This window comes from Prunus avium, chromosome 6 (genome assembly GCF_965620075.1).
Source record: "Prunus avium chromosome 6, drPruAviu1.hap1.1, whole genome shotgun sequence".
Lineage (NCBI taxonomy): Eukaryota > Viridiplantae > Streptophyta > Magnoliopsida > Rosales > Rosaceae > Prunus > Prunus avium.
The window spans coordinates 32832657-32956790 of NC_142289.1; the positions used below are offsets into that span (position 1 = coordinate 32832657).

At 36.8% G+C, this 124134-nt stretch overlaps 14 protein-coding genes and 1 pseudogene across 17 annotated transcripts; 7 read left to right on the forward strand and 8 right to left on the reverse strand.

The window, feature by feature from the left end:
- Positions 1-3862: 3862 nt before the first annotated feature.
- RAD51B (DNA repair (Rad51) family protein) lies at positions 3863-7553 on the reverse strand. The gene is given in 12 exon segments (XM_088254198.1): positions 3863-4291; positions 4580-4723; positions 5180-5303; positions 5305-5461; positions 5555-5614; positions 6120-6200; positions 6401-6456; positions 6550-6613; positions 6729-6832; positions 6931-7083; positions 7191-7304; positions 7406-7553. Coding segments are annotated over 12 exon segments (1185 nt in total). The 5' UTR covers positions 7490-7553; the 3' UTR covers positions 3863-4247.
- Positions 7554-32961: 25408 nt separating this feature from the next.
- Positions 32962-33453, reverse strand: LOC110752770 (uncharacterized). The gene has a single exon (XM_021953496.1). It carries the CDS (start codon positions 33451-33453, stop codon positions 32962-32964), a length of 492 nt encoding a protein of 163 aa, XP_021809188.1.
- A 1546-nt stretch (positions 33454-34999) lies between these two features.
- LOC110752787 (mitogen-activated protein kinase homolog NTF6) lies at positions 35000-38405 on the forward strand. Of its 3 annotated transcripts, none has more exons than XM_021953514.2 (7): positions 35000-35158; positions 35268-35444; positions 36027-36156; positions 36385-36522; positions 37109-37441; positions 37627-37810; positions 37907-38405. In XM_021953514.2, exons 2-7 carry the CDS (start codon positions 35293-35295, stop codon positions 38080-38082), a joined length of 1113 nt encoding a protein of 370 aa, XP_021809206.1. In that variant the 5' UTR covers positions 35000-35158; positions 35268-35292; the 3' UTR covers positions 38083-38405. The 3 variants fall into 3 exon arrangements, with proteins under 3 accessions (XP_021809206.1, XP_088111611.1, XP_021809207.1); XM_021953515.2 differs by having other exon boundaries at positions 35002-35161; XM_088255485.1 differs by having other exon boundaries at positions 35001-35444.
- A 635-nt stretch (positions 38406-39040) lies between these two features.
- On the forward strand, positions 39041-42686 carry LOC110752742 (hydrolase family protein / HAD-superfamily protein). The gene is made up of 12 exons (XM_088255484.1): positions 39041-39291; positions 39408-39511; positions 39601-39636; positions 39735-39808; positions 39924-39964; positions 40393-40464; positions 40601-40781; positions 41052-41147; positions 41277-41344; positions 41877-42087; positions 42203-42286; positions 42457-42686. Exons 1-12 carry the CDS (start codon positions 39179-39181, stop codon positions 42514-42516), a joined length of 1140 nt encoding a protein of 379 aa, XP_088111610.1. The 5' UTR covers positions 39041-39178; the 3' UTR covers positions 42517-42686.
- Positions 42687-43173: 487 nt separating this feature from the next.
- Positions 43174-46501, reverse strand: LOC110752808 (Polyketide synthase, enoylreductase family protein). Its single transcript, XM_021953538.2, has 10 exons — positions 46085-46501; positions 45896-45993; positions 45458-45589; positions 45208-45351; positions 45031-45133; positions 44764-44863; positions 44535-44611; positions 44360-44438; positions 43534-43652; positions 43174-43420 (listed from the first exon to the last, which is right to left on the reverse strand). Exons 1-10 carry the CDS (start codon positions 46267-46269, stop codon positions 43321-43323), a joined length of 1137 nt encoding a protein of 378 aa, XP_021809230.1. The 5' UTR covers positions 46270-46501; the 3' UTR covers positions 43174-43320.
- Positions 46502-52813: 6312 nt separating this feature from the next.
- On the forward strand, positions 52814-56345 carry LOC110752790 (putative serine/threonine-protein kinase PBL5). The gene is made up of 5 exons (XM_021953520.2): positions 52814-53096; positions 53931-54193; positions 54429-54618; positions 54761-55152; positions 55761-56345. The coding sequence occupies exons 1-5, from the start codon at positions 53009-53011 to the stop codon at positions 56061-56063; spliced, it is 1236 nt and encodes a 411-aa protein (XP_021809212.1). The 5' UTR covers positions 52814-53008; the 3' UTR covers positions 56064-56345.
- Positions 56346-59271: 2926 nt separating this feature from the next.
- Positions 59272-60862, forward strand: LOC110752798 (uncharacterized). Its single transcript, XM_021953529.2, has 2 exons — positions 59272-59587; positions 60392-60862. The coding sequence occupies exons 1-2, from the start codon at positions 59311-59313 to the stop codon at positions 60574-60576; spliced, it is 462 nt and encodes a 153-aa protein (XP_021809221.1). The 5' UTR covers positions 59272-59310; the 3' UTR covers positions 60577-60862.
- Positions 60863-61063: 201 nt separating this feature from the next.
- On the reverse strand, positions 61064-63234 carry LOC110752797 (transferring glycosyl group transferase (DUF604)). The gene is made up of 3 exons (XM_021953528.2): positions 62129-63234; positions 61307-61849; positions 61064-61172 (listed from the first exon to the last, which is right to left on the reverse strand). The coding sequence occupies exons 1-3, from the start codon at positions 63044-63046 to the stop codon at positions 61071-61073; spliced, it is 1563 nt and encodes a 520-aa protein (XP_021809220.2). The 5' UTR covers positions 63047-63234; the 3' UTR covers positions 61064-61070.
- Positions 63235-66282: 3048 nt separating this feature from the next.
- Positions 66283-77598, forward strand: PHOT1 (phototropin 1). Of its 2 annotated transcripts, none has more exons than XM_088253984.1 (23): positions 66283-66578; positions 68232-68987; positions 69341-69523; positions 70181-70272; positions 70919-71195; positions 71295-71508; positions 71632-71702; positions 72105-72211; positions 72376-72425; positions 72563-72667; positions 72810-72869; positions 72948-73037; positions 73285-73361; positions 73622-73706; positions 73849-73929; positions 74197-74300; positions 74539-74588; positions 74864-74970; positions 75181-75303; positions 76143-76194; positions 76479-76591; positions 76870-77010; positions 77127-77598. In XM_088253984.1, the coding sequence occupies exons 2-23, from the start codon at positions 68242-68244 to the stop codon at positions 77229-77231; spliced, it is 3033 nt and encodes a 1010-aa protein (XP_088110110.1). In that variant the 5' UTR covers positions 66283-66578; positions 68232-68241; the 3' UTR covers positions 77232-77598. The 2 variants fall into 2 exon arrangements, with proteins under 2 accessions (XP_088110110.1, XP_088110111.1); XM_088253985.1 differs by lacking the exon at positions 66283-66578 and adding an exon at positions 66661-66946.
- A 2156-nt stretch (positions 77599-79754) lies between these two features.
- LOC110752802 (BTB/POZ domain-containing protein) lies at positions 79755-82618 on the forward strand. The gene is made up of 2 exons (XM_021953532.2): positions 79755-80841; positions 81431-82618. Exons 1-2 carry the CDS (start codon positions 80242-80244, stop codon positions 82388-82390), a joined length of 1560 nt encoding a protein of 519 aa, XP_021809224.1. The 5' UTR covers positions 79755-80241; the 3' UTR covers positions 82391-82618.
- Positions 82619-82959: 341 nt separating this feature from the next.
- Positions 82960-103424, reverse strand: NRPC1 (nuclear RNA polymerase C1). Its single transcript, XM_021953531.2, has 27 exons — positions 103244-103424; positions 103008-103137; positions 102546-102698; positions 102252-102429; positions 101952-102136; positions 101660-101769; positions 101400-101499; positions 99959-100174; positions 99711-99859; positions 99487-99625; positions 99257-99397; positions 97660-97848; positions 97314-97521; positions 96579-96672; positions 95222-95456; positions 93677-93868; positions 92370-92468; positions 89734-89937; positions 89382-89657; positions 87635-87782; positions 87369-87520; positions 86774-86929; positions 86574-86690; positions 86327-86454; positions 84350-84554; positions 84013-84215; positions 82960-83389 (listed from the first exon to the last, which is right to left on the reverse strand). Exons 1-27 carry the CDS (start codon positions 103324-103326, stop codon positions 83302-83304), a joined length of 4278 nt encoding a protein of 1425 aa, XP_021809223.1. The 5' UTR covers positions 103327-103424; the 3' UTR covers positions 82960-83301.
- Positions 103425-110934: 7510 nt separating this feature from the next.
- On the forward strand, positions 110935-112246 carry LOC110752806 (uncharacterized). Its single transcript, XM_021953536.2, has one exon. The coding sequence runs from the start codon at positions 110998-111000 to the stop codon at positions 112030-112032; it is 1035 nt and encodes a 344-aa protein (XP_021809228.1). The 5' UTR covers positions 110935-110997; the 3' UTR covers positions 112033-112246.
- A 1523-nt stretch (positions 112247-113769) lies between these two features.
- On the reverse strand, positions 113770-114909 carry LOC110752807 (chitinase 2 pseudogene; annotated as a pseudogene).
- A 1158-nt stretch (positions 114910-116067) lies between these two features.
- On the reverse strand, positions 116068-119232 carry LOC110752747 (laccase-17-like). Its single transcript, XM_021953468.2, has 6 exons — positions 118957-119232; positions 118558-118709; positions 118182-118426; positions 117929-118057; positions 116703-117671; positions 116068-116432 (listed from the first exon to the last, which is right to left on the reverse strand). The coding sequence occupies exons 1-6, from the start codon at positions 119074-119076 to the stop codon at positions 116302-116304; spliced, it is 1746 nt and encodes a 581-aa protein (XP_021809160.2). The 5' UTR covers positions 119077-119232; the 3' UTR covers positions 116068-116301.
- A 2279-nt stretch (positions 119233-121511) lies between these two features.
- On the reverse strand, positions 121512-124129 carry LAC17 (laccase 17; the record flags this gene model as incomplete). Its single annotated transcript, XM_088254712.1, has 5 exons — positions 121512-121919; positions 122259-123233; positions 123452-123580; positions 123682-123926; positions 124011-124129. Coding segments are annotated over 5 exons (1599 nt in total), but the record flags the coding sequence as incomplete, so codon positions are not given.
- Between the last annotated feature and the right edge of the window lie 5 nt (positions 124130-124134).

Consider the following 124134-nt stretch of genomic DNA (forward strand, 5'->3'; position numbering starts at 1 on the left):
TGAGGCAGACATACAAACTGTTGTATGTGGATTTATATGTACAACTTTTGACCTTCAGATGTGATTTTTGGTAACTCTGTTTTCCCCCAATATATTAATCAACACACTAACTAAAATGCTTTTCATACCCACCACAAAATTTAAAAAAAAAAATTTCAACAACGAGGATGGGAGTCGAATTTCAGAGCTCTTCCAACATTCTTAAGACCTATATCACTAAATTAAGAGTTAATTAATCCAACAGGGTAATATTTAAAAGGCTACAAGCTCAAAAATTAGACAACCAAATTTCCTTGACAATTTAAACAATACTAATGTAATTCATAATTCATGGAAAAAAATAACATTACAATCAAACTACAATTGTTGTCTACGAGGTTTCATATTATGAAAAAGTTCCATTATATTTTCATTATTAATATAAGTAAAAACATCTTTCTCAATGTAAACAACAGAGTTATCCCTCAACTATAGATTCCCATTTTGTTCCGCAATGGTGTTTTCACAATATTTATAGCCGAAAAAGCTTTCTCCACCGAAGCCTCTTTGAGGCATTTCGTCAAACATTTTATGGGCACAAGTAGAGGGGCAATTTCTAGCATCTCCATGACTTTTTCCTACGAGGGGAGGTGCATGCCACTACCCATGACACCTTATTAGTGTGTAAGAGAACCCCCTCCTTGTAGTTTAGACAATCACTTGTATTTTTAAAAATAATAATAAATTAAGAGTGAATTAGTCAAGTATATAAATATTGTATAAAACAACAACAAAATAATTATCATATATTAAAAAAAATAAAAATGAACAACATAATTGTACTTGAAAAGACTTAAATAATGGCAATCATTTAGAGGAAACTTAGGTATCAAGTCTGTATTTTCCAAAAAGTAAGAGAAAACTATCAATTTTAATATGTACTAGAAGAGGTGTATTGTCTCTTGGAATGGAAGCATTGGTGAGGCAATACAATAAACTTTAATGTAAACCAGATTTCAACCTAGAATATACAACATTGTTACATTAAAAAAACACATAAAATTAGTGATAAAATCGTACTAAATCATGGACACCAGATACAATGCACTAGTGGATATAATATACCCAAATGGGGCAAACATCAGATTATAAAAAGCATAAAACTTCGAGGAGATTAAGATGCCAAAATTATTTATATATATATAAAAACAAGAATGCACGCCAATTCAGAGCTGAATCAGAATATAATCAAGACTTATTTGTTTTAATGAGGTTTTGTTGTATCCATGCTTAAAAGTTAATCAGGTCCAAAGTGCATATCAGACAAGGTTTTGAAAAGCAATTTTGCATTGTTTATTTGTTAAAGTCAGGCTGCAGCAGCTGGTTCGATGGATATGATTCACATTTCAAAAATTACACCAGAAAAAAAAACAGCTATACAAACAACATGCATATAAATATATATATATATATATATATATATATAGAGAGAGAGAGAGAGAGAGAGAGAGAGAGAGAGAGAGAGATTGTCCAATGTGTCCAAAGAAATCATATAAGAAAAGGCAAAACAAGAAAGAAAGGGAGGAAACCTTAAAATCCAAGTCCAAGGTTTGGCCTCTTCTCAGTATTTTTCCTTGTTTAAAGAAACAAATACAGAAGGCCATGGAGTACTTTATGTCCTTTTAGGCTATGAACCGGCAACACAACAGTTTACAGTTTTTTTTATAAAAAAATTCTTTATACTTTTTGATGTATAGTTGTTATAATATAAAAGCACCTTTCCCTTGGTTCCTAGAAAGAATTTTTTTTAAAAGGATAAACAAAAGAGTAAGTTGTTTTCAATTTGAATCTTGATGGAGTGCATGCTAAGAAATTCTTGTTAAAGATCTGATCCATGCTAGCTAAGATTATTTTAAAAGATATATACAAGGCCTTGCATGTTAATGATCCATAATATCCTAACCAATCTTAGCCTTCCATTTGTTTGAGAATCACATGTTCCACCTATCATCACAATATCATTTATGTTTTCAGAAAAAAAAAATAAAGCAAAATATATCACTGTTACTATTGAGAGAGGCGATAATATGTTAAACTCACATACACTATACGGATATTAGGACTCGAACCTAGAATCTTGCACTACACTAATGGATCATTTGCATATATCATTTATATTTGTTACATGGAGGCTCTCTCACCTAAACTCCATTGACAAAAAGCAACACAATAACATCACAAAAAGGGGCAGAAATAGTCCCAATCACACAAACAAGACGTTTTTATAACAACATCAGAACCAATATTCAAGACTCACATAAGTTTTTATTCCAATGAAGAAAAAAGAAAAAATTCAGGAGGAGAAACAATCAGATTCATGCTGTAACAAAAATCAATTTTGCAGATCAAGAATCAAAATTCAAGCCCAAAGTGGAGCAATTTGTCTTTAAGCAAATGTCTGGTATGTTCTGTTTGGAAAACCTCCCACTATCCAAACCTGTGTCAATTTCTTATCCTTAACTTGTTTCCACCCTTTTGTGAGAGGATTCAAAAAAGTGGTGCTGCTCTCTTTTCCCTTTTGTAAGTTAAAGATGATTGGCTGATCCAGATATTTGCAAAGTTGATATCAAAAAAAGCCTACCTACTACCAACGAACAGCAACAGCAAATGCGTTCTCAGTTTACTTGGAGTGTCAAACTTTCAAAACTTATATCAAAATCAGTCTACGAGCAGACTTAACCTACATGTCCTATTTTTATCCCTTGCTTCAACTGCCTATTGCTATCAAGCAAACCCTACTTTATTGTTACTTTCCATATAAATCAAAAGAATTTACAGACAATATGGGGCACATTCCCATCATTCATTCCACTTGAGCATAAAGATGCATTAGATAACAGATTCGGTAGTCGGCAGAGGTGAAAAATTATTATGGGGGATCAAAAGACCATTTCACTACTTTTGATATCGTTTTGGCTATTAACCTATTATATAGAGTACTTTATTTGGTATATATATTTTTTGACGAAAACCAACAAATAGATCCTTTGAAGATTTGCTACTCACTCATGTCATGGGCCCTAAGATGGAAAAATTCTTCGGTGTGACTGTCATAGCGTCATGTGGTGTTATCAATCAAGTCATATTATAACATTGATTATACCATAACTTTTCTGAGTTAGGTTGTGAATTTCACAACATGCTCGTGGCCAGACTCGGAAAAGTTATGATGTAAACAAACACATTTATTTATTAATACCATACCTAAGTTCTTGAATTCGTCTCTAAAATGATTTTTTCAAGTTTTGTCAAGGATAACTTGCTACTAATGTGATGGGCCTACATAGCACATCGAAGGCAGACGCTAAGATAGGTCTAAATCATCAACATTATAGCACTCTTTTGCAGCCACACTTTATAGCCTATAGGCAAACATTAATTGGACTGAACATACAAGGCCTCTTCCAACTGCAGGGCCACATGATTCCAGAGTCTATTGCATGCCGTTGGGGCTCATCTGAAGGTACAAGTCTCTTACTATCTTTTTCTGGGGTGAAGATAACTGTCTTACTTTTAAAGGGAGCTCCAATTTTCACCAATAAACAACTTTCAACACAAATTGATGGTACCATGTCCCTAGTATTTGCTAGAAAACCAACCTGTATTTGGATTCTGATCCATAAGAATATTGTTCCCAAGCCTTTCTTTAGCCCCTTCCTTTTCCTTCTCAATTTCTCATAGAATTGTGATAAGCATATGATATGAGTGTCAAGGTAAAAATCTTAATTAATTTAGCATCATAAACTGTTTTGATTCTTTTAGTCATGTGAGAAGCTCAAAATATTTCATCCAATTTGGTCAAACCATATTAAAGAGTACATAATGGAACAACAAACTTGAATTACTAGAAAGCATTTAGATCATCAGAGCCTTTGTTATGTACAGGCCAATACACAAGAAATAAGCCAACCAACATTCTCATCAGCCTAATTTTAAACCCTGTTCATGAAAGAAGCTTGAAGGATACAAAAGTAGAAGATAAAACAAAACGGGCCATCGGCAAGTTCTAAATCTTGGTTTATCTTTCCTTCACGGTTAGCTTCGTGCGTGGGCAAGCCATGCTGATTATGAGGTTATAACTCTTAACTCTGAGGAATTTCTATCTTTCTATATACAAGGTGACAGACAATCCAAAACAATCACTAATGCCATGACATTTAAATTTCTTGCACGTGCCTGCAAATTTGTGCAGCTTTCCTTCTGATTGATCACTGAAATCTTTCCCCATCAAAATTAATTATGTCACTGTGTCCTGCATTTTTGTCATTACAACGTGAGATTATTCTTCACTCTAAAGGGAAAGAAGGCAAACTCCTAAACAAGCTTGAGCCTAAATATTTTCTAAAACAAATGAAGTGAGAAGTGGAGAGCACTACCATGGCTATAATTGACTAAGAGGTTTTTTCAGTGGGATATCACATGAACAATAAATTAGTTAAATGATAGGTACTAGCCACCAAGTACTCCACTCTCTACCATTGATAAATTTTGACTTAATTTGGATTTCCAGATTCACTCAACAAGAGTCTCAGTGACAAACCTTGACAATGAATTGAGTTTATCTCTGGTCCTGTCAGTTCTATACCATCATCATTAAGCAATGAGATTCCAGATGATGTTATGTTGAAAGGGAAGGCCAGAGGTGGTGATATGGGCGACTTTGCCAGCTTGATGAACCTCTTCCCTACAAGAAAAAACGAAAGTGTGGAATCAGTAATAAGGGAAAACAGTTTTGGATTCCACGTATTGTCATCATTGTCATCATCTCATTAAAAGGTCAAATTTTCTCCAACTATGGAACCATAAACTGTTATGACCATTCAATTCTAATTATATACAGTAAAATCATCAGTTAAAAAATAAAAGATATCCACATCAGTTTTGCTAATACAAATAAATCAAAATGAAAAAAGGGACTAATTGTTGCTGTTAATCTTCTGATAGCTTCTGGAAGGCATTGAAGAGAATATAGGGCACGCAGACTCATACATATTGACAAAAAATAGAGTTGCATATATTCTGAAAGAAACATATCCATACAATGAGATTTGCAAAGACACCTCATATGAATAACTAAGCAAGAAGAGTCTGCTTCATGACAGTTTAATAAATTTCAAGCTAAAGCATATATTGGGCAAACCAGATTTAGAATCCAGCACTAGACGTATGGTCACAGCATGAGCCCAGTGAATCCCCAAAGCAGCAACAAGATGAGAATCGTATCCTGTATGATCCTCCACTGCTTTTTCCCTGCTCTGCCCTGTACGAATAAAATATATTGCATTCATAACCCATACCAAGGATATCACAATCTGACAATACTGTCCTACCTTGAAAAGAATACTGGCAGGCTTCATCACGAGTTTGAGACCTCACTTGGTTTGTAACAACAACAGGGATTCGTGAAAATTCAGCAAGCGACCTGAATATGTTAAAGAGAGAAAAGGAGCTTTATCACCATCAGAAAGATACAATCACCAACACCAATAAAGTTTCAAATGTCTAGGATTCTCACTTAATAGAGGAAATATGCCAACCCAATAAATGCTGCCTGGCAGGTCCCTGTCCATATTCCCTGGAAAAAAAAAAAATCAGCATTTCTTAACAACTGCAAGAAAACTGGATAATCATTAAATATGACCATTCTATGGGAAGACATGTCTAAGTATACAAAATAATGAAATAAAGGATTCATAGAGCTGAACTAAAGAAGTAGGGATAAAGGAAAACAAATATCATACGAAATACACAACCCATATTTTGACAACCTAACAGAAATATGACAATATACACCAATCTTATCCCTTGCCTAGTACCTAGACAGGGATGTCAAACATGTTGAGGAAAGAATGGGTTCTCGAATCATCCTATAAACAGTTAACAAAGTAAGGAAACATATTTGATTATTCAGAAAGCTAATTCTACTCATATATGGCCCTTCTAACACATCAGAGTTTAGAACAAGGTTATATATGTAAATGATATGATATGGCCCAGTTCTAATTATATAGGACCACAACTTGTTCAGACTCTGGATATCCAAAACAGGTAACAAGCATAACAAAGAAATCTGAACTTACCCCGAAATAAGAGCAGCCATGCTATCGATGATTAGCAACTTCACTTGGTTTTGAAGGAGTGAAATCTTGAGTTGTTGCAAACTGGAATGAATTGACTTAACTCATGTAAACCTCATCTTAACAAGTAGGCATTATCCGCACAACTCATGCTTATGCATTTAGCTGTATCTCAAAAGTCCAAAGCACTTTTTCCCAATGCTTGGGTACCTCCAAGTTCCCTCCATGCCAGGACTAACAAACTTACTAGAGATAGGGAAATGAAATTTTAATTTGACCAATACCTCTTAGTGAATTCAGAAAGTGATGCCGGCTGCAAAACAAGGATCCTACCTGCCATCTGAAATGCAAACAGAAGAAAACTGTCATTAAGCAAACATGATTCTCATTAAAACTTGTTCGAGAGACAGTAATAACTTTCAATCTACATTACCTCTTGGGCCATTCCCTTCGTGTGAAACACATCTGGAAAACTCTTTGATCCCATTTCTATCATCCTAAGTGAGAAACAAATCAGAAAACTTAAACATCTCCCGTTTCTTTGATGAAGACAGTAGGCAAAATTTTGTCACAAAACAGCTGATAATTGATGTTATAAAACGCTTTAATTACCTTTTTGAACTGAATTAAGATTCTACATCAATGTATATTACACGACCACCTAAACCTCCATAAGCTGTCGGCAACGAGGCCAACAATGCGAGCTTCAGGCAAAGCTGCAATTGAAATATTCATTCAAACAGATGCAAAGATACATACAAATAGAAATGATTGACAGATGATGGTCAGATGGGTGAAAGAACAAAAATTATACCTGAGTTTTGCCAATGCCAGCAGGACCAACCAGCTCAGTCAGAACCCCAAATGGAATCCCACCACATAAGGCATTGTCTAGTCCTTTGAGGCGGGTGGGGAGGTGGCCACCCATGTGCTCCTTCTGAACCCTTTGCTCCATTAGAGTTAAGGCCTAATCAAACACAGCTAAAGCCACAGCATATCAGAAACACACCCAATTAAATAAAAATTAAAAAATTTCTAAAAATTGAAAAGGAAAATTAGGGTTTTGATGATCACAGTTTGATAGGGTGGACATGTAATTTCGCTGATACGAGCTATTGCAGACGTGACATCTGCTAAACTCACATCTAACACCTCCATTAACTCGAATTCGGTTAAAGACAAAGCTTCCTGAAAACCAATTCGCGTTTAACAAAAAAAAAAAGAAGACAATTTAGAAACTAATTATTAAAAAAAACATAAATTTGTTTCAAATTTGAATAAAATGTTACCTTGGCCGTGGTGATGTTACGAGCTGCGAAAACGTTAGCGATGGATTTGGGGAGGCCCATCTGGTTGATGAGCTTGTTCGCCATTTTCACTCTGAGAAGTGCAGAAGCTTTTCCTTCGTCTTCCTTGTGGTTTCCCGCCAAATGTGAAGCCCTAAAGCGCCAACTTTGTCATTTTAGTTTGGGCCATCTTAAATAGGCCCAGTGGGCTATTCTTCTGGTCCAATAGTAAGGCCCAATTCCAGCTCAATTTCCATTAAGACAGGAATGTTTACAATCCGATAGGGTCCGAAACATGGAACTGGGCTTCTATTGATGATCATAAACCAAGGCCTCGTTTGGTACACCTCCCAGGTCTGGATTGGATTAGACTAAAATTAGGCCCATGTTTGTACACCAACTTCTAGTTCTAAGCTGGGATTATTCATGCGGGGCCCACCAGAAGCACCTCCTTAGCAGGTGTTAGTGAATCCCGTGCGAAAGGAGGGGACTAAACAATCCTGTGTGTTTTCAAACCAAAAATAAAATATAAAATAAAAAATCTCGTGCGTTCTGTGCTCATCCTCCTGCTCCCATGTCCGTCAAATCAGCCGAGTTTTTTATCGATAGCGACTCTAGCCCTGAACACAACGCCGTGTCATCGAGCTCGGACCCAATCGCCGAGCAAATCCCATGGATCTGAGTCAGTGCGAGGGTTCGTGCTAGTGCCTGCGATGCCTCGACGAATCTGAAATCGCCATGGAAATGGAAGAACCAAAATTGAGAGAGAGAGAGAGAGAGAGAGAGAGAAGAAGAAGAAGAAGAAGAAGAAGAAGAGGAGGAGGAGGAGAGGATGGTGCTGGGGAACTCTCGCTTCCCTTGCGGAGATCCAGTGGTTGTGTTGCACTTGAATGTGGTGAGCAAAATTGCTCATGTTTGGAATACTATTAGAGGCAACAACTTTTTCACCAAGTATATTCACCAACTAGTATGTTTGTACATATATTAGAGTCTAACTTGTTAAAATTAAATAAGGAATAGGATGAAGTTAAACTGAAAATGAAGGACGGACTGACGCATTATTTGGAGAATAAAATTTGGTAAATAAATTTGGTGTGTGTTGCAATTGCTCGTGGAAGATTGACCCCTCCGACTAATTTATTATGACTCCATTATCTTTTTACAATAACCCATTAGAAAGATTTCAATCTGATTTTTACTTTTTATTTTTATATAAGCAACATAAGAATGGGTAACCGAACCTAAGACTTTTGGTGCAAGAATACATACTCTTAACTACTTGAATAACTAAAACAACTCTTTCCAATAACTAAAACAACTCTTTCCTATTGTGGAAGATGTCTCAAATCCCGCTCAAACGTGCCATAAAAGAATTATACTTTTTTCTTCTTCTAGAAGTTGCCCACCCTCCGCAGCCACATTTGTATACCACAGTTTACTTGTAGGAATTTGCAAAGCAAGGGGCCAACCGCCCAAGCATCCTCTCGTCTATGTATGACTTTAGCAGTTTAAGTACATAGCAAACAATGATGCTCCTCAGACATGTCAAAAATGAATAATACATTTTTCTTTTATTCCATGTTTGTAGAAATATCCATTACTGACCACCATTTGTCAATACAAAAAGAGTATACCGTACCACTAATACCTTGAATACAATATAAACCTAATCTTGAACATCCTTGACCAACTAAGACATGTCAAAAGTCCAACATCTTTTTTGGAGTTTTGGTTGATTTCTTCAGGTCTCCCTCCTCTCTGGATCGAAGATAATGCTATTTTCAGTACAGAATGGACGGTCCTAAAAGATAATGCTATTCTATAAATGGGAAGAATTTGTATTTCAACCTTGCTGGATTGTAGCTGGATGGATGGAAAAAATTTAGCCACTTGAAAAGTTTAGGGAGGAAACAACATAAATTTCTGGCATGACAGCCCATATTTTTTATTTTATGGTAAGAACCCATGTTATTGTATTATGATAAAGTCAATTCTCAACACTACAGTCAACACTTTATTAGCCAATTAACACAAAAAAGCAAAGAATTTGTAATTTAAGTGATTAAGAATTTTATCTATGCGCTCGAACTTGAGTCCCCCTCCTATAATATCGCTTATATAAAATAAATAAAAAATAGATAATCAAAGATAAAAAGCCAGAAGATGCTAATATTAACAGTGCTTGGTTCAGTAACAACAAAATGCATAGTGCAAAACATAATATTTATAACCACCATATCATATAACAACACCACATAAAGCAACCAAAGATACAGACCCAACAAAATACACTTCAAATGCAGAACTAATAACTCTTCCAAGTATGTCTCCTCTCTAAAACTCTCAGAAACAACACTGGAAGAGGTTCTCTCTTTTTTTTCTCCTTCTTTTCCATCACAAGACATGAACTGACTGTAGCAAGACACTGAAATAAAAGATAAGCTTAGATGGGTTATGGTCCTGCAAAACTCTCCAAAAATATGAGTTTTACAGGAAAGATAATTATCACATAACCCATGCTTGATTTGTACATCTAAAACCCAAACAACAATACTTTCTAGTCAAAGCCATCTGCAGAAAAAACAAAGCAGAGGCTTTGACCTGACTCAAAATAACAAAATTCTATAGCTTCATCGATATGGGGATAGGAAATGCTTCATAGCATGAATCAGAGAAATCCAGTGATTTTCTCATCAATTCACCAAGTAGGTGATGACCCATCTAGCCATCTGATCATGCCCATCAATTGGCATCAGAGCTGTAGGCACTTGGTGGTGGGGTTTGAGAGGCAGAGCTTTCACCACCATCTTCTCCTCTGTTTTTCCCCTGAGTTCCAGGTTTCGAGGCCTTGTTGACCACCACTTTGAAAAAGTTTCCAAATATCTGAAGCTTGATGAGGCCCCTCCTTGGAGGAAACCTTGTGTTTCTCTTCTCTTTGGGTGCCGGAGAAGCGGATGCCATGGCTGCAGAGCAGAAAGAAAACAGAGTAAAGGGAAGTGAAGATGGAAGAGGAGATTATGAGAGAAGCAGAAGATTTTTAAGAGAAAGATGAGGAGAAGGAGATGAAATGAAAAAATCTGAACAGAGATTTGGAAAAGGGAAACAAGCAAGACCCTGTAGAGAAACAGAGCCTCTTCCTCTTGAAACAAAGGCAAATGATACAACTGGGAGGGGTGGGGGAAGGTATTATTTATAGTGGAAAACATAAGGGGGAAATTCTTCATTGAAACCTCCCAAATTGCTAATCACACCCTTCAAATTTTTCCCTCAAATGCCAATTTTACCCTTCGATTCGGGGGGGATAAGAACGGATCTCTTACTTGGTCTCCAAGTCCAAGTCTTCCATTCATATTGAAGTCACTTTTCTTTTTCTTTTTTTCTTAAATTGGGATTTACAAATTTAAATTCCTTGATGTGAACAATACAGACTCTTCTACTGCCCACCTAACAGGTCTTGGGACGTCTTCTGCTTACCAATGCTATGTTGTCTTGGTCGTTGACACAATTGAACATCGAACATGGACACTGTCTATGTAAAAGTCTCCCATGTAACATTGCAGAGCAGGCTTTCACCCCAAGTCAATGGAACATAAGTGATAAACTGCTCAGTGTTATCGTGCATTATTTGCTGATAAATACCTGGGCCTTCCCAGAAAGTCAGACTCATATAACTTGTCAACATTGCACATCTTTGACAATATAGGGTATGATTAGCTTTCCATGAAATTGCCCCCATAATCACTATCTACTATCAATATGCCAGTTTGCCATGTTAGAGTTGCAAGCTCTCGTAATGAACCAACACTGTCCGTATATGAAAAAGACAAAGACATGTCCGTATAAAAAGAGAAAGACGAATATAAAATACATCCTCTTTTTGTAGCTTGCGAAGCTACAAAGAAGCTTGAACTCATCATCACTTGTTAGATAATTATTTAATCTCAAAATTTTAAGTTATTAGACAATAAGTTAACAATGTAAACACTAAGATTCAAAAAGAAAAAGAAGTAATAATCAAATGTAAGCATGTCACGGATGTGGGAGCCACAAGGATGTATCTTTTGTTGCTTTATTCTTCTTTTATATATATATATATATATATATATATATAAAATACAAGATACCACTCAATCCATTGTGAGGCGGCTTGAGATCCTAAAATGACTGGTGATGTAGTGCAGCCATTGGGTCCCAGGTCCTTGGTCAAGACTCAAGTTGCAATCTCGATAAGCCTGCAAGGATGGATTGCTTGGGGGAATATGCCAATACAGAGTGCTCCTTATATTTATTTGTATTTTTTTGGGGGTGGGGGGGTTGCAGCAGGGTCCTATGGTAGGTGCTCTGGTTTAATTTTGGGTCCCCCAAGACCTAGAAGACAATCGTCCTTGGTCTGGTTTAATTTGTATAAAAGACTTATGCAAGTAGGTAACGTTCTCTCATCAAATTTATGTTGTAAAAAAATTAGTTATAATGTTATAAATTTTAATACAAAATTAATTTGATTAATAGTTTAGACTCGCCTTTTCGATAGCGATATAGACGAGCAAAAGAATATATTTGTCTCTCTAGAACCCAACCAAAACCATCTAGTTTAGTAAATGAATGACTCAATTATTGAAGTATTTCAAACGCAACATAGCATTGTGTCCCAACTTTGTTCTTGGGTTTTCTGTTAAACAAAGATATATTAAGAAGCAAGAATATGCAAAATTAAAAAGAAAAGCTCCCATTACTTGATGATGTGATTTGCAACTCCAAATTCATTGAAAAAGAAAATGTTATTTTACTCGCACGCGTTTTTCCCTGGCATCTTCCATGGCTCACTTCAAATTGTTACTTTCCGTGTATTCAAAATTTTTCTCTGCGCTAAATGCTAGAAATCTAACTTCACCTTTCATTGATGTAACTCCCTCTATCTCTAAGTGTCCCTAGTCAACTATCTATCATTATGATATTATTCGATTCTGATTCCTACAAAAGGTTTTGATGAAACATAATTTCATGGCCCTGCATGCATATTCACTCGAAATTCATTCTGAAGATGTACTGATCCAATCCATTTTATACTATTTTGAAATTTAGTTTAAAGACGGCGCTTGTCTCACTTTAAATACATTGTTTATCATTAGGGTAAATTACTCAAATAGTCCTCAAACTTATACCCGATTTACATTTTGGTCCCTTAATTAAATTATTCTTTCAAATGGTCCATCAACTCTATATTAATCGCTCCATTGATCCTACCATTAAATTATGTTACATTTGCCGTCAAATGTAAGGGTAAAACCGTCCATAGTCGTCCTATGTTCCCCAAATAGGTGATAAAGTGGTGATACATAGGTGATACATAGATGACACAGTGGTGATAAAGGAGTGATACATAGGTCAAAAGTTTTATTTACCCCCACAAATGTAGCATGTTCTGCTCACATGACTAAATTTAATAAAAAATGTAATAGTAAGACCAAAGCGCTGATTAATAAAGAGTTGGTGGACCATTTGAATGAATAATTTAGTTTATGGACCAAAATGTAAATCGGGTACAAATTTGAGGACCATTTGAGTAATTTATCATTTATCATTATATGAAACATGTGGTAAGAAAATGAAATTATTTTTGGAATGCTTGGAAATTAGAATCTTGTGTGGAGAAATTATAGAATACTATGCTAATATGGCCACGTGTTACATCTTGTATACGTGTTATAATATGGGTGGACGACATAATTTATTTTCCCTTTTTAGGGTATGCTTTTCCCATTATTACTATTGTAATACAAAACCAAAACATCCTAATTTTAAATTCAGTAACCACAAATGTATACAAAATATAATATTTTATTTATGACCATTATATACAAAGCCAAAATACCATAAAAGCACAAACTTCCTCTTCCAAGTATGTCTTCTAAAACTAGCAGAAACAACACAGGAAAGAGGTCCTTTTTTTTTTTTTTTTTTTCTTTTTTGGTTTTTCTTTTCCCCCACAATACATGAAACTGACTATAGCAAAACCAAACTATAAGACATTGAAATACAAGATGAGCTTAGCTCAGATGGGTTATAGTCCTGCAAAACCCTAAAAAAAATAGGAAAATGCTAGGCTTACCACATTTTTCATACCACATTCATACTACCTCTCTAATAGAGGTGGGCCCCATTGTATTGGTGGGCTCCACCTCTATTAGATAGGTGGTATGAATGTGGTATGAAAAATGTGGTAAGCCTAGCATTACCCAAAAAAATATGAGTTGTGCAGGAAATATAATTATCACATGACCCATGTTTGAATTCTACGTCAAAAACCCAAGGAAAATACTGTCTATTTGTAGTCTAGACATCTATTGAACAACAAAGCAGAAGCTTTGAACAACAAAGCATAAAACACCATAATTCCATAGCTTCTTAGATAAGCAGGAAAGGAAATGCCTTCAAAGCAAGAAGCAGAGAAATCCAGTATCTGCCCATGTGATCATGTGTATCAGAAATCAGAATTGGCATCAGAGTTGTAGGCACTTGGTGGTGGGGTTTGAGAGGCAGAGCCTCCTCCACCACCTTCTTCACCTCTGTTTCTGCCCTGAGCTCCAGGTTTGGAGGTCATGGAGGAGGCCACTGCTTTGACCAAGTTTTCAAAAATCTGAACCTTGATCTGGCCTCTCTTGGGAGGAAGGTTTGTGTTTTTCTTCTCTTGGAGTGTAGAGGAAGTGCTTGCCATGGCGGCAGAACAGAGAGAAAACAGAGTAAGGGAAGTGGAGATGGAAGTTGGATCACAGAAATAGGAGTATAAGGAGAGGAGATTTTAAAAAATTTGAGAGAAGAATCAGAAAATTTAAAGGAGAAATAGGAGAGAGATGAAACGAGAAAATCTGAACAATGAGTTATGAAAAGGGGAAGTCAGAACTCTGTAGAGAAACAGAGACGAAGCAGAGTCTCCCTGCCTCTTAAACAGAGTTTTAGATCACAAAATCAAGGCAATTGAAGAAGTGGGAAGTTGGAGGAGCATGAGAGGGGGGTGGGGGCTTATGTATTTATAACTTGTTTTGATGTTTTGGATTTCGGGGAAAAAACGGAAAATTATTATAATGGGAGGTTCTATGTAAACTACTTATGTTATATTATACGTATAAGGATTACAATTATGTTGTGAGTCTCATTTACATGTCGTAAGAACTTTATGTACTAGTGGAAAGTATTTGGTGGTGGGTCTATTGAATAATGCAACAAAAAATTTCCTATAAATTTCAGTTATTTATTGGTGGGACAAGGTTCTCGATGAAATGTTTCAAAAAATTTAAGGGGATCAAATGGTGTACTATGCTAGAAGAAAAATTCATGGATCCTCCATTACAATGATGTCATCATGAGCATATTTGTACAAAAGTAGCCTCTGGACTTGGAGTCTCAGTTTGGTATACTCGAAAATTGTGAGTCTAATGCTCAGTTTTGTGAGGGGCCGGTGTATTACACGGAGGAACACTTGTATGAAATGGAGATAATAATATTTTATTATTTTCAATTAATAACGCTAATAAGTTATGACACACGTGATAATTTTCTCACATTAATGATCAGGGATAGTCGCTGTTTTAACCAAATTCTTCTCGTATTACATGCTCTCTTTTTATTCTTGTTCTTGGGATTAAAACTTCTAGAATCCCTTTGGCTGCAAGTTGTTCCTATTCACAGCCAAGTCACTTCTTTTTAAAAAAAATATATATATATATATATAAAATAATCTGAAAGTTGGATAAGTTTAAATTAATTCTTTGATGTGAACATGCAAGACTTGAGCACACACACTTGTACGTGGATACTTGAAGACTTTGAGCAATTGCTTGACTGCTTGGCTTTGGCATATGTCACTGCTGACCTAATCGTTAACAACTTGGCATAGAAACATAGAAATTATATGGTGTTGCAGTTTTCAAATTAACAAAAACCTCAAAATAAAAATAATTAATCTGTTTTCTTTCATGAAATTTACAAGAATTGGTGCTACGAAGGCCTTCACATCCCACATAAAACTCCTTAGCGCACAGAAACAAACACACATGCTTTGACAATTGGGTGTGATCAGCTTCCACGAAATTTCCCAATAATCACTACCTACCTTCTCTGGGAAGCTCCAACTTCACCCTAAGTATGAACACAGTATGAAAACTATTTTTTGGGTAAATGTAGGTGGGCGCCACCCTTTAAAGCACTTGGGGCATGTGGCAGCCACCTAATGGCTAAGGATTACGACCTTTTCTTCTTGGCATGTTTACTAATTACGAGGAATTAAATTGAGAAGGAGTTAGATTGAGGGGATTTAGATTCCGGATTCCTATTGAAGTTGTTTACTAAATCATATGGAATTTGGGTAGGAGTGGTTCTAATTACTAAAATGTCCTTGTTGTTGGATTAAAGTAGTTGGCAAATTTGTTATTTTAAAAGTTGTGTAAGAATATAATAGGTAAAAAAGATGAATTCCTAATAAGTTAGTTCTCCAGGAATTAGAATACCACATCTCACCCAAGAATTGAATTCCTCCAAAATCAGGAATTCAATTCCTAATTTTTTGTGGACTCCACTTACTTTTTAATTCCTTAATGTGAAGTAAACGCAGGAATCCTCCATAGGCAAAATTCAATTTCTGATTAGTAAACACACCATTAAGAATTGTCCCTCTTTTTATTCCGAAGGCGGCCTTCAAGACCTAAAGGACCAGTGCTCTCTAGTTAAGGATGGCAATTTTCCCCGCGGGTAAGGGTCTTCGCGGGGATTCGACCCTAATGGGTCGAGTATGAAGGACAAAAATCGGGTATGGGGATGGGTACAGGGAATTTTTTGGGTATGGTGTTCGGGGAGGGGCGGGGATGGTATTTTAATCCCCAACCCGAACCCTCCTCGTTTAGAATATATATTAATTTTTTGATGAGGTATATATATATATATATTGCCATTTATAAATATGCTATTAAAGTGATTGTACCGACTAAGTTTTATATTTTATATTATTATATTATATACTTATATAATTTATACAAATCATTTGCCACATGACTTATTTATGTAGTTAACTTCCAAGACATATATAAACCTTCTTATATTGTCTTATAAGTATATATTATATATATTTATTATCTTGAATTAGTATTTTTTTTTCTTCAACAAACTAGTTATATATTGGTTTTTTCTTCTGTAATGGGGAGGGTCGGGGAACCCATTCCCCAACGAAGGTGAGGATGGGGAATCCCCGATATGAATATTGCGGGTATGAAGGTGGGGATGGGGGAGAAAAGCTTAACGGGGATGGGGATGAAAATGCCATACCCACCCCCGATTCGACCCATTGCCATCCCTATCTCTAGTAGTGCAAAGACAAAGAGAGAGAGGGTCAAACGGCTGTCATTTTATGGTTGCAGATTAAATCAGTTTGGGCCCCAGGTGCCCTAGAGCACAGCCCACAGAGCAACAGAGGCTAGAGCAAGCGATTTTAATTGGTTTGGGCCCTTTGGGGACAATCAGTTATCACTTTGGGGCCCACATAATATCATAAATAAATAAAGTTAGGTCAGGGTTCAAGGGTCGGTGCTCTTGGGGGGCAACCAACCACAATTTCAATGCTCCTCCCACTACTCATCCACTCACTGCAGACTGCACAGTGGTTTGGGGTTGGGTCCACTGACCCAAGACTGAAGTCAAGGAGTCCTATAAATATAGGGTATGTCATTTGCTTATAAGCGTGATGCATTTATTGACGTGTAAATTTGTCACAAACTTACGCGGTTTTGGTTTGTTATATTCCATGTCCTTTTCAAAATTGACAGTTTTTTTGTCTCGTAATGATCGAGTGTCATTTATGATGGATGACTTCATAATGATTGGTGACATTACGACCATGAATCAATGCATGCATATTTTTATTTTGACATGATATAATAATACTATTATTAACATGACTTGACATATAATATAATATATCATGTCACATATGGTCATTCTAAAAGTGGTTCTGGCCCAAGTTTAATAATATACCAGACTTAGACACTAGACCCACCTGGGAATTGCATTCATATACTTAACCTTTCTAGCATCTATTTTGTTCCCCATCTGAAAAATATTGTTGCATGCCTCTTCTTGGAGATTAATTCATTTTAATGATGCTCTTTTTTGGTAGGAACAAATTAAATCATTGAATCCCAAAAAGACATCTTCTTCTGCTTAATTAAATTTCTCCAATTTATAATCAACGGGATCTAACTCAACAGAAAAGGACTTTAATTTGCAGATTAAAAATCTTAAATTCGAACTTTCATAACATCTTTAGTTATGTGCGTGTTGTTGTTGAATAATAAACAAAATTCAAGAACCTTTTCAGTATTGATGATGCATGGCTGGCTTTTTCCTGTTGGGGGTTTCCTTAAACCAAGCCGTACGTAAGAATATGTCATGATGTGGGTTTGGGTCAAATTTGGTGGCGGAATTCAGTCACAATGGCTGCAGTTCACTTAATTTTTTATAATTTATTTTTGTTGGGTCGTTCTCTCTGTTTATCTTCTTTAATATGGATCTTATTACAAGGAAAGGAAACAAAAAATCTTATTTAATATGGAACTGAAACCTATATATAGACATTCTTCCGCGGGCAGTGATCTACATGTACTGTTTCGGGCAATGAATTCTGCAAAAGTGTTTGGTGCACATATACAACAAATAAATTATTGGATTGCACACCATTATTGTTTATAACATTCATATTATTTAAATCCAGAACTTTGTAAGACTATTAAGATACAATAATATAAGTTGTAGCAATGAGATTTTTAAACTCAAGCGATTAATGATATTTATCTCTGCACCCGCGTGTACAAAGAATGACACATATTGTTTCTGAGGAGACATATATTTCCAATTCCAAGAGTCTTCACGCGTTTCTGAATACATTTTGCTTCTGCCGGCCAATATAAAATACAGAAATTGCTTCTGCTTATCTAAAGTTTGTAGAGTGTGACAAGCTAGAGCCAAGATTATCATGATTTTTGCTGCTACGATCACATAGTACAAAATAAAAAAGCTAGTCAGAATAGCAAGAGCATAAACAATCTCTTGGGAACTGAAAACATTTAAATACTACCGCGTTTTTGCCTAGAGGTCACATTTTGGAGGTCCACACGTTTAATCAGTTTCCAATGGTTTGTTGACACACCCAAAAAAAACAAAGTAATGATTTATTCTAAGCTCAATTACCACGCGTGAGATTCATTGAGTGAGAATATTGGACAATTGTCATATTCATAATTGTCTCTAACATACATGAAGAAAAAAAAAGGCTGCATTTAGTAGTATTTAAAAACTATAATTCATTCTTATGAACGGGAAGTCTAATTCATTGAAAAAATGCCTTGATTTGCATACTAGAAGTCTTAGGTTCGAACTCCTATAGCATCATTTGTGTATGTTTATGAGAAATTCTCCTCCTTTCTAATTTAAGAGAAACACTTGTATTCATTTGTGTGTGTATCTGAGAAATCTCTCTTCAGAACAATCCAACAATTAAACCGATTCGATAGTCAAACCCTTTCATTTATAAAATACTAACTATGGTCGTGCAGTTGACATTATATAAAATGTATATTTTTAAAATCTCAACAATGTCAACTTAGGTATCTTTCTAATTTTTTTGGGATAAATCATATACAACGTATATCCCATCAAATTAAGGGCCAACCAACAAACAGAGGCATGAACAAAAAGGTAAATTCGAAATGAAAGGTGTGACTTCATCTAAAATGTTAGTGACATAAACCGAAAGTAATGAGTTGAACCCAACTAATCTAAAATAATAGCAGAGAAAAATCAAGTAGAGGATTCGAAAATTCCTTATTAATCTTTTCAGAACAATCCAACAATCAAATTAAGGGCCAACCAACATACATTTTTAAAGAAATCTTCTTTATCAGATTCAGATGATGATTCTTTTGTCACATTATTTAATGCGTTATATTATGAAACTCTCAATCTTGTTTAATGCGTTATATTATCAAACTTTCAATCTGAATTGCTTATTGCATTAAGAATAATTTCACTAGTTAATAAGATATGAGATTGTTTTGTAGCAAAAAAAAACAGAAAAAGAAATGAGATTGTTTGATAAGAGAACAGGACTCTCTCTATAGTTGCTTGTTATGACAAAAATACCCCTAACGTTTCCACTGTGGAAGCCTTGGTCCCTAAGCAATCCAAATCTCTTATAAAAAAGGGGTTTCCTCTGCATTTCCTCTGCTTCACTACCACAACCCATCCAAATCTCTCAAAAGCACACTCACTTTCTTTCTTTCTCTTCTCTGTTTCCTAGAGAAAGAGAGTTCAGCCGCATCCTCTGTTTTCCCCTGTTTCTCAGTCTCCCAATCTCCCTCTTTCCTCTGTTCCAAGCTCATACTCTCTTTACCCCTCAGATCCTTCGTGCCCGATTCGAAGAAGATGGAAACCCCAGGTTCAAAATCTAAGCTCAACACAAGTCAGAGCTTACCTCCCAAAAGAGGGCAGATAAAGATCAAGATAATCAAGGGCCTGGTCAAGTCTCTGCGTTCCTTGGCTGGTGGCGGAGGTCGTAGGCCGAGAGAAGATGGAGGATTCCTGAGCTCCAGTTCACAAACCCCAGCTCAAACCCCAAGTGGGTTTTGCTCAGGAGCTCAATCCGATGGCTCTGGACCCCTCGGCTAGCTGAATTGAGGTTCTTGTTAGGAACCCCTCCGATGTTAATTATAGCCTTACACATAACCTTTGTTCATTTTTTAATTTATTTGGTCTTTGAGTTTTTGGGATGTGAGGAGCTAGGTAGCTGAGGAGTCTGGGGTTCAAGAGTGAAATTTGGGGAACTGGGTAGCTTTGTTGGTGTCCCTATACCTTTGCAGAAGTGATGTAGGCCATTGGAGGGTTTTGTTTTACTGCGGTGATGTAAAATTTGGTTTTTTTTTTAAATTCGTATATAAATTAATTTCTTATAAATGTGTGAGATTTGTGTTGATTTCGAACGTTTGGAGTTGGATCCGAACATTAATTTCATGTTGGTTTCAGCACGAGGCATGGTACCTTTCCTTTAACAGTCAAACTCAAAACCAATCATTTACTTGTTATTTGGTATGTTTGGACTTGGATCTGAGCATTCATTTGATATTGGTTTCTGCATGGTAACTTTCCTTTTACCGTCAAAACCAATCATTTACTTGTTATTGCTCTCTCTCTCTCTCTCTCTCAGTGCTGAATCTGAAAGACAACATCTTTGGTAACTTTTTTGGGTACAAAGCAGCTGTTGGCAACTTACCTTGATAGCTCTTTGCCCAGATCTCTCTCTCTCTCTCTCTCTCTCTCTCCCAGAGTGAAGAAAAACAGCAGCTTTGGTAACTTGATGTTTGTTTCAGTAAACGAGGCATTGTAACTTTCTTTTGACAGTTAAAACCAATCATATGCTTGTTATTGTTCCCTTTCTCTCTTCTCTCCAAGACTAAAAGAGTGAGGAAAAGAAGCAGCTTTGGTAGCTCTTTTTGGGTAGAAACTAGAAAGCAAGCATCTTTTGGCAACTTGATTGCAGTTTGCCGAAATCACTGGTGGATGACGGTGAATGCTCTTTTTGTTTAAAGCCAAAAAGTCTTGTGCAGTTTACTAGTCGGTGCTTGGTGGTTGGTACTTGATCTGTTAAATTAAACTGGATTTGGATGTTGTTGCCCTTTATTCTGTTTTTGCGCGTTTTAAGATAAGCTAAGCTGAGAGATGAGATTGTGATGTGGGCTTGAAAAAGAGGATTGGTTGAATTGAAATGAAGAGAAGGATGACACTTTGTAATAAGTTGAATTTAATCTCAAAGAATATTTTTTTTTGTCGAATTGAGTTTCATTAAATAGAAGGTCAAAGCAAGATCACATCAAAATGAACGTAAATAATCGAGTCCACACTAAATGCAACACAAATAGATATAAAGTCCACTACAATAATAAAACTTTGCTGAAAAAAAGATGGCCAACAAACAATCATCATTTGTAGCCCAAACTTTTGGTTTTATTGGATAGATAGTTTCAAAATATTATATTAAAAGATTGTCTTTTTTGGCAAAGATTACCACCAAGAAATTCTATTCATTTCGTTATTTAGTAGTCAATAGTTTTTTGGACTATGATTCTTTTTTGTTTCTTTGCGACATAAATTGATAGAGTAGGGAACACATTGGCCCTACGTTTGTGTACCATTTGGGTTTCTCCTTCTCTTTTCACACTCAACATTACCATCCAAATTCCAAAAGGGTGGCCTTTCAGCCAATTGTTATGACCATTATACCTAATTACATTATTTAATCAACTTTCCTGCTGCCTGCAAAATTGAGTTCATTAATTCAAGTGCTGTCCGAAATGAAAGCAAAATGAAATCAAAAGCAGAAGTACCCTGATCCTTTTGTTTCGTTTAGGATTTTAGCAATATGATTTGGCCTACATCTCCATTTCTTTGAATTTGAGACTATTTGATGTGTTAATTAACAGACAATCATAATCACATATATCAGACAGATATGTGTTAATTAAATGCGAAGAGATAATGTGGTCCTACTACTTGGACTCAATGCAATGAAATTTAATAAAGAGTTGAGTGGACAGCAGCTCCAGCTAGATATAGCAACAAACAAGTCTTCTTCCTCCTCCTCCTCCTCAAAAATGATGTACTTGACTTGATCCTTCTTTTTACCTTCTTAGAATCTTTGATTTGGTTCTATGCTTACAAACAATGGGTTTTTGCCACGTGTTGGGCTACACTGCAAGCCTATAGCTATAGGTGTATAATTAGGAATTTAGGATCGATATTTCTAGATGCAGATGCATCTTCTCCTTGGCCTAAGAAAATTAAGTTCCTTACCCACCAAGCAAAAGTAAGACAGTGATTTGAAGAAATGCTCCATTAATACAACTAATTTGATTTGAATTTGATTAGGGAAATCAATGGGATTTTGTTATATTTTGGTGTTTACTTTCTAAAGAAAAGCTATGATGCAGTGCCGAGAAAAGATGATTAAAAAAAGATGACCAACAAACACCAATAAATTTTATTGAATTCGTTATTTAGTCAATGCTTCTTCTACCGTGACTCTTTCTTTCTTTTCTTTGTGTGACATAGAGTGATAAAATAGACACTTCGGCCCTACGTCTTTGGACCTTTAGGGCTGCTCCTCCTCTGTTCACACACTCACCATTATACATAATCACAGTATTAAATAATTTCTATAATACGAACAACACATGTATAATTTCTCCCCTCCAGTTGTAGACAAGAAATGTCACATGTGGTTCTAGAACCTCAAACACAAAATACTTATTGTGTCGTCGAACTCTCCTGCTTTTGTCCCTTTCATTATCCTTTTTCGAGGAAAATTAGGGATTGATTGTCTTGTGAGTCGTCTCTCTCTCTCTCTCTCTCTCTCTCTCTCTCTCTCTCTCTCTCTCTCTCTCTCTCTCTCTCTCTCTCATGTCATGCAAAGATATACACATGGATATGGAGATGAGTGAGTATGTAACATGCGAAAAGGCATCACATTATGCTGGCTTGACATCACTAACTTTAAGGGGTGTGACATTTGGATCTCAAGTTTTGTTTAAAACTTGAATTTTCACTATCTCAGATGGACGATTCAAAATTTTATAGGACAATCCAGCCAGCACACAAAAGTTGAAGAAACAAATGTAAAGAAAATCCAGCCAGCACACAACTGAATATTTAAATCGTAAAACATAACGCTAAGAGAGAGAAAACTAAACAATCATTGGAAAAACAAAAATCACAAACACAGTTGAAAATGTTATTTTGGAAAACAAGATATGGGATCAGATGAGTGAATGAGGACGAGCTTACAACTCCAGTCTCAGTGTCAGAGTTAGTGGTGTCTATCCCCCTCACTTCCCCCTCATTATTGAATTGCCAGGATGCATGTCATCGCAATATATAGATTTATAGGGAAACAACTCAACTGGACCTGGGAAATGATAGTTTTTGTAGGAGAGACGTTAGAGAAAAAGTAATGTGCAAGAACGAAAATTCTACAAGATAATGCTGAGAATATGAATACATAACTAGACAGATCATGTTTCTTCTTTTGCACTATGTCATTTGTTTCTCAGTTATGTGGATCTTTCTTGCCCCAGATGTCATTACCTATAACTCTTTGATGAACTGAGCATTAAGTATTCATGGTGTTTGATCCTAACTTTGTATTCCTAATTCCCTAATTTGATCATCTGTTGTCTAACCTAAACTAAGCATTAAGTATCCATTAAGCATAGAAGAACATTTTAAACAACCAAGTATGTATCTAATCCCTGTTGTCGAATGTCCATACATACTCTTCCTATTCATAGTTCAATTCGAATTAAAGCATGGTGTCTACTCTTAATTCAAACCAAGATAGCTAACATGCAAGCCTAAATGGTGATCAATAATTCAAACTAGCATATTAACTTATAAGCATAATGAATAAGAACAAAAATCATAATTGAAACTTGGAAACTAATCAAACTTGAAACTAAATAAAAGAATTTACATAACAATGAAAAGTAAAGTGGAACTAAGAAAAACTTACGGAGAATTTCAGAACAAAGATTTCATTACAACAATTGAAAACTAGAAAGAGAAACTTAAGAGAATTTGAGGGAGAGAAGGGAGGGGAGCTCTAGAGAAGTGTTTGAGAGCTTCCCCCCTTGGGGGTGTTTTATGAAGCTTGAAGACTTCTCTATTTATAGGGCTAAGAGGGATGAACATCATGATGAATTCCAACACCACCATTCCTCATTTAATACAATCCATAACTCACACTTCATCTTGTCTATATTAGTGTGGTTGGAATCAATTCCATCTCATACTTCTTTTTCTGCACCTCAAGCTTTCTTCACATGGGATTTCAAAGGTGTTCAATTTGTGGATGCCTTTTGCTGCCAACCCATGTGGGTTTTCTTTTGGTTGCTGGAAAAAACGATTCTTCTGAACCAGGCTTGGTGTAGGAAGGCCTGAGGTTTCAATATGTATCCAATGGGGCTTAAATTTGGATATGTCATAATAGACAACCATTGGAACAACCTTTATGAAGAATGTATTCCCATCTGAGCAGTACAAGTGTACGTTTTGGGCCTTGCAAGTTGACTGCCGAAAATAGACTGGAATTGACTTCATTGTAGTCAGCTTGTGGGCTTGTTTTGGGCTTGATCTTCCCTCCTCCAAAATCTGGAAAAATCTGAATCTTGAAGCTCTTTGAATTATCTTTCCAAGCATATGCAGCCCAGCTTAAGGAAAAATCGGAAAGCCCTTCAAATGTGATATTTGGCCCAGTAATGCAGATGCTGCCGAATTTGACCTTAAGTTGCCAAAACTTGTATAACTTTCTCTAGAAGACTTGGAATCATGAACCGTAAAATTCTCCAGAAACTAGACTTCTGCATCTTTCCAATGATGTATGACTCGTTATCTGGTTCTTCTTGAGCAAGTACAGTCCAATTCATGAAGTTGACTGATCTGCAGACACTGATGAGCCAACTTGTCTCCAAAATGCATTTAATGAGTCTCAAGCTTATTACACTGAAACAAACACAAAACTTATTAAAAGCACAAGTTTAACTCAAAAACATAACCAAATCATAAGTTAGAAGGATACAAAATGTCATGTAATTATGCACCGATCAACAAGTAATGGTATCCAGATTTGACAGTGTAGTGACCATCACTACTCTAAAGGCCAAACAAAACGGTCGGCATAAGATGTAGCACCAATTGGGATTTTCTTGATTGCCTCTAAAGTGTTTTGAACAATGAAGGGTCTAATATCATCAAGGTTCCATGCATGATTGTGAGAATCCATGATATCACAATCTAAATGGGGAGCAGTAACAGGAATTTGGCATGTGGCCTGAATAAAACCTACATGTGGAAGGGGGAGCCATCGATCATTCCATATGCACGTATCATTTCCACTGAAGATCTGTTTTCTTGCGTTGGAGATTAGAAAATCACGACCATCAACTAAGCTTGCCCAAGCCCACGAAGCTCGATGGCCAGCCTTGGCTTGCAAGAAGTCTTCCGATGGAAAGTAACGGCCCTTTAAAACTCGCACCTAGTAAGCATTTGGATTATTCAATATTCTCTAACTCTGTTTACTTTGGCACAAGTGCTTCCAAGATTTCCAATGAATTCCAATATCGGATTGGGAGTTATGCCGCCAAAATTTTGCCATATCACTGTTAATATCTTTGCAGAGAGTTGTGGGGAATCTAAAACACATCATAGAATATGTGGGGATAGCCGTTGCCACGGCTTTAAGGAGGGTCTCTTTACCGGCAATGGAGAGAGTACTTTCCTTCCACTCCATTATCTTCTTTTGAATTCTTTCTCGAATAAAAGATAAGGCTAGTTTTTTTGATCTGCCCCATAACATAGGTAGGCCAAGATAAGTACCGGGATTGTTGGCTCCCCCAATTCCTAACAGATGACAAACGCTGGCTTTGTGATCGTCAGGTGTGTTTGAATTGAAAAAGAGATTTGACTTCTCGAGGTTAATTAGTTGGCCTGAAGCACGGCAGTATCTGTCCAAGACTTCCTTAAGGCGAATACAATTCATCCTCTCTGCTCGGAAGAAGAGAAGTGAATCATCTGCAAAGAAGATATGCGAGAGGGGGGGACCAGATCTTGCAATTTTTACAACTCGGATATAACCAGTTTCAAGGCACTTGTTTAAGCACCTGTTCATTACCATTATACCTAGTTACATTATTTAATCAACTTTCCTGCTGCCTGCAAAATTTAGTCCATTAATTCAACTTCTGTCCGAAATGAAAGCAATATGAAATCAAAAGGAGAACTACCCGATCCTTTTGTTTCGTTTATAAAAACTACTGTCTGAATGGGTAATTGTAGTAATTCTACATTTGCAAGATAGGTAAATTTGGAAAAATAGGATTCTTTTACAAGATATAAAAAATATAGCCACTCGAGAACCCATCGAGCGAGTCCTCCCCTTGAACAAGGCTCAAATCCCCTTCGAGACATTTCAAACAGTGCTTGAATCCCACTCAAGTGATTAAAGTTGTTAATGTATAGAAAAAATTGGACTAAAAGTTTGTAACATATCCAAAACTTGTCTAGTTTTCGAAAGTTTTCCATATCATTACTATTGAATGGTTTAATATGTAGCCTATACTATAGTTTGAGGCTGAGGGAAGGTCCCATTAAGACCCACACCATCTCTTTGAATTTGAGACTATCTGATGTGAAGAGAGTATGTGAAGAAAGGATGTTGTCCTCCAATAATTTCTCCCCTTCAATTGTAGATAAGAAATGTCACATGTTGTTCTAGAACCTCATACACAAAAAACTTTACTTATCGTGTCGACGTGAAGTTTCGAACTCTCTTGTCTTTGTCTCTTTCATTATCCTTTTTCGAGGAAAATTAGAGACTGATTCTCTCTCTCTCTCTCTCTCTCTCTCTTTTATGTCATACAACGATATACACATGGATATGGAGATGAGTATATAATGATAGGATATAAAGGCACTTGTACCTATTATAAGATGACAAGTGTCATGTTGTGATTTGTTGAGTTAGTTAGATTGCTTAGTTGAGAAGATTATAATGTAACAATACATAAGAATCGTGTAGGCTGTAATTCATTGATTTCAGTAAGAAACAGAAATAGAAAACAAAATATTTTTCTTCAATTCTCTCAGATTCTTCTCATTCTCTTTAATGTTTTCATGGTATCACAAGCCACAAGGCTAACGCTTCTTCTTCTTCGATCTTGATTCTGCTGTAGTCTTCTCTCTTCATTCTTGATCTATCTTCTTTAACGTCTCTCCTACAAAAACTATCTGCCTTGTACGGGAAACAGTGTAGAACGCCTTTGTATTGGGATGAAGTGGGCGAGCATAAGTTACGGGTATCTGAGGATGTTGAAAGGACAATGAAACATGTAGAAACAATTAGAGAAATGCTCAAGGTGGCCCAAGAAAGACAAAAGAGTTATGCAAATAACAGGAGGAAAGATCTTCAGTTTGAGGTTGGTGACTGGGTATTTTTTTGAAATTGTCGTCTTGGAAAGGCATAGTGAGATTTGGGAAACAAGGAAAACTAAGCCATCACTATGTTGGGCTATATGAGATTGTTTAGCGTGTGGGCCCAGTAGCTTACAGACTGGACTTCCAGCAGATCTTTCCCGTCTACATGACGTATTTCACGTATCCATGCTCCGAAAGTATATTTCATACCCATCCCATGTCTTGGAACAACAACCCATAAAGTTGAAGGATGATTTAAGTTATGTGTAGCAGCCTGTTCAGATTATGGATCAGAAGATGCAATTGCTTCGATCCAGAGAGATTCCACTAGTGAACGTCTGGTGGAGGAAGTCACGATGTGGAAGAGGCCACTTGGGGACCTGTCGAACAGGTGCTGGCACAGTATACTTACCTCTTCGAGTGACAGGTACGTAAATTTCGAGGACGAAATTTTCATAAGGGGGGTAGATTGTAACAACCCAAACCTTAATTATTATTTAACTATTAATTTAATGAAGGAAAAGACTAAACTACCCTCGGAATAATTTATTAGGTTTTAAGTTGACTTTTTGACCGAGAAAGAATTTGGAAAATCCACTTGTACCATTGCGTAGAGCACAACAAAACGAGTCCGTAGACACGTAATGGGCTCAATTCCGAGTCGTATTGAAGAAAATACGAGCAAATTACGAAAAAAGGGCAAAATGGTATTTTCTGAAAATCAGATTTTTAAAAATCTGCTTCTCTCTCTCTCCTCACTCCCTTCTTCCTCGCGCAAACCCCTCCCCCCTTTAGAAAATTTTCCAGCAGCTCCTCCAAACCTCCATAGCCACCACCCCACCTCACCGCCTGACACGAAACCGGCCAAGATCGGACCAGCCCAACCTCACCGTCGCACCCCCGACCTGCACCGCCTTCGTCGACAGCTCCAGCCACTGGAAACAGCTTGGATTTGGCTGGTTTTTCCCCGAATTTCAAGCCTCTCGTTCTCTCTCCTCCGACCACCAAATCAAGCGAGTAAGGTATGGATTTCTAACTATTTTTCACGAACTAACTGATGGTTGGGTAGGATTGGAGAGATTTTGAGGTTTGATAGGTTAAATTACGAATTGAAGTTCTGCCGGTTTGCGTCGCCGATTTCAGCCACTTCCGGCCACTTTTTGGCCATAGTCCAAGAACAACAGTGGTTTCAAATAGGGTGTATTACCTAGGATAGGAGTTTGGGCGGGCGGTTTGGAGATTTTCCGGCCGCCGGAATTTACTATGCACACCCACGCGCTGCCGGCTCGTGGGCCAGGTAGCAGGGACCACTCTTGGTCCCAGAACGATCCTCATGTCCTCACGAGCGCGTAGGATTTCGCGGATCTCAATTCGGATAACGTTTGAACCCCGAACGGATCTCGCATAGTGTGCGTTTTTCGGGTTCAATACGTTCGGACCGTTGGATCATAGCCAAACTGGAGGATGTTGATCTAGGTATTTTAATGATCTTGTAGGATTCGACGGATCATCAATCGGAGTCCCGGATACTCCGAAAAAGCCAACCCTAGGACTAGGTTTACGGAAAATCATTCATTAGTCCGATCGTACAATTGTGAGCAATCCGACCATCCGATCGAGACCAAACTCTTGGGACATGTGTTCTAGGCCTATTGGAACCTCTAGGAACGATCGGATCGGAATTCTGAGGTCGTGGACCCCACGGGGTCCCGAGTTGACTTTTAGGGACTTTATCGCTTTTGAGTCCCGAGATACTTCTAAAGCGTGTCCACTGAGAGGAAAAGCTAATGTGGGCATAGGAATGACTTTTAAAGTGATGCACGCACTTTTAGGAGCCGGGGGTCAGGGTTTTTAATTTAATATTATTTTCCTGAGCAGATTTATTAATAAAATATTCATGATGGTTATTCAGGCACCCGGGCACCAGGTGACCCGCAGGAGGGATCTTCAAAGGGTCCAGCTAGCTCAGAGTATCTGTGAGTGGACTGTTTGTTTTATAAACGTTTTATGCATTTTAATTTCATTATTTGATCTTGAATAAGTTTTACTGAATACAGCTTTCCTAGCATGACTTGATAGATTTAAATATTTCTGTTTATTTATGTGCTGCCTAGTGGAACATTTAAAAAGGGATTTGGAAAGTTAGAACTGAGGTATTATCAGATTAAATGGCAGCATGATTTAAGGAATAGTTTTATAAGTAGTTTTATAAACTTTAATCTTTTTCAAGAATTATATATATATACATTTTTTTTAAGCCACCATAGGTACCCAAGGTTGCCTTCAGTATAATAAATGTTGCCTCGGAAATAAAGTTGCCTTCGGAATAAAATTATGTTGCCTTCGGTTATATTGATGTCGACGGACATCCAGTTGCCTTCGGGTAAGTCAGCATGCTAGACACCGCCCCACGATTTTCGGGGACGCCCAAACCGTGGGTGTGAGGAATGCGGATCAGGCAGACCAAGTGTCCCCTGAATTCTGCTAGGATTGCGGATCAGGCCGACCAAGTGTCCCCTGAATTCTGCTAGGATTGCGGATCAGGCCGACTAAGTGTCCCCTGAATTCTGCTAGGATTGCGGATCAGGCCGACCAAGTGTCCCCTGAATTCTGCTAGGATTGCGGCTCGGGTTGACTTTGTGTTTCCCGAGGTCTGCTAGGACGTGTCACTCCGGTGGCACGAGAATGGAATTGACGGATTATAAAGGAATTGACGGAAATTAAAGGAATTGACGGATTATAAGGAATTGACGGATTACTAAATGGGTACACCTAGGTGGTAGATTTAAAGTGTTTTCAATGTTTTCAAAGACTTAATAATTGATCAAGTATATGATTGATATATATATATATATATATATATAAATATGATTACATTGATTTCAGTACAATTATGAATAAAGAAATGTTATAGTTTCTTAACTGTTTTTACAGAGGGGTTAGTATGTTCTTATACTATTTTTTTTCTAAAACTTTGTTTTTGGTCCACTCACCCTTTTAATGTTTTGTGCCCCCAGGCAGTAAGCGTGCATAGTGAGCCACCACCGGGCCGAGTTCATCTTTCGCCACCTTCCTTGACAAAGTAGGGTTTTGTTTAATTATTTTATACTTGTAACCTAATCTGTACAGAGCTCTGATATTGCCCTAGATTGCATGTCTGACTATTGGAATGTAATTATTTGCATGCTGATAGTTGGCGTATATTTTATATGCATGTTTGACAGGTGTAATCTTGGGTTTGGTTTAACTGCAGGGGAGACCTTGCTGAATTTTTCAGCAAAAGTCAAACCCCAGTTTTAGTTGAAAGTTGACTGGAAGGGCAATTAGGTCTTTGGTGCTCGGCACTTGCCAGGTGTCGGACACAAACAGGGTCCGGCTAGGATTCCAAAGTGGAATTTGGGTCGGGTCCTGTCATCGTACCCAAGGGATTGCGTGTAAAGATAGAAAACCAATTTCACCCAAGTTAATTTCATTGCCAACCTAGTTGATTCAAATGGTGATTTGTTTGTTCAAAAAGAAAATGAAAGAAAATAAAGCATAAAACAAATATAGCAATGACAATAAACTGAAATTAAGATTTACATTTATGAGAAAAATAATTAAGGTATTAGATTTCCACTTTTAACATAAACATGCAACTCTTAATAATTTGATCCACAAAATATTTTCCAATGTAGTTGTTCAAAATAATTAAAGCTCTTTTTAATTTCCTTTAGAAATATTCTAAGCATAACTTGTACCATTGGCAACAAACTATCAAAAAATAATCTTCATCAAAATTCTATTAATCTTTAGTAATTCTCTTCTCTTTTAAAAGCATGAAAGTTTTTACTACACAATGGGAAAAACATGATTGAACCCATGAAATAGATTATCAAACATTCATCAATTAATTAAAAAGAAAACTACAAATTCCATTTGAACAAATACTACAAATTCACATTAAAGCTTAAGTTTGGATCAAACTAATAAAAATTACTCACTTATATTAAAAGCTTTCTCCCTAGCCTACGGAACCATGAGGTATTAGAATCCACACCATCATTCCATAAGATCCTAATTATTTATCTTTCAATTCCCATGGAGTAGCAATCTAGAAATCAATCTATTGCTTTCTCAAGATTTATCAATTAAGCTTGTAATTTAGATCATAAGTAAATTTTCCTTCCCTTCATAAGTACAAATTCTAAGCATAATATGTAAACAAAATTATTTAACTACAAAGGATCAAAGTTTCCTAAGCATCCTATGTGAAAAAGTTTATTTGAATAACAAAATATCAAAGAAAATTGTAAATTAGAAATATAAACCAAGGATGAATTAATAGATTAATCCAAACTCTTAACTACCACAAATACATGTTATATGTCACAATACATTATAGAAGTGGTGAAAAGAAGATTAATCTAGTAATCATGTGAAGTGAAAATTATAATCATTGAACACCACAATATTTGAGAATTGAAAATAAAAACTAGAACTTTATTTAATAATGGTGTTTCATCCAACCTTGGTTAGGTAATTTAAATAGACATAATTAATATTTAAAACAAAACAAAGAAACTAAAATACATAAATTAAATGAGAACTAGGAAAGGAAGAACAAGTTTAAAAGAGTTATTAGCTCTTGGTTCTTTCCTTTCCATCATTGTTCTCTTTCTTCCTCACTCTCTCTCTATCTTTGCCGTGTGTTTTTCTCTCCCTTGATCTTTGCTCAAAACTTGTATTTATAGCCAAAGAAAGGGAGTCTTGAATTATATAATAATCAAGTAGCTTACTATTCCAAATATCTTTCTCATCTTTAGCCTACTTCCTTTACTTTGGTTTCACAAAGATCTTTGAGTCTTCTTATCAATTGCTCCACTTGCTCCATCTCATCTCTCGTATCTTCTCATAAAAACTGCAACAACTTTCCTCAAATTGTAGCTAGATAACAACTCAAACATCATCATTCTTCTTTGCATTCATTGGTTGCAAGTAGTCAATTTGAACTTCTCCTTCATTGTTTATTCATTCTTTCTTTATTTCTTCAATGATGGAAGCTTGCATGCATGTCCTAGAGCATATTAATGCAATTGATTGCTTCTTCTTTGGTTTTGGCATTGAACCACACGTTGTTTTGAGCATATTTCCTTGACCATGGCTGCACACATTTTCATCTTTCTTCTATCTTCTTTTTGCAACACATTACTTATTCCTCCTCCTCCTCATGCCATTGGTGGAAGACACTTAATATCTACAAATAACCACTCAATAAGTATAAAAACAAGATTTGGAATGAAACAATAAAAATACTCTAATAGATTTACATAAAACAAAAGAAAATACTAACAACTATAAATTTAAGGATAAAACTTGTATTAATTTTGTGCTCATCACAGGTTACCATAGTATCACAATTAAGAGCACGCCTTGCTAGAAAATGAGCTACTTGGTTACACCCTCTTGGACTAAAAGAGATAGTAACCTCTTCAAAGTGTTGTAGACTCCTCTTAATATCATCAATAAGATGCCCATGACTCTTCCTCATCCTTCTTTTCATCATTTACCACCCCTTGTGAATCAGACTCAATTAAAATAGAAGAAAAGCCAGCATCCCGAGCAAATTTCATCCCGAAATGAAGCGCCATGATATCTGCATGTTTAGATGAGGTGGCAGTGGCAAGAGGAAGGGCCATAGCCGCCATCACTTCCCCTTTGTCATTTCTAACAACAGCACCAATTCCACTCACACCTGTTTCGGGAATAAAAGCAGCATCAACATTCAGTTTATATCTACCAACAGGAGGATGAGACCATTTGGTTGGTTTCTCTACAATTAACTTAGGTTCCCCTTTCACAAGACTTTCATATTCATCAGCCAAATAATGAGCTCTGTTGAAAATCACATTTTGTGCACAAGAGCGACCTTCAATAACAGCTTTATTTCTGTTTTGCCATAAATTCCAGTAGATATATAAAAACAAGCGCATTTCATACTTCGAAAGATACATAGTGGCAATTTCAAACAAATCCCCATAGTTGGAAAAGTGTAGCCCTATAAAGACCTCCCTGAACAACACTTTTTTCCAAACTTTTTGGGCATTAGGACAGCTCCACAAAGCATGAATTACACTCTCAAAATTCACATTACAAATGGGGCAAGAGTCATCAGAAATTATTTTTCTTTTCAACAGATTAGATCTACAAGGAAGATAATTTTTAATAGCTCTCCAATTAAAATATAAGAGTTTTTGTGGTACCTCTTGGGACCAAACTTTTCTCCATAAAGCACTTCGTATTCTTGGTTCCGAAGAAGATCCAACAGCTCCACTGCATTCCTTTTTCTTAGACATCTCCAGCCTATATCCACTCTTCACATAATAAATTCCATTTGTAGTATAATGCCAAATCCATCTATCTTTGTGATAATTAACACTCAAATGAATAGATGTAATAGCCTTAACATCATCCTCATGAAAACACAAATTTAGTAAATCAACATTCCAATTCCCAATAGGAAAAATAAAGTCACTTACTTTAGTTTCTTGATCCAACACTTGAGGGGAAATAGGGCGGAAAGAGTTAGGTCTAGGAATCCAAGCATCACCATAGACTTGTGTTTCTTGTCCATCTCCAATCCTCTTCCTTAACCCACTCAAGAGCAACTCACGACCCCAAATCAAAGACCTCCAAATATAAGAAGAAGCTCTTCCTTTACCCGCTGCCAAAAAATTACACTTTGGAAAGTATCGCGCTTTTAACATTTTATGAATCATTGTATGTTCATTGGTAAGAAGTCTCTAGCATTGCTTAGCCACAAACGCTTTGTTAAAAGACTCCAGATCTCTAAACCCCATTCCACCTTCTTCTTTTGCAAAACACAAATGCACCCACTTTGCCCAGCTAATACCTTTATCCCATTATAATTTTGACTTGTATACAATATAGTATTTTAATACGACAAGCACAATTCAAGAAAAAAAATTTCACATGTTGGGTTAGAACCTGAAACACGAAAAAGAAATTCACTCTTTTATTACCAATAAAAAGAATTGGTTAATTCTTTTATTTTATTTTATAAATGTATAGAAGATAATATTTTATTTAATAAAAATAAATCATGTTATCACAACAAATCTCGAGCCTCTACATTTAGAATCTACGCCGTTTTATTTACATAACTTTTTGTTAGCATCGATAATATCTTTATGCAATACAATTAAGTTTGCAACTGAATTAGCTAACTCCAAGAATTCTACAGTGAGAGCCTTATGCATGGCCTCCCTATAGAATTCTTCTTCAATCCAAAGGCATTGATAATATCGAAATTGCAGAAGAAGTAGGCCCAGACCGGGTCAAAGTTTAAGTTGGAATATTGGGCCCTCAAATAGAAAACAAAAATCTCAGACTTTCAACATGCAGCACTGGACAACTGGGCAGTAGAATTTTCTCGACCCAAGAAGCAAGCAGGGAAGAAGGAAAGAGAAAAAATTGACCACTGACTGACTCACTGACTTTTATAAATAAAAAACAGTAACCTTTTGTTTTTGGCTTCGGCTTTTCCACATTCAAATTTGAAAGTTGAAAAGTTTGAAACAACAAAAAGCGTTTAGTGTGGTGGCTGTCAGAGACAGGCCTGTGGTGCCAAATGGCCCCTCCATAGCTTTCACTCACCAATATTCAGGCGGTCACTCCTCCACCAGCTTTTCTAAATTTGTAGTCTCTCTCTCTCTCTTCTCCTCTTCTCTTCTCTGTGTGTGTCAGTTTGAGAAACTGAGCAAGACTTTCTCTTTTTCTTGTTTTTGTTCCTGTCTCTCTCTCATAGAAGTTTGGAAAACAGAAGGAAAGAGATGGAGAGTGAGGATAAGGTGAAGAGAGAAGGTCTTCCTTTGTACGGAGGCAAGTACATACAGTATAACATTCTGGGTAACCTCTTTGAAGTCTCCGCCAAATATGTTCCTCCTATTCACCCTGTCGGTCGCGGTGCATACGGCATCGTTTGGTATCTCTCTCTCCCTCCCTGTTATTGATTTTTGATTAAAAAATTCTCAACTTTTTGCTTTCTCTTTCAGTATCAGTGTTTTTTCTTTATTTTTTGGGCTTTGAAATGGTATATCTGTTAGGATTCTGGTAAAAGCTGGGTTGGACTTTGACCATGGAATTGAAAAGTTGACTTCAAAATTGAATTGGGTAGGCTTTAGCTTAGTGGGGTTTTGTTTTTCTTGGGTTCTAAATCTGAGATTCAAATCCAATGAGCCACTACTTCATTTTATTCAATTCTGTCTTTATTGTTTTGACTTTGGTTTGGGTGCTTTTGTATTTGAATTGGAAAGCGAGGCTTCTTGCTCATACAGCTATCAGGAACTGTTCAAAATTCTTGCTCATACAACTATCAGGAACTGTTCAAAAAACTTGTGGAGATAGATAGCTCTTTCAAATATTCTTACTGCACTCATTTGATAAATTTGGGAGATTTCTTGGTGAATATGTGGAAATATGTATCTTGATTTTTACTCAATGTGAGTAGATGTGTGAGTGAGGCCAAAAAAGAAAAGTAGAGGTGGTTAATATTTCCTCATGGCAGCTGTGCAACAAACTCTGAGACAAAAGAAGAGGTTGCAATCAAGAAGATTGGGAATGCATTTGACAATAGGATCGATGCCAAGAGGACGCTTCGAGAGATCAAGCTTCTTTGCCATATGGATCATGACAATGTAAACCTTTTGCATTCAAATCCCATATCCTCTGCTGTTCCTTCCTTTAGCAAAGTTGGAAATATCCAAATATGGATAAATGCTTGTTTTTTAAATGTCTGGTCAATGCTATTCATAAGCATACCATAAACTGAAAATCTTATTATAGGGAGTTTTGTTGTTAAGGCTAGTTACACTCGTTTCTTAACTTGTTTTACTGTGAATAATAATTGTATCATTATTTTGCAGATTGTCAAAATTAAGGACATCATAAGGCCAGCAGAGAGGGAAAAGTTCAATGATGTTTACATTGTATATGAACTAATGGATACTGACTTGAATCATATAATACACTCCAGCCAGGCTTTGACAGATGATCACTGTCAGGTAAGTAGAGCGTCGATATATTCTGGACTTTTTTTAGTAGGGATGTGAGAACTAGTTATAGAATTTCTAAGGTGAAGCTATTAAGTTTATGATGTCGATCAATCAAGTTCTTCATTGTTCAACGACAGCTACTTGTCTCTTTGAACAAGAAAATTAAAAGTGACTGCTGCTGCTTAATTACGATTGACATTCTTTACATTTCCAATCAAGATACACATAGGTTTAGTGAATGCGGGGAAACAATCTAACTTGTAGGGCACTGTGTAGGTTAGTGTAACATAGAAGTGTGATATTTTTGATATGCATACCATTTTTCCCCTTAAATTTGCAAAGGCTATTATGTAATGCGTCAAGCCATTCAATGATTAGTTACTTTGTATTGAACATCTGGTTCGTACTTGCTTCTTTTGTTTACTGCTATTTATAAAGTTGTTGCTTCTGTTACTAATCTCTCCTTCCTATGTGTTAGTCATGTTGTATTAGCAACATACATGCTCTGATTGTAGTATGAATATGTAACCCTATAAATTCTTTGAGATTGAAACTTAGATCGCTTATCTTAAGCGACACGTAATGTTTTTGGCAGTACTTCTTGTATCAATTGCTGCGGGGATTGAAGTACATACACTCTGCAAATGTTTTGCACCGCGATCTGAAACCGAGCAACCTGCTTCTCAATGCAAATTGTGACCTTAAGATTTGTGACTTTGGGCTTGCTAGAACTACATCAGAGACAGATTTCATGACAGAATATGTTGTAACTCGTTGGTATCGAGCCCCTGAGTTACTGCTCAACTGTTCAGAATACACTGCAGCCATTGATATTTGGTCAGTAGGTTGCATTTTCATGGAGATTATTAGGAGGGAACCACTATTTCCCGGTAAAGACTATGTTCAACAGCTGAGTCTCATAACTGAGGTACTCATTTTCTCTGTAATTCTCTTGCAGTTCTTGAACTTAATAGATGTGATTTAGTGTCAGTTGAGTGTTGTTACATTGTGGACATCCTTTTAGAAGGGATGTCAGAACTAGTTACCAATTTGAAAGTTGATACTATTAATTTACGATGTTGATGAATCAAGTTTGTGATTGTTCAAAAACAGCTACTAGGTTCACCAGACGATTCAGATCTTGAATTTTTAAGAAGTGATAATGCTAGGAAGTATGTTAAGCAGCTCCCACATGTCCCAAAGCAACCCTTTGTGCAGAAGTTCCCAAATGTCTCGCCAATGGCAATTGATCTTGCAGAAAAAATGTTAGTTTTTGATCCAAGCAAGCGTATAACTGGTAAGTCTCTTAGCATTTGGTAATGATTAATCTTCAACTTTCTCACTAATTTTCGAAATACTAATATCTACCGTCTCATTTGTCATATATGAAAAGTTGAGGAAGCACTGAATCATCCATTTTTATCAAGTCTTCATGAGATCAATGAGGAGCCCGTTTGCCCATCTCCTTTCGTCTTTGATTTCGAGCAGGCAACCCTGGATGAAGAAGATATAAAGGAGCTCGTATGGAGGGAGTCTCTACACTTCAACCCGGATGATATGTTGGGATAATTTTTGTCAGCAGCGATCTAATTTCTGTTTCTGTTTTTTTTTTTCACTGCTACCACTGGCATCATGTAAAAGGATGCTTTTGGTTTCGAAAGGTTGGTAATTATCATATGCGAGGAGATTCCATATAAGAAGATCAACTAGGGAGATGGCGTTTTCCGGCGTGTTGTGTGGATGAAATGCCAGCTTCATAACAAGAGTGGTAGTGTTGGTGTGTATAAAAAGAAGGCTTTGTTCTCCTGGCCTTGTTTGGATTTTGATGTGTTTTGTATATTGTAAATCCATTATGATTCAAAACCAAATAAAAATAAGAATATTACCGAGAAGACAGCACAAAGTGATTATTCTCCTCTGCATATTGTGTTGGACTTCTTATGAACACCTTGAGAACATAAATGTTAGTGCAGAAGATGAGCAAAATCAAGGTATGGAGGGATGAGAGCGTAGAGATTTTAGGTTCAAACTTAAAAATCTCATTTCCACACCACTTGCGAAGTCTTCTGAAATCTCATTTTAACAAAAGAGTAGAGATTTTCTGTTTAGTAGTTGTTGTTCACGAAATTTGAACTTAAAAATCTTCTAAAATACCATTGGATTATTGACTATTTTAAATGAGACGGTGAACTTAAAAATCTTCTATTGACCATTTTAAATGAGACGGTGAACTTAAAAATCTTCTAAAATACCATTGGACTATTGACCATTTTAGATGAGACGGTAGATATTAGTATTTCGAATAGTAAATTATACCAATCTTCTTCATATGATTTAGCCTGAATTATTACCGGTCCAATAGAATTATTTTTCAGAAATAATTTGATCTAATAATAAACCGAAAAACGATCATATTGGACCGATCATAATTCGGGCTAAATCATATAAAGAAGATTGATATAATTTACTATTTAGACCCAAACCAAATCAAACTAGTGCCACCCACTCAAGTTCTCCAAGTCTTCTCGTTCAGGGCATTAAGTTAGTTAACTTAACTCGCGGGTGGCCCAAATCGAGTTCAGCCTCGCTTGTTTTCTCAGAGCTTCCATATTTTCTGGACAGTGAGTAACTAAATAGTATCGAAAACTCATAAGAAAGAAAAACAATGAGCCTCCGAATACTGAGAAAGGCTTCGCAGACGCAAAACGCAAAGCAATTATCCTCCAGTTTCTCCAAATTCACACGATCATTCTCGCAGCTCTCCTCACAGTCCAAACCGTCCGTCAATCCCTCCTTTTCATTTTGTTTCTAATTTTTTTTTTTTAAGGAGAAAAATTTGATGAAGTTCGTGAATCGTGAGCACAAATTGGGTTTGATTATGATTAATTTGGCAGGCCTTCCTTTGGCATTGCGTTCGACATCGACGGCGTCGTTTTACGCAGCGAAGCTCCCATCGGAGGCTCTCCTCAGGTCTTAAGAAGATTGTACGACGATTCTGGTACCCTCACTTCTTATACCCACCTCCCATTTTTATTTATTTTATATTTTTTTAGGATTTTATTTGAAAAAATTTCAATTTGTGGGCAGGTAATCTTAGCATTCCGTACGTGTTCTTGACAAATGGTAAGTCTGTTGATTTGCGTTTTTATGCTGGGTTTTTGCCACGTGTTATAATCAAAGTAAAATGGTTTCGTTTTTTTGATTTTTTTGGTTTTGAATAGGTGGTGGGTTTACTGAATCTAAAAGAGCCCTTGAGTTAAGTGAACTTTTGGGTGTCAAGATTTCACCTTTACAGGTATTTTTGTTAGAATGACCACAAATTTGATTATTTTATTCAAACTTCTATCCTTACGTACTTGCAAATCTGTAATACTAAATACTATTTTTTGACTGCATGGTGTTGCATGCAGGTTTTACAGGGCCATACACCTTTTAAGCAGTTAGTAAACAGGTATGCATGTAAGCTTGAGTTATGGGTCAGAAATGAAATTTCGTTTAACAAGTTATAGAGTGTGTCTTCGTCTTGCATTAAGTATTGGCAGTGTTGGGGCATGCTTCATTTTTCTCTGCCAACATTGTATATGCCTCTAGGATAAATGTGGGCATCAAAAGTTGGGTACCTTAGTGAGAATTACACATGGTGAAAATGAACCTGAGTTCTGTATCTAAGCAGATGCATTTCATTGTTACTTAATGGCAGCACTATGGAATTCCATAAAGGATGCCAATTTGTCACTTCACAACCATGATGTAGAGTGAGAATCAAATGGTCACAACCTATTGTGTGAACAATCTTGATCTGTTCTGTTTGTTTGATTGATAGATTTCATCTTTGTCTCATTGTATTCTTCTATTCAAGATTTACAATTTTGACTACAGATTTGAGAATGAACTCATTGTTGCTGTGGGGAAAGGAGAACCTGCTGCAGTTATGTCTGAATATGGATTTAAGTACGTTTCTGGTTAGATTGTCTAGGCTAATTTGATTTTGGCATGTTGAATTTCTTCACAAATTTGAATAAAATGTCTGATCTGATCTGAGATTTTTGCTCTTGATTTTCTTTGGGGTTTTTTTCCCTCGTTTCAGAAATGTTCTTTCAATTGATGACTATGCGTCCTGCTTTGAAAACATTGACCCACTAGCACCGTATAAGAAATGGACAACTAAGCAGGTTAAGGAGGTTGCTGCCAGAGACCTTGTATCCTCACAAAGAGTTCAGGCGGCGTTTATAGTTAGTGATTCTGTTGATTGGAGCAGAGACATTCAGGTTATTTTGGACAAGTTTATTTGATCATAATGCTATAGGACCTCATGTATGTACATGCACATTACCAAGAGGATTTAGGATTAATCAATGCCTCATGTTTGTTAGCTACACATATGAATTACTGAAATGCTATCAATGCTGTCTTCAAATACTTTCGACAATTTCACCTTATTCCCACTTTCATGTTCTGTTAGAATTTCTCAAATCTATATGTTAGCCATTTTATAATCATTAAAGTATCAATTGACTAATGATGGATGTTTATACCAGGTTCTATGCGACATTTTTAGAACTGGTGGTCTTCCTGGTCGGGAAATTGGACACCAACCACATCTTTATTTTGCGCATGATGACCTTGCATACCAGGTTGATTCTCCTTCCCCTGTAATAAATTAATTGTTTTCTTGACTAAAATATAAATTCTTGAGTTTCTATGAACTAGTTTTGATAATATAAAATATGTATGATGTACTGACAAGGTGCTACTAAAGGTAGGCTGCTTTTCCTACTGAGCGTTTTGGAATGGGAGCTTTCAGAATTGCACTAGAATCCATCTTTAATAGGTAAGCCTAGAAATATCCAAAAAGTGTATCATTGTACGTTTTCCTTCTAATCTTCCCGTTAAAATGCTGAGATATGCTCTTCTAAACCCCTTTTGAATGGGTCGTAACTCAACTGACTACAATTCCACTCAGATGAATTTGTAGCTGATCTCTGAGTTCAAAAGATGGCTCACTAGTTGAAATGGGATGGAATACATGAATGCTGTTTGATAGTGCTGATCATAAATTTGGGTTTTGTCAAAGTTTTAACCCTTAATTAAGTTCTACGAAATATAGCTTTGTGTGATGATTATATTTCATATTACGTACCTTATGAAGGTTAAAGACTAAGAGGCCGATCAAGAGTTTAAGACCAACATGGGAAAAGATAATATGAAGAGATGTGTGAAAATTAGAAAGAAAAAAAAAGGAAAATGTGAATTCATTTGGTTGACCTCATATGACTAGGACAAAGGCAAGGATGCTGATGATGATGATTTCATGTGATGAGTTATGCATCATGCTAAAGCTGCTAGTTCAAATTAATATGCAGAATCCATCCTCATGCTCTGGAGTACACAACTTTTGGGAAACCAAATCCATTTGTATTCAAGAATGCAGAACTTGTACTTAAGCAACTTGTGTCAGCTCTTCATAATAATCTTCAAGTTGCCACCAATCAAGCAAATGCTGGAAGTTACCAATTCAAAACACTGTATATGATAGGAGATAATCCTTCGGTTGACATCAATGGTGCACGACAGGTTTGCGTCTCTTGAACTTGAATTTTGGTTGCATAGTTTCTACATGAGTAAAATGAACACTATTTAACTTAAAATCAGAGGAGAAGGAAATAATCAATCCTATTTCTCATTTCAGGCGGGTCAACCCTGGTTTTCTATTCTGACAAGGACTGGGGTTTTCAAGGGAAAGGAAAATCATGCCGAATTTCCAGCGGATCTGGTAGGTTTTTAAAACTTTTCTGCCTGCATGAAAATGTAGTATCATGTTTACTTTATTCATCCTCCCCTCTTTCTCAGGTGAGGGGTGGAACTTGAGTTTATAGGTAGAGATGTAATTGCAAATCTCATGCATTCAAATTTGTTAACAGATACCTGACTTTGCTTGTGCAGGTTGTTGACAGTGTGGAAGAAGCTGTAGACTTTGTTTTGAGAAAGGAATACATCTCTTAGAGTTTTATTCTGTACACTTTTTGTTTTTTTGGGGGTTCCCTTCTTCCCCTCAGATTTTATTAATTTTTGAGAAATTTATTTGTGGTTTACAATATTTTTTTAGAACTCCATCTGAAAATATATTTTAAAATTTTATAAGGAGAATTTGGGGGAAGACAATTGAGGTGACATCTCGGATGAACCCCAGCTAGGCTCTCAATTTGGAGAAACACTTCCATGAAACGGGGATAACACTATTTTGCTATCCCCATTCAATCACGGTATGCCACGCATGATAACTTTTCCACGCGACAAACTATAATTGGCTAGGAATAGCAAAACAGTGCTATACCCGTTTAATACAAATTTTTCTGCTCAATTTGGGATCAATTCATGATGTACTTACAATGTGTTTTGGAGATGAGACAAGAAATCAAATTTTTGTTTGATATCAAATAAGAGAAAACTGGCGCTTTCATTTTGCTTTTGCTATACTGACTCATTTGATACAAAGAATGCAACAGAATGCAATTCATAATACCTAAAGCAAATTACTGTAAGGTGGTTTTTAGTCTTGACCAATTTAACTCCCACCACTAAGCAGTAATTGTGATACAAAGTCTTTTGGTCTGAATTGTGGTGACAAAGTTGGCTCATCCGTAAATGTGGATTGTCTCGTGGTAAAAGGACTCAAAAGACATGTAATGATTACATTATATAATAGGAGATCCAAAATGTGACTTCACATCCTAATGCAATACAATAAACCTCTAAAAGATTATTATGAGATTATAACCAAAACAAAAGTCTTCACTTCAGCCATGCTCAAAGTTGAAAATTGATAACTTGTTTTGGTTGGCTCCCTTGCTTCCCAAGGGCCTTATCTAGTGCAGCATTGAAATTGTCAAAAGGAACCAGCTCCATCCTACAAATAGGGAAGCCTCTGATGTTATACATAGAACAGTTCAAATTAACAAAAGTGGAGTTAAAAAACAAAAAAGAAGAAGCCAAGTGTATAGTTAATGAAGGAGAACTTACTCATATTTTAACTTCCCTTCCCGTGCTAGGTCTAGGAGGGAATCTATCAAAACTCTACACTCTTTTGCCTTCTCTGTACTCATCCAATTCTGCAACCAGAATCCCCTCAAGGAAAGATTCTGCAAACATAGATATTTGAGACAAGATAACAGAACATAAAAACATCACAAAGAGATAAATGTCAGTGGAACTAATCAGAAATTTCTCTACTAACAGAAACTGGTGGGCAAAAAACTGTGTTGCTTTAAGACAAAAGAAATCCTAAATCCTATTTCTTCATCTCTGCCACCAGATGAAGAGCTAACCTAATCTAGGTCTTTAAATGCCTAAAAGGATTTCTGAAACTATACAAACTTTGAATTTCTAATCAAATAGACCTCCTAGGTTTGTAAAAATAACAGTCAATACAGCTTAGTTGGGATGAATGAAGACTAGAATCATATCATCCCATCAATGCATATAATGACACCTGGTCTACTCAATCTATAGTTGGAGCATGCAACCGTCATTGACCTCATCCTACTTTCTATTGGTATCACCCATATCTAACTGCTTCCTTTTCTTTGTAGTAATCAGATTTTCTTGAATGCTTTGTTATTGTTCCTTTTCCTATTTCGTGGTTTCCCCATGTCCACCTATTTAGCATTCCTTGTCATTTCCACATGTTTGCCTTTACTCCCCATCCCACCCACACACACTAACTCGCAGTTCTCGGGGAAAAAAACATAGAATTTGCAGTTTCTGAAGTGCAATATACTTTTCCCCTCAAAAGTAATAACCACAAAAGTAGAATTTCACTAAATGGGGGAAAAAAAGAAAGACTTACCTTAAAAATGAAAGATGTTGTTGATACAGTAATGGGTTTCTTAGACATTCCACCATATGTCACCATAGTTCCGCCCCGCCTAAAAAAATGCAGTACATTTAAAAAAGGACATTCGATTTTGAAACCACTAGGAAAAGGGAACATTGTTTAAAGCATATAGTACTGAGAATCACACCCCAAAAATTTAAGAACCAAAGAAGCAGCATTGCCTCCAACGCAGTTAAATCCTAATGCAGGTTCAGGTATACCAGACTGGCATGTAAAGCAGATTAAATGCAGAAGATTAGTCAAACAACTCAGAAATAGAGGTAGAATCAAACTGTAATTTATGATTTGATTAATAAGTCCACAACTTCTAGAAGACCCTTGACAATATCAACTATAATGAGACAATAAAGATATACCAGAAGACCCTTGACATTCTTGACTTCCAGTTGACTCTCAGTAAAAACTTCATCAGCACCAAGGTTTTTGAGTTTCTCTTTTACTTCATCAGACCCAGTCCTGTAGACACCAAACCATGGTCAATTATAGAAAGACCCTTTTCAGGAAAGTTTATTTTTCTGGAAGCAGAAATCTAAGTAAATAACTGCATACTCTGCTTAATTATATACTTTTTATAAGAATAGAAGACATACATCACAGTACACAAGCTGATTTCATATTATCACCTGTCCCTTATTATATTAATGTTATGGATGCCACGATGGTGCGCAAGCTGAATAATGCACTGCCCTACAATGCTTGTGGCTCCATTTTGAACAATAGCATCTCCTATTCAAACCAAATTGTAATTGGTGAGGAGAAGACAAAAGAAAGATGCATAGAAGTTACAGATGGTGCTGTACCTTTGTTTAAAGTAACGAAGTCTTCAAGCATTCTTAGAGCAGTCAAAGGATTAACCGTAATAGTGGCGGCATATTCCAGGGGTGAATTCTTATTTATTTTGTACCATACACTCTGATCCTTCACAATATGCGTCTGCCATGTCCCTAAGAAAAGATTATATATAAAGCCTCATTAAGGTCACAAAAGGCATGCAAACTATGTTCTATAGCCACAAATTTGAGAAGATGTGAGAACAAATGAAGAATGTACCGAAAGAAGGCGGAGATGGGATGACTAAATCCCCGGGCAAGAGACCCTTAACTGCAGAACCGACCGAATGTACCTCTCCTACACCTTCATATCCTCCAACAGCTGGCACTTGTGGCCTCACAGGGTATACCCCTTTCATGGTTCAATGCACAAATCCTCAACTAGTAAGCAACAAATAGTAAATTCAATACAGATAATCTTCAAAATGTGATCTTAACAAGTTTGTCACTATGTTTACTGATGTTAAACTTTCTTTCTTTCTTTATTTATTTATTTATTTATTTTTGGGAAAACCTAACCATCAAGCAACTACTCGGAGCACATGTTCTAGTAAATTTAACTCCGTTTTCTGAACAACCAAACGGATAGTAATGGAACAATAAACCAAATGAGGCAATACCCGAAAAGAAAAAGGAAGAGAAAAAGATAAAAAAAAACCTTCAATTCGATTAATATCAGAAGGGTTGATTGGAGCAGCCAACATTTTCACGCACACATCGTTCTCTTTCACTTCAACTGGCGGCAACTGTATCACTCTTCCAACAGCAAAAACCACTAATTAAAAACTTCAAATTTGAAAAAGAGAAATAAAAAAGGTGAATTTGTAAGACAAAGTTAGAGAGTGACCTGGTGACCCTATCGGGAGGACCGTGTTGCTCGTACACCACAGCCTTTGAAGGCGGCGACAAGGTTGTCGAGAACGCCCGGACGCTTAGGGTTTGGGTTCGCGGGTGGTTAAAGGCGTCGTTTAGCGTGAGATTGCGGAGTGGTTTGAGAAATCTGAGAGTCGCTGATCGAACCAGAGACGCCATTTTCAATTTGAGCACCACTCTGCTCCAACTCAGGAAGCTGCAACAAGCTTAAGGAGTTATTCTGTCGTTTAAAACTCGAACCGGGTTGAAACGGCCCAAACCTGGCTAAAATATTCGAACCTTTAGACCCACTCTTCAGAAAAACACAGACGTCTCGCTTTAGGCCCGCTGGGCCGATCAAAGCTCGTTCCTCTCTCTCTCTCTCTCTCTCTACAAGGTATTTTCCTCTCTATTTAGTATTATCAACTGTCTTGCTTTGCCATTTACTTCTTTTTCTTTCTGTTTTTGTCTCTCTGCATTTTATACTCTTGTATTGTATCATTTTAGGGATTTAGGGAATTTTCACGATTTAGGGTTTCAGGGGTTCTTTGTAAAAGTGGAGAGCTGTAGGATGAGAGCTTGCCATTAATATTAATTTTCTGTCCAAACATCTGACAAATTTAGATTAAATAGTGAAAGAAAATTTTTTTAGCAAATTTGGTGGGTTATAAAGTTCATATTTTTATGTTTAGTTCAGTGTTCTACTAATTTAGTAAATTCATAAGCTTGGTTATAAGCCTCCAAATAGTTTGAGTTTGCCGCTTTTTCTTTTTTCTTTTTTGGGTACAAGTTATAGTCTAAACAACTAAGATGTCATGAGAGTTCGAACCTGAAATCTCTGATATGCAAGTCAATATCTTTTTTCTAAAACCTGAGACATCTGTCCATTATTTAATCCTTTGCCCATCATTTTTTCTGTATTATCAAACAGTAATATATCTTCTGTATTTTTGTGATATTAGCACCATGTCTTTAACCCAATTGTGATATTACCTACTTTATTATGTAAGAGCAAATGTACACTCCTTTGCCTTTGTTGCTTCATAGACGGGTTTCATTGATGATTTTGAAGTCCAAAGGATCCGTTTGGGAAAAATATATCTGAAACCAATGAAAGGTTACATAATTTTACGGTGTCTGCATTTTGCAAATGATTCTGTAGGAGTCTTATTGAAGTTAGAAAGGTATATACAGCAACATCTGTTTTCACTTTACTCTAACTTTGTTTTCTGAAGTTAGAAATAAGTTATAACGTGCTCTGTAGCTAGGTTCATTCCAGTGCATAGGTGTGTTCATCTGTGGGCCTTATTTGGTGGCCCGGCTTGGATTGAATTGGAGTTGAGTTTAAGTCGGTCCTTATGAGTCTCGCCCTTTTAGATCAACTAGTATACCTCAAAACCATATTCAAGGGTTAGAATTTTACACACTATATACAGAAGACTTTCCCTGAAAGTTCATTTAAATAATTACTTCCCAACTCATAGATTCTTATTTCAATTTCCTTGTGGGTTGTCTGACTTTTTGTGTGTTTGAATCTTCTATCAAAGTTCCTCTGTGGTAGAAGAATCCACCAAAATCAGCATAAAAGATTTATTTTTTTTAAATGGGTCAAAAGTGAACATCCAACAATAATTTATTTTTGCTTTGCCATTCAAATCATTGTGGAACTTTGCTATTATTCAACAGTCATTGTACCTCTAAAGTCAAGCTGTCCTTCTTGGTCCATAATCAATATTTTCCCACCAATCAGATTAGGTACTTTCTTGAATGTTCTGTCATTTTGGTCATGATTTCATAACTCTGTACTTGAAAATCTGATTGAATTTGCAAGCTGCAAAGCAGAATGAATAAAAAAGCACTTTTGGCAATTGTAAACAGGAAGCACAATGTCATAAATGTGTGGGTAACTGTATGGAAAAAATGACTTTTGGATCATGGTATTTATTGCTAGACCTTGAAGCACTGTGCCAACATTTAACCTAAACCCTCCTATTTTCTAACATTGAATTAATTGATCTGAAATTCTGAAGCTAACTTTTTTAGATTTGGTCAAAATGTAAAAAACCCCTGCGTACGCAAGCGCCTGGTTATACGGAATAATTTTTATGTTTGAGATCATGTGATGAAAGAGATAAACGTACAATTTTATATAGTTAGTTGTAGGTAAGAAAAAAGGATGTGGAGAGGGATAAATTCATATTGTCGGTTTGTTTGGTCTGGTTTACCAGTGGAGTGGAAGGAAACCACAACATGCCCTTGGTTTTATTGGTCTGGTTTGACAGTGGAGTCGAAGGCAACCACAACATGCCCCCATTGCTTAGCTCAAGACACATTGTCGCTCACCTAAACCTAAAATAATGAAATTGTAAGCAAGAAGAAAAAGTCACTACCATGCACCGTCACCAGCGCCTTCAACCATCGTTGTCATTGCCACGAGAACCCCGTCGTTCTTTATCAATAATAATATTAAGAGAATAACTGATGTGGTAGTGGTTCATTTCTCTTCACTTCCCAATTCAATTGGGATCGTATTATCATATCAATTGATTTCAAAATAAGTGCAATAAGTTGATGTCTCTAATATTATTGATAAAATAATAATATTTTTCTCCAAAGATTTGTTGAATTTCAAAGCTATTGTTATCTTAGTAATTAGCATAAATAGTATAATCTCATTTAAATACATGATGGGAAATAATTTGTTTCAATTAATGTCTAATGGAAGAGGGAGTAGATAGTGCAATCTCTCAAGGCCCAACTTTAACTTGTTTATAACGTTTATAGACTCGTAGTTATTAGGGTTAGGAAGGATGGTTCTTTTGTCTGAGATCATCACTACCCATTAAGTATCCATCTAATACGCTAAGAATGGTCTAGGATTCTCTGCTTAGATTTTGCCTGTAATTTCTCCTGCTTTTCTTTTTCATACGCTAAAAAGAAATAGATTGCGCGATAAGAAGTGTATCTCAAGATCTACCAGATCGCACCAGGTTAGTGGTTAGTATTCTGAAATATACACTGGGTTAGAATACTAACCACTAACCCAGTGTGATCTGGTAGATCTTGGCCTTCCATGTGTTACAATTTCTGATGGTGTGTGTCCACTGCCTGAAACAGTGGAATTTTCTAAACCAATCATGAAGTCATTATAATACCATTCTTTGTGCACCGACCGTGATTGCTGCATGATCAGCCTTTCCAACACGTATTGAGCAATAGGATTTGCTGATTTAATCTTCTATGTAATTTTTTCAAATAGGTGGACCGTAGACTTTTTTTATATATTTTTCTTCACTTCTTTTTAATTAATTAAAGAACATCGAAATTTTGTTAAAAATAAGTGTATTTTTCTGAATTTTTAACAATTAAAAGTGATTCTCAGAGAAGCACCGAAAAACACTTTTGCGATTCAACATCACTATAAAATTTTCTATTAAATGCCTTAAAAATTATTAAAAAATGCTTTCCGACATTTCAAAAGCAGTCCCAAACCCACTTTTACTTTGTTTTAGTACTTTCTCTAGGCTTACTGTCCTCCATTAATTTCTCCTATTTTTCTTGAGGTACAGATTTATAGATTATATGCCTTTGTCGCAGCACTTTATTTATTGATTTCTTGCCTCAACCACTTGGTTTTACCTTTAACTAAAGCATGAGTCACAAACTGAATAGATTATTCAAAATGATGCAAAAAAGTTCTTGCCTTGGTTCATGTGCAAATAGAATAATATTTCTTGAATATTTGTGCAAATGATGCACACATTTTATATTGTATAATTGATTTTGCAAAGATACATACGAAGGAAGTTGAGGTTCCACCCCAAAACCAATTGGCAATGGGAGGAGTAGCTCAACTCCTTATAAGCCCTTGCTAGGTTTCTCAACTTTCCAATGTGGGACTTTTTACCTTTACATTCTCACACGCCCCCGCACGTGTGGCGAATTTTCAAGCCTAGCACGTGGACAACACATATTGGGTGACGTGGAGCACGTGTGGCCGTTGGGCTTTCACACGTGGGCTAACCTGCTCTGATACCATGAAGGAAGTTGAGGTTCCACCCCAAAACCAATTGGCAATGAGAGGAGTAGCTCAACTCCTTATAAGCCCTTGCTAGGTTTCTCAACTTTCCAATGTAGGACTTTTTACCTTCACATTCTCACAACATATAGTTATAGGGGTGTTTATTTTTAACAATAATAAATAATATACAACTCATAAGATTACGGTAACTCACTTTTAGTGAGAGAAGTGAAGGTAGAGAGCCTCAAATTCGAATTCTCTTTTGTATAATTTTTTTTTTTAATTGGCAAGAAAGTTCAGACCAATTAAATGCTATTTTATCTGATGCTTTTTATTAATTATATTTAAAAAATTGTGTTGAGAGTTTATTGCATATAGGGAGAAAAAAAGAGAAAGAAATGACAACAATATTTGTATTTATTTAGTTTCCTCTTTCCTCGCGGAACCTTCTTTTATGCTTTGGAGACGGCAACAAAAGTCAGAGCTGCAAAAGCATACAAAATTTGGTCTTTGGGTTTGACAATAAAAGCTCCAAATTCAATAAAATGCGTTGGAAATTAAAATATACAATTAAAAAGAAAGGATTATAACATATGTTGTTTGTTTTAGTAATAGTTTTTAGCAATAATGTTTTCATTTATAGATTGACTCACCGTTAACTCATTTCCCTTTTAATTTCAAAGGGGGAGATGGCAAGAATGAGACTCTTCATTGTAGTTATGGTAGGATTCGGGTCCTAGATTGGGAGTTTTCGGCTCGGATTCAATTGACTTATTGTCCACCTAACACACATCCTTTAAATGTTCTACCATTTGAAGTACGCCTATTAAAAGTTTAAAACAAGATAACCAAAATTCTCATATTCATAAATCACAAGTAAACGTTGTCTTTTTAACACAATAAAAACTCTTTCAACAAGAAATGATCAGAAAAGTTTACCTAAACCACTGTAGTCCCTAACGCATCAAATAATATTCACCTAAACCCTAAATCCTAATGTGATCAAGTATATATATATATATACACACAAGTTGGAATGGAACTTCAATTTGAAGAAACCTTAATGTGCAAATTGATAAAGTGGTTGTTTTTAAACTAAAACAAGAAACACATGTGTAATTGGATATCAACAACTGAGGGGAAAAAGTCAAGTATTGAATAGTGGGTAAGTCCTCTTTTACCTAAACCATCCCACAACATTTAACAAGAAAAAGGATCTGAAAAAATATTTACCTCTTCTTCTGCTAATTACCCACCTAAATTTTAATTACAACTTGTCGGTTCAAGAGTCACACAGTAAATTAAATATAGTCAAATCTCGAGTGCCAACTAACGTAGCTACGTGTCCGAATATTATTGGTTGAATGATTAAAAAATTTATTTTTACTGTTTCGTTTCCCCTAGGAAATAACGCATCGTAGTTATGGCGGGCGAGCGCGTGGATCACCGTTGGAACTTTCCTTTTTACAGCAAAGCATTATTAAGGGGAAACGCGTAAAGTCAGAGGGCCCCATTAATGCAATCGCGTGGGGCCCTCTTGGAAGATTTAAAGCATCAAATTTTGTTTAATGGGAGATCCGACGGTTGTGAGGACTGCTGTGATGTTAAGCCGTCACCGGCAGGTAATGGAAACAAATCTCAGGAAGAGAGGTGTCTGGTTGCCACAAGAAAAGGACAAAGATAGGTTGCGGACCAGCTCGCAACTAAATCGCGTATGCCAATGGGTGAGCGCCACGTCATCAGAGCGTTTGCATGATCGGAACACGTAAAAGACAAAACAAAAATACTGTACCATATATGCAAAGTTGACCAAACAGGCAAAATATGCCGGAGCGACGGGCTCGGCTCGGATGTGTCGTCAAAACACATGCAGCAGATTAAGGCCCCCGTAATTGTAGAGTTTTGAAATTAGCGAGCACTATTAAGATTGTTTTTCACTTGGTTAGACTTCATTTTAATTTTTCACACTTTGTGGTGATTTTAATTTCTATTAGGGCTATTTTAGTAATAAATACATTACTAGGCATGATTGGAGTTGGGAAAGGAATTCCCACATATGTTTCCCAAATTGTTGATTCCTGAATGAAGCGATAGAGGAAACTAACTGAGGAATACAATGGTAACACTCTTACCCTTAATTATACTCTCCACTTTTAACTAAGATGAATTAGCTTACTAAACATCGAGGAGCGCTAAGAATATTCTTGTATTGAATTTTTGCTTCTTTGAAATTACCATTAATTATTGTCAATGGGTCTAACTGTATTTGCTAAACATGTAATGTTATTCTCGGTGATATATGACCACTTCGAAGATAATAGAATTTTAATTATGAAGAATAGAATAGGAAAATGGGAGTGAGAGTAATCTCGGCTATCAAAAAAAGTTTAAATCGAAACATATTGATACACATCATATCAATAAAATTATGATCATAGTATCAAAGTGGAGTAACGATATATGTGATAAGTAAATATATGAGAAATCGTTTTAAAGGTAAGTTGACCGCAAATAAGGGATTTGGTTAGTAAATGTGTTAGAAAAGGGCAAGTTGTAATACGACCCTCTCTGACCCAAAAAAAGGAAAGAAAAAAGACCCTCGTGTGTGCAACGTGGCTGCTTTTAATTGGTTGAAATTGAATTAAATTTTGCGGTTGATTTGCATCACAGATGGGAACCCTCCCATATATATTAGAGAAAAAAATCACCAAGAAAGTACAAGAGTCTGTCACTTTGTGTCTGAGTTTTGCAACGCTCTCCTTTCTCATTCTGCTTTGCTCTGTTTTCTTGTTTGATTGGTTCGTTTCTATGCTTTTGGTACTCTGTTTTTGTGTGCAGTCGAGAGATAAAAGGGAGTGAGCAAACAAGAAAAGGAGAGAGAAAAGGAAAAGGTGTAAGATGAGCTGCTTTCGCTGCACTAAGAAATCAACCAAAGAATCAAAGAATAATAATACCAACATCAACGGCAACAAACCCAATCATCAAGGTAATTCTTTTCCAAAATTAATTTTTATTTAATTTTTGGGTCATTGAGATAAAACCCATCTGTTAGATGATCATATCTGATTTTCATATTCAGATATTTTCTTGGGGTGATTTTATTTTTTAGATTGTGGGTTTTGTTTTTTTGGCTATTATTTTTTCCCTTTTTGTTTAATTTTTATGGGTGGTACTCTTTTGCCGTACCTGGGTTTATGTTCTTCCCTCTCTGAATTATTTGGTCATCAATTTTTTTAATTTAAAATTTTGGGTTAAAGTTTCTGAATTTGGTTTTGATTGGTCCTGCTTTGCACCTTAAATCGATTCAAAAGATCAGTGCCCTCTTTGACTTTGCCATGAAACCACTGTCAATTTTTGAAATTTTGTAATGGATGGAGAAAGAAAGATGGCTAAATTTTTATGTTGTGAAAATGGGCTTTAATCACATTTATAAAATTTTCGTACTTTTATATTCATCTGGGTTTGTTAAATTGTTAATTTCTCATCTAGTGCCAAAGTTATTTGTTTTGGTTCTTGTGACTGTTCATTAACACCGCGTCTCATTCATTTTGTTTGTTTGTTTGTTTGCGTGGTTGGTTGGGAAGGTCCAATCCATAATCCAAAGTTCCATGGTGTTGAACTTTGTCATTTTGTATTTTTGTTTGCATTTAAATTTTAATGACTCCGGTTTTTTCAATCTCATTTTTGAGAGAATGAATCAATATGATTTTTTGGATTTTGGTTACCATGTGCGGAATTTTGTCTTTATGCTTGGCCTTCTCAATCTCACTTACTTACTTGTCTGTGTGCATGTTTGTATTTGGTCATTTTGATATTTCAGAAGTGAATTCAAATGGGAATGTTAAAAAGGAATTGGGTGTAAAAAAGGAGGAGGCCTCTAAGGATGACCAGTTATCGTTGGATGCAAAGGAGTGGAATATAAAGGAGGAGGTTTCTAAGGATGGAAAAACCAACGGCAAGCGAGCACAGACATTTACATTTGATGAACTTGCAGCAGCAACTGGCAATTTCAGGTCTGATTGCTTTCTAGGTGAAGGAGGATTCGGAAAAGTTTACAAGGGTCACTTAGAGAAAATTAACCAGGTTTGTGCAGCTGAGTTTAAGCTCTACCATTAAATCGAACCTCTTGTGATACCTATCAAACCCAAATTGACAAATAGTTTTTTTCTATTGAGTTATGAACTTGTACATTGAACCGAATGCTATTGGGATATCATGCGTGTCCTTTTTATACTTTTGTATCAAATGTGTTTTGTCAATTAATATATGAATTGTAAGCTTGAGGGGTGACCCAATTTTGCTATTGTTGTTGGTGTAGGTTGTTGCTATCAAGCAGCTTGATCGTAATGGGTGCCAAGGGATTAGAGAGTTTGTTGTCGAAGTATTGACGCTAAGTCTGGCTGACCACCTTAATCTCGTCAAATTGATTGGGTTTTGTGCTGAGGGAGATCAGAGGCTATTGGTTTATGAATATATGCCATTAGGATCCTTGGAAAACCATTTGCATGGTATGCAACTGACTCACTCGTAAAACCAATCCTTGTTGTATTATCGATTACTTTTTCACTTTCTGTGAAATATGCATCTTATTTTGAGGTGGCCATGAGTTATATTTGAATAGTACCTTTTTTTTTTTTTTTTCCTTTACAGATCTTCCACCCAGCAGGAAGGCGCTCGACTGGAATACAAGAATGAAGATAGCAGCTGGTGCGGCAAGGGGTTTAGAGTATCTGCATGAGAAAATGCAGCCCCCTGTTATATATCGTGATCTGAAATGCTCAAACATTTTGCTTGGTGAGGGGTATCATCCAAAGTTATCTGATTTTGGCTTGGCCAAAGTAGGTCCCAGTGGAGATAAGACTCATGTTTCTACTAGAGTTATGGGCACGTATGGGTATTGTGCACCTGATTATGCAATGACAGGTCAGCTGACTTTTAAGTCAGATGTTTATAGCTTTGGGGTTGTTCTTTTGGAGCTTATCACAGGAAGGAAAGCTATTGATAATACAAAACCTGTCAAAGAGCAGAACCTGGTAGCATGGGTAAGATAACTCTAGCATTGCACTCTCCTCTGATATCTACTATTCCACTCCCTTCTGTGGTACTGCATAGGTTGAATTAGTTTCGCGGTAGCTGCTGTCCTTTTGTAACATTGTGCGGCAAGCAATAATTATTGGAAATGCTGATTTTCTGGATTTTGCTTTTCTTAATCACTTTTCTTGGTAAAATTTAACTATGTCTGCTGCCCACTGGGATGGATGCGATTTATATAAGTGCTACCAATTAGAATAGCAGTTTGTTGAAACTTATTTTCTTTAGAGATAAAGGGAAATAAATAGGGGCAGCAGTCAGTTGACGCTTGAAAGAGACTATCCTTGGAAGTTAGAAGATTTTTTGTATTGCGGTTGATTTTAGTCTCTATTGTCATCTGTAGTTATGTTTTGATATTTTGATATCCATAGTAGCTTGAATTGTTGAGCATTTCGAATTTTGAATAACCTCCATGTACAAGAAACTAGCTAATGTAGTTGTCTGCCCTATGTAAAAGCACAAATGAACTTTTACTTTCACTTTAACTGTTATATTGTTTTTAGGCAAGACCCCTGTTCAGATTGGGCTTATAAATCGCTAACCGTTATATTGTTTTCAGGCAAGACCGCTGTTTAGAGACCGGAAGAGATTTTCACAAATGGTGGATCCGTTGCTCCAAGGTCAGTATCCTGTCAGGGGACTATACCAAGCCCTTGCTATTGCTGCAATGTGCGTCCAGGAGCAGCCCAATATGCGGCCTGTCATAACAGATATAGTTACAGCGTTGAATTACCTTGCTTCCCAGAAATATGACCCCCAAATACATCCAGTTCAAAGCTCGAGAAGGGGTTCATCTTCTCCTATAGGGAGGAGAGATGATGATATAAGGCAGATTGGAGGTAACGGGCCAGAGAGAGACTGAGCTGGAGGACAAAATTAAGAATAAAGCAGCGAATACCATTTTGTGGTCTTGTAGATGATGTGCCTAGTTATCAATTTTTGCGTCATAGAAGATAACAGGTACTACTGCCATTCTCAATATTCACATACAGAGAGTTTCTGCTTTTTTTTTCTTTCTTCCTTTTCTTTCTCCAGTGTACATGAGAGCTGACGTTCTTATATGTAAAAATGCTTCATTGTAGGAACTTTTTTCCATTTTATTAGTTAGCCTTATTAATTTCTATAATAGTTCCATTCTTTTGCCTACCGTGTCCCCTTTTTTTTTTTTCTTTTGCTCTTACTTTTTTTTCCCTAGATGTTTGCGTTGTTTCGTTTTGCTTTTCTCTAGCACAATAAGTGCATCATGATGGATGTTCTCGTGGGTAAGCTTTATGATAAAAAAAGGAAGTGGACATATCTACTTCCTCCCGTCTCCATTACTTTTTTTCCCTGGATGTTTGCGTCGTTTCGTTTTGCTTTTCTCTAGCACAATAACTGCATCATGACGGATGTTCCCATGGGTAAGCTTTATAGTAAAAAAGAAGTAGACATATCTACTTCCTCATGTCTCCATACAGGTAATGTGGAATATCATTGTTGGATGCAATGTGAAAACTTGACGAGCCCGGCCTTCTCGTTGACTCGATGCAAAGAGGGAACTTGGAGGTTCTGGTGAATGATTTGTTAATGTGTAGCTGGGGGTTGAGAGGGTGGTAAGTTTTGAAGTTGGTATTTGCATGGTGATTGGAGAGCTGGTCTGCAATCCTCTTTTAGCCAGATGCTTACAAGCATCCCCAAAACGACACCACTGTAAAAACTTAGGCTGCCAAGAGCTTTGAGTTTCTTTGGCATCTCAACATTTCCTGGCACTTGCACATCTAGAGGTGCTGATGGAGCCATGGAATGTACTTTTTTTGTATGGGTCATTTCAAAGTGACTTACACTTCATATTAAAGTAATAGGGAAAAAAGATGTTATCGTCTTTTATTTCGGGTAGCGATTTTGGCACTTCTCCTCATTTATTTTTTTTGTTGGTAAATACTATTTACTTTGGCAATTGGGATGTGGTAAATTGAGCCTATTTTGGGGAAAAAAGACGTTGTGAGCCTCAAGAAAACTTTAAAGTCGTTGGTTCCAAAGTTCCCACAAAACCATGGCATTCATTCAAGAAGTTCATCTATTATTGCCAGTCAAATTTCATCACGACGCGCTCTGAAAAAGTTGGCATTTGTGACAGTCGTGCATGAACTCTTATTAACGACTCATTTTTCCTCGTGAGGTTGAATGACACGTGTAATCATATATCGTCGATTGTCGATAATGATGAGAAGTACCATTATACCCGTATCTAAGTCCCCATGTAAACGCACGTACCTCCACTCGTTTTCGACCAACATCTCCATCCGTGCAAAAAGGGTATAATGGTCTCCGTGCAGAATGGGTTGGTTTTCTAAAAGTTCTAGAATAGAAAGCATTTTTGCTTAATTGCTTTGGACCACCATTTAACCATAAAATCTGGTCCAATTAGTATAATCAAAACGGCCATCATGTTTTATGCTTTCATCAATGCGACTTGTCTGGTTAACAACTCTAGACTACAATCCTTTGAGTTGTACTTATAATATTTGCAAATATATAATTTTCAACGTCATTTTCTTGGCCCTAATGTTTACCAACTTCCAACCTTTTATCTTCCACGACGTAATCAAAATTAGAATCATCTCATACTCACAATAAGAGTTTGACTCTTGCTTCATTTGAGTTAAAAGAAGTGACAAAATAAACAAAAAATAGTTGTAGGGGCAAGACTTAGAGGACTAGAAACTACGAAAAATAGCTGGATTCTTTTTTCCCCCCTAATCTAGGCTACGGCGAGCTATTCAACTCATACAACTCTTCATCTGTTAAAGCTGTCTTGTTCAAACCACAATAAATAGGAGAAATCAAATATGCATTACCAATATATTAGGTTAAATATTTTTTTTTCTTTGCCAAAGTTAGGAAGGAGGAGGGGGTTTTCTCACACATTGCCAATGTGCCATGGGAATTCGATCGAACCTAAGACCATTGGTCTACAAGTTAAGGTCTTTTTTAACTGGGGACTGGGCTAGACCACATTAATAATTAAATAAACTATATTAAAGTATAGGAGATGGAGAGGGTCAATTGTAGGGGTTAGATGATTTAGATGGGGTTGAAAGGTTGGGTAGGTAGAGTAGGGTTATTTTTTTTTTAAACCCAAGTCCTTAGAAGTTATTAAAAAATAAAAGCAATATGAAAATAATATTTTTGTTGAAATGGTGGGTGATGAAAATAGGATATGTGGGTGAAAATAGCAGTAGTTTAATTATAATTGCTCTCCAGCTTGTTTTGCTTCTATGAAGAGAAGTGATAGGTGATTCTATGGACACTCAAATATTCTCTCTAGACACCCTAATAATTGCTTGCTTGTGTAGAGCTGGTAATGGGTCGTGTCATGTCAGGATTATATACGTGTCAAGAATGCACAACCTAAACCCGACCCGTTTAATAAACATGTCATTTATGGGTTGACTTGTTAATTTTCCGTGCGGGTTTCGAGTTGTCTAGTAGACCCGTTAAGTGGTAACAAATAAAAAATAAAAAAAAGAAGCTAAATTTTGTTAATTTAATCAAGTGATTGCATTTTTTTTATTTTCTTTTATATAAAATAGTGATTGCATTTTTATTTTATTTTATATAAAATAGTGATTACATTTTGCATGTCTGTATGTATGAAGATTGAGAAAGAGAAATAAAAGTAATTTTAAAAATGAAGGAAATGAAGAAGAAACAAAGAAATGAATTGGCGGGTTACCTAGGTATTTTAGCAGGTTGGTGAGTTATATAGATATTTTAGCGGAGTGACCCAAATCCCACCCATTTATAAATGGGTCAGTGATGAGTTGACTCGAAAGTCTAATCATACATATTTCAAATCATGTACCAAGTCGTATCGAAAATTGCCACACCTTCTTGTGAACAACAAAGATTTGTTTATGGAATTGGGTGTTTAGAAAACAAATTAATGGGTGTCCATATATTAGTTCCTTACATTACAAGTCACCGACCTGTCCAACTCACGTGCGTTCCAGGTGCAAAAACATTCCCGCCCAAAGTCGTTAAGAATCCGAACTAACAAAGAACCCCAAAATCAAAACCCTCGTAAATTCACAATTCACAACCTCACAAATCCACCCAAAGAAGAAAAAATGCAGCAGAGACTTTGGTCTTACTCTTCTCGAGTGCCTGATCAAGAGCATACTGTTGTGGCCATTGGCAGCGCAGCTCCACGGCAACCGCAGCTGAAGCACCACCACCACCACAATCCGAGAACAAACCCAGATGGCCTTCCGCACTACGACCCGCGTTCTGGCTTCGGAAAGAAGGAGGGTTCTTGGAGATCGGTGTCGGCGGAGAAGTGGATCCATGTCATTCCTGTGATTGTGCTCTTCTGCCTCTTTGTGCTCTGGTGGTTCTCTGTTTCAGGTATTACAAATTGGGACAGAGTTTGGGTTTCTTGGGTTTATCTGTTTGATTTCTTTGATGGGTTTCTATTTCTTGGTAATTGATGTATTTGATTTCTTGTTCGTTCTGCTTGTGAAAAGAAATCACCATTTGGGAAAATGGGAGTTTCCTGTTTGGTCTGGAATTTGTTCCTTGGGAGTGAAGATTGAGTTGTTGCTTTGATTTTTTTTTTTGGAAACTGTTACATGTGACTCCTGTGTTTGACTCTCAGGTATTACAAACTGGGACAAAGTTTCAATCTCTTGTTTTTCTCTGCTTGATTTGTTTGATGGGTTTCTGTTCTTGCTTTGATTTCTTGTTCACTGAAAGCAAATTGCTGTTGCAAAAAAATGGTATAATCTATGATTTCTTTGATTCTTTTGGAAATTGGTACTTCTGTTCTGTATAGAAATTTTACTGTTTGTTTATTTGAAAAGCAATTTGGACAAAGATTCAAGCCTTTGGTTTCATTCTTCTTCTTTCTTTCTCTAATGGGTTTCTGTTTCTTGATAATTGTTTGCTTGGATTTCGTCTTCATTGTGTTTGTGAAAGTAGGAGGCTGTTTGGGGACATGGGTATTTCCTGTTTGCTCTGAAATTCGTTTCGTGGGAGGGAAAATTCAGTTATTCCTTTGGTTGTTTTGGAAATTGTACTATTGTATATGATTTGAAAGGCAAATAAAATAGCAATAAGCGTTAGCATAACTGCATAAGAGACTTACACAAGAGATAGATCTTAATCTGTTACTTAAATTTGTTTCTTTGTGTTGTCTTTGTGTGGAAACAGTAAAAGTGGTGAGCATTGACGGCAGAATTACAGCTATACGTGAAACTGAGATACCACTCCCTCTCAACGAGACTCGAATTCATATCGCAATCTTGGCAGCTGCTGCTATGTCACCAATAGCCTCGGTTCCTCAGAATCTCACAGTGAACAATGCAACTGAAGTTCCAAGTGCTGAGAAAAAATGACTGAAGGACAATTTTCTTTTGTCTATAATAAAATAGCTTTGAGGAATCTATTTCTTTCAATCTTGTATTAGGGACTGAGACAGAGTCCAATAGCCAACTTTGTAGGTGTAAAAAGTTTAGAACTGTGATTCATGGGGGAAACTATGAGACGTTCATACTTGGTTTTGCTTGACCTTGCGCCGACGAACCAGCAAGGAACTTGTTGTAGTTAGAATTTACAGAGATAACAATAGTGAATGGTTTGCTTGGATCAAATTTACATAGAATGTAAGAGCAATGAATTCCCAGCTGTAGCTGGCTCATTTCACGATTGAAAATATTCAAATTTTCTTCTGTTGACTTTCTGCTGACACTAAAGCTAACAAGTGCATTCTGCATTCTGTTTTCCTTTAAAGCTTTCCATTGATCTTATTCCTATATCCCTCAAGAATCTGGGAAAGTGGGAAAAATAAACAGATACAAAAATAGATCAAGGAAATGTTTCCCTATTGCTGCTACAACTCACTAACCTCACCTACTCTGCAATAGTCAATCATTAGGTACATGGTCGTGTTCTTTTGTGACGGAAGAATTCTACAACAGTCTCTCCTTGGTGACTGCAAAAGAAATATTCTTTCAGTTAGTGATGGAATTATACAAATGTGGACTTTTTTTTTAATGCTAAGCATCTTTAGTTAACAAATCCTGAAAAAACACACTTTCTTACATCATGGGTCAAATAATGCCATACCTTTTGCCAACGAAGAGGATCTGGCCTTTTTAAGACTACAACAGTATCAACTCCTTCTGGTGAGGCCATTTTCCATCGGCAGTGAGGAACCGGAGATTTTTGACGAGTGTAGTAAGAAATAATTTTCTTTCTACCTTCATCATACCGGGTTGAGCTCATATAGAAAATGAAGGCCTTCTGACATGGATGCTTGTAGACAGGCCTAGTGTTGAATGCATATGCTGTGTAATCAGCTCTTCTATACCAATTCAGAAAAGTCCTCGAGGGCGTCTCTAGTTCTCTTGGAGAAATTATTCCCCTAAAGATTTGAACTACATAACCCAAAGAAATGGAGATGGACCAGTATCGATCTTTGTCGTAACAGATTGTTTGCTGCATAACACTAGCTGAGTCGAGCTTGACGGTTTGAAATAGATGGTGAAGTGCTTTCACTCGGGTCATGTGTGGGAATATTGGTTCCACTACATCAAGGTGGTGAAGGGAAACCAGTGGAGTCACAGGATGGGCACTCAGCAGGCCTAGCAGATCTCCATACACATCATACTGCACAACCACAATACACAGCATTTTTAGAATTGCAAATGAAGGTCACACACACAATTCACAGTTTGCATTTGGAATTTCTTCCTACAATTCATCCATATTGAGAAATGTAAAAGCTACCAAATGACATGTGACTCTTTTCTAAGTCAGAAATAAAAGTTCAAAGTATGTCCATAAATGAACAGATGAAACATTGCCACATCTGTTGGGATCCAGAATTTTGGGATCTGTTTTGGCGTCTTTAGCGAAACTGGTGAAAACAAAAATAGTTACTCTTACCTGATGAAATCCAGTTTCCTTGGTAAGTGGCACGCCTAGCTCAGTCATACAAGCCTGCATTCTGTCATCACTGCCATATAACCCCGGATAGCGTTGGATGCACCGGTCCTGCATCTTTTCCAGCTCCACTGCCAAGGGATAACTTATAGCAAAACCCCCTCCACCATATGCCATTGAATATGAGAAAAATATGTTCTGAATGTGACTCTCCGATGAGCTTCCTACATAATAAAATTGTGTGTGGTCATACTTGTTGAGAATTCTCACCACATTTTCCACCATGAAAACTGTGTCATCATCCCCCATTACAAACCACCTCACATCCTTCACTCCGAGCCTCAATGTCTCTGAAACCACCCTCGAAATCCTCAATGCAGATCTCTGTCCTTGGCGATTTGTGTACTTAAATCCTCTTGTGTCCCCTGAAATCCGAATCTCGGGCAGTCCCTCGTTTCTTCTAGTCCTTACTCTTTTGTCCAACCAAACAACCCCTCGAGTCTCCTTAGGCCTCCACCACACTTTGATGTACTCCTTCCTCTTTTCCCACAAATTCGACGAAGCTGCTATCCCAAACATAATGTGTTTAAGCTCTGTATCGAATCCCTGAGGCCTTTGTGCAAGTGCAGGTACTTGTGAGGCTGCTTCTTCTTTATCTTCCACAAGTTTAATATCAGAGGTAGTGACATTGGAGAGGCCTTCAAGATGTCGTGCAGTGGAGGCATCTAAAGCGGTTGGACAGTCTTGACGATCATAGAGGAGGTGGTTGGAAGAGTAGAGAACACAGAGAACAGAAACGGTGAGAAAAACCCAAGTGAGGGTGGCTCTGAAGCCTATCATTTGGGCCACTGCAGGTGCTGATTTCTTCTCTGTGTCTTCAAATTTGTGGCTGTTGTTGTTGTTGATGCTACTGCCTCCCATTTGAGTTGAGTTTGGTTTGGAGAAAGGAGGTGGCAGAAAGATTAGTTGGCCTTTCAAAATTGTTCGGATCAAAGAGAGAGATGGAGGGTGGTGTGTTAAGTGTCCTAAAGTTTGTTGTGGAATGAACGAAGTTGAATGCGAGGAACTTGGCAGTTAATTGACCTTTCTGCCTAAATGACACATTTTGGTTATGTCCTCCGGGTATATATGTGCAACTTTAAATTCCTAGGAGAAGAAAAAAAGTTGTATGGTTTGTGGGGATGCAGGACGTTTTTATGAGAAATTCCTGTACTCTTTCCCATGAAATCTGGTCACTTGATTAGCACGTGAGCAATTGAATGTGAGCAGGAAGTTGTATTAAAAAAAAAATGGGTAAGAAATGTCATGCCACGTGATTGACTGAGTATAGTGGTGGAGTTAGAAATTTGTCATTATGAGAGCAATATAAAAACTCTTACACATACATATGTGGGTTAGGTTAGTTGGCTAAGAGCGTGTGTCCGCCCATTGCATTTGAGTTCAAATCTCTATCCTTGTTAATTATAGTAATTTTGAATATCATTTTATGAAGAAAAAGTCCTAAAAACAAAAAACTCTTTGATACATTTCATTAAATATTTGCTCATGTAGCAATGGGCTTGTAATTCAAGTGGTTAAGAGTAATTACCATTGAATTTGAGGTTTTGTGTTCGATTCAGCCCTCCCTAAATATCGCACGTATTAAATAAAAAAACAGTTGCCCCTCCATTTAAAGAAAAGCTCAAACAATAGAATCAAAGTTGCATATTTAATACATTGAGAATAAAGAAAAAGTTATTGGGATCAATTGCCCACTTGGCCTCGCCCCTTAATTTGAGTGGCATGTAGCTCACAATTAAAATATATCATTTATTACAAGTTTTTGTCAATAATTCAAGTTTCGTAATCAATAGTATGTTTAACTTGACGGTACCTGCAACTCAACGTGTAACACTATAGGCCAATCTAACAAGTATTTCATATTATATGGACGGTGACAAACCTCAAGAACCTAGAAGTTCCTTTGTTCCATTGGACCCTTCATCTTTGGTTGGAGAGAGACTCTCATGCAACGGGGATAACACTTTTTTCTATCCTTGAAAAATAACACAATGACACATGGGATAACTTTTCTACGTGTCATTATGTTATTGGCCGAGGATAGCAAAACAGTGTTATTCTTGTTATAAGTAAGTTTTTTTTCCTTCTGTTGTGAAGCAATCTGGAGCCCACAAATAGACCTAAAGTACTTGAGTCATCATTGTGCCAAGAATTGGAAAAAGCCCAGCACCCAATTTGGGCCATAACCAAGTTATTGTCTCACATGGGTGATGAGTCTCATGACCCAAATCAAACCCACAAACAATTGAGAAATTGACAATGACATCAAAGTGTGTGTGTGAGAGAGAGAGAGAGAGAGAGAGAGATAGATCCAGTGTGACGCAGACAAGTCTAGGTTAGTATGTGGCTGAATGGCTCCTCTACAACTTTATAGCAACACATGGTGGCATGACTCCCATGCCCTCCAACTCCAAGCAATAGCAATCAATCACAATCGTTTGGACCATCTTGGTTCCATCTGCCAGACCACAGTGGGGCCTACCAGGAAAGAGGCAGTAAATGACGAACAATCGGGGTGTCTCCGATGTGATCCCATCAAGCCGTGAACGGATAAGATGTTATGTAAAAAAAAAGTAGTTCACGTGGCCATGGGACCTACCACATGTGTGAGTACCACATAATTAATTTGTGAGTATCATATATTTACTTTATTTTAAATTGTAATTTGTGAAGGCTTTATCATTACCCAAAAAGAGTAAATAAATTTTAAAAAAATTGTAAACGCTTCATAACATAAATAATCGTATGTACCTCCACCAAACTATTTCCCTGTATCATTCAATAATTTCTCATATTAATTAATAATTGAATTTATATATTTGTTATAATAACCAAAAGGTAAATGACATCCATCTATATCAACTTGGTTCTAATTTCTCTATTTTTTATTTTTATTTTTATTTTTAAGAATACCAAGTTGGGCTCTTCTCCTGCCAGTATAGAATAGAACATCCTGAGCCAAGTCACCCTTATTGTCACTCTACAAAACCGTACATTAGATTTTCACCTCATACGGCTCATGGTTCAATTCTTTTGAAATCATTGGATCATTTTCCTCGTTCAAGAATCTCTTCCCTTGTTCCACTCCGTTTCGAAGAGTAACTAGAACCAAGAAATTTAGACATGTAAACATATATATATATATATATATATATATATATAGTTATTCTTTTATCCGGATGTCCGCACGTTATTATCGTGCGGATCCTATTGTAAACAGGCAGGAAAATAAAGAGGGGTAGTACAAAATACACTGCGTCCGCACGATAATAACGTCCGGATGTCCACATAAGAGAATTTCTGTATATTATATATATATATATATATATATATATATATATATATATATATATATATATTACTTTACACAGTTATATATGTAGAAATAATTAAGACTTTTACAACATGTATCTAGCATTTCTTAATCATGATTTGAGTTATTGAAACAGCCCTTGTATACAACGAGTAAGGTTTTTCTCCCAATACCAACTTGTATTGATCATGAACCAACAATCAACTTGTATCCATCATGAATAGATTCGGGTTTCTATTCCTCCTCTTCTTTTGATGATACCATAATTTTGAAAACTAGAAAAAATTGAAAGAACGATTTTGAACAAGACACTACATTTGCCAAGCATAAATTGGAACTTGCCCAAGCATAAATAGATTCCTTAACTTTCTTAATTCATTCATTTGCATTCTTACGCTACATTTGGTGGGCCAATAGAACTGCACTACCATACTGAAGCTAGTCACAACTAGATATCGAACAATATCATTTATGTGAGTCGAACTTGAAATTTCTTCAAATAAAGTCGAGACAAATACCACTACTTTCTTTACTTTTTGTATATGTGCTAGTTTCACCCGAGGACAATTGTGCTCCTACAACTACAATTATCTTTATCAAACTTTAAACAGTTATCCATAACTTTCACTTTGTAGTTACTAATTATGGAAAGGTTATCCAAGACCCTGGTAACGTTTTTAAGCCACCAGCAGCTTTTGAAGACCCAAAAGAGATAATCTTTTGGTTCTTAAAAAAATGGTAACAATAATGATAACATTCGAGAAAGTTCGAGCCCCCACGAGCTGTGTGTGTATAGTTATATCTCCTTCGTTTCTCTTTTCCAATGCATAATCATAGAAATATTACTTTCTATCTGGTCTCATATTTTGTACTGCTTACCAAGAACATGAATACGTGCCACTAGTGAGAGAGACACAAAAACATAAGAAGCATTGTTGAGCGAGCTCCCAACGTGCTGTGCTTGATGAAGGCCTCTTAGATCTGCCGCTGCTTTCTGCTTCTGCTTCTATTTCTGCTTTTGTTGCTGCCTGCCAGCCCATTTCCACTCTGTAAATAAAGAAAGCCAGAAAATCTTTGAAGGTAAGAGAGATTTAGAAGCAAAGAAAACTATACATATAATTAGAAGGTATGCAGTTTTGTTATAGGAATATGTGCAGGAGCCATGTGAGAGTTTGGTATGGGGAGGGATGGGAGGCCAAACCTTTCCGACAATCATTCTATCTTTCTTGTGGTTTCTCTAATCTCAGTCTTTTTGCCCATTAAAAGTGCTCCCTTGCCCATTATCTTCTCGTCCCCTTCTCTCTTCTTCCTCTCTCTCTCCTAATTATTTTCTTCATATAAACCCATCAAAATTAAGCTTATTTTCCATATATATGGAGTAGTTGAGTAGATATTTATATTCTTCTTAGGACAATTGTTTCTAGCAGCAGCACACAAGTTCACTTGAGGTACTACTTGCCATCTTATTTTCTTCTATTTCTTCAATTCTACAATAATAATATATTCCATCTGGGTTCCTCAGAAAATGGAAGAAATCTGAATCAAACAAGCTTTTAGGTTCAATGATGGTTTCAGTTCATCAACATGATCACTTCTTTCTTTTTTTTTCTAGGATCCTGGATTTTGAAATAATTTAAAGATTCTGAATGATATATAAATTTATTTTCTTGAGACTCCTTGTTTATTTTAATACAATCGATAACAGCTTAATTTGGCTTGGCATATGAATTGATGTTGTGTGCATAAGTTTCAATGAGTTGCAGAAAACTAAGCTTTTGTTAAATGTCATGTGATCATGTCTTGTGTGAATTATTTCCCACTCATGGGCTGTGGTGCTATTTATTTATGTTGGTACAATTTGCCATTGAAATCCAAAGTGCATGCCAGCGCCAGCATGTCTATTATTTCAGTCACCTAACTTGTCTCTCTTGCCCAAACTCTGCCCTTAGAAATATGAGAGGTGCTCGGAAAAGAAGTATAACTTAACTGACACAAAGTCACCAGTTGGGTTATGTGATCTGAGACTTGAGATGACATAAACACCCCTCGAAATTCCTTCTATTTACTTTATAGGTTGGTTTCTAAAAAAAGTCCACATCAATCCAAAAGTTTGCACATCACCACTCTTGTCCCGAGTCTATTGTTCATAAAGCCAGCCATCCAACACCAGCTCTCTCACACACTGCAGCCCCACAAATGACGGTCATTGAGTGCAAGGAAAATAAGCTTTTGTTTGTCACTTATGTGTGTAGACATGGATCATTCATTCTATTTCACTCCCATTTTTTTGTAGTATCTTCTAGGTTTTAGCCATATCGGGGTCCAACTTGCAATGTGTTGTCGTTGTTAGAATCATTTACTTTTGTCCCATTTTAACTATTATATTCTTGCGAAAAATAAGAAGCTAAATGAGACATTATTTAACTACATATAACTATGATCCAACGACAAAACTTGCGATAAACATTGAAATTAGTATGGTTGATTTTTTGCAGAAATGATCTTTAAAGAAATCTGACGATGTAGCTTTGAACTTTTGTCGGACTCTCTTAGTAATTTAGATTTACAACCTAACATCTCAATTATGATATAACACTATCTACTAATATCAAAACATCATTTTCATGGACATGGTGATATAAACACACAACATTTGTTTAGATAAAATTATACAAGGTTTATATTGCAGGCTTTACTTATTTATTTTTCTTTTGTTATTTTCTATTCATGCAGAGATAATATTATGGAAGGCGAACCAGACACAACGCCACCCCCTCTCATCACACCATTCCCAAGAGACTCACGCGGCTCCCTCGAAGTCTTCAACCCCTCCTCCTCCTCCTCCTCCTCCACCCTCTCCACTTCCACCTCACCTTTCCGCTCCCAACACACGTGGCAAAGCTGGATTGACCCAAGTGGTGGCACCACCCTCGAACCCGAGCCGGTACCCAAACTCACCTCCAAGTCCACCCGAGCCGACGACATCACCACCTCATGGATGGCCCTCAAGGACGACGACGCCCACCCCACAGTCCCATCTCCACCGTCCATTCACCACACAATCTCCGCCGTCGGCGGGAACGACAAGTCGTCCGCTCCCTCCGACGACGCCGCGCAGAGAGCCGCGGAGTGGGGCCTGGTGCTGAAGACGGACACCGAGACGGGGAAGCTGCAAGGGGTGGGCGCTCGGACCTCGGGAGGACCCGACGACCCGAATCCCAAACCGGGTCAGAGCGGCGCCGCTTCTTCTAGAAGGACATCTAACAATTCGGTTCAGAGCTCCGGCGAGTTCTCTTCGGACGACGTCTTCGGAGGGAAAGAGAGAGGGATACCGAGAGCTTCGAACGATTTGAAAGACGCGCTGTCGACTTTTCAGCAGACGTTCGTGGTTTCGGACGCTACCAAACCCGATTACCCGATTATGTACGCCAGTGCCGGCTTTTTCAAAATGACCGGGTACACTTCCAAAGAGGTTATCGGCAGAAACTGGTACTGTTTTACTCTTTTTTTTTTTTCAATAGTCTAAATTACTCTTAATTAATCTAATTTACTGAAAACTTGAACTTGGATGCAAACTGGGAAACTCATCACCCTCCTCATTTGACCTAATTCACTTTATATTAATTTAATTTATCGAAGAACTCGAACTTAGGTGCAAACGAACTTGGGTGCAAATGATAGCCAAGCTCACTGCACTCGCCAACTACATTTGCTTGATTTTGAAGTGTTTTTACTGTGTTAAATTTTTTTTTTTGGGAGGGTTTTGTTAACGGTAATAACGGTCTGAATTCGGAGGAGGGTAGTTTTGACAATTTGGGATTTGTGCGGTCCACTGTTTGCAGCCGGTTTTTACAAGGAGCGGGCACGGACCCGGAAGACGTGGCGCAGATAAGGGGGGCTTTGGAAAGGAACACGAGTTACTGTGGTAGGCTGCTGAATTATAAGAAAGATGGGACCCCTTTTTGGAATTTACTCACTATTGCCCCCATCAAGGACGAGACTGGGAAAGTTCTCAAATTCATTGGGTTAGTCTCCTTCTTTTTGGATCTTTTTTTATCTTCTTATATTTGAATGTTAGTTTGACTTATTACCAATGTGTAAGCCAAACATGTTGAAATAATGATCTCCTTAATAAAGTTGATAAAAAAAAAAAATCTGCCTAAGTTGCAGTTTAAATCGACAGTCTAACAATATAACATATGAAATAAGAGAAACGGTTCATATTAACAGTCCAACAACATAACATATGAAATAACAGAATTTTTTTAATTGATTTATGTAATCATATATGTATGTGAGGTGTGGGGTAGTAGAATTTCTACTGTAGAAACATGCTCAAGCACCTGATTGACTGAGTGGCAGCAAGTGGCCAAACATACACACATGTAAAGTCCAATAATAATGATCCTACTTTTGTTCCAAACTGGGCAGCCCCATTCTATCAACTTCACTTTCCAGTTTCAATTTCAATATCATTGCACTAGATTGTGGACCTTCCTGTTATGAACTTTGCCAAGTAGCCATGTATATGTTCTTGCTGCCATTCGAATTCGATACTCGATGGATGGTGATGGATGGACATGGACATGGACATGGCATGGAAGACAAGGGGGGAATGTTCGATGGGGAATTTTTTGCATGCATGGGATATAATTTTGATACGTTGTTTGCTGATTTGGCAGAATGCAAGTGGAGGTGAGCAAGCATACTGAGGGGTCCAAGGATAAGATGCTGCGTCCAAATGGATTGCCTGAGTCTTTGATTCGATATGATGGTATTGTACCCTTCCCCTTTTGTTTTTGTTTTCTTTACCAGATTCTGTTGGGGCAAATAATTGAACCAATATTAGCCATGAACTACACTGTTTGATAAAAAATGATGAGACTGATAAAGAAATTTGCTCCTGTGAGCTTTGCAATTACTACAACTATTCAAAAAAACAAAAACCATTTAATTCCTAATCGGAAATGGAGAAATCTGTATTTCTACAGACCAGAATTTCTCATTCCCATTGTTGTCTCATTGCAACCTCCCAAGTTGAAATTGTGGAACACTATAATTTTTGTTTCCAGCAAGAACGTGGACACTCTGTGAATTATCTTTATGTTATGTATTTTCTCTAAACTAAGCCATACCTTGAACTGAGCATTGGTTTGGTGGTAGAGATCAACATAAATGTTGTTAAACATAGTATTGCTTTCTACTAGTCAAAGGTTTTTGTGCTAAATTGCCATCAAACTCTAGCTTTTTTTCTCCGAATATGGAACCCCGCCGGCATATTTGACATTGCCACTTGATGGACTAAGTGTGAATCATGACAATAATTGCCAGACTGTCTTAGTTTTTGAAGTGATAAGACATGGCATAAAACTCTTTTTCCAGTTTTTCTTTGAGCTAACTGATAACTATTCTTATTGCAGCTCGTCAGAAAGAAATGGCTTCAAATTCAGTATCTGAACTAGTGCAGGCAGTGAAAAGACCCCGGTCACTTAGCGAGTCAATGAATCACCCCTTGTTTAGAAAGTCAGGAGGTGGCAGGACAGAGGAGAGCACAGAAGCGCTAGGGAGGAGAAACTCAGAGAGTGTGGCTCCACCTAGACGGAATTCACGTGGGGATCATCCTAAAATCTCAATGCAGCGTATCAGCGAGTTGCCTGAAAAGAAACAGAAAAAAACCAGCCGACTTTCTTTCATGGGGTATATTTTACTTCACAACTTCAACATTCACTCTGCATTCCTTAGTTGCACCTAATTAATAAGGCTTTTATTTTCCAATCCTATTTCTCCATGCTGTAGGAGGATTAGGAAAAGTCAAACCATTGAGGAAAGCTTTGACGCTGGAGTTCCTGAGGATACCTATGAGAGTGACAATGATGAGGAGAGACCTGACAGTCTTGATGACAAAGTAAGACAAAAGGAAATGAGGAAGGGTATTGATCTTGCTACAACACTGGAACGTATAGAGAAAAACTTCGTCATTACTGATCCGAGGCTGCCTGATAATCCCATTGTAAGATTGCCATTTAAAACAATTGGCTTTATTTTAACAATGCTATACAAATTTTATGATATGAATTTTCGCCATCGAGATTAAGATGCAAGTATGTGATATCTCTGAGTCTTTGTATTTCAGATATTTGCATCCGACAGCTTCTTGGAGCTTACAGAGTACAGTCGCGAAGAAATATTGGGAAGAAACTGCAGGTGTGCTTATTTATAAACTATTAGTTCCCATTAGAGAGTACGTTGGTGCCACTTTAACCTGAATGTAAATTTCATTTCATTTGAAAATGGCACTTTGAAATTGGTAATTTAAACTTAGACATCTGAAATTCAATGCAATGGAAATGAATTCTGAAGATGTATATAGTGAAATACAGATCATGAAGGGTACAATTGATACCTCCGTGCTCTTTTCTACGTTCCTTTGGTAAATGCATTTCAGCTACAAGCTAAGTTATTTTGCTGGTCTGGCAAGTGGCATTGAGGTGCTCAATGATGCTAATAACCTTAATCAAAGGCATTTGCTTTACCAGTGCTGATCATCCCAAAATTTTAGAACTTAGAAGAGCATTCTGATTCATGTTGTTGCTTTGGATATCGTAGGTTCCTGCAAGGACCTGAGACTGATCCAGCAACTGTGAGGAAAATAAGAGATGCAATTGACAACCAGACTGAAGTTACTGTACAGCTCATCAATTATACGAAAAGTGGTATGCTTTCTTTTGCAATTTTGAATGTATATAGCATACACAGTATCAGCATGAAAGACTGAGTTCATTGTGGAAGGCAACTAACAATATTTTTATAGTAATGCTAAATTTGAACTTAAACCCTAATATTGTGATTAGCTCAAGTCTTTTTGCTCTCAATCCAGGTAAAAAGTTCTGGAACGTGTTTCATCTGCAGCCTATGCGTGATCAAAAGGTATTCTCTCAGATAATCTTTAGATGAAAGAAAACACTCTTACTGTTTGATAATAAAAAACAAACAGACAAATACCAACAACAGAAAAGATGGTGGAACTGAATGACATATGACATTTTACTTGTTTATGTAAACAGGGGGAAGTTCAATATTTTATTGGGGTACAACTAGATGGCAGTGAGCACATTGAGCCTCTGAAAAACTCTATTCCTGAAGATACCGTAAAAGAGAGTGAAAAACTGGTCTGAACTTTCTTCATAATTTTCATTTCTATTTTATATTCCTAAATTATGCTCTTGAATGTATTTCCAGTGTTAAACTTATTGTATACAATATACACCAGGATTTATAAGTTTTACAAATTTGCTTGATGTCTACTGTCAGGTCAGAGCAACTGCAGAAAATGTTGATGACGCAGCGAGAGAACTTCCTGATGCAAATATGGTAATGGCTTGTTGTTAATCCATGTCTTTTAAAATATTACAGGTTTACAAATGTGACAGCAGTTTTCTCTACCTGCAGAAACCAGAAGATCTGTGGATGAACCATTCAAAGGTTGTTCACCCAAAGCCTCATAGAAAGAATAGCCCCTCTTGGAGAGCCATCGAAAAGGTATTGATTTTTTCAGTTATGCATCGGTTAGTGGGCAGCATGTAATGGAAAAACACATCTCTCTTTGTCATAAATCCATTATAATAACTTTGGTTCACAAGTTTATTATCGGTTGACAAACATAACATGGATTTATCTTCTACATAAATTGTTTAAAACAAGTACCAGGGCTTTCTTCTATAGTGTTTCTTGAATATCTTCATCCTCTATATCATGGTAGATTTCTGAGTAAACCCTGATATTGCAGATTCTGGATAGTGGAGAGCAGATAGGATTGAAACATTTTAGGCCTATAAAGCCCTTGGGATCCGGTGATACTGGCAGGTTCGTATTTTCTTTTGTCGCATTTTTACCTCAGATTTTCAGTATTAGTACATGGAAATTGAGGAATTTTAGTTACTTGGTGGATCTGATTCAAATCCATTGAGGGATAAAATTTATAGATCTTTAATATTAACTTCTCATGCCATGTTTTAACTAACTTTCATGCCTCCCTGGCATGGGTTGATGCATTAATGAGTAAGAACAGTTTTTTTAATTGTGAACTTAGCTTAATCATTCAACATTATATGTGCTTATGTCAGTGTACATTTGGTGGAACTCTGTGGAACTGGCCACTACTTCGCAATGAAGGCTATGGATAAGGGCGTCATGCTCAATCGTAACAAGGTACGTAGTGAAAATCTGAAACTGATTTTGTGTACCCTGCTTACCTTGTTTTTACTCATCATTAGGAGTCAAGTTTTTAGGAACATTTTATACTGCCACTTTCATATCTCTTTACAGGACTCCTTTCATTCCTTTCTTGCAGGTGCACAGAGCTTGTGCAGAGAGAGAGATCCTCGACATGTTGGATCACCCTTTTCTTCCTGCATTGTATGCTTCATTTCAGGTTAGAATCTCTAGTATAAATAATACCTGTAAAAAGATAGTTATAAATTACTGATAATTGGAGGAACTGTCAGGACGTACTGCTGGTGATAATTATTTGATTAAGCACCCTAGAGAGAAACCTTTGCTTGAAATTGTAAATTCATTTTCTTGCTTTTGGCTCATTGCATTTAGATTGCTGCTGGTTTTCAAGTTTCCAAGAGGCAATGATGTTGCTTTACTTACATATGCATTTCTTCAAACTCCAACATCTATAAATTCTTTGCAGACCAAAACACATGTTTGCCTGATTACTGATTACTACCCTGGTGGAGAACTCTTCGTGCTTTTGGATAGACAACCCACGAAGGTCCTTAAGGAAGATTCTGTGAGGTAAATTACATGAAAAATGATAATAATTCTTAGGTAAAAGACACAATTGGAAATTTTTTATGATAATTTTGAGCAGAAAACATGGTTTCAAAAGCAGCTGCACTTTCATTGATGCTAAATAAATAATATCTAATTTGAGTTGGTCAAGTGTATGCTAGTTTGATTCCCATTCTTTGGTCTTACCACTTTCATTATTAAGAAATGACTGAATTCTGTGTTGTGTTGTTGATGCTTGTAGATTTTATGTTGCAGAGGTAGTTGTTGCATTGGAGTATCTTCACTGTCAGGGTAAGTTGTGTGCATCATTCACACATATTTTTAAATTTAATTTATGCATATAAATAAGGAAAATGACGCGATTATGCAATACCAATTAATATTTAACATTTAAAGAAATTTTTATTTGACAGCATGAATTTTTAAAATGTCTATTAAACCAAATTCAAGTTTGTAGTGGAATATTTCATATTAATACGCAGTTGCCTGACAAAGTGTAGCAATCACATATGTATGCTTCCATCTTCAACTTATTATATTGACCCTTCTGGTTTTCTTCCTTGTAGGTATAATTTACAGGGATTTGAAGCCTGAAAATGTTTTACTTCAGAGCAATGGGCATGTGTCCCTGACAGATTTTGATTTATCCTGTTTAACATCTTGCAAACCGCAGGTATCGCACCTGTTAATCTTCTTACTTCGGAGATCTATATTTTAAAGAAAAATAATTGAAATAAAAATTCCTTGATCTTTTTAGAAGAGAAAAAGTCTTTTCCACTCCTTGGTTTTGTTTAAAATATAAAAGGTTAAATTGACACCATTCTATTTCATCTTATTGGCACCTCCTAGAGTTGTTATTAACTGGGTTATGTTCTCCTTTCAGCTTTTACTCCCAAGAATAAACGAAAAGAAAAAACAACATAAAGGTCAACAGAATCCAATCTTCATGGCTGAACCAATGAGAGCATCAAATTCCTTTGTTGGCACTGAAGAGTACATAGCTCCGGTCTGACACTTTGTCATCATCTTTTTAATTATTTTTCTTAATAGTTCCTTGATTGAAGAAATGCATGCTTCATGCCCTTATCTTGAAATAACCAACACCTTTTTTTTTAATAGGCAAAGTGCATGATATAAGCACCAGTAACGCAAATTATTGAACTTCGATATTTCTCTGTTGCATATGCTATGATGAATTCCCTTATTATGTTCCATTCTATAACATGCCACAGGAAATCATTCAATTGCTAGATAGACATGAGAAATCTCCATGTTTAGTTGCTTAAGCTTCCTCTGGTTTGATTGCTAGTCATACAGAAAGTGAAAACATCTTGGGGAAGTTCATAACATACTAAATATAGCTAGGCTTGAAAGTTTTTAATCCAGTTACCATTAGGAGTTTGGTTGCTAAAAACTTGCTAGTTGTGCTAGTTAAAGTGTAGAAATTTAATGTGGAATCAAGTCGTATAGAACTCTGATCAGCCGGAAGGAAATAGGAAATTTATCCCTGCTTCCGATACCCTACCATCTCAATGGAATTTTGTTTCATTATACCTTCCAGATGATTTAATGTTCTACAGTTGTAAGTTTATAAAGGTATAGAAATCTTATGTAGGATAAAAGTAAAATAAAATTCCCATCATCAGGAAGTAAGAAGATATAGTTGTTCTTGTTTCTCAAATGAGATGGTTTGTCAACAACATCTCACCAAAACTGTTTCATTACCTTCCTGATGAGATGTTTCTCTCTTCACAATTAAATTGCGAATAGATTAGAACTTTCAAGTTATGTCAAACTTCAGGATCTTTATATTGACTGCTCTATGTATTTTCCACTTCCTTCCAGGAAATCATAACTGGAGCAGGCCATACTAGTGCAGTGGACTGGTGGGCTCTTGGTCAGTAATTTATTCTATTTTGTGTTCAACGATTCTTTCTACTTATAATATGTGACCTGTGCATAAGAATGATGAGGAAATATCTTCATCTCCTCATCATGGGAATGCCGTAACTCTTCAAATTTGTTTATGAATTTGCATGAGTTGTGCATCAAATGACTGGACTCTAAACAAGCAAGCATATAGTAGCATTTACTTCAGCACAAACACATGCAAGACTAAATTTAAACTAATCACCTTCCATCTGGAATCTTAATTTGCTGATCTACTGCATCTTTTTTTAGGTATTCTTATCTATGAAATGCTCTATGGCTATACACCATTCAGGGGAAAAACAAGGCAAAAGACATTTGCCAATATTCTTCACAAGGATCTTAAGTTTCCAGGAAGTATATCGGTGAGATTTACTGTTTGCATGTATGCATGTACATACCTATATAAATGTGTATTTCTTTGCATATATATGTCTCTATGTGCATATGCGTCTCAAAACGTATTTATGATTGTTTGTATGTTGTAGTTGGAGGAGTCATTAGGATCTACAGAAAATAGCAGTTCATAGAACATAGACTTTATTTTTCCTTACCAAACTAGAGTTCTGAGTTAAACATATATAGAAAATACAGAGTGAAAACTTACCTCTCTATATGCTAAAGGCATTGTGTCTTGATGCAGGCAAGTCTTCAAGCAAAGCAGTTAATGTATCGGTTGTTGCACCGCGATCCCAAAAATAGACTGGGCTCACAGGAAGGAGCAAATGAAATTAAGCGCCACCCCTTCTTCAAGGGTGTCAACTGGGCTCTCGTTCGTTGCATGGTAACACCAAAAACCTTGCAAATTGCAATGCATGAAGTATAAAATGAATCATATATGTGAATTGTAATTCAAGCTTATAAATTAAGAAAATTCAATATGGTTATACTAATGTGCAGAACCCTCCTCAACTCGATGCGCCTCTCTTTGCAAAAACTGAAGCCGAAAAGGAAGCAAATGCTGTGGATCCTGAGATGCAAGATTTACAGACAAACATTTTCTAAAAGTTTTATGCTGTTGCCAGCATAATTTACACCTTGTTTGCTTTCTCAATTAGAAATATCATCTGCTGCACATTTGAGTACTTGAACTGCATCTCAATTGCGAAACCATGAAGACAGGCTCTGGAAATGCCCCATCATCTTGCTGAAGAATTCAGGTCAAACTAATTGATCTGCTTGTGCGTTAAGGTTGACAATATTTCATAGAGGGCTAATCCTGGAGGCTGTTGCACTTTGTTGATGGAACTTGATCAGGTTTTTAACCGTTATTTTGTGTGATGTCAGCAAAGTGTAATGTTTCTGTAATCTATGTCAGTTTTTACTCTAAAAGTTCTGTAAATAAATTAAATTCATTCATCCTGTTTGTTTATGTTTCTGTCTTTCTTAATCTATGCATGTTCTCTACTTTCTTTGTTCACCATGTCTCAATTCTACTATGAATGGAACACCAGACGTCCAGTCTCAACAACAAATTCAAGTTTGCATTTTTTTCTCATGCTTCTGTGAGTTTGAATACATGCATACCGAAACGTGGACACATATCACATTCAGATATCAAAACTTAATTTGTCAGGGAAAGAGCCAACAATGTATAGTCTCTTCCTACCTGTGAAGAGGCCAAGAAGCAGACAAATGTAGATGGAGAGAAATGATTAGATACCGCCCCCCTCACCATTCACCTTGCAAATCAACAGAGAAGTGAACAATAAGGACGGGTGGTTTCGAACAAAGACGTCATGTAAATAGAGCTCTAATACTATGTCAGACAAAGACGGGAACCTAAAAGAAACTGTTAGGTAACATTCACAAGGTTTTTCTTGGTTGTTTTAGACCTGTATAAAACAACCAATCGAAAAGTCATAACGAATTGCAATGCTTTGGAAAAGTTCATAGGAAAGCATCCAAAATATTTAGCTGAAATATCACATCTCCTTTTCATTACACTTTTGAAAGTCTTTTGTCATGTTTGTTGAGTCCGACAAAAGTATAGAAAGAGACATTAATTTCTCTAATTCTGTCGTGTGGAACTTTTATATGTATAGAAATCTTAAAATCGATCATGAGTAGCAAGAATGTCACAAAATGCCATTCTGTTGTGATTTGAATGTTAAAAACATGGCCAAAAACTCTCCCAACAAATTGTTGTATATGCATCTGCACCTGTGGGTCTTTTGTCATGTTGTAAGTCCCACAGAAGAAGAAGGGTTTTATTTTTCTTTCTTTAAAAAATTGTTTTTTTTTAATGAACCCACAAAAGTATTTGTGAGTGAGAAGCAATGCATACCAAAATTATTGCAAGCTGCTCATGTGGAAGCTCCAAGCAACCAACAGTCACCCTACTAGTTAATGCTTCTTTCTCACACACAGGTAGTTGTAGCTCCAGTTTTATGTACATCTTTACCTATTTCTTTGCATTTATTGGGCGGTTTATCTCAAGCCTCATTCTTTGACCAAAAAATAATAATCTCAAGCCTCATTCTATTACATATTATTGACTTTGCACAAGAAGGCCAATGGGGCAACCCCTGCACACCACAATGATGCCTTCTTGGTGCTGTCTTGAATATCCTTGCTCGGTTTGGTCCACCCATGTGGCTCTTCATTTTGTTTTATGAATTATTATCATGCTTGGTTGTAACATTCATTGCTAATTCTTCTATGGCATTCCCTCCCGTCCAAGTCATCTTTGCATCCCCTACTACCTTAGAAGTAAATCATCTTTACATAAACGAAGAATAATGCTATCATCAATCGTTGACGGGCACAATTTTTTACTGTTGGATGCATAAAAATCCCCACAATGCATCAGCAGTTAAAAACCAGCGATTACCGTAGCACAGTCTCAACAAAACAATGTGAAAAAAATATTCTGATAACTAAACATGGCATTGCCATACATAATGCAAGTAAGTTATATAAAACTTTTGTTAAGTTAGATTGAACCCAAATGACTGTTTCTCATCCGAGACACGCCCTTAAGATTAGGGGGGCAATCATTGGATGCTTGTAGTTTGTTGCAATGGCAGGCTTATAGCATCAGGCACCAAACATACGACAGTGTATACTACTGCAACTAACTCTCTCTTTTTTATCAATCCCCAGCCAAAACAGAAAAAATATATATAAAAAAAGGAAGAAAAAAAAAAAAAAAATCTCACATTGTTATCATCATTGTTACCAACTGTGATTATTGTTTACTAAAATCTGGATTTGCATTCTCTGCAGTCTGCTCTGCACCAAACAAACATAAAGAATCTCCAACCCTACTGGGCTAAACCAAAACCATTATCACCAAACATCCAAGATCAAAAATCAAAACAAACTAAAACCCATCTAAAATAAGTTTGTAAGATCCATTTTAGAGAAAAGAAGAGGCACAAATAAACTAATGGGTGGCATCGGCATGGCCTCTGTCCTCTGACAACTTCATATTTTTTCTAATGAAGTTTAGCACTTATAAGCAGAGACTGAGCCATCTAATAAAAGATTATTTATATCATACATATGGGTCCATAGCCTCCTTCCTCCTCATTCTCCATACTCATAATTACAGCAAAGTAAACAAAACAAAAAAGGTACCCAGTGTGCAGCTATTTTAGTCCCCTCCCTAATAATGCTACCTTCTTCCTTTTACAAAAGAAACAGTTTTTTTTGTTTTCTTAGGTTCGTTATTAAACATTTACACCATTAACAGACCTCTCTCTCTCTCTCTCTCTCTCTCTCTCTCTCAATTTTCTTGGATTCCTACGTTCTCCACTTTCCCGGAAAATATTTCACTTCTACTTCCCAGGAAACTATCCTTTATTAATTACCCTCTTCACTCTCTCCTCTCTCCACACCCCCATAATTTTCCTCTTCACTCTCTCTCTCTCTCTCTGAAAATTTCACTTCTTGATTGATTTTCTTACCCACTTCACTCTCTCTTCAATCCTCCAAGAACCCATCACTTGAATCCCAGTACTTGGTTTCTTGCTCAGCCACTCAATACTCTCAGTGAGCTCCCAGAGCTCCAATGGCCGCCGAGAACGCACTGAAATCTCGAGAGGTCTCAGCCATGATCAAACAGGGCTTCATCTCCGATCAAACGCTCTCATTCTCACCATCAAGATCCATATCCAAGCTCTACTCTCCCACTTCCTCGCCCTCCAAGACCCTCTCTTCTCCTCCCCAACCACCTCAACTCGCCGGGTCGACTCAGTCTTTAACTCGACCGAGTCAGTCCCATACGCTCTACGAGATGATGTCCGATGAGCAACACCGAGACTCCAAGCTCGCAGACCGAAAAGTCCACGAAAAAGTCCACAAACTCCTCCAAAACGCACCGTTCCGAAACCCCAATTGGGGAGGTCTAGTATCCGGTGACGTAAGGCTCACTGTGGTAGCCAAGGACGGGTTCAGGGTCACCATGGACGTGCACAAGAGCGTTTTGGCCGCGAAAAGCCGGTTTTTCGCCGATAAGCTCCGAAAAGATCGCGGGGTTTCTCACTCTGTCGAGATTTCGGACTGCGACGATGTTGAGGTGTATGTGGAAACTGTGGTGTTGATGTATTGTGAAGATTTGAAGAGGAGGTTGATGGGTGAGGAGGTCTCTAGGGTTTTGGGCTTGCTAAAGGTATGTGCTTTGGCTTTTACTTTTGCCTTTCTTTACTGTAGCTATCAGCATTTCTATTTCTGGTTTGTCTTATCTTGTGTTTGGTTGCTGAGAAAGTGTTTGGGTGCGGCAGAAATCTTTTGTTTGGTTATGGGTTTTCACTTTTGAGATAAATGGTATAAGTGTGAATACCAGGAAAAATTCTGAGGCTACCCCAATTAATTGGAGAGTCAGTTTAGTTTACTGAACAAGTCTCTGTCTTTGAGCAATGTGTAAAAGCTACATGAAATTTGAAAACAAGCAACACTAATTTTACCAAAATTAGAGAAATAAAGAAAATTAACTTGATATATCATAAAAATAGTACAAACGAAAAAACCAAAAACGTTTTTAAAAACAAACAGTCCCATCTTCCATTTTGCAGTGCAAAAGATTGTATTTTTGTTCTGTTTTTTTTTTTTTTTGGGATTTTTTGCTGTCTGATTTTAGCTGGGCAGCTGTCTTAATTTGGGTTATTGAGGATATGTTTGGACTATATGGAAGAGTAATATGTTTTTTGTTCATTGAGTTTGCGATGTTGAATATTTGTAAAATTACCTTTGTGCTGTAGGTATCTGCTGCTATCATGTATGATGAGGGGATTGGCTCATGCCTGGAGTATTTGAAAGCTGTTCCATGGTCTGAGGAAGAAGAGGGGAAAGTTATATCTCAGCTCAATGAACTTCAGCTTCATGATGACTTGGCCGGTGAAGTTCTCCTCAGAGTGTCATCTGAACCATCCACTTCTGCAAGAGCCGATGAGATCTTTATGAGACTGCTGACCGGTGTTCTTCAAGCAAAAGACGATAGGGCACGTCGGGAAATGAAGACTCTCATCTCTCGGTTGCTTAGAGAAGATGCAGCCAGTGGCAGCAATAATAGGCTTGATGTCTCTAAAGAAACCCTTTACCATCTTTGCCATCGGTGTCTGAGTTCTCTTGTCTTGTGCTTATCTGAAGCCACGGGCATGGATGACAGTAGGAGGGATCGCGGGGTTTTGATGGCGGAGATAGCAAGAGAAGCTGATAACATGCAGTGGATTGTTGATATTCTGGTAGACAAGAAAATGGGTGATGAGTTTGTGAAATTGTGGGCTGATCAGAAGGAGCTCGCAGTCCTCCATTCAAAGATCCCAACCATGTACCGACACGAAATCAGTAGAATCACTGCTCAGCTATGCATTGCAATTGGGAGCAGACAATTGCTTGTGCCCAAAGAAACAAGATTTTCTTTGCTATCTACGTGGCTAGAAGCTCTTTATGAAGACTTTGGATGGATGAGGAGGGCTTCTTTTAGATCTATTGATAAGAAACTGGTTGAAGAGGGGATAAGCCAAACCATTCTTACACTGCCCTTGCAGCAGCAACAGGGTATCTTGCTCAATTGGTTTGATAGATTTCTAAACAAGGGCGACGACTGTCCAAACATTCAGAAGGCATTTGAGGTCTGGTGGAGACGAGCTTTTATCAAACATGTATCGGAGCAGGAAAATACCCAGTTGCAAATAACTCTCTGTGATTATCCAAGCTGAACCAAGTTCACAAAAGCAACATTCCTTTAATCAATCCTTCTGGAGTGGCGCTATTGCCATATCTTATCATACTCTACCAACACTTTCTAGTTTTCTGGATCAGTCTTTGTATATTCTTCTCCTGCTTTAATCAATCCTTCTGGAGTGGCGCTATTGCCATATCTTATCATACTCTACCAACACTTTCTAATAAGTTTTTTTTTAATTACAATTAATCCTTGCATAAAATTACTTTAGAGAACATCTTTTAGAAAGAGAGCTGGTGACATAAAAGAATGAATGGAAAAGAGCACTGTTGGAGCCAGAAAAATCATAACCAACCAACCTACATTCAGGTTTCCTCTTTGAGCTCCATTTTGGTTTTGCTAATGACTATTGGGACTGGAGATTTCGTCCAAAGTGCTTACATGCTGCTGTTATGTATGTTTAAGTAGCAAACGAGAGCACCATGATGAGACGACTTGCGAAACATATTTTTCAGGTTTCTCTACATTCACTCTATCAAAGTTGCATGATGCCAATTTTGAAGCTCAAAACTATCAAAAGTATATACAAAGTATACAGTACCGAGTATAATGTTAAATTGGGAAAACTACTTGTCTTTGCACAAATCTTGTAGGCAAGTTAAAGCTGCAATGAATCTGACAAGTTTACATCAAATGACTAGAAATCTGACATGTACCATGTCTCCCATCTTCATTCAACATTCTCAGTTCAATTAGCAGAGCATGTGCATGATCTGGTAATCAAGCTGAAGATTGGATTGCTACCACGCCCCCCATCTTCATTTGACATTCTAAACTAGTCTTCCGGGACCATCACAATGCTTCAGTCAATTCTCATATACATGAAGGCAACATATGCATTTGCTTTGGTGAAATGAGATGATTTACAACTACTTTTTCTTCCGCTCAAGTTAGACTTGGGCGTGGCCCGTAATGCAGTTCCACGTCTGAATTTGGTCCCAAATATGTGGGCTGCCTCAAATCAGAAGAAACTCTGCTCATGGAAAGAAAAAAAAATTGGTTAAGCTTCTGGGAGGTTCACTTAAGAAAGCCGGCGTCAACAGGCAGTTAGTGCATCAAAACCAACAAAAAGAAAATATTGATACGGCATTGAGAGTAATACTGAAGGCAGATATTTTATGCAATTCTCGAATATCCATGAATGTCTCTTGTTATATATAGAAGTAGAAGGAAACAGACAACCTGCTATCACATATACCACCTGTAGGACGCATGGTCTAAAGAAAACTAGATGGAGTTGATCCATTTAATTTTAACAAATAGTCAGCTTGACAGCATGCCAACTGCGCATTTGATACGGTAAAACCAGGAGACTGGGCAAGTACAGAATTAACTTCTCCAGGAGATATGCAGAAGTTGTAACCAGAGTTGACCCAAAAATAAGGTGAAATATATTTTGACAAGTCATTAAGTTCTGGAAGGTTAGTGCACAGCATTACCTCCCAAATATTCATATCATGAGGACATATTATATTCCACACTTCCCTATCACTTCCAAATCCAAATTACTGAAAAATCAGGGGGCATACATGTGCAACATAAGAAAAATATAAAGATCCAGACTTTAAAACTCATGTATAAATATAACATTCTCACCTTTGTCTAACTTTAAATATTCCAGTGCCTATCTGCATTGGTATACCCATGATTATGCTTTCACTTACTCCTTCAACCTTGTCAACTCTCCCATTTACGCATGCATTAAATAGAATATCATCTGTCCGCTCAAATGAAGCCATCATCAAAACACTTTTGTCCATCTTCTGAACACCGAATCTTGTGATTCCAAGAACTTCACCCTGTCATGCAAAATAATTAACACATGAATATACATCCTCACCACATTTGCATATGTCTAATATATTAGAGTGTATTCCAATTTTTCCTTTTAGCTTTCCAGTCAAAAGATTCAGTATCAACGGAAACTACTCACCCGATACGTCATCACATCTGCTAAAAAAATCATATGGCGATCATCTATGTTCATTCCATGCGATTTCATAGTATGCTTTATCTCCTCAATGATACAAACTCTCGCAGCTTCAATTCCAAGTGTCCGCTGCACTTCCATAACATCATTACTTGTGGTTTTACAACCATCAACTCCTTCAGTGCCCATTACTGCCAGAAGACCCGTGCTAAAAAGGTGGCACAAAAGATATTAAGATTAAAGAAACAACAGCTGGCTTTTAGAATCTCACTTTTTTTGTTAAGTAAATAACAGCTAGCACTTAAAGTATCAATATGATCAAAAATACTAGAAGCACATTAATTCAAAACTGCTCATGCCCGTCGTTATATTGCATAGCGCATAATCCACTTAGTTTTCTTGCTTTCTGTCATGCCAGCGATGAAACTACCCTGTTCTTTACTTGAAATTTCTCATCATAGGGAATATACAAATACTTTTAATAAGATGACTTGCATCGTCGCAACATATGAAGCAAGACAGGAAAGGGAAAAAGAAATTCAAAGGATAAAAGATAAGGCAGCAATAATGTTAGCATACGTACAACCCTCTCGTTTCCCCTTTCCACATCATTTTAGGATATTTCTCATCTATTATGTTTGCCTTCATTCAGGATAATGATAATCTTTTCTTTGCTAAGCAACGGGGTGTTTTTCTGTCAAATCTTATTACAGACTTTTGCTCCTCAATGAAGCTGACAATATATTTCAGCAACATGATTTGATCTGGAAATCTACGGCCCCTCCTAAAGTGAAAGTTTTTGCTTAGATTGTGGCTCATGGGAAGGCTAATACGTGTGACATGCTTCAAAGAAGAACCTTTTCCTGTCTTAGCCCTCAGTAGTGCATTCTTTGCAAGAACTGCTTAGAATCGACTGACCATCTTTTCTTACAGTGCCCGGTGACTTTGAACCTATGGTTCTGATTTTTTAGGGAGTTCGGAGTCAGTTGGGTCATGCCCAAGGACTGCCAGTCTTTCTTGTCCAAGAAGCACAGAATCCCCGGGAACAGGAAGAAAGCCAATGTTTTATGGGGCTGTAGTGTATTGGCTGTTCTTTGGGCGGTTTGGTTAGAACGAAACAGATTAATTTTTTAGGACCAAGCAGGTTGTGAAACAGAGGAATTATGGGAGAAAGTTCGACTATGTTCTTCACTATGGACCTCGACTTCTTCAGTCTTTAGAGATATGTCCTTTAGGGTTATTTGGCTGGATTGGAAAGCAGCCATTTCCTAGCTATAAGTTGTGTGTGCTACTGGGGTTCTTTTGCTAGTAGCTTAGGGTTTGTTCAGTGTAGTTGCTCTTTCTTTGTATCTGTTTCTTTGTGGCCACCTTGGCATTTCTGTATTCTATTGTTTATTGCAATAAAATTTGTTTCCTTTATAAAAAAAAAAAAAAAAATCTTATCTCGGTAAGGCAGCTTCACTAATGAAAACTAGAAACTTTCTTTCATGGGGGAAACACATGACTAGGGTCTGAAATATGTCACGTTTGGCTCCTATGGTTCATTGGTTGTTTGATCTTCCTTCTTTTCCAGAACAGAAGTGGAAGATAGTACACAGAGAGATTCCTGTTTGGAGCTTTCTTACTGGGTATGTTGATCATTATTACAAGGCGAAGTTACTGAAGCACAGGCCAAACCAACCTGGTTAGTGTTCTCTCTGGAAGTGATTTTGAGATAAATAAATTTGTTTACTAAGTTCAGCCACTGAAAATTGACATGGCAACATGAATAAACCAACCAATTTGGAAAAGACAACTAACTAAATTTGCAACGAGAAGCATGCTGAATGACGCCAATAGAAAGATATATGAATCACCAAGTTGCATGAGAACTAAAATAAAACATGGGGGGCAAACCAGCACAATACTTTAAAGAGGTGTAACATGAAGCCGGTTCAAAAGCTACTAAAACTAGCAAAATAAATTTCAGAACAAACTCACCCTTCTGCAAACAACTTGTACTCCTTTTCTTCTCTTTTATCACCATCAGCGCATGTAACTTCAAGATCCTTTTTATTCTTTTTAACTTCTTTTGCATCAATGACAACACGTTGAACAGTGCTTATACCCTGTTATTGAAAGAATGTAATGAATCACATCTGCACCAAACATTCTAAGCATGGCAAACTGAAAAGCAGTGTCATCCATAAAAAGCAATATTCAGGAAAAAAAATTCAAGAAGCCTCACCCTTACTATAACTTTTGGGAGCATACTCTTTAAATAGTAGAGGTTAAAATGGAGTCTACTTCTATCAGCCTCCTGAGGAAGGATTTCCAATTTTCTGATATCCAAAACCTTAACATGCTGCATAGTAGATGTGACCATGAGATATTAAGAAGTTAAGAACATTAAAAAAAAAAAAATAGAAAACTAACATGCATTCTCACCTCTTGCTTCAGTTTGATTCTCGGAGTTCGTAAAATTGATTCTTTTACGACATTAGCATCTATAGACAAGTGTGCATCTTGAATCATGACCATATCAAGAGTGATGACTATGGATGCCGATCTTGAAGTCATTACAATTTTTATACTCTTAGAGACCTTCATAATGATATACAAATTTGTAAGTAAGATCATACATGGAGTTGGAGAGGAGACAGCACTATGCAATTCAACAGAAACAATAAATTTGAGAAATATCAAATTAGTTGTTCAAAAGTTTTAGATCCATATGAGTCCAACAAACCATTATAACTGAAATAACATAAACTACAACCAGAACATCAATCTTTACCTTAAAACATCCCAAAACATATCAAACAACTTGTTTGACTTTCTAACAAAGTAGTTGCTAAACAATCCAACTCACAGTTAAAAAAACCATTAACCTAGCAATCCAAAGACGTAGAGAAAGAGAAACGCCAATTTGCATTGTTGACTTTTCACTTTCAGTTGAAAACTTGAAACACATCAATATATGATGCAAACAAAGATATAAATTAAATTCACAGCATCTCTAACAAATTAGTTACATACATACCTGCCCAAGAATTGTTTTCTCAATCCGACCTGCCACTACCCGTGCAAATTTCGCATTATTATTATGCTCAAGTATTGCAGTGACAATGGGTGTACTGATCTTTTTTGCTCCGTTTATTATTTCCTTGATACGAGGGACTCCAAGTGTAACGTCTAACATATTGTTAAGGATCAAATTGAAACACAGCCAGTAAATATCCAAAAGGCCATGAAGTTGATATATATTTATCTTCCCTCAAAATAGATAAGCAAATGAACAAAGGATACTCATGCTTGCAACCCCAGCAAAGTGAAAAGTTTTCAGTGTCATCTGTGTCCCAGGTTCGCCAATACTTTGAGCTCCAATTACTCCAATTGCTGTTCCAGCTTCGACTTTTTTTGAATGATAACGAGAAATGCAAGTATTGAGAAAAACCTACAATTTGGATGTAAAGGAAATTTAATAGAGGCAACAAACTCTAGAAAATATAAAGGGCAAATTCTAGCACACAAAGGTATACAATGGACACCAAGACAACACTTAAACGTCACATAATACAGTTTTTTTTCGTGTGAAAATCATTCTATGTCATTGATTAAACAGAGGAAAATTCAAGATTTGAGTACAAATGACAGCCCCAACAAAGGAGGGTTTATGCCATTACAGAAATCTAACTAACAACACAGATTGCATAACACAGTGAGCAGAAACATACAAATTGACAATTAACACTGCTCACTAGAGCTGAAATAGAAGAGAGTTAATAGATCTGATTGAGGTAAATTTTCACCACCAGTGCTAAATCAAGACCAGACAAGAGCTTGATTTGCTGGAGACCAATTAGAAAAAGGAAACAGCTAAGTGCAACATCAATTACTCAATCTTATAAGCAAAAGACTAGGCTTATTGGATGGAAACTCAAACTGCAAAACAACTCTCCTCCTTCAATAAACCACATCAGACATAGACTGATTTCTATAAGTTGTCACTATCCTCTCACCTCAAAGGCTGGCAGGCATTCAAACATTCCAAAAATTGGGATTGGAACAATTTTTATTTTTATTTTTATTTTTTGTCAAATACCGTGTAAAGATTTAACTAAAAAAACAGCAGCAGCAAAGCATTAGGTCAAGCACAAAAAGAAAAAAATCTAAACTCTGAAGACACAAAGGTGAAGGGCTTCTATCTGTCCACCCAAAATGTCATCTTAGAAACTGCAGCCCATCTTCTATTCGTTTATAGCCAAAAATACAAAAACCTGCATGTTGGAACAATTTTCCAAACTTTCTAATAGATCTCCTCTGCCATCATACAAGCATGAAGCATGTCCCTCACGGTCCTACAAACACCCAGTAGATCCCAAACAATGAAACCCATACCTCTCCTGCAATGGAAATCTGACACCACGTGTCTGGCTCATGTACACCATATAATATATCAAAACTATCCTCTATGTATCACATTAATAGACGTAAAAAATTTATCAAGAACCAAGTCCAAATAAAGAAACCCAATTTTGGAGGGGTGCTAACTTTCCAGACTTCTTGTCAAGAGAAAGAACCATGATGCTTCCCCAATACAACTGCATAGAAAGCCTTCACCTCAAAGAAATCTCCACCACAAAATGCTCCGACCCACACCATTCTCTCCTATCCACCTAATCTTTGCTCCATGTAAAGCACAGAAAATTTTCCATAAAAAATTAACCGTTATATTATAGATCACATTACATGGCATGCCCATTGATATATGTGTGTATATATATATATGTATGTATACATGTGGAAAAAATCAAGCGTGAATGTCTGCAATGCACTCGCAAAAAACACATTGAACATTCAAACACCCTAGACCAATGTATTTTTGGCACACACGCACTGCGGAGTTTCATGCATATATGTATAGCTACGTACATATATGTAGACATACAAATATGGAGAGAGAGAGAGAGAGAGAGAGAGAGAGAGAGAGAGAGTATAAACAAAAGAAAGAAAGAAAAAGGTGACCAATTTTAGAACATAAGAAAACAAGTACCTCGAGCTGTTTACAAGTAACACCAGAAATATTTTGGACAATCTTCTCCAGACTAGCAGACTTTTCCTTCCAAGCCGGACTTTGATCCAACACAAAAGTATCATGTGTTTTTCTTAATGCTTTTGCATATTTATCCAGGAATTCCTCTAAAGAACTTTTGAAACCTGCAGAGCAACCATGATCAGGAGTCATATCTTGTTTTGAAAGCCGGTCTTTCACGATCTCAGACACTTCTTCAAGGGACAAGCTTTCATTTTCTCCAGCAGGACATGTGGCCTGTAAATGAACATTATCAACTCAACAATGAAAAAATTACAATCAATTCCAAATCATTAAATAAAGGGTTTCATGCCTTAGCTTTCAAAAACAATCGACGAAAATCTAAAGGAGCTCCCCCTTCTCCTTCCATCATTGCAGGATCCATACCGTCATCCCCATAACAAAATTGAACTATGCATCCACTTGCATTCCGTACTGTGTTATCATACTGGACAGATAGGTCCTCTAAAATTTTCGACAATCTACGAGACATGTACCCAGTGTCAGCTGTTTTCACCTGCAATCGTCATAATAGAACTATATAAATAAAAAATGCAAGCCAAACAACACTCTTTTTGGCTGATAGAATCGAACCCCACGAAAACCAATGCATTCAAATGTTATTCTCAAGCACCATTGTGCCATAATGAACCACATAAAGCCAAGAGATGATGGCTCCAGCAAGGCCTGAAGTTTTTATATATATCTTACTTTACACCATCAGACAATATCAGTGACAATATTTCATATATCTAGTTTACATTGATTACACATATGAAATAAGAGTAGTGTCACATTGAATGAATATATAAACATAATAGAAACAAAAAACGTGAATAATTCACAATATTTAGCACAAAACCCAAACTCTGAATCACAGACCACAACTCTAGCTCAAGGATCCTACGAGCTATGATAATGTATGTAAATGAGCAGAAAATGCTATGAATTCCTTGAAAAAAGAACTCGATGCTAGATCAACTTCCCAAAATCCATTCTAGACCACCTCAAGCTCATTGTATTCCTTGAAAAAAGAACTCATATTTTCTTGTGCCTTGTACTTGATAGAGAATAAATACAGCTGTGAAATACCATCAAGCTTAAGCCGTTTGTAAATAGGCCCAACAACAGACCAAGCTCAACAATACTAACACTCCACCTCATTCCCATAAAACTTAAAAATTAAGCCTTACATATGCTTAACCTTAAACAAGGATCACCACAATTTGAATTTGAACATATGAACAAAAAACAAGGCTATGATGCTGTGTTAGGAATGGTTGGCAAATTCATGGCTGTCTTGGCCTCTAAAATATTCGGGCCTTGCTTTAGGAGGGAATCCTAGAGCTGCAAGGTTTTGGAATCCGGTAATAAAGAAGATGGAAAAGAGGTTTCAAGGTTGGAAGAAGGTTTTTCTCTCAAAAGGGAGGAGATTTACTTTAACTCAAGCTGTGCTTGGAAGCTTGCCAACTTATTGCATTTCTTTATTTAAGATACCTAGTGAGGTAGCTGGTTTTGTGAGGAAATTTCCATTGGATTTGGGGAGGACAAGAAAGACCACTTAGTCATATGGGATTTAGCATCTCAAAGCAAAGATAAGGCAGGCTTGGGAATAGGTCATTCAGAGACCAAAAACAAGGCTTTTATTGGACAAGTGGCTGTGGAGGTTTCAGACAGAAAATGAGTCTATGTCGCACAGGGTCTCCATGGCTTTATGTTTCCCAGATTACATAATCCAATCTCGTTGAATCTTCTAATTATCCTGTAAGATGTAATTTTGGGCTTAGAAGGAATTTGTTGAGCTGGGAAAATCATCTTGATGCTGTTACTAGTAGATAGTGTTCTTTTATATCTCACCAGGAAAGATGCAAGAAGATGGAGGCTAGATTCAACTGGGTTTTTGCATTGGTGTATAATGTGTAAATAGAGGGAGGAAAATGTCGACCACCTTTTTTACATTTGAATTTGCAGCGAGTTTTTGGCTATGGCTGAAAGGTGTATTGGGTAATTCCAATGAGTTGTATTTCATTTCTTTGCGAGAAGCATAAAGTATCAGCTAGTATGAAGAAGGCCAAGGTCATCCAGGGATGCATGGTTTCAGTTATATTTCGGGTGATTTAGATGGAGAAACAGAAGAATCTTCAAGGATTATAGTAGGAGGTAGACGGGTTGAGGACTAACGAGACAATGTCAGGTTGTGGATGTCAGGTTGTTGTTTTCTCTGGGCATCAGTTTCTATAGAGTTTAAGGATGTGTCTTTTTCAGATATTTTGTTATTGGTAGCTTGCTGTAGGTTAAATGTTTGGGTCTGATGTTTTTGATGTAGTTTAAGATTATGCTTGTTTGCAGAAGTTTAGCCAATTGGCCAGGGCAGTGAGCCCGCACCCTTGCACCGAAGTTCGAATCCCCCTCCCCATAGATTAGATTAATTTAGACTATCGTTGTTTCAAAATAAGATTCTGCTTGTTTGACTGAAGTGCACTTCTTGTCCTCTATGTTGCATTTTCTTATAACCTGTTTGGTACTAGTAATAACACTTATGCTTCCTTAAAAACTAATTATAAAAAAAAACAGTTATACCATTTTTGGGATACAGGACTACCAATTTATATCAACTCATGCAACACACAAACGAGAACAACTACCAGAGTAATGAACTTGGCCAGTAACAATGTCATAAAATAGCTACTATTCTAAGTCTAAGTGGGCACATGTACATGTTTGTCAGGCAGTAACCTCACTTGTATTAATTATCCATCTAGAATTGTCTTTATCATCCAATATATTTTAGCTGTATCAATGCTCCAGTAGCATGCCATATGCAAATTTGACAAGTCATGCAATGAGAAGAGTTGCAAAATTCAGGTCCAAATAAAGTAGTATAGAAAAAAATGCACAGATTAATAATGTGATTTAGACGCTTCATAATGTAAGAACTATTTAACATACAGCTGTATCGACAAGCCCCTCTCGCCCGCCCATAGTATGGAAAAAGAACTCTGTAGCTGTCAAGCCACTGTAAAAGGAACTAGCAACAAAGCCTTTAGCCTGCATAAATAATAACAGAATGACCCTTAATCGCAAGAATATAGACCAATGGTTTCCTACAAACAAGATATATATTTGAGCTATAAACACAAACAAGGATGAAGAATAACAAAAAAAAACCGTTCTCCACCACAATGTTGAAAGATGTTTGATAATTCATCTCTCATAATGCATTACCTAAGTGACAATGAATTTTATAATTCAATTTTTTATAGACATGTTTTTACTTACTAAAGAACATGTTTTAGAGCCAGAAGGAACTTTAGTTAAACTTAAACTTTAGGACCTGGCATAGGCTGCCCCCTCAGAGAATATCAGTTTCATACATAACCCATGCAATTTTATATATCCTTCTCTCTAGTTCTTAAATGTTGCCTCATTATTGATTTTTATGTTTCGGTTATGCTGTTTTAGAATTTTTGGTCTTGTCAATTTAGCATTAAGTTCGCCCCTGCAAAAGTTAAATTCTGGGTCCACCACTGAATGCTCATGAATGTTAATAGTTGGGGTGATGCAGTCAGATATGATTCAACTTTTTAGTCTAAGATACATCTTGTACTACCAGTGAGAAGTTTTTTTTTCACAGACTAAGAAACAAATAGAGTGGACAAAATGTTTTAAGTCGCATTAAATGTGAAAATTGCAGAAATATTTTTAGAAAGAAATTCTCCTCAAACAAAATAAATATTTTTTTGTGTTTTGAAAAGAGACATAATTTTATTAAAGTAGGAAAGCTAATTACAAAGAGTGGACAATGAATCGACAATCTAGGAAGGAACAAGTAAATACAAGAAAGTACAACTCAAAAAGATGTAAAATAGAACATGATAAACGAAAAATTCTAATCTTGCTTCAGAGCTGCTAAAAAATCCAAAATTATAAAACAACGGGCATAATCTTTAAAATCAGCCGAAATAGATGCCTAATAAGCTGCCCAGAACCTTCACTCTGTCCCAAAGTTCATCTACCCTATGCCCTTATAATCCTTAAAGGTTCTTCTATTGTGCTCCATCCAGACTCCAAATTATCTTAAATCATTATCAATTGTTTGTGCCTAGTTCCAAACAACGTGAAAACAAGAAGTAGGTTGTGGGGGAGGGGGATGCAATGCTCGAAGACAAGATGCTGCATATTTTGTCTAGGTTTCATACTGACAGTACATCTCACATACACATAGAATTACTGGTTAAAAAGTGTACGGAACTTACTGCAGGGGTTTTTGCATTTCTAGGGAAGTGAGGAAGGCTTCGATCTATGAATCCATTAGGTGCACGACGACCACCAACCGATTGTTGACCAACACAGGCAATCATCTGGCTAATATTGATAGGAGATCCTTTAGAACCACACTGGGACATGATCAAGGGACTGTTTCTCCAATGTAGCGTTTGCATGCACAACTGTGAAAAATAAAGGTCAAAGGCTATTTCAAAACCATCATCTCTGAAAATATGATGACAATAGAAAATACAAATAATTGCTGAACAAACTGAGGTGCTACCATGAATAGCTTTCTTGAGAGCACACAAGCAAACATTAAAATTGCAAATGAAGATGAAGAAGTAATTACTAAGATTTGAGATTGACGCTTAAAAAAATACACTAAAAAAGAAATTGGCTTAATTGTAGCAATGGTCCCTAAACTATACCCGTGGTTACATTTTCGTCCCTCAACTCCAAAAATAGTTGCGGAGGTCCCCCAATTAGGTATTGTGTTGCACCTTTCGTCCTTACCGTCAAGTGTCTCTAATGTGCCGTCAATTTCAGGGCCAAATTTGTCTTTCCACGTTCCCAACCCCACCAACCCCTACCTCCAGCCACCCCACCCCCCACCCTTACTAAAATGTCTCGCCGCACCCATCCACCTCAAATCATCTGTCTCCATTTGAAAATAACATAAACTTAGAAAACCCCACCCACCTTTCACATGAAATCAACATTAGAAAATCACATCCCAATTTTGTTTTAGGTCAATAATGATGATTCATTGCAAGAATCCAAGCCAAAAAGAAGGGGTTTGTTGAGGAGATTGCAGACCATCACGAGGTAGAGGTTGTTGAATTCCCGGTATTTTGCTTGAATTTCTGTTTTGCATTCTCGAATTTTTGTTGTTTGCTCCCCATTATCAACCCCCAAAGCTTCCCCAACCTCACCTAGGGTTTGAATTTTTGTTGTTATGCGGTTGATCTGCTGGACTTGGAAGAACGAAAGTAAGTCTGAGGAAATAGAAGATTTGAAACGTCTGTGCCTATGTTCACTTCCACGAATGGCTCTTTTTTCTTGGTCTTGATTTTGCTGCTGCTTTGTGGTGCAGAAGTAAATGGTTGAAAGTGACAGCTTAGTGATTGCCATTGGAGAGGAGCTTGAGCTACTCCGGACTCAATGCCCTTCATGGAATAAATTGTTCGTCGGGACTCGGGAGGATGGTTGTTTGGGCGGCTGGACTGATGGTTTGGGCGGCTGGGTTGAGAGGTTTGGGTATACAGAGGTGTTATTAGCTAGGTAAAAGTCTTATTTACCCTTAAAAATATATCACGTGCCTGGCATGTGACTAACTTTGACAGAAAAACTAACAGAAGGACGAATGGTGCAACACGACATCTAATTAGGGGACCTCCGCAACTATTTTTGAAGTTGAGGGACGAAAATGTAACTACGAATATAGTTCAGGGACCATTGCTATAATTAAGCCAAAGAAATTCAAAACAGAAGTTCAGTGCATAATAAGCAAAATAGTAAAATATAAAACTCACCTTTCCAGTTTGATCTCTAATATTGTTTAATATTTTAGTTATCCCAGACTCAAGTGATTGTGCCGCATCACAACCGGGTTCAAGTGGTAGCTGTCCTTCATTATATAACTCTATCTTACCAGCACATTTGTTATAACCTTCCTTAATTATCTTTTCCTTTTCATTGTACAAAATGTCACTTGGTTGTACATCGCTAATCCCAATTGAGAATCCGTGATTACCAATCCACCGAGCACTGCAATCCAAGCAAATACAAACAATATTAATCACATACTAATGTTGTATTTACCATATAAATGCTCACAAAACATATTTAAAATATATAGGCATCATAACAGACAAGTGATTAATAATTGAAACGCCCAGCTATAAGATTTAAAATACTGACAATATTACAATAAGACAATTTCCAATTTACCAACGTAAGGTACTAAGGCTGGACATTTTAAAATGAAGACAAGAATAAATGCAGCCTAATTCAGTATGAAACTGAGTTAGGATAACCATCAAAGCTACAAAACAAATTGTAAGCTAAGAAATAGAATAGTCCACTCCACTGAAGTTAATAAAATAGGAAGACATGAAGACTATACAACATCATGCAAAATAGAAATGAGTGATTGACAGCCATTAAAACTACAGAATATATTGTAAATAGAAACATTCAAATGATTCTAACTCTCAATGCAATGTTCTTAGAGCACTCAAAATGCATGTCAGACTAGGTTTTCTTTGTTCTTTTTGGTCAGAAGATACAGGAAAAATATTTAGGGTATCCAATTGGAATAAGGAATATCATAATAATGGTAGAAATTGAGTCACTTTTCGTTTTGATATTCTATACAAAATTTCATAAGTCTAAGTAGAATTTATCAATTCCATTCCATTTGTTGCAAATTCTAATTTGAGTAAAAGTATATATATATATATATATATATATATATACAGTTATTATCTCATCCAGATGTCCGTTATTATCGTACGGATGCCATTGTAAATAGGGAGGAAAGCTGGGAGGGGTTTTAGAAAATATATGGCGTCAGCACGATAATAATGTCTGGATGTCCGCATAGGAGAATTTTTGTATATATATATAAAGAAGTTGTATTCAACATGTTGAGTCACTTTTTTTAGCCATACTTTATATATATATATATATATATATATATAAAGAGGTCGTATTCAACATGTTGAGTCACTTTTAGCCCTACTTCTTTTAGTGCTTGAAAATAAACTGCAACAAAAACTAAATTAGAAATCTGAAGAAAAAAATTAAATTCAAATGTGAATTACGATGAACACAGCCAAGATGGACTAAAAGAAGCTTGCATTCAAGAAAAACTGTGCTTGATAATACCTTAACTTAGCGAGGCGATTCATGCAAGAAGCAGCCGCATGAGCTTTATAGTCTCTGAGAAGTACAGAGTAAAGTCCATCCTTATTGCCATTTCCTAAAGTGATACAAATGCAAAACTATGAATATCAGTATCACTTGCTCAAATATCCAAAGCTGACAAAGAAAAACTCCAAAAAACAAGCCACAGCTCAGAAAAAATTTAAGCTTCCAATCAATCAACTTAACTAGCTAACAAACATTAGTATCCAACACAATGGAGATTTGTAACACAGGTCTAAAGTACTTGAGAAATTAACGTTAGTATGGTTATAAGGTTTTTTAGTAGAAGCTATGAGTGACATAGAGGAGAGAGCCCTTCAGAACCTTCTACAAATGCCCCTGACAGCTTCCAACAACAGAGGAAAGGCCATGTTCATAGAGTAAATTGCTATTCAGCCTGCTCACAGAAGTTCTCATGTCATCACAAGTCACATCTACCACTTTGTATCATTTTAAAATCTCAACCAATTTTGTTGAACCAATTAAGGTCCAATACAGCACCATAGATATGCTACTTTACCAGGTTGATATTTCATATGCCCTGGTACCAGCACCATGAAGCTATCTAGGACAATAAAATTGGCCCTCAAATATTTAATTTGAGAAATGTACTAAAAATGATACATCTTATTACTTGTGCTTCAATTCTAAAAAATGTAGAACTACTAGACAAACACATATTGTCAAAACACTGACCTAAAGTACCCTTCCCAAGTTGGCCAGCTATGAGCTCACTGTTACGAAAATAAACAAACCCATCATTTGGGCACATTGCTTCAGGTCCTCCATCTTCAGTCTTGCTGTATGATTTCTCATTAACAGTAAAATTTAGATAGACTCTCACATTTGAATTTGGGCGTACTAGAACGCTAAATAATTGCTTTCCCGTCCATAGCTCTATTGGCTGCAAAACAACAACTGTGTTTCAGTTAGGAAAAGAACATATATATAGAAGAAATGATATAGACATTTGACCAAAATTCCAAAGTGTATATGTACAATTGTGTCACAATAGAAATAAACGATGGCTTTAGCAACTCACCTTAATTACAGCAGGTGTTGGCAAGTCAACAGGATCCGTTCCATCCCCCATATATGAACACATGAGTGAAAAGGATGCACGGTCATAAAATGTGTCCTTCCTTGTTATAAGGAAAGAGGATGTTAGAAAATCTTGAGTGGAAGCAACCAAAACTTCTCCATTTTTCGGAGTGCATAGATTGTTTTGCACCTGAAAAATACACTGAAATGTTACATGAAAACAAAATGCAGTGAACAGTCAACCAGAAGCATAAGTAACTGAAGATGCCGGTGGGGGGCAGAAGTAGAGGAGGTGTGGGCGAAGGCAAAGTACTTGGCAGCGCTCTGGGTTTCTGTTTCTCCCTTTTTTAGGAATACATCCCTTTCAACCATTTTGCGTGATTGGAAGGCTGCAGTGTCTTGATTAGGATTGGTTTTTTTTTCTCATAGTGGTAGATCTCTGTATTTGTTTTCTTGTTTCTTTCTGTTATTGGTGGATTACTTTTCCACTTTTCTAAAATTTCTCCTTTTAGAAAACTTGTACATGATAAATAGCACCCCCATCAAATCTAGATCAGTGAAATGAAGCATTATTTCATTTCATTTTCCCACACGAAAGATAATAAATAAATTAAAGGGTCCATGATGATAAATAGTCAATCAAAGTCTAAAAAGGGACAAACTAGACAACTAAGATGGAACTAATGATGTTTCAGAAACGTCCTAGCTTAGCTGAGGTACATTCTTCATAAAATTTAGGAGCTGTTCAGCTGCCCCATATGCACTTACTCTGCAGATAAGTAGAACGTTTAACTAAAAAGCATTAAAGGGTCACTGCCCCTGTAGACAAGTGGTATAAAATAAAATTACAGAAAAACCAAAGCTGACAGAAAGACAGTTTGGGAGGGAAAAGGGTACATAAATCACTGTAAACCTAACTCCAGATAAAACAACAATGGCTCAGGAGATTCAGGATTGAGAGAGCTAACCATTCAAATACTATATTGACTTGTGTGTGTAGGTTGGGTTAGGGTGGGACACGAGGAGGCGTTTCTTAGATCAATTAAACATGTGATGAAAATAATTGCAATTTGTATATTCCTGTAAAAGTGAATCCCTCCTTATAAGATCCTGTTCCTAGCGGTCATGATAATGTCATAGGGCACTTTAGTCATCAGTTGGTTGGTTCCAACTTCAAAAAATATTATTCTCATTCTGTGTTCCATAAGGGGTCCAATGGAAAGGTATGGTCCAGAAAGGGTCCAATTGAATTTTAGGCTTAAAATTTTGCATCCTTAGTCCTTTTTGTCATTAAAGCCATTGTTCCAGGCCACTTTTCCAATATGCATAAACTTGATATTCCTTATATGATAAACTTCAGAGATAGTAACAAAAATATTCGGAATTGCCTTCATGTCTTAAAAGTCTCCTTGCATCCGAATCATGTTGATAGGTCATGGTCAGCTCACTCCTCTGGTAACTTTTCTTGTAATTCTCTCACTACAATGCTCAAATAATCCCAATGCAAAAAATTTTAGTTTTAATGTAGGGAAAAGCTGTAGTTTTATGGACACCAATTGGCATATATCTCAATGAAGTGAAGATTCAATCTAATTTACCCCCATCAACATAACAGCCTCTGTCCGAGCCTCCTCTGTTTGTGGGACATGCATATTCATTTCATCACCATCAAAATCAGCATTGTAAGGGTTGCAAACAGATTCATTAAACCTCAATGTTCTCCAAGGCATAACCTTAGCCTGCATTCACAAATTGATAAAGTGTGACCAAATATCAATAAAATTCATGTGAAAAACATATACAAAATTCATTCAAAATATGTAATCACCCTATGGCACATGATAGACATCCGATGCAAGCTTGGTTGTCTGTTGAAAAGAACAATGTCCCCATCTTCTAGATGACGTTCAACTATGTCACCATATTTGAGTCCATCAGCAGCATTCTTTCTGTTAACCTTTAAGGACCTTCAGCACAAAACAATAAATTCAAATCACCATCAAAGCAAGCATTTCCGTATGAGAAAAGAACAGAAAAAAGTTAATCCCCTACCATTCAGTGCCATCAGGATTTCTGAGCATTCTGGCACCAGGGTACTTATCAGGTCCATTACTGACACACTGCCTCAACTTCTCAATATTATGATGGGAAACACGTTCTGGATAAGTTAATATTTGAGCCATTTTGATAGGGATTCCAACCTAAATCCAATAAAAATTTCAGAGGAAACAAACCTAACAACAGGCACATAAATTAAACTAGCATGAATGCTTGGCGCAGGTTTTAGCACAACATCTAACCTCAGTGATTTTCAAATTAGGGTCAGGTGATATAACAGTTCTGCCAGTATATTCAACACGCTTCCCTGATAAATTACCACGAAAGCGCCCCCCCTTCCCTTTGAGCCGCTGCACAAAACCACTCAATGGCTTGGCAGTTTGCATGGAAAAGGGAACACCACGAACGTCACTATTTATATACTGTGCAACCTCAACTTGAAGTATATCCCAACTAGCCTGGACCACAATTCTCAGCATTAAGCATTACACAATCACAATATGGAAGCACAAGTGACACCTACTATACAATTTACTTCACCAGCAGAACAAGATGTAAAAAGATATTCAGATACACATACAAGAAAGATAATACAGCCACGTGCAAAAGGAGGCCTCATAATTAACTCAGATATTCTAAACCATAAAAAGCGCATGCAAAGTTCAAGTGAACCGCTACAGAAACATAAAAAAGTTAATGTAGGAAAAATATTAATAAATGAACGTGATTATTTTTCTTTTTATAAGAATACTACCGTCAGCCAACCAAAACAAGACACATAAACTAAAATACAAGAACAAGCATCTCTCAATTCAAAACAAAGAAAAAAGCTTCCTGGACAACTCTCAGTAGAGCACAACTCCCCAATCCAGAAGAACTTCGCTAAGGGGAATGTCTTAAAATCTCTGCACAAGAAGTCCACATAGAACCTAAAAATATAATCTATCCCAAACTGAGTTCAACTCTTCTCGCCTTCAAAGATTTACTTGTTCCATTCCAACCAAAAAACCCATGATGAAGCCAAGCACATCTTCAAAGAGTACACACCTTCTTGGATGCCCCTGCACCAAAACAATTTCACAATAGCAATACATAGCTGTTCTATGACACACCCACCTCTACCCAAACAACTTCAGCAAACCACTCCTTTTGGCCCCAATTGTACTTTCCCTGAGTGACTTATGCATATGTTTGACCCAGAAAAAAAGAGTGACATGCATGTTCTGTCGACAAAATTGACGGAATGTTGGACCAACGTGATATGGCTAGAAAACTAAAGGAGTTTTTGTTTGAGTTTTAAACAATAGAGACAACATAAGAATGTAATCTGGTAAACTAACAAAAAAATAATGCATAAAATCATGAATGTGAATCATTTCTCAGCAAAACTAAAATATTTATCAGCATATATCTCATACAAACGGAAATCACATCATACATCAAATACAGTAAATCAAGTATTTACTTGACCACACCAGCACATAAGATCACATACAAAACGAGTATTTCGGACTCATGCCTGGGAAGGAGTCTATATCAAGTCAAACATGCACAATTTCATGTACAAATGTGAAGTAAATAAGGAGACTACACTAACAATAAACTATGAATAAAGACATCATTGAAGGCACAATACAACAAGCCTTGCAGTACTCAAGGTCAGACAAGTGTCCTCTATCATACCAAACATTTGGGTGCAGATTTTGCTTCTAATAAATCCCGTCTAAGAATAGCATTGGATTGAATAATTCTCTTTAACCTCTCTGTAATGTCATTTTCATTGCTGCAATAGGAAAAATTGAAACCCAATCAGCATCATTTGCAACTGTGCCACCTTAAAACCACTGGAATACCGCAGAAGGATATGATGACACCTAAGTAAAACATAAGAGAGAAAAAGGGAGACAAAATCTGCAAGTGAATAAATGGCATGTTGAGACAACCTCAGTGATCTATCCACAATAACAGAAGGCCGAATAGCTATAGGTGGCACAGCAATGTTTTTCATGATGAGGTTCTCTGGTCTATTCGAAAGATTAAGCAACTCGCAGTCCTGCAATAACAATAGAATATATAAATCTGCTTCAAGAGGAACAGAGATGAAAGAAAATGACTAGCATCCACCATATTTTTTCTTTTTTCCCTTTTTTTGCTTACCAACTATAAAATTACAATTACCAAAATAATCAACTTCTATAGAATTAAACGGTTCTTAAGACTCTCATATACAAGTACCTCATCAACCATCCTTTTAAACAGAGAATAAATTCTAGCAGGGTTTAGCATATGAGTTGCCACATTAAAGGATGCCTTCGACTCTTTCGTGTGAGAAAGTGTTGTTCGAAAGTCATCCATAACACCATTAAGTTTTGAACGATCATGAATAATGCCCAGCACACCCACGGCCTTCTTCACTGAACCTGTCATACATAACATATCGAGGCAATCACTACGCTTTTTGAAAGATGACAGAAGCTCCAGCCACCGAAAAAAAAAATTTGATGAAAGTATAAAGAAAAAATATAGAAACCAAACCATTTATAAATCCACATTTGGAGCACTTCACTGGTCTATAATTGGTTGCCAAGTTATTACACTTCTTCACTATCTTTTTCATCAACTCAGTTTTCCTCAAAGGCTCCATCTTGGGACTTCTCATCTTCTTCAAAAAGTCATTGCGCATTCCCTCCTCCAAAAGTATGCCAGAACATAACTACAAAAATAATAATAATAGCAGAAATTTATCATGGAAACCGCTCGTGAATAAAATTCAACAATAAAAAGTTACTAGAAAGAAATCACAAATGGAAGGAAACACAATCCTTGTACCTTGCAAATGCACTTCAAAATGTCCACAATAGTACTTAAATATCCAACATTCAAGACAGGGAGGGCAAGCACCAAGAATCCAAAGTGCCCTGGACAGTCCTTCATTACCGCACCACATGTCGCACACTCACCACTACTCTTATTTGCTGGGCCCTGAAACAACAAGGACAGCCAAGTAAAGCATACTCCATAGTTTGAATGCTACATAGTAATTCTTTCTTCTGTATTTAATCATTTCAAACTTGAATTGTCCATGTGAAATGTGAATGCACGTGAAATTATACAAAGAAAATTGGAATTTGCGGAAAATGGTATCCAGTGTGTGAGTTAATTGTAGTGACTGTTCTGGTATAACTCATTCACTAAATCTAAACTTGCAACAATATCCAATTAAAGCAACCAAAAATTGCTTCAACAATAACCAAAATCATTTGCTATAACAATTCAAGGGTGAGAGTGTACCAAGCGGGGGTCCAATAAGCCGCCTTCGATAGGCTTTTGATTGGGATCATAATAATTGCATTTATAAATTTGAGTTTCAGCCATATTGACAATCTCCGTGTCGGACATGGCGCTGAATTGCCATTTTTCTCTACAGGCACAACGATACCAGGCATTGAGTAATCGAAAACGACATGGTTTTACTAGTATCAAACTGAACCAATTGAAATTCAAGAAAGAAAGAAAAAAGGTCTTACATTTTACGATGCCCTTCGTCTTCGATGAAGGGCTGTTTGGTGAAGATTAGGGTCTTGGCTTGGCCTCTATTCATCGTCCTCATTGATCAACACCACAAAAAGACTACTTCGAGAGAAGGGGACGAGAGCTCAGAAAGGTTTTAGGTTAGGTTTTGGGTTGGGGTTTTAGGCGGGAGCGGATCTGCTGTCCCCAAATTACATGTACCCTTGTGTCCCCTATCTAATTGTTTGACACATGCCCACCCACTTAACGCTGCATTAACACCGTTAACTTAATAAAATTTAGAAGGGTTAATGACCTAAATGGTCCCCAAACTATTGCCCCAGTATCATTTTAGTCCACCAACTAAAATTTTCAATTCAAACGTCCTTCAACTATTCATAATATACCAAAATGGTCCATCCGTCAAAGTCTGTTTATTATTCCGTGAAATCGAGGGACAAAACCGTCTTTTTAGGTGAAACCCTATGAATATGAATATTTATTACCTCATCGTTCATTACCCAGCCACCTCCAACAATTTCCAGCTGACCATTCTTCACCAAATTGGTGAATGATTCCCTTTTGAGGTCAGAGGAGTCCCTCCACCATCTTTCCAGATAAGACATCTCCGGCCGAAACGGGTTTGCGGGAAGCGGACTTTCGAGGCTTGGGGAAACGGGTGGAGGATTTGGATTTGAAGTGGAAGGAGAGGGGACTAGGAACACCGTAACAGAGGATGACGACGAGGAAGAAGAAGATGGAGATCGAGAGGCCGATGGTGAAGAAGTTGGCGAAGATGAAGTCTCGGAGGGGCAATCGTCTGCAGGGGATGGGGATTGAGGGAGGAGGAAGAAGAAGAAAATGGGAGTTTTGTGTTAGCTTCTCAAAAAGTCGCATATACCCTTCAAAACTCAAGTCACGTGGCCATCGTGTGATCAGAAGTCACGGATTCTGTAACGGATGGACCATTTTGGTATATTATGAAGAGTTGAAGGACGTTTGAATTGAAAATTTTAGTTGGTGGACCAAAATGATACTGGGGCAATAATTTGGGGACCATTTAGGTCATTAACCCAATTTAGAAAGAAAAAACCAACACCATAGCAGCAGCAACCACCCCTCGTGACCTTCATGCCCCTTCCCCTTCTTCCCCTTCCCTTACGTCCTCCCTCACCCACAAAATCACCATATATCAGTACTCTCAGTTGAGAAACCCAATTTATGAATCCCAGAAACCCAATTGAAAAACCAGTATACAATTGAATGCAGAAACCCAATTGAAAGATCACGAAGGAAAACCATATACCAGTACACAATCCCAGAAACCCAATTTATCCTTCTTCCCCTTCCCTGACCTCCTCCCTCCGCAGCAGCACCCACCTCTTCCCGTCCTTGAAATTCCCTCACAATGCAAACTACCTCAAGACCCTTCAATTCATTCAATAAAATTATCAAATCACCGATTCAAGCCTTTATTTTTGGGTGCATGAATCCCAGAAACCCAATTTAAAGACCATCAAAATTGAAACCCTTCCAATTATGAAACCCAAATTTGAGGGGAGATCGGGAAGAAGAGGAGGAGGTGGTAGTGGAAGAGAAGTGGGCAACAGGGTGGAGGTTGTGTGTGGCTTAGGTGAGGGGACTGGAACCAGCGAGTTTTGGGGCTGTCGAGGTTGGGTACTTGGGTGGGGAACTTTGTGACTGCCGTGTTTTTTTTCTTTTTCAGGATTTAATTTCTTTTAATTTTTATTTTATTGAAAGTTAACAGTGTTATTATTGGGGTTAAGTGAGTGGACACGTGTCAACAAATTATACAAGGGACACGAAGGTACATGAAAAATAGGAACAGCGGATCCCCTCCTGTTTTAGAGCATCTCCAACCGATATGTCAAAAGTGCCACATAGACATTTAACAGCTAGAAATAACATCTCACATCACTCCAACCGAATTGTCAAAGCTGATGTGGAATGAAGGTTGGAGGTTCAGCTGTTATTTTTGACATCCCAAAAGCAAGATGTCAAATGAATATTTTATTATTTTTAAAGACAACTGGCTGTTACTTTCATTTATAATTTTCCTTTTTTATTTTTTTTTCTTCTTTATCTTTAATGATTTGACTGTTACAATAATTATTTATTTGACATATCGGGTGGAGTGTAAAACTGTGTAAATATCAAATTGCCACATCAGCCATCACATTTAAATTTGATGTTTAGTATTTGACATCTCCCTTGGAGATGCTCTTAGGCTGGTTGGGGAAAGGGCTGCACAGTCGACATGAGCATCTCTAACCGATGTGTCAAAAGTGCCACATAGACATTTAACAGTTAGAAATAACATCTCACATCACTCCAACCGATGTGTCAAAGCTGATGTGGAATGAAGGCTGGAGGTTGAGATGTTATTTTTGACATCCCAAAAGCAAGATGTCAAATGAATATTTTATTATTTTTTCTTCTCTTTTCTTTTTCATTAAAAATAAATCAACACTAAAATATAATAAAATAATAATTTAATTTGACATATCGGGTGAAGTGTAAAACTGTGTAAGATGTCAAATTGCCACATCAGTCATCAAATTTAAATTTGATGTTTGGTATTTGGTAAGTGAACAATATATAGTTTTGTTTCCTTTTTTCCTTTTTCCTTTTTCCTTTTTTCTTTTTTCCTTTTTTTTTTCTTGCCAAATTGCACTGATCATAGGGTGTCTTAAAAAATTGTGAAAGTCAGAACATCGAGCCGCACCGAAGAGAAAAAACAAAAAAAAACTGTATTGACTAAAAAGTCAATAAATCGGCACTAAACCATACCGAATTGGTTCAAATCGATTTCAATATCAGTTTTATTCTTTCTTTGCATGAAATTGGATCCTTTGTGAATTTTTAAGCTCAACAAATTAAATTTTAGTTGTAATTTGAAAAATAAATAAATAAAATATTTGGTCTGAAATCGAAAAAATAGAAAACTGCATCGGAACCAATTTAAACCGAATTGATCGGTTTCATAAAAAAAATTCACCAAAATTGAACCGAACCGCACCGATTAAATAATCCCAATTTTAATTCCAATGCGAGGTAAAAACCGAATCGAACCAGACTGCATCCACCCCTACTCATAGTGCCCATCAAACAATCGCATGTAAGAGTCACATCAAACGGATATTGTGAGAATCCGTATTCTTAAAAGTTTATAAAATAAAATAAAATTTATAAATAAATAAAAAGATTAAATGTTTATATATATGTACTGTTTTACATTTACAATACTATTTTAATAATTATTCATACTTAGTATACTATATATATGTTCATTTGAATAACTATAAATTATATATTTATTATTTGTTTTTCTCTAAATGGGTACCCTTAGATATTTCTTGGGTATTTAACTTCTATAATTGTATATATTTGTAATAATCTATATATATAAAGCAAAAGGCAGAGAATGGTGAAACATTCAAAATACCAGAAAATGCCCTTGGTTAATGCAAACATTAAGAATTGAAATTATTAATTAAATAAGGATAATATGGTAAATTCACATTTTTTCATATTAAAAAAATTTTAAAATTAAAAGAAAAATCAAATGGATCCTCTTTTTATGAAACACAACTACTCATTATCTTTTTTAATTCTAAATTTTTTTTTTTTTTTTAAAAAAAAAACCTCTCGCAGGTGCGGAAGCGCATGCAGAGAGGCTAGTATTCAATTATTAGAATTGTGTTATTCACATCTTATGTATTAAATAGCTAAAAAATCTCTTTTTATCTTTTTGAGCAAGTTAACTTGGACAAAAGGATTGACACGGTGATTTTTATATATATGTGTGAGTTTAAATCATCTTAAGGTGGAGTGAACGTGTGGTCTGGCACATGCATATTTTATCCTTGTCACCAATATATGTGTTATTATTTTAAAGCTCAAAACTTGTGTGTTTTGACAGCTCCTGTAAGAAATTAGTTAGTTAATAAATATCTTGACTTTATCTTCATATATTCATATTTATCCTTAGTCATCAATCTTATCTATATATCTATTTTTACTTCATGCCCAAGTTTTGTAAATGTATAAATAAAGCCTCTCCCCAATGTTGTCAATAAGAAAAAGAAACAAGAAAGAAAGGAGGTAAAATACTAGAGAGAGGAGTGTGAATGTGAATGCAGAGGAAAATTAGGAAAAACACCTTACATTTCTAACAAAAGCTTTGGCGTCAAGGTAGGGGCTTCTTGGGAGACTTTACGGGAATTGATTTAATTAACTTTTGTGAGCACTATATTATGCATGATATTATAACTTAATGGATGTTCTTGATATTATAATGTTCTTGATATTGAGTGTTTACGTGTTGTTAATTATTTAATTAATGTTGGCATGATTATATGTACATTGGTGATATTTAAATGATTATATTGTTTTTATGAGATATGTGAAAAGAAGAACTATATCATGTCATGGAAATTAGTTGGAGATGTTGGTTGGAGAAAATAATGATGGAAAAGAGGGTAATGAAAATAGTCTTTTGTGTAGTTGAGTCTAACTCTTGGCAGATACCAGGTCTCAGAGATCCCATAGTGCACATGATTTTTATTGGATGATTCGGGACTGGCGACAGGGAGTTAGACAAGATGACTAACAAAAGGGGAATTATGGGATGATTGAGATGGGTGTTAGTTCATATAAATGGGCATTCGGGACCAAGTGGTATAAGCATGGTATGAGACGTGCAGGTCTGCTTGTCAAGTTATATGAATTAACATAATTAGATGAAGAGCATTCATGCATTATGATTAATAATGTGATATTTGGTTGTGTGATTGTATGTCACTTAATTTGGTTATGTCAATCTACTGTGGTAAGCTCTCATGTCCCCATTGAGCGATGGTTGCTCACCCCTCACCCTATTTAATTTTTTAGATGAATTAGTGGGCAAGATAAGGACTAAACCAGTTGAGGCTAAATTAGATGGGAGTGATAGAGCTTTATTTATTAATTGTAAAGTTGTAAGATTTTGGAGCTATTTTTATAAGAGAAGTTTTATTTTAAACCTTGTTTCGACTTTCTTTTTATTTTATTTTACTTTTTATTTATCACGCAATGGGCGCAGGGTTTCTACCGACCCCCGGTTCTAGGACGTGACATATATATTCCAATTCATCATGTATTTAATAACACATAATGAATTTAAAAATTATTTAGTAGATTGAGCTCTTCCACCTCCATTCATGCAGGCAGAGGTTTGAAACCCTCGAACACCTAATGAATACTTATGTAAACCCCTCCTCCCCCAATAGCTTGTACTAAAAAAAACAAAATACTTGATAAGCAAAGGACCCACTAATACAGTGGTTTGGAGTAATTGCTCCCCCAAACAAGGTTCTGGATTCGAGTCTTAGCACCCATGTTGTGTGTATGAGTTCAGCATATTATCGCCTCTCTCAATACGGAATGTCCTATAAAAAAAACTTATGTGGGTTCCTAATTCCTATTATTTGATTCCTCTATCTAAGTTTCCCAAATTCATGGCTTCCTCAAACATGACAAACACCACCTATTCTTCCTCTCTCCTCTTGAAATTGATTTATAATAGAGTGATAAAAAATGAATGACAAAAGGTCATTTTTGGTTCATGTAGTTTACCACTTAAGTCCTTGTAGTTTCAATTTAATCAATTGTGTCCTTACAGTTTTTGAATTTCAAACAATTCAATGACAATCTCCAATATCTGTCAAATTACTCTAATTTATGTTTACATTCAGTCCAATATTGCAACCCCTCCTCAACCACTCCCAAAGCCACCCCAGCCCCTCTTGTAGCTTTTCTTATGTTTTCAAGTCTCGATGTCCTTTACCTTCAATCTTGAATATAAACAATTGTGTAACTTTTTAGTATTGTCTTTGGAAATTTGAGTTCATAAGGAGAAGTTTTGGGCAATGCATGAAATTAGGGTTGAAGTTTGATAATAGAGAGAGAGGGAAAAAATGGATGTGAAGGAATGAGAGCATAATGTTGGGTCGGGAGTGGTAGGATAGGAGGGAGGGGAGAAAGTGGTTGTGGGGGTGATTGGGTCTTGGTATAGGGTAGGGAGTGGGTTGGGGGAGAATGTGGTTGTGGGGGTGATTGGGGAGGGGTTGTAAGATTAGACCAAAATACTCCTCCATGTGTATAGAACTTATAGTGATTTGAAGAAAATTGGAGTTTTTTCTTGAGTTGTTTGGAATTCAAACTATTCAAACTATTCAAACTACATGAACAAAATTGATCAAATTGAAACTACAAAAAGCACAAATTGCAACTTCGACAAAAAAGAAAAGCACAAATGGTGACTTTTGACCAAACTGAATTTCACAAAAAGAAAATCAAGCCAGAAAGAAGTAGTAACATCCAACGGTCAGAGAGTTAGTTGGAGAACACCTACTCAGTTGCACTCTCCGAACTCTCCATGTTGTGACGTTTTATTTTATTTAGAGCATCTCCGAGGGAGATGTCAAATACCAAACATCAAATTTAAATTTGATGGCTGATGTGGCAATTTGACATCTTATATAGTTTTACACTCCACCCGATATGTCAAATTAAATTATTATTTTATTACATTTCAATGTTGATTTATTTACTACTTCTTAGAATATAATTTTTATATTTTTAATTAAAAAGAAAAGAAAATAAACAATGCATCTGTATTGAAACAATGCATGCATGACCTTGAAAGAAAATAAAAATAGCAACAAATTAGTTCACTTGTGCAAGCATAAATGAAACGATTCAAAGTGATATGCAACGGTAATATTTTATAATTTGTTTTGTTTTGTATTATATTGTTTTCTTAAAGAAATTAGATTTTAATATGGACTGAGATGAGTCGAGACTAATCAAACGTAAATGAAACAAACTCTTAATGTTGTATATGATAGAGCAATGATCTGATCACAACAAGAACAAACAAATGGATATGGACCAACGTTTTCTCAGAGTCCAAATTAAAACCAAATACACTTCTGATTTAATAAACTAAAATTTAAAACAATACATATGCAACTAAAACTTGAAATAACATAATACTGTGAGACTAATTCTCTTGTTCCTTTTGCAAAGGAACCACTTCCAACATTTCTAGTTCTTCATCAGACTCTGAATCAACAAGATTCCAAAAATGCTCATCTGTCGAATCAGAAGATGAATTGGAAAAATGATGAGACATGTTGGGGTTCTTCACAATTCACTGTAGTCTGTAAAGGAAAAGAATTTTTTTTGGTATAAAAGAAGAACTGTGTTTGAGCACAAGTTCTTTTATTTATGTATATATATATATATATATATATATATATATATAGCTTTTTGAAGAAAATGAAACGAAGGAGGTGATAAACAAAAATTACATGTACGATAGGAGGAAATGGTTGTGTGTTTAAAAACAATTGTTCATCGTAGGAAATAAATTGGAAAGAGGAAAAAGAATAAGAAAGGAAAATAATAAATGAAAGTTACAGCCAGTTGTCTTTAAAAAATAATAAAATATTCATTTGACATCTTGCTTTTGGGCTGTCAAAAATAACAGCTGAACCTCCAACCTTCATTCCACATCAGCTTTGACAATTCGGTTGGAGTGATGTGAGATGTTATTTCTAGCCGTTAAATATCTATGTGGCACTTTTGACATATCGGTTGGAGATGCTCTTATTTATTTTTATTATTTAAATATCCGCCCTAAATTGAAAACCCTAAGATAAAAACCCTCCGTTCTCCCTAAAACCCTAGAAACGCTCAATCAACCATGGCGGTCTCAGGGACCGTCCTCTCCACAAAGCCAATCTCTCTCTCCAAAGCGACCTCGACTTTGTCCTCCTTCGTCTCCAGCGACACCGGCGCGTCGCAAGAGTTCAGCGTGTACCTCCAACGCGCCTTGGCATCGTTCAAGGAGCTGAAGCAGCTCCACAAGGAGCTCAAAGCGCCGAGGACCCAACGCAGGCGATCGCGGCATAGGTCGGAGGCTGAAAATGACGACGCAGAGACCGTCGGAGAGAATCCGACCCGGAGTGTTGTGGTGAGTCAGGAAGTGAGTCATGGGCTCGAGTTAGAATCAAAGCCCAAGCCCAAAAGGCAGCGACAGGAGAGTAATAGCAATGGGAGGCTTGAGAATGAAGAACCCAATCGTCCGGTAGTGGATGCTGTTGAGAGGAGGGAGGAGGAGGAGAAGAAGGAGAAGAAGGGTGAGTTTCTTAATTTCAGGAATGATGGAGGTGCAATTGCAGAGAGGGGAGGTGAGGGTGTTGAAAAGAGAGAGGCTTCTGATCCAGTAGAGGTGCATGACAAGAAGAAGAAAAAGAAGAGGGACAATGTTAGTAATTCTGATGAAAATGGGGGTCATTTTGAGAAGGGAGATGGTGGGGGTAAAGTTGCAGAGGGGGCAGGGGAGGGTGTTGAAAGAAGAGAGGCAGCTGATTCAGCAGAGATGCATAATAAGAAAAAGAACAAAAAGAAGGGGGACACTGTTGGTAATTCCGTGGAAAATGGGGGTCAAATTGAGAAGGGAGATGGTGGGGGTAAAAATGCAGAGGTAGGAGGTGTGGGTCTTGAAAAGAGAGAGGCAGCTGATTCAGTAGTGATGCATGAAAAGAAGAAGAAGAAAAATAAGAAGGATAATGTTTGTAATTCTGATGAGAATGCAGTGCAAATTGAGAAGGGAGATGGTGAGGCTAAAATCAGAAACAAAGAGGTAAAGAAGGAAGAGGGGAAGAAGAGGAAGAGTGGGGTGTTAGATGCTTTGGAGGAAAATCTGGAGAAGAAAAAGAAGAGGAGGAAAAGTTGAGAAGATAACCAAGTTTAAACGGTTGTCATTTTTGTTGGGTTTCAGTTTTCTGAAATTTCGTCATGATTTCAATTCCATGGAGGACCCTGCTCAGCAGGTTCAGGGAGGTTCAGGTTTTGAGGTTTCAATGTAATACCAATTATTAAGAGGATCTGTTGTTTGTTTCTGGTTATATTATGGATTGCAATGAAAATTTTGCCGGTGATTAATGTCATCTCACTGTTGATTTGTTAATACAAGTATTATTTCAATTTTGTGTTTCATGCATCTTGAAGAACACAGATTGTATCAATTGCAATGTTGTAGATGGCCTATGAAAGTAAAATGGACATATAAAGCACCATAGGAGGATTTTTTTTAATTAATGGAGGAAACTGTAGTTGATCCACATTTCCAAAAAATTAAGTGTGCTACTTTCAGTAATTGTAATGAACACTTTTTCTTTTTCTTCCAGGTAATTTTGCAATGGGTACTTTTTTCTTTGTAATACTAAGGGGATGCTTTCTTTGTTTTTGGTGATACTACTGATTGCAATGCAAATTTGGCCTCTGATTAATGTCATCCTAGTTTTGATTCTTAATACAATTGTTATTTCAGTTTGTGTTTTGTGCATTTTGAAGAACACCCATTGTATCAATAGCAATGTCGTAGATGGGCTAATGGAGAATGCCCTATGAAAGAAAAAGAACATAGAAAATGGAAAAAACTGTGCTTTACTCACACTTATAAGGGTGCTGCTTTTGGTAATTGGATGCCACAACTTTAAGCTCTCTATAGATATGTGTTTTTTTTTTCTTTCTAATTTCTGCATTTTTGTTCTCTGACGCATATTTGATATTCCTTTGCTCTTGGATATAATGATCCAAGGTTGAATGGGAGGAGTCTTTGTTTTTCCACAAAGTGCTCCATCAGCTTATTCAATAATGTGCCAGAAGATAGTATTTTCCAGTTCCTTTACTACCCGGATCAGTGGGATTACAATAGAGTGAAACTATAGAGATCCACATGTTCAATTGCACCGTGGTTTCCAAAAGGCATATACAACCAGGTGGACCATCAGATAAAATGGCACCCAGTTACATGTGTTTGACAGCACTATCAGGTATGAGGTCTCCTTATCAGCTCTTTCATATTCGTGTTTCCTCTAATCTAACAAAACTGTCTCCACCAACTTTGTGGGATGCATGAAGTACTTTTTTGTTTGTTTTTCTATTGAAAATTTAATATGTAATCATCATTCGGTTAGTTTTTAGTTCTTTCCGTTTACTTTATTCTATCGATGTTTGTTCATGTAATTGAAAACAAAAACAAGGGTACATACATACATAATACCAGCTCAACACTGTACTGCAAAAACTAGAGAGTCCTCACTCCTCAATACCAATTCATTAGATATATTATGTTTACTTTTTACACCATGTATATCTGAATTTCTTCTGTTTCAGATAGAGTATGGTTTAATCAATTTATGGAAACTACACATAGCTGTTATGTGAATCCTTTAATTTGCTTTTTATTCAAGTTCTTGCTTTCCAGGTATGAAGTCCCTTCCTACTTTGCTTTAGCCAAAATGTTTAGCAGTAGAGAAGGTCTGATATTTTTACCAGCACTAATATGTTACCAGGATGAGCTGATGGTAGAAATCCCTGATCTGTTTCGAAATTGACCAGGCCCTGAAAGGCCAAAGGAGGTGCACTTATGCAACCTTGTCTCACCCCCTTGTTATGTACCACACCTAGGCACCACCGCTGCATTGTGCAATTACATTCAGAGAAGTGCTATCTTATTTATTAATGGCGCTAGATTCCAAATGTTTTTTCCATAACACTTGTTTCTTTAGAATGTTTACTTGTGTTAAAGACAAATCAACAACAATCCTATTTGCTTCCTTCTTTCCAATTAAGAATAACATAACAGCAAATACAAATAAGGCAGAAGAAAAAAAAAACAGTTCATTTTATGCTAGCCAGAAAGGTCTGTGATTGCTTCTCATAACGAAAATGAGCCTTCTTGGAGTCATCGGCAGACCAAATAAAAATGCCATGAAGTTTGCCCTGACGTTGAAGCCTAGCACAAGCCTCAAAGAACCCGTATTCAGGGGACAACCCCCCACTTCCATCTGTTCCAAAGCTCACTAGAATCTTTCCACCTTTGTAATTTGAGCTCTGGATCTCAAAATGTTTTAAAAACTGATTTATAGTCGTGCCCTTATCATAGGCATAGAACTGAAAATTAACATAGTCAATGAGATGCCCATACTTCCTCCACAATGCCAAGTAATATGGTTGCACCGCGTCATTCTCATATGGTGCTATTGATGTGAACGACACAATATTGTTTTGTTTAAGGTAGAACAGTAGTCGCCCAATGCATTCAGCAAATGTATTGGGATCTGTCTGGAAGTGTTCATAGTCAATATCAATTCCATCCAAATGATATTTTTTCGTTATCTGAACTATTGAGTCGATAGCATTTCTAACCCAAGAATTGATTGATGTAGGACTGAAGTACACATATTTTTTGCTTACGGTATCACCTCCAAGACTCAGAGCTACTTTAGCATTTCGATGACGAGCCTTAATGGCGGATACATGAGCAGGGGTAAGATTCTCTGTGTCCCAGAAGACATTAAAGTTGCCATTAGTGGGCGTAGGATGATTGGATTGTGTATAGTCAATAGCAAAGGAGAGGATGAAGTGAAATTCAACTTTGGAATCAACGGGCACTTCTTCGAAAGTGACACCGTTGTTCTCAGCTCCGATGTATTCTCTGAAGAGCTTTGAATTTGCTGCTTGGATTGATGACATTGTTGTGAAGAACATTTGAAGAAAAAGAAACATGAGCAGCTTAAACGTGGTCATGGCTACTGAAAGTGGGAATATTGAAGTTCTGTACTTCTGAGAGGCTGGAACCTTGTGCGAGGTACTTATACAAGTAAGTTATAGATTGAATATTTATTTATCTACAATATATTTGTTTTGGGGCAGGTGTCTCGTTGTTATTGGAAAGCATAATATTACTTCTTTACAAACAAAACTCTTTTGATTCCCCGTCAAGTATGTAGACAAGGGAATATGTTTTGCTGGCAGTGGCAGATGTAACCAACCAACCACTAGATGCATATTAGATGTCATTTTTGTTTGCTAGGAATCCAAACCTTGAATTGATTAATTAGGCGCCTATGTGGAATGTCTTATTAGAAACATACCTTATTCCTTGGATGCTCATGATTTATCTGAAGTATATATTCGATATGGAATCTAGTATTCAGCATATTGTATAGAAGTATCATCTATTTGACTTGAATGCATGTCTACGACCGATCAATCGATCAATCTGAGGGCTCCATTAACTTGAAACCCTTATTGCAGCTATTTGGACTTGAATGCATGTCTACTACAGATCAATCAATTGGAGGGCTCCATAAATTGGAAACCCTTATTAATCTATCTTGATAAACAATAAGTTGTACTTTGTTTTTCATTTTATTTATGCCAGTTTTTCCTGGTCGTATACGTTGACATAATTACTTATCTTGTGACAATCCCTACATATTCTGATGTAAAACTGTGAATTGAAACTGTTGATTAGGTGGAATTTGAATACGTGGTTACGATTCAGTCTAGTCTAGTAGCATAACATGTCATATATTTGATAATTGATCATTCTTCTACCACGACATTGCCATTGTCTACACGTAAAAGAAACCTTGATACTTTTTATTCATTTAAAATTTTTATGAGAATGGAGTAACTTTCAGACACCCAGAAACTTAAGAATCCTCAGGCGGCAATGGTGTAACTTTCAGACGATCTTTTTCTGGACGGCTGGTTGCATAGATATATATGCTTATGTTGGGTTGGCTGGTTTCTTTGTTGGACTAGAATTTGAACTCGTGCGACACAAAAACAAACCTAGCCGGACAATCCGCCATAACTTCATTGTTTTTTGTACCAGAGTGCACTTGGGTGGAGATTAAAATAAAGCAGAGCAGCCCATGAAAAAAAGAGGGAATATTTCTAAAAATCCAAGAACTGAAAAAGAACAGCAAGAATCCGCTAGTGACATATTATTTGAATATTGGGGCCTCTTACATTATGATATTTGAGTGTTGGAGATATGTTATTGTCTCACTCTTTTATTCTCCCTCAACTCTGCATAACCAAGACAATTTTGGCCAAGTAAATCCAAAAGGTACCAAAGAATAAACAAAAGGGTCACAAAATTCTTTGGACAAGTTATGGTTAGAGGTAATAGAAGTGAATAAGATCAACATTTGGGAAGATCAGCAGGTGGAGGAAGCAACTTTTGATTGGGAAGCTTTCCATCTAAGACTACCCAAGCCATCTTCAACCCCCAGCTTGTGTGGATCTCCAGGTGGCAATGCATAAACCACACACCTGTATATTGACACATCAACCTTCAATATCAGTCATCAAAATCAACCCAAAATAATAAAGTTTGATTACCAATTACACATCAAATGATCAGAGAATATGGTTTATATTTTCATCAGTAAATTCCTTTTACCGCATTTACATGGATCACACTACTAATCACATCTTTGTGTAGTGAGATTTACGTAAAACTTAGTTTTATGAGAGAGAAAGATGTGATCAATAATGTGATACGTATATCATTACTGTTATATCTTAGCTTCAATATATTACCTGGGTTATCTGCTAAAAACCGAATGGCAACCCATCCACCAGAGGGCACACCCACAGTGTTCCTCTCAACAGGGTCAACCAGATTGAACTTTGCAGGGTCCTTATTTCTGTCAAAGTTCCCAAATCCTTGACCCACAACAAAGAAATTAAACCCATGAAGATGCAGAGGATGGCTCTCAGCACCAAGAATGCTAGTGTCCTGCATCACCAACTCCACACTGGTGTTAAATGGAAGCACCACCAGCTTTGTCCCATTGCTCACCATAGTATCATTTGGTGGGGCCCCTGTGTAGTTAAAAGGGATTATAGGATTGGTTGGGAAGTCAGGAGTATAAACCCCATTTGATTGGCCAGAAAAGTGGGATTGGAGTAAGGCAGTGTTTGGCATGGCAAAAGAAATGTTGTTAATTGAAGCTGCAAACATTGTCCCATTGGGTCCTTGGCATGTTTGGTTATGTTGGCTACAAGGGTTGGTTCCAAGGCCTACAGTGAAGAAAAAATGTTTGTCAACTTTCTGTGGTACATTAGCTGGGAATTGTGCATTGTTCAAGCTGCGGAGTTTGTCATTGAATTTTGTTGCGAATGACGTGTCGTTTAAGGCCGGTAGATTGGGTTTGAAGAGTGGAAGTTTCTTCATTTTTAGGGTTTTGGTGTTGGGTGGGAATTCATACTCTAAAATGCCAGCAACTGTGGAGTTGTCAAATGTACCTAGGCCAGTCACATATGGCCTGGCAGTCAAGAAAAATGTGGCATTTGGGAAGCTGGGTTTGGTTTTGAGAAGAACATTTGTGGTTTGTCCAGGGGCAATGAGAATTGTGTGGGTCTCAAAGGGTTTGACATAGACGGCATCAGCTTCTACCACTTGGAGGGTGTGATTTGCAATGCTGAAGAAGAGCTCATCATTGAGTGCTGCGTTGATCAGGCGCAGAAGGTATGTCTTCCCAGCTTCAACCTTTAGCTTGAATGCATCTGCAAAAAGGAGCCATACAAGCAAACTTTTCATCATATAACTCGAATAACAAGATGTTGAGCTGAAACAAGGAGATTTTCCAGAATTGTGCATGCTAGTTGTTAAAACGGTCATGACTAGATATTTGAGATGTTATGTTGTCAAACGGTCAATTTAAACTTCCTATTCAAATACGAAAGTCACTTTTTAAAGTTCAGCTTGATAGTATAAAAATATAAGGTGTTAGAATGCAATTTTATTTTGATTAATTTGATACCTTTGGCAGAGCAGTTGTACAAGGGCCCTGGGAGACCATTAAGGGTATAAGCATCAGAGACATTTGGGCCTCCACCTGTTTGCAAGGCCTGGCTAATAACTGCCTCAGGATCTGCATTCCACCACTCTCCTGTGTTTTAAACATACATGTTGTAGCCATATTAGCATATGACAACACAATAGGCCAGAAAACATACGTGCTTGGTTACATGAATGAATGAATTAATTAATTAGGAGTAGTAAAGACTAATTACCGAAGATTATCGGCACCGCCTTATAGGGTTTAGTGAATGGGTAAGGCACTCCAAGCTTGGGAAGGATGATTAGGGGACCATAAACAGTTGATCTTAGCCATGAAATGTGAGCATGCCACCAAAGAGTGCCTCTTTGGCCTACAATGGTGAAGTTGTACACATAGCTGTGGCCTGTTTGTATGGGACATTGGGTCACATATGCAGGCCCATCAGCCCACCCTGTTCGAAGCTGTCGAATGCCATGCCTGGTAATTAACAAAAAATAATAATTAATTAACTAACTTCCAGTTCATTAGGCTAATTATGCATGGCAATAAAATTTTAGCCAAAGAATGAACTCTAGATTGCTTATGAAGTTGTGGTTAATCACAATTACCAATGAATAGATATGTTGTTTTGGACATGGTTAATCACTTTAATAAGGAGTTGGTCACCCTCCCTAGCAACAATTCGAGGCCCAGGAAACTGTCCGTTTACTGTTACAATGCTCTTTGTCTGGCACAACCTTGTCACGTTTTGCAGTTTGATCTGTGAAACCAATCAAAACAGGTTAAACAAGGCAGTAAAAAAGAACCCAATAATAAGAAAATAAAAACTACGTATCATATATGACAAGAATATTTCGCAGACATATGTAACGATAGAGTTACGTGCATATTTTTGAACTGAATTATATATATAACATGTCAAACTGTCTGACAAAAGAACATTTCCTCTCGTGCGTGGGTGCTATGTATGCATGATGAGACTTTGTAACACACATATATACACATACATCAAACTTGTAGTGCCTTGTTATGCTTGCAAGAGCATGCTGAGGACTGAGACACAACGTCATGAAAGAGAAGAGAAAGAGGGTAAGAAATGGCGGTGATGAAATAAGAGGAACACCCATTATGTCTCTCCCTCTCTCTCCTTATGTTTTTGTGCAAGAAAGTGTAATGTGGGTGAAACTGAAGCTGCTCCAATCCAAATGAGTGTGTGTTGAAGAGAGAATGTGGGGGTGTTTATATATAGAGGTGTGTTTTGGTCGAGTAGGTGGTCATAGAAATTTGAAATAGTTCATAGGAGAAAATTGTACTGGAAGATGAGAGCTTCATGAATTAGCTATTTAAAAATGCGATGCATATGGTTGTTAGAACAACTTTAGAGTGGTGTCAAAGACAATCAATTTCTGTTGACCTCCTTTCCTTTCAAGTCGAACCTAAGCATTTTTCACGTCCCTCTGTATCTTTTGAACTCAAAAGCGACGTGATTTTGACCTACCTATTTCTAGGCTCAGCAACAACTATGAGTCCATGGGAAAAGGCAAAACGCATATACAACTCTTTGCATGCTTTCAAGTGCATAAAAAAGTGAAGGAACTATTAATAAATGATGTGAAAAGTATTGGCACCATGCATGTGCCTTGAAGTATCAGCAAATTTGTACGGGGGTTTCTAGCTGTAGTGATAAGAACTTACGTGAAATAGGGATATAATTGTGGCGGTATTTCAAGTCAATCACATACTGTCATGTGAAAAAATTAAAATAAACGACAATATATACGTGATTAACTTAGAATATCGTCATAGTGACATTCCCGATATATATATATATAAGTTTTTCTCCAAAACAAGAATTAAATTCTCCTCCCATCACTTAAAGTTAAGAAATTAAAGAAAAAAAGTAGTTAATTAATCTCTTGTAGAAAGAGGTAGAAGTGAAGGTTCTCTGAAAAAATATGATTTTCCCAGCACACATGCACCTTTCTTAATCGTAACCTTCATAATGAAAAAGTTGATTAGTATGTTGGGAGATGAGATTGATTACACTTGAGTGCTCATTCAATCATAAGGATGCAATTAAAGGTCGAGCTTCTTCTTGTTGCACCAGCTATATTTGGCCATCTCTCTTTGTCTTTGAAGTTCCATATAAACTACTCTCCTAACACTTAACAACCCTTCACTTACAATCCCAACAAAGACATTTATTTGTAAGAGATTCTTTTTATAAAAAAAACAAAAAAATTATAAGGGGAGAGGTTTATTCGAATTTAATACTGTTTTAATATTGAAAATAGAAGTATCACTGCACTAACTGGTTAATTTGGTTCATTGAAACCAAAACGAACCAAATTGCTTGAATTAATTTTGATTTGGTCTTGAATGATTTATTGGGTTTTTTTGCTCAATCTTACGTGGAGGATTATTTATTAAGGAAATTCACTAAACAAATATTAGCAGACAAATACATCAACAAAACCCCAAAAAATATTGCAATCTTTCATGGTTGCATGATTTGGGCTACCATATCTTATGGGCTACGATGTATTTTGGGCTTCAGGCCCAATCTAACCCAAGAAAAAAATAAAAAATAATAGCAAATTTTTAAGCGAGAGCAAACGAAGTAGAAAGTGATACAATCCAAGGAACAGATTTAAGATGAAGATCACCGTCATGACGATCCTGACGAAACTGTAAAACCCTAATTTCAGCTTTACATTACAAACCTCACTCACTTGCAATGCGTGCGTATATCTCTCTCTGTAAAGGTATGCATACGATTCATGTTGCTACTTTGTTCTGTTTAATTAATCTGTTTGTTATTTTTCAATTGAAGTAAAGTTTAGGTCTTTCTTTACTTGGGGAATTAGAGGAACGAGTGAAGAACCGAAATTTAAATACATGATTTTGACATTCAACATAATTTTTTTAGTGTTGAAAACTACTTGATATTTCAGTTAACTAATTAATTAATAGATTAATGTATTCTGAATTATTTGATTTTTTGTTTTAAAAACGTAAATAGGCAAATGCAGATTCTGTTGCTGCTTCAGAAACAGCAACCGCCATGTGAGATGGAAGGGAGGGATATGAGGAATTCTGAGGAGCTGAGTGCCGTTGGTGTCAAAGATGAAGATTTGATACTGATAGTATGCAATGCTGCTTAAGGTACACTTGACCCATTTCTTCATTTGCATGAATTCTCAATAATTAAAGAAACCTTGTGCACTATCTATACTAGTGAATTGAGCTTCAATGGGTTCTGCTGTAAATATATTAGGAAGGATCAATTTGGGAGCACAATTATTTCTGGTAGTTTGGTGCTCTTTTTGTTAATTTCTTTGTTTGGTTTTGGATACGGTTGTAGATAGACACCTATGTTAGTGCATCTAAAGATGCATCAATGAGATGAATTAATATTTCTTCTTCTTCTTTAAATAGGCATTGTTATTATGAAAGTATAAACTGTTTGTTGCAGAGTTTTTTAAAATTGTAACTTCTTGTATTGGTTGAAATAGAATAACCCAGAAATCAAAGATAAGTATCTATCAGATATGCCTGGAGAAAAATTGTACAGAATCCATACTTTCATTTTGAGCCTCTTACATTAGGATACTTGAAATTTTTACAGAATTTGGTCTCACCCTTTTTCTTCACTCAACTCCATATGGGTAAATTTGAATAAACAAAAAAAATCCATATGAATCAGTACAAGAATTATTTCAACTTAATTAATTGGCCAATACATAAGACAAATTTAAGTTGTCAGCGATAAAAAATGGTTCACAAAATAATGACAGCAGTTTCTCTTCCAAAAAATGTAGCTTGAGTTGATTCCAACATTAACATGTTGGAAGATCAGCCGGTGGAGGAAGCAACTTCTGGTTGGGAAGCTTTCCATCTAAGACTACCCAAGCCATCTTCAAGCCCCAACTAGTATGGATTTCCAAGTGGCAATGCATGAACCACACACCTGTAAATATTTTTTTAAGTAAATAGTTAATTAGGCTAAGGTCTTTGATTAAAATTTAATGTTAAGTGTCATTCTTAATTCTCTTTCTTCTCTTATCTAAATTTCAAGTTACTAATTCCAATCACTTTACTACATAAATATTAAATTCATTGATGACTACAAGTAGCATATTTAATTCGTTGTTATTAATATTATTATATGATAGTGAGACTAATACTTCTTGACTATATTGCTTTTGTGTTTAAATCAACAATGATATATATAACTTTAATGCATACGAATGATATAGTCAGATTGTTAATACTATATAATACTAATATTACTGCTCTTTGTACTTACCGGGATTATCTGCTAGAAATCGTATAGCGACCCATCCACCAGAGGGCACACCCACGGTATTTCTTTCAACAGGGTCGACCAAATTGAAGTTTGCAGGGTCCTTATTTTGGTCAAAGTTCCCAAACCCTTGGCCAATAACAAAGAAATTATATCCATGCAGATGAAGAGGGTGGCTTTCGGCACCAAGAATGCTTGTGTCCTGCATGATCAACTCCACGCTAGTGTTAAATGGAAGTACCACTAGCTTTGTACCATTACTCACCATAGTATTGTTTGGTGGGGTTCCTGTATAGTTAAAAGGGATCACTGGACTGATTGGGAAGTTAGAGCTGTAAACCCGATTTGATTGCCCGGAGAAATGGGCTTGGAGTAGAGCAGTGGTTGGCATTACAAAAGAAACGTTATTCACTGAAGCAGCAAACATTGTTCCATTAGGTCCCTGGCAGGTTTGGTTATGCTTGTTGCAGGGGTTGGTTCCAAGGCCTACTGTGAAGAAAAAGTGCTTGTCAACCTTTTGGGGGACATTAGCTGGGAATTGTGCATTGGCTAAACTACGGAGTTTGTTGCTGAACTTTGTTGCAAAGGATGTGTCGTTTAGAGCAGGCAGAATTGGTTTAAATAGTGGAAGTTTCTTCATTGGGAGGGTTGAGTGGAGGGTTTTGGAGGGTGATTCGTATTCTAAAATACCAGCAACAGTGGAGTTGTCAAAGGTGCCTAGTCCAGTCACGTATGGCCTGGCAGTCATGAAAAATGTGGCATTTGGGAAATGGGGCTTGGTCTTCAGCAGAACATTTGTAGTCTGCCCAGGGGTAATGAGAATTGTGTCAGTCTCAAAGGGTTTGACATAAACGGCATCGGCTTCTACCACTTTGAGGGTGTGGTTTGCAATGCTGAAGAAGAGCTCATCATTGAGTGCTGCATTGATTAGGCGGAGAAGGTAGGTCTTCCCAGATTTCACCTTTAGCTTGAATGCATCTGCCAGAGACCCATGCAGCATATATCAAATATCTTTGAAATCCATTGTAAGCATTGTGAGAGTACTGATGAAATTTCCGAGTACGTTTTATTAAGAATTTTGCGTGCAAGGTAATGAAAAGTTACTTTATGTGTTCTGACGGTTTGTTTTACAAGGCCCCTGTCATTCAAGCTATAAATTGTGTAAAATGTTGTGATGCATGCATATAATTTGATACCTTTGGCAGAACAGTTGTACAAGGGCCCTGGAAGTCCATTAAAGGTATAAGCATCGGAAACATTTGGCCCTCCACCTGTTTGCAAGGCCTGGTTAATGACTGCCTCAGGGTCTGCATTCCACCACTCTCCTGTAATTTATGTATAAATTGTGTAGCTTTTGTTAGCATATAAATTAGGCAGAAAAATACATGCTTAGTTTGGTTTGGACTGTTATATAGTCAGATGTTACCGAAGATGATCGGAACCTCCGTGTAGGGTTTAGTGAATGGGTAAGGCACACCAAGCTTGGGAAGGATGACTAGGGGGCCATAAAGAGTTGATCTTAGCCATGAAATGTGAGCATGCCACCAAAGAGTGCCTCTTTGGCCTACAATGGTGAAGTTGTACACATAGCTGTTGCCTGTTTGTATGGGACATTGGGTCACATATGCAGGCCCATCAGCCCACCCTGTTCGAAGCTGTCGAACGCCGTGCCTGGTAATTCAAAAAAATTAGTTAATTAACTTCCAGTGCATTAGGTTAATTATGCATGATTAAGTTGTAGTTAATCATTATTACCAATGGATAGAGACGTTGTGTTGGACATGGTTAACCACTTTAATAAGGAGGCGATCACCCTCCCTAGCAACAATTCGAGGCCCAGGAAACTGGCCGTTTACTGTTACAATGCTTTTTGTGTGGC

Coding starts and splice junctions, on each gene's coding strand:
- LOC110752742 (XM_088255484.1), top strand. CDS start 39,179: ATGAGCCTCCGAATACTGAGAAAGGCTTCGCAGACGCAAAACGCAAAG. Junction 39,292..39,407: donor CTCTCCTCACAGTCCAAACC/GTCCGTCAATCC, acceptor TTAATTTGGCAG/GCCTTCCTTTGGCATTGCGT. Junction 42,287..42,456: donor CCGAATTTCCAGCGGATCTG/GTAGGTTTTTAA, acceptor TTGCTTGTGCAG/GTTGTTGACAGTGTGGAAGA.
- PHOT1 (XM_088253984.1), top strand. CDS start 68,242: ATGGAAGGCGAACCAGACACAACGCCACCCCCTCTCATCACACCATTC. Junction 73,707..73,848: donor TCATGCTCAATCGTAACAAG/GTACGTAGTGAA, acceptor CCTTTCTTGCAG/GTGCACAGAGCTTGTGCAGA. Junction 76,592..76,869: donor AGTTTCCAGGAAGTATATCG/GTGAGATTTACT, acceptor GTCTTGATGCAG/GCAAGTCTTCAAGCAAAGCA.
- LOC110752802 (XM_021953532.2), top strand. CDS start 80,242: ATGGCCGCCGAGAACGCACTGAAATCTCGAGAGGTCTCAGCCATGATC. Junction 80,842..81,430: donor GGGTTTTGGGCTTGCTAAAG/GTATGTGCTTTG, acceptor TTTGTGCTGTAG/GTATCTGCTGCTATCATGTA.
- LOC110752798 (XM_021953529.2), top strand. CDS start 59,311: ATGCAGCAGAGACTTTGGTCTTACTCTTCTCGAGTGCCTGATCAAGAG. Junction 59,588..60,391: donor CTGGTGGTTCTCTGTTTCAG/GTATTACAAATT, acceptor GTGTGGAAACAG/TAAAAGTGGTGAGCATTGAC.
- LOC110752747 (XM_021953468.2), bottom strand. CDS start 119,076: ATGGGTGTTCCTCTTATTTCATCACCGCCATTTCTTACCCTCTTTCTC. Junction 118,710..118,956: donor CAAGGCACTACAAGTTTGAT/GTATGTGTATAT, acceptor TTGGTTTCACAG/ATCAAACTGCAAAACGTGAC. Junction 118,427..118,557: donor AACAACATATCTATTCATTG/GTAATTGTGATT, acceptor GTTAATTACCAG/GCATGGCATTCGACAGCTTC.
- NRPC1 (XM_021953531.2), bottom strand. CDS start 103,326: ATGAGGACGATGAATAGAGGCCAAGCCAAGACCCTAATCTTCACCAAA. Junction 86,455..86,573: donor TCCCAAAAGTTATAGTAAGG/GTGAGGCTTCTT, acceptor TTTCAATAACAG/GGTATAAGCACTGTTCAACG. Junction 83,390..84,012: donor ATATTTAAAGTTAGACAAAG/GTGAGAATGTTA, acceptor TTCCATGAGCAG/AGTTTCTTCTGATTTGAGGC.
- LOC110752770 (XM_021953496.1), bottom strand. CDS start 33,453: ATGTATCTTTCGAAGTATGAAATGCGCTTGTTTTTATATATCTACTGG.
- LOC110752797 (XM_021953528.2), bottom strand. CDS start 63,046: ATGGGAGGCAGTAGCATCAACAACAACAACAGCCACAAATTTGAAGAC. Junction 61,850..62,128: donor AGGAAACTGGATTTCATCAG/GTAAGAGTAACT, acceptor GTGGTTGTGCAG/TATGATGTGTATGGAGATCT. Junction 61,173..61,306: donor ATCCTCTTCGTTGGCAAAAG/GTATGGCATTAT, acceptor TTTCTTTTGCAG/TCACCAAGGAGAGACTGTTG.
- LOC110752808 (XM_021953538.2), bottom strand. CDS start 46,269: ATGGCGTCTCTGGTTCGATCAGCGACTCTCAGATTTCTCAAACCACTC. Junction 45,590..45,895: donor TGATATTAATCGAATTGAAG/GTTTTTTTTTAT, acceptor GAACCATGAAAG/GGGTATACCCTGTGAGGCCA. Junction 45,134..45,207: donor CTTCGTTACTTTAAACAAAG/GTACAGCACCAT, acceptor TGGTTTGAATAG/GAGATGCTATTGTTCAAAAT.
- LOC110752790 (XM_021953520.2), top strand. CDS start 53,009: ATGAGCTGCTTTCGCTGCACTAAGAAATCAACCAAAGAATCAAAGAAT. Junction 53,097..53,930: donor CAACAAACCCAATCATCAAG/GTAATTCTTTTC, acceptor TTGATATTTCAG/AAGTGAATTCAAATGGGAAT. Junction 54,194..54,428: donor ACTTAGAGAAAATTAACCAG/GTTTGTGCAGCT, acceptor TTGTTGGTGTAG/GTTGTTGCTATCAAGCAGCT.
- LOC110752806 (XM_021953536.2), top strand. CDS start 110,998: ATGGCGGTCTCAGGGACCGTCCTCTCCACAAAGCCAATCTCTCTCTCC.
- LOC110752787 (XM_021953514.2), top strand. CDS start 35,293: ATGGAGAGTGAGGATAAGGTGAAGAGAGAAGGTCTTCCTTTGTACGGA. Junction 37,442..37,626: donor AGCTGAGTCTCATAACTGAG/GTACTCATTTTC, acceptor GTTCAAAAACAG/CTACTAGGTTCACCAGACGA. Junction 37,811..37,906: donor TCCAAGCAAGCGTATAACTG/GTAAGTCTCTTA, acceptor ATATATGAAAAG/TTGAGGAAGCACTGAATCAT.